This window comes from Cryptomeria japonica, chromosome 2 (genome assembly GCF_030272615.1).
Source record: "Cryptomeria japonica chromosome 2, Sugi_1.0, whole genome shotgun sequence".
In the NCBI taxonomy this organism is placed as follows: domain Eukaryota; kingdom Viridiplantae; phylum Streptophyta; class Pinopsida; order Cupressales; family Cupressaceae; genus Cryptomeria; species Cryptomeria japonica.
In genome coordinates, this window is record NC_081406.1 from 566,434,397 (window position 1) to 566,578,575 (window position 144,179).

Below are 144,179 nucleotides of genomic sequence, written 5' to 3' on the forward strand. Positions count from 1 at the left end.
CCTAAACCTCATCACCCACAACTACATCCTGCATAGGCTCATCCTATGGTACCTATATATCATCGGCTTGATCAATAACTATCAAGATGGCACCATGATCACCTCCATCATCCTCATCCCCATCTAACTCCTCATCCTCCTCGGTCTCCTCATCATCCTTTGTCTCCTCATCATGTCCTCTCCTTTGACCCCATCATGGTGTCACCCTCAGAACTGGTATCTTTGGGTCTATCAAAGGAATCGACCTATCCTCTGTGAACCATCTGCCATATGTTGTTGTGGTACCTGCATCTATCACATCTAGACTTGCACCCCACTATCTAGGTTGTAACTGCTCAAACTCTATATACATTGTGTAAGCTCTAATGACTAGTCCCCAATCTCCAACCTCTATGTTGGATCATGCATAATATGATGTACCTGTAGGAACATCTTGTCACTCCCCAAACTGTCTTCACACCCTTTCTGATAACTAAACCTCTATGATCCTATGTCGCATAATAGTTCATCCTACAAGGTATCTCTCCTATCTACAATAGTGGAGATTCTCATCATCATTCGACCAACCAAGGGAATCCCTATAATCTCTCTATGTGAAATCCTTGAGATAGTCTAGCTCATGCCTCCAATACAATGTATATCCCAATGGTCCCTGTGATAGTGCCCCATCATAGCAATACACATAAGGTAACCCTGGTCACACCTATCTATCTAGAATAGGTTGATAGATTGTTATATGCTTAAATGCCCATACTTGTAGCAATGTCAATCTGCAGTTGATGGTTAGAGCATGGAAGTATAACATGCCAAAAATGCATGGCCCCCATGCGAACAATGTCCCATGCACCACCAAACACTCTAGCACTCGACGCCATCCAATAGGAAATCCATGTGCACATTAGTCTAGTGCTACTAAGTTGACTAAACACTACATTGATAACTAATAACAGTCACTAATCTTGAATGATGAGCAACCATCATCTCCCATTTGATCTCATAGCCTACAATATATATTTGATCTATGTCAACCTCAAACGTCCAACTAAGAGCCTCCCTCCCTGTCGAAGGCTTGTATATAGCTAGCTCACCGTGAAGGCGAATCCTAAGCATGTGCCACACATCCTCCATTGTGATCATCGCCTCTCCCATCGACAAATGGAATGAGTTTGTCTCTGAGAGCCACCACTCAGCTAATGTAGTGATGATTCCCTTATTTTCCCATATCTCGAGCATATATATAATATGTTGAATTCCTAGGTGATAGAGGCAATCCCTCTCGTGCCCCCTCAACTGATGGCATAAGGACATACATGCGGGATGACTCTCTCGAGTCTGCAATGGAGGAAGCTGAACCTAGAAGAAAATGGGACAAAATTGTGTCAACCCTAAGAGTATCAACCATATCCTATTAGCCAAGTAGATATGTGCATGCAAAACCCTAACTAACAACCCTAATTGAGCACCTCAATTGGGAACCTAGGCATTTATGTTAGGTCTTTTTCAAACCAAATCAACCCTTGGTCAAAAACCCTAGTTAACTGTGCAGTTTTGAGCCTCAACTATGTAGCTTCAACTCCAATTGTGTAACAGTTCAATCAACTACGTTGAATGCGCACTCAACTGCACAAATCTTACCTAGACCTTCTGACATGCATAAAAAAATGACCAAAATTGACATAAAAAAGTGTGCACAAATAAAAAAATTGACAAGTAGGCATCAAGGTAAATACCTCTAGTCTTGCACCCTCTAATTTTCAGTAGCTCTACACGTGCTCACCACGATGATTTTCCCTCAGAATTTGCACCATCCTTCCAAGTCTCCCTTCCTTCAAAGCTCCAACTCTTCCAAATGAAAGAGTAAAAATGAGATCTTTTCAACCTCCCACCCCCTTTTATTTCCCTTCGGAATGCCTAGATGGACATGCATGCTCTCCAATTTGTGTTGGTCATAGTCTTTTTCACCTTTTGAGACTGGTATCTTTTGCGTTTGACCTATGATTTCACTTTCTTTCATGATTTTGAAATCTTGGCATATTTGTTGACAAATTGACCTCTTGTTAAAAAAAATCGATCAATTTTTTGAGGGGGCACCCTTGTAACCCATTATCACTAAGCCATTTTTTAATGTGATTTTTTCTTGAATTTTCACTGAAACAACACTCTAAATCGCAGTCTCAAAGAGTGGCAAAATATAGACACTAAAAAATGGTCAACACCTACGTCTCCTATTTTTTAAATGTTTTCTTATTCATCAATCTTGTCTCATTTCTACTCTCCTTCAATTTAATCATTTCATGTCCTATTGATATCATTTTGTCCCCATTTCGATCCTATGATATCAATTTGTCCCAAAACTTATCATGTTGATGTAATTTTGTCCCCATTTCGATCCTATGATATCATTTTATCCTAAAACATGTTCTAATGACATCAATTTGATCCCCTTTCATGTCCTATGATATCATTTCGATCTCATTTCTTGTCCTTTGACTCATTTTGACTAATTATTCCCAATTTCGCCCAATTTGATTCAATTTGACTCAGTTTTTGTTCCTTGACATCAATTTGACTTGATTCCTCCTAGGTTTAATTAATTATTTTGTTAATTAAACCTCTTTCATAAATATCTTCTTCTAAGATAAATAAATAATCCCTTTATTTATCAATTAAATAAATTTATTTTATTTAATTATCTAATTGATAAATATGAGGAATATTTATTAATTTATCATATTTATCCTCTTCTCAAGTGGAGATAATTAATAAATTTTATTTATTAATTCCTCCATTTATCCTCATGTGGAGATAATTAGAAAATTTTATTTATTAATTCTCCATATTATCCTCTTTTCTTGATAGGCTTGATCTCTCTAGCTTTTTTCTATTTTAGTTCATCTTCTAAATGGTAACTTCAAGTTGCATTCGATTGTGTCCATTTAACTTCCTAAAAATCAAATTGATCTTGGTCGTTCAATAAAATCTAAATTTCTATAAAATAAGGCCTCATTCTTCATTCAGATCAATTAATTTTCTAGTATTCTCACTGTTATTCTATCAAAATAATCTTAGAATCACGATTTCTAGTATTCTCATTATCATTATCCTTGCATTCATTTATGTAAGTGCACTTTGTAAATTGAGAGCAACATATCCACTATAGAGAAGAAAGAAGTAGTGAAGCACCATCAAAGAATTGTAATGAGCTTTCATTATGAATTTAATGTTGTTTATTTCAATTAAGCTTTGTTTTAATAGCTTTGTTTGTTAGATTAGATGATTTTGCATGTTGTTTAGTTTCCGTGGTTAGCTTAGAAACTTCATGCTCATTCGTTCCCGATTTCCTAGTCGACGCTATGTTAATATGAAATGATGCTATTTTTTTTTTGTGTTAATTTTAGGTTTTAATATTAGGTGGATATTGTTATTGGGTCAACTCAAAGGTTGGCATTACCAAGGTCTATGGAGGGGTACCCTATCCTTGTCATTTTTTCAACCTTTAAGGTTATAGGCAAGCCTTGACATGCAATGTTATTTTGTTTGCATATTTTATAAATCCATCTAAACCTCTTATATGAAATTAAATATCAACAAAAAACAAATATTTAACCATATCAAGCCTATAAAATTAGCTCTACCTTTCAAACACAATTGGTCATCTTAAACTCTTAGATCCTAAGCACATCTTACACAACATTTGTTATCATTCCTTTCCATTTATTCTAAAAAATAAAATATTAGACAATTATTTTCCTCGCATACATCTTGATTGAATTCCAGGTCGTAGATGAGTGCTAGAGTCAATTTTATTAAAAATTCAATATGTATTCAAATGCTATTATTGAAATGATTGTCTTATTTGTAGCAATTTTTGTAACTTTGTATGTTTCTTTAATTTATGATATGGTGATAAATAGTTCTTTGAATTGTCACTACACAACATTTTACATTTGTAAGCATTATTTTCCTTCAAGATTCTATTGATTGTAATGTTTGTAGGATATACCCAAAAAGGGTCTATGTTGAAAAGGTTATAAGAACACTCAAGCAAATGCAAATGATAGGTGTAAATTTGAGTTTTACAACCTTTAGTAGCATTTTCCATATCTATGCCAAAATGAGAGCTTTGGAATGGGGTTTGAATACCCATTAAACCAAAATGTATAGATGAATTTTAGCAAATGTTGTAAAGTTGCTAGACATATATAAAAAAATGAAGAAGTATAGACAAGGCACATAGATATAATGCTACAAATGAATAAAATTCTAGTTATTGCAATATATGAACAAAATCAACTTGTTGAAAAGTCTACAAATTTTCAATCAAACGCAGTTGATAGGCCCAAAGCCAAATTCCACAACTTATACCAATATGCTTGTTAGTTGCACCAATGTTGAATTTTCAAAATAAGGTATGGAAATTCATCATTTAAAGCATAATGCATAGACAATTTGTCAAAATTTGTGGTTGCAAATTGCTTATGTACATTTATATAAATGTGGAAGCATAGATGAGGCATGCAATTTGTTTCACACAATGTCTCAAAGATATGATCTCATGGAAAACAATCATTGGAAATTGTGTGTTTTTACCCTTCTAAATATATTGTAATATGCACCATAAAAATATAAATGGTAGGCAAGGCAAAGGCGAAGGTGGTTTCTCGAACCCTAACAATGATGACCTATGTTTCGATAGAAGATGAAGGTGTTGATGCAAATGAAGTTGACGATGATGGGGTTCATTCGCTTGTGCTGACATTTTACTAGTGTTTTGGGTAGTGCAAAGGATGATGCCAACAACCATGAAGGTGTTGTTTTTTAAGAGGATGGTCATGAAGCTAATGTTTGGTGGGGGGAGGAAGAAGATATCCCTCCTTTGTCTCCATGGCAATGGTCACTGAACCATTTTTGGGTCTAATAAAAGGGTTTCTCTTTCTTTCTGCAAGTTTTTTACCCTCCAGACAACACATAATTTTGTGGATAACTCAAAGCCCAAATCTTTTACTCGGGAAGAGTGGAGCTTTTAGTTTGAGGTTGTTGATGTTTTCTTTCCTCCTAGTGCTCCCTAGGGTTTCTAAGATTATCAATAATTTGTAGGAATATATTATGAGTGCTTCTATGGATGTTTCTTTTCTAAAAAAGTGTTGAGATGGATGTGAGTTTTTGTATTCCTATAACTATTGCTTCTTCTCCTTCTGTTGTTGTTGGAGTTCTCATATGGGATTATCTCCTAAGGATAAGGAGGATGCGTAAATTCAAATTGGTGCTCCTAAAAACTCTTCTTCTTGATTCGTCTACTTAGAATAGCAGTTCACTAATTGGGAGATTCTATAGTAATTATCTCAATATTGATGCTATCAGAAGATGGATCCTTCGGGCTTGGAAACTTAGAGGCAAGATTCAAGTATCTAAAAGTGTTGAATGGCTTTTTTTCGTTTTTCTTTTTCTAGTCAACAAGAATGTTCTAGGATATTTCTTGATGGCCCCTAGTTTCTCAGAATGAATGGTCTCCTAGTTTCAATGCAATGAGAGAAATATTGAGGTTTCCTATTTGGGTTCATCTACCAATGATATCCTTGGAGTTTTGGAATGCAAATATTTTCATGATTATTACCAAATTTTTTGGGTAGTATATAGTGATACTGATAAGATCACCAAATTTATGAAGTATTTTCTATTCGAAAAATTTTGTGTTTGTGGAGAAAAATTAGGTTATCCCCACTCACTAGAATATCCTCAAAATTTGAAGATTTGAGTGCAGCAAATCGATTATTAACTCTCTAATTATTTGTCATTGTTATCATTTATTGGGCCATGTCTCCACTACTTGCTTGAAAAATAAGAAACAACACTTTGTTTAGAAAAAGGATCAAATGCTTCTAAGGAGGAGTCTATTTCTTCCTTTCAAGAGGTTCAAAAAGTAGATATTAAAGGGAAAACCCCCATGGATTGTTTTTTGATGGCTAAAGCTCTAAGATCAATAGAAGGATCCACCATTGATTTTATGACTCCTCCTTATCTCAAGAAGTTTAGATTTGGGGAGAAGAATCCCAATGTTGTGATAAAGAAAAGATCTTAGGACCAATTGTTAAACCACCCTAACTTTGGATGGGTGACTGGATGAGTTGGTTCTTTTGTAATCTTTTTATCTTGTGTAGTCTCATAGTTGTTCATCTTGATTGTTCATTAGTGTCTAATTGTGCTTCATGTTCAAACTCTTTTCTTTGTACAAGGTTTTGAGCCCTTTCAAAACCAGCCTTACCTAATAAAAACAGTATGGTGTAATCTCTATTAGAATATCTTATGTATTTGATTCACATTGATTCTTGTAAGGATTATAATTACACCACAATATTTTCTCTCCTGTAATTTCAATCTGAAACAAGCATATACACCTAATACTAAGAATCCCTTATAATAATATTTTGTATTGATCCAAAAATTAGAAAAGAAAAGTTCCAATAAAAACATTTAAGAAATTGCATAAATTATATCTTGATTAAAGTCTAGAGAAAGATCCCCTACTTTACATGGGGGCAAGCTCTTCTATCAAATACCCTTTAATGAACTAGAGATCATCGAGGCTTAGAGGCCTTGGAGATAAACTTTTTTCTTAATTAACCTCTCTTTTAGTGGCCAATTATAATATTCGGGAGCGTCATTGCTTCCTCAAATTCAATCAACTAAAATCATTCATGAGCTTTTTTTTAACTCTCAATTGTTTTACATTTCCTATCGCTTGCTATTGACTTGGCCACAAATTTATGAGAATATTCAAGGTAAAATTTTGTAAATCCAAATATGTTAAGCTTCATGTTTCAAAGAATATTGTAGATATAACTTCAAAATAATCTTACATAAAGGTACATATTCATAGTTGATACTAATTTATAAGGAATTTACAATTTGTGTTTATGTAGTGTCCAAACATTTCATTAGGTGTTGTGGCTTTAGGTAACAAATCTCAAGGTACGTAGCAAATCTCAAGCTACACCTTTGAAATTTAGTACGTAGAATTCTCTATGGTGATGCTTGGTTCAATGGTCCTAAATAAATGTGCATCATATATATTTAATCCAATGACCTTTGAAATCTTGGACCTCATAAATTGTCACACTTCGAGATTTTGGAGGAAAGAAATTTTTAATATAGTTGCCTTATGCGATGTTTATTTAAATTTTGTTGTTTATATTTTATCAATTTAGATGATCTCATAAATTTCAAGCTCAAGATAATATTTAAAAAATATTATATTAATGGTCTTATAGTTAAGAATTGGAAATAAGTGGTGAAAAATTAGAATACTAAAATAATATAGTCACTATATTATGTATATATATCCTTTTTGTTCTACATTTACTTTGATACAAATAAAGATGTATCTTAATAATTTTTAAAAAATTAAAGACTTCAAAAAATTAAAATAAAAAACAAATAAGTAAAAATATAAAATCATAAGACCATTACCAATACCAAAAGATTCTAAAATTTATTAAAAAATAACTATTAAACAAAATAAACAAAACCACCCCATAGGACTTGCCCTAACACTACTCAAATTTCCCATCAATTGATAAAAACACCCAAAATAAAATTAAAAAAATTAGTATATTACCCAATAATCAAAGAAAATGCAAAAGAAGGATGCAATACACATGTAAGCTCAAGAGATTTGGACATCCAAAATACTTGCTCCAAAATACTTGCTTAATAAAACCGATGGTGATCTTCATAACATAATCCAAAGGCCTTATTACCTTCAAAATATCCAAGACCCATCCAATAGTACACTCACTCCAAATAGTTTTCATTCCCATAGTTTGGATGTTTTCATATTTCCTTTTAGATATCATCATTCATCTTATACCTCCTTATGCCATGGATTGAAAATCGTGCCATGTACTACTATATGATCCAAATCCAAAGTGTACAAAACCCATTTTTTTAAAATTTTAAGTAGTCCAAATCTAGTGCACATTTGCAAATAATAAGAATGTCAATCTTCTATTTGGCATCTTCACAAACGACCAAGATAATAGTCCCAAGTTAAATATTTGTCCCATGTCTGTCCCAAACTAATGCAAATGTCACATAGCTATGTTTATTTTTTTCATTGCAAACACTGACTTGAAAATTTTCTATTAAGACGTTTCAACGTTTGCTTTATTTTTCATCTTTACACGTGTCCAATCTACTAAAATCAAAATTCACACGGGGCAAATTACAAGCCAATATTTAATCATAATTTGGACTCGATCATTCATAAATTAAAAAAGGAAATCAAGTTTAAGCACACAAACACAAACTTTAGCTTACATATAACGCAACCCTAAATAACAAATTCTAAATGCACACAATACATACCCTACAACAATAACTTTGCCTTGATACACTTAAAAACCATCTTGAACTTCTATTTGAATGTTTCTATAAGGTCAAATTAAATTCATAGCATATTCGAGCATTGCAAGGGCACTTGAAAGAATCAAAATAGTGTGGAAGTTACACTTCCTTCAATATAATTTAAATTATTGTTTTTTACATTATTTAAAATAAGATATTGTTTCTTATTTAACAAAATTAATTAAAAAATCTATAAATTATAAGCTAAAAATATAAACACAAAACAAGCTTTGAACATATATAGATAATATGCACAATGAAGCTTTAAAAGCATATATAAATAGTAAACAATTTGTGAAAGTAAATAAGTTAACCCCCTCATCATTCAACACTAAAATTATGGTCCACTCATATCCCATAGAAACCTTTCCCAAATTTAGTGCTTAATTTAATATAATTGTCATTATCAATACCCTTTGTTCATGTTTACAGACAATTTAATACAATTTAATATAATAAGATTGCACCATTTTCATCGTGTCGTGAAAAGACACAATAAACCAAGGAATAGGCCAATCTCCACATAAAATGGCATGAAATTTAGAAAAAAAAAAATCTCAGATGTCCAAAACATGACGATTTTTTGTCCATTTTTTTGCATTTTTACAACAATGGGGATGAAGATCATGAAGATTTCATGTTCAAAATTTTGTCCAAATCTGTTGTGTTTTGCACATTTTGAAAATCGTACGAAATGCCATTTTATGTGAAGATTGGTCACTTCCACAAGCCAATATCATTTGAGTTGTCAATGCAAAACAAATAGATAAATTATGGATCAAAAATATAAATTGGAGATTTTGTTATATGAGATAAATGCAAGGAACATGAACACAGATTTATATAATAACAAAACTTATCCTTTTGTAGATTTTGTTATATGAGATAAATGCAAGGAACATGAAACCAGATTTATATAATAACAAAACTTATCCTTTTCTAAAAGGGCAATAACATTTAACTTGCATATTACAAATTACACAACGACTATTCAATATAATATCTTATATATCTTGCAATATATATTAAATTTGTCTTTGCATGCCATATATAAATGCGCAGCAAGATCATATTATATAGTTATTGTAATTGAAATTTTCAACTACCAACACAAATTGCACAATAGTTGCACAATTAGGGATTATTACAAGTTTTCAATAGTTGGCAATGTTGTAAATGATGTAACCATTGCTACCATCAACAATTGCAATATTATGTATGCTTAGCAAATTGTCATGCAACAATAGTCAATCAACAACAAAAACTTCCATTGTTGATTCTTAAAAAATATCTTGCAAGCTGCAAATCAATAATAATAATTATAAATTAGATACATAAAAATACTGTAAAATGATATAAACAAGTCAATTTATACAATTTCCATGCATACTAATTAATTTGCTGTTTTTTTTATCAAACATCAAAAAAAACTTAAATTTATTCGAAATGCATCTTAAATTTATTTATCAAACATTGATCTCTGTTTCCAATTACAATGTCAAAAACTTATAAAAAGATTTAACTTTGCATTAAATGGTTGGTCATGCATATAAAAAGGCGGCCTTCAACTACCCATGCATATATGATATAACTAATAAAAAGGCGACCTCCAACTAATACCACTAATGGTTTGGTCATGCATATATAGTTAAAAGCAATGGTATATGTAACATTCTTACTGATAAAACTTTCTCCCTATGTATTTAGCTAATAAATTTAATTAGTAATTGTTTTTTCACATATAGTTGCTCTCAATTAAATACACAGAACAAGATGTTTCACTATCAGTTATCAACTTTTAATCATTTGCTCTAGTCGTGCACATTTATGATTTAGCATCTTTCGCCCTAAGAATGAAGCAAAATCAATTTCAAAAATTTTAATTCAGTTTATTACTTTAATGTTTTTCTACACGTACACATTAAAGTTGCATTGCATAACTAACAAATGTGATACGAGTGTTATGTAACAGGTTATGTTCAAGTTCATGTACTTGATGAAACAACTGCAGTATCTCGTTACATTCTGCATAACCCCTTCTACCACAACTGCAGTAACTCGTTAGTTCTTTTTGTTCTTTTATGAGACATTCAATATATATTTTTATCAGTTTTCACTTCTTTTCAAATAGAAGCTTCCCCTTCTACTTTGCAACAATGAAATCGACTAATGTTATACAAGAGCCACTCATACAATACTAATCAAATCTAATTAAGTTATAAGCATCCAATGCCAGAACTACTCCAACCATTTCAGCCTCTTTGAAATTGGGTTGAACATCCTTTTAGGCACAACATCCAATCCCAGTAAGTGGTGTCATCAATCTCCATTATAAGTTTTCACAAAGCTTGTAAATTTTAGGATAACCAAATTGTTTTTCACCGATCATGCAACCAACATTTTTCTCAAGAAGCTGAAATCTTATGTTGCACCTTAAGTTGCCAGCAATTGTATATTTTATACCTTGGTTGGGTGATTTGTCTTGTCAACTATTCAAGCATGCAAGCTTGAAATATGTAGTTTTTCTTAGTCCTTGAATTTGAAATTTTAGTGTGTTAGCATCATCACTGTTATTCCCCTTCATGTCCGACAAATTCACAGCATCCAAATTTCTGGATTACTAATGAAACAATATTGGAATTAGATCATTATTTTTTTATATGCATTAAATGCTTCTATTCTAACAGCATGACTTCTGGATTAATAATGAAAGTTTTAGTTAATTAATTTAAAGCACATTTAAATATGCATTAAAAAAAATCAGTGCTTCCGTTCTAACAGCACATGAGATAATGTTCTATAGGAACCTTAGAGAATCAATAGTTCTTTGCTGAAATAGCTATTCCGAGTGGTAAACATTGGTTTACTCACCTCACAGATGGTGGATAGCTCTACGCATGATCCACAATTTCTTTGATACGTGTTATTTAATATTAAATTAAATGGACAGTTCAACATACCCTATTCATTTTTTATTCCTGCAACAATAGACATAACCCTTTTCGTCAAAAGAATAGCATTAACAATGGACATGTTTTTTCAAGGCCTTGTGCATTGACCAGGTGAATGATATATGAAAGCTAATGTTCCGGGTCACAAAGCCAGTATCAAGCTGTTCATTGATCTCCTATTAGATCGAAGAAAGGCTTCCAAATGACATTTATAGTTTCAATCCACCTCTGTTCATATCCTTCGGACTCCTCAACATGCATGATCCTGTGAATCAATTTGTTCAAGTGACCTTTGTGTTACAAGCTAGGGTTATAGAATCATAGAATCCACAGGAGTCTGTTAAACCACTAGACTTATAGAATCCACAGGATTCTGTTAAACCATGTCGCGAATCCCCACGAGGGACGCTGACCCACTGCCAACAATCCCCCTCCCAGCGTCACTCGCCGCAGCCTGCATGATTTGACCCTGTGACCAAGCTCTGATACCACTTGTTACAAGCTAGGGTTGCCGTTGCACCAAAAGATTGACCTGTCAATGCTCGATACAACCACTAGACTTATAGAATCCACACGAGGCTGTTAAACCATGTCGCAAATACCTGCGAGGGATGCTGGCTCACTGCCAACACTTTGTTCACAACAGCACTCATGTCCTCAAAACACATATAATGCTCTGTGAGGGAATGTTAAATCCTATTGTACTTAATATCTGCACTGCATTACTCTGTTCTTGTTTGGTTTGACATCCCTGTTTGTCCAATGAACATAGAAGTCCAATGAACAAGGAACAATAAACCTCTTGGGAAAGAGGGATTCATGTATGTCTTTGACAGAATCAAATTGATATCTAGGTCTTTTGAGGAATGTACAGAAAGATTTTTTGGTTTTTTGGTTTTTTGGTGTTTCTCTTAGATAAAATAATTATCTATCTGAATATAACAGTAAATTTGATTTGTCTTTAAGGCCCAAGGAAATGGTGCAATGGTTAAAACATCATGGTGTTTTTGTAGCCACAGAGGTACAAATTCCCACTGAGCCACTGTGCTCACATATTTGGACAATTAGCATTGATGCTGGGGATGAAGTCCCCCATTTGTAACCTCTACTGGCTTGGGCCAGGCTAAAAATTCCCAAGGTTAATGAATCAAAACAGGAAAAAAACACGGTACATCGAACTTATACATCTACTGATTCCCATACATCTGAAATAATTCAATTAGTCCAAATTAATAAGTGAATATGCATTCAAATGTTTATCCACAAAGGCTGATTGATCCAAAGCTATTTAACCACCACCCACCAATCCATCATCAAATTAAAACCATTTAGGAAACATTTACCCAAAACAATGGCATATCTTACCTTTGAGAGTAACTCTGCCCTTCCACACTCATTTAATGAAATCCATGTACTACACCTTGTTACATTATCTTTTCTATTTCTTCAAATAAAGGGTTGGACAAACAGAATTAAATTGAACTAGTAAAAGTGAAATCTGAATAAATAAACTAGAATATGATAATTTGGAACCCCACAAGCACATAAAATTATGTAATTGTTCAAGATTGTTATATAAGATATGAAATTCACAATTTCAATTTGCCAACATACCTTACGAACATAAATTCAAAACAGGATAAACAAAATAATTAAATTGCAATTTATAACTTGAAATTTTGCATCACTTACAAACCACAACTTGCCTTTGTATTATTAAGAAAACATATAGAATTAGGAAACACACATTTGCAAAAAAATTTAATTTAATTAAATCTAAATACATTTAATTAACCTAAAGCTTGTTCACCTCATGCGGTTTCCATGTATAATAAATCATTACTACAGTATTAGTTTATGATCAGATAGATGAGAACTGATGATGCCCAGACCTTGATGTAAATTCAGGAAATCCGACAGAAGTTGAGTATCCACAAATTACAATATTGTACAGCATTGGTTGGTTTTCTTTGCTTGCTTGTAAAATAACTGTTACATGCCCCATAAAAGAATGTCAAATTACTGTGGAAACCAAGTCAGACCAAATTCAAGAGAAGATTTTACAAAAAGATCAATTTTCATGCATAGGAATGTTTGTCAAGGTTTGCCAATCTATAAGTAGGTTACCTGGGAGGCCATGCTCAGATCTGAACTTTTCTCCACTAAAGAGTCCAGTTTTTCCCCCCTTGCAAGCACACTGTCTATGGTTTTATGCTGCACCATTTTTAAAAAACACGATAAGCCTTTTTCAAATATACAGACAAAAGACAAAAATTGGATATTTGTTAAACTTTTGACTGGACTAATCTTAACCACCTCTTTATGCTGCAAAAGAAAATAATTGATCTTTCAAATTCCTAATCATTTTTTCTCTTAAAAGTGAAACCCCTTTTAAGAGTGTATCTTCTTAGCGTTTACCATATTTATCTTATCCAAAAATTCCAGTGTCAGGTCACCCTTTCTTCAGCACCTCAAATTACCCTCTTTCCAAAAGACATGAAATTCTCTATTATGAAAATCTGGTTACTAATTTATTTATTTTTAAACTGGATTGGGGTTAAGTAAGCCAATTGCTAGTACTTACATATTTTTTTATAAAGTTAGGCATAAATTAGTAGGGCAAATCTTTTTAAACTATACATACAGAAATTCATCATAAAAGAAAAAAAGATTTTATAATAATTCAAAAAATTGCACAGAAACTTAATCTTGTTCATGTAATATTATATCTTTTTGAGTGCCATAATTTTGCAGTATTTTAGAACTTGCATTTTTTCATACTTCACGCTTATCACTGTATATAATAATATATAACAAGGAAAAGCACATAAAATCCAAGTCGTTTTTCAGAGAATAGGTGAGGTCACCAAACTATACTAGAAAATATAAAGAAAAGAAAAGAAAAGAAAAGATTAAGAAGAAAAAGAAACTAAATTTTAGCATTGACCCTTCTTTGGGTGTTTGAAAACTTTGAAAACTGACAGTTGTTGTGTCCATAACAAGAGAATAATAGTACTTCTCTATCAAAATAGTATCCTAAAATCTTGCATATAGGATCAGCCAAACCAATTTTTCAATCTCACATCCTTTTCTGGTTGTAATCAATGTATTAATAGCCATTTATGATTAATGTGTTGTGTTCTGTGAACTATCATGCTATCTGTGTTCTGTTTATACGTGTGAATAATCCAGATGTTAGTTTAGTATTTTGCAAGATCAAATCGCATTATGACTTTGGAACTCATTGGTTCTGAAGTTGTCCACTGTACCACCACATTCTGGCATCAGAAGCATGGATCGTCATGTATGTCAACAGAACCATTTATAAATTAAACAGGCTTGTTGTAAGTTTTTGTCTGATGAAAAGTTAATAAGCACATTCATATATTACCAGTAGACTTGAAAATGGTTTGTGTGCATCTCAATTCATTGATATTATAACTTTGGAACCTCTTAATTCTAAAGTTGTACTCCATGCCAACACATTCTAGGGTCAGAGGCATGGATCATCATGCATATTGTGAGAAACATTTGCAACTTAAACAGGTTTGTTGTACACTTGTTTTTTATTTCTTATGAAATTCTTACTGTTTGGCCAATACAAAAAGTTACCAGTTCAGGTTCACATGCCCCAGTACTAAAAATTAGTTTTCAGTTGGGTTTGCTCTGGATATGTCCATACAAAAAACACATAAAAATCAAAAGAAATTAAATTCAGAATACCACAATACTATATAAAATTGTAAGTAAATCTTTAACTTCAAATTATCCCAAATATATATATATATATAAGGTTACCTGGAAACTTTGGAGACTGGTACCGGTACCGGTATGGTAAATTTCAAAAAATAGGAGACGGGGGGTACTTGGAGATGGCAAATTTTTTAAATATAATTTAATAATTTCTAGAAAATAGCAACTGCACTGGTAGACATGTATGCAAAATGTGGAACCATTCACACAGCATGTGAAAACTGTTTACAGTTACAGTTCTCAGTTTGAATAAATAAACCAGGTGCATGAAGAAAAAACTATATGCAAAAAACTGTGAGCTAAGATGCCGAATCGGGTACGGGAATAGGGACGGGTATGTGGGTACGAAATGCTGGTACGGCAGAATTTTTTTGGGGGTTGGGTACATTTTCAGTACGTTCATACAAAAATAACATATATTTATATATACACACATATATGTACATATACAGAAATACATACATACATACATGTATATGTATATATAATATATATCTATACACACACACACATATATATATACATACATGTACATGTATATATATGTGTGTGTGTGTGTGTGTAATATGTATGTATGTATAGGCAGCTAAAAAATAGAATTTAGTTTGTCATATACCAATACATATGCTAAACAAAACCATTACAAATTTCAAATTTGGAAACATAACATACTAATTTAAATTCAGCTTTCAATATCAAAAAGATCAAACTAGAATCTCAAGATAGATAAGTTCTAAGTTTACTAATCAGCACTGTAGGTCTTAAGAATATCAAAAAGATCCAATTAGAATCACTAAAAAATTTGGCATCTAAAAACACGAACCCTGACGTACCCACAGGAGATTTATTTCAGTATCAGATTCCAGTACGTTTCGTACCTGGAATCGCCCGAAAAAATCCCAAGATTCAGCAACTTAGGCTGTGAGCATTCACACGGCATGTGAACTCTATGCAAGACGGTGGTCTCATCAAATGCCATGATTTAGGGTTTAAATAAATAAAAAACAAATGTACATTTAACAAAACATGATTTCCAAGCCTGGTTGCACTCATCTGGGTGCGTTTCACTATTCTAGGGCCGAAGAAATGCCTCCAGATGGATGAAAATGCAAAACACTGTTATTTGTTTTTTTAACCTAATACCTTGCATTTTCCTGGCGGAGATGCATGGGAGACGCCAAATTTCCTGGCAGGAGAATGGGTGACGCAGGCACAAGGTCTCCGGGCCCAAACGAAGACTTCGGAGACGCCAAAAGAACCGAAGACGCGTCTCCGTCTCCAAGGCGCGTGTCAGGAGGGGGGGCAGACACGTCTTCTGGTAACATTGATATATATATATATATATATATATATAATGCGTACATTTGAAGGCTAAATGTAGAGCATTCTAAATAATTAACATTAACTGACTTTAAATAAATGTAACCCATGATATGAGTGTAGCGGACACTTATGGGCATTAAAATCTAGGGCTTCTCATACATTTAAAGGCTAAATGTATGCTTACTTAGAAAATGATAATAAATAATTAAATGTAACTTGTTATAAATAATTAAAATTAGGCATCTGTATATCAAAGTAACCTATGGATATGAATGTAGTGGACAATTAAAAGCACTAAAAAATAAGGTATTTATTGTTTTTATTATTATGATGCAAGTAATTTTTGCTTCTTACAGAGAAATGCAACAGGTAATGCTCCAAGATTTACCATAAACAGACAAGCCATAAAGTTCAAAACCCCCCAACAGCTGTACAAATCATCAAGACTTCTTATAAAAAAAATCAGATGAAAGAGTAGCATACAAAATTAAAACAGCAGCAGCACCAAGAATAATATCAACTCCACTAAAACACTAACATTTTTATACACGTATCACATTCTTGTTGGCTTCCTAACTGTAATGGCACCATTTGTTGACAAAAGAAAATAACTACAAAAAAATTGAAGTACTGCACCAGGTTTTCCACAGGTTTGCCCTGGGCACAGCAGAGCCCACCCAAGTTCACCCTGGCACACTGCAGAACATACCTAAGCAAACCAGGGAGGGCTCTGCAAAGCTCTATCTGCACCTGCAGGAGACCAGGATGTGGGAGCTAATCTTAGGGAACTGGTAAGAGAGAAAAATGCACAATCACAATACATATAATATCCTCAAATTCAAATTCAATGCTTGAATTTAGGCCTTTTGGTAATCTCTCTTGCAAGCTACACTCATTCAATTATCCTGTAAGCTTCTCTCATGTTGCTAGATTCACTCTATGAGGTATCACTCTATGAGGTATCCAAAAGGCCAAGGGCTCAAATCCTTCTCTAATGTTTATAACTTCGAACTCCAAGAGTTGCAGAAGTACCTATCTTTAATTTGAATTGAATATGTATCTTGATGTTTATTGCATGTTACTGAATGGAAGAACAACTGCTTTGGCAGGTTAAATGATTCACCTTCCAGTGGTTACACAATCTTGAGTGTTGTGCTAAATCCTGAGGTTCACAACTGCAGATGAATGAATAAAGTTACAAGCATCAACAACCCTTAAAAGAGATCGACAGGTGAATGGATATGCACAAAATATTTGAGACCATTTTGTTAAATTTTGATAGACAATGTTGGATATGAAATTTTAATGATACTTTTGGGTATCATTTTATGGTTTTCGAAGGTCTAAGACTTGCAGAAATCTTATGTTTGCTTTACAGTTTCAGAATTGAGTGCTGTGTTTTCTGAAACCATATATTGTTTCCACAGGAATGCACAATACCATCAAAACCAAATAGTGTGTGGTCTTGCAATGGTGACAAAATGTTGAAGCTGATATTGTTGTCTGAGGAAAACAAAACTTTACATGGACCATAACTTTTTATATTTAGTTGAGATTGACTGCCTCATATTTAATTCTAAATGATTTTTTGAGACGAATGCAGTGACACAAGCAAATACAAATGGTTTTTGGTCTTGCTGTGGTAACACTTTGTTGAGGTCTACCTTGCAGGTAAGTGGAAAAAAATACCATGTAAAAGCTCAGCTTATTGTCCAACCAGTAAGACATAGTTGTCAGCAGCGGGTCTTTTATGCAAAGGCACCATGTTGAATGCGTAAGTGTGAAATTATCAACCGTGTCTCATGGTGATACGCATACCATGTAGCATATACTGTCAAGTGTCAACCCTTCTTAGGAGTTGTTTTTGCAGACATTGGTCTAATGTTGAGGGTAATGTCATTTTTTCAGTGATTATTGTGCATCACAAACTAAGTTGATCACAGCCTTGGTTGACCTAGCGTTGAGGGTACATGTACACTATTACACTATAGTGGAGGTCACAGATTCAAATACAAATGGAGTACAGTTGTACACCTTATTGAATAAAAATACAAGGTAAATTTTAAAAACAGTCTCCTTGTGGAATATTGGCATAAGGAGGTTCTCAAACACCAAATTGATGTCTCGTTTGGCAACAATCTAAAAGAACTATCTTTTACATTTTCCATATGCAAATAAAGCAATTAGTTTGAAACTTTGATCTGTTTTATTGGCTTCTCAAGCCATTTTGTGGTCTCCTCTAACAATAAGGCAAATTTCAACGAGCAATATTTTGTGTTACTGACCAGCTTATCTCAAAAATTAATATTATAATTTAGCTTCTAATATTTCTCTTATATGCAACAATCTCAAAAAAGTGATCATGCTTCTTTCCATCTATGAATTAATGTGTTATAAACCCTTTAACTGCTGATAAACCACTAGATTTCAAGGCATTCAAAAAAGTATCAAACATTAAAACTCACAAGAATGATTTTGGTTTCATCCAAGTCTCTCTGGATCTTCAGGAGTTTATCAGCTTCACCTGGATCCTGGAAGAACATAGAAGGAACTTGAGTATAATATCATGTGTGTTATTCACCTTGTGATGCATATAAATGCATCTTTAACAGCAATACACACTATATAGCATATAAATTTGCATGATTGTTAAGCTAGAACTATTTTGCAGTCATCATCTATAAAACAAAGGTGATTCTCTTAAAAATGCCCTAAAATACATTTTGATGTTACCTGAAATTTGGTCAGAGCTTCTTCCAAGTAAGGCCAAGATTGATTTGAATCAGACTGTATGGCCTTCCATGAATCCCCAAAATTCTGCTGGTACTCATCCAATACCTGCAAACAAAATGTTGCTTGGAAGTTACTATCATGTTTATTCATACTTAATGGTAGCTACTGCATCAGGATGTATTACTGGCTTTGCCAAACACTGGTAAACCAGATCATACACCAAAAAAAAATCAGACCAAGCTGGTCACATAATAAATCCAGAGTTCAGGAACCATGTGTATGCCTAAATAGAAAACATTGATTGTCAACGAGAGATAAGGTTGTAACAGAACAAACCTAGTAAACAAACAGATAGAAACATATCAATTCCCAGATGTTTTAGAGCTTAAGTCTACTACAGACTGAGAAATAGTACAGTCAGATATATCAATATGCTAAATACTAGGAAGTGTTACTGTAATGTTGAAATCACTTCAAGGACTGCAAGGAATCTCATACATGGCATCAATCCCTCCAGGATACATGTAATAGTTTGCCTAATAAGAGTTCTAACTTGTATCTAATTGACAAGATGAGTTTGAGTAAGAGGACGCACGTGACATAAATATGATATAGGTAGATGAGGTCTTGTGTTCTGGTCTTCTGACATAACTTATCTGCAATTCAGTTCCAGGATAAATAGGAAGCAGGGAATAGAGCTAAAGTCCAGTGCTACAGTACACCCCAAGACGGTAGAAATCCATATGTATGTTGAGTTTCAGACTATTTTCTTATTAAATTTGAGCAATTATATTTTCTGAATTCCTTCTGTGGTTTCTGGCTAGTGATTATAATAGGTGGACCAGACTGTCAAATTCAAGCCATCAAAAATTATAAAATATCTCTAATGCTTGCAGATCATGAAAGAATTAAGCTAGTACTTTGGGAGATTGCTAGAAAATCAGATCAGTCAATTAATTTATAGGAGATAACTCTGAAAATCTTTATTGACTAATATTTTTTAAGTTATTGACCCTGAATATGTATTATTAGCTTGAATTGGCTGATTAGCAAAATATTGAGGAAAAAATTATTTTCTTGTACTCAGAAAACAAGTTGCTTATATTTATGAGATTACTATATCATGCAAGTTTGTGTTATCTGTTCAAATCTATGTTCCACGGAGTTTCGGGGATGGGGACAGCAGGGGACGCCGGGACGTGTTTCCAGTACAGGGGTACTTTTGGATCATTTTCAGGGGGACGGCAGGGGGCGGCTGTTAAAAAAATAGGGAGGTTTTGTTAAGTTTTAGTAATCAAATTAGATAAATTATAATTAACACAATTGCACAGTTATTATCCTGGGAAAACCTTCCTCTTGAAGATAGAAAAACCCAGCAACAAGGTATCTCAATTACTTTCAATAATATGGCAAGTGTCTTTACAATGGATTGCTTCACACTCTGAAGCAATATGATAAAATGGAATCACCCTAGACTGCAATAAGCAATCCAAACTGCTGTAGGAATATGAACTGCAGTAACTGTCACACAGATAACTATCGATCTGAGAAATAGAGTGAGTTCGATCTGCAATGGAGGATATATGATCTGCTGTAAGTCGATCTCCTTGTATATGAGTACAATCTGCTGGAGGAATGAATCGGTCTGATGTAGAAGTTAACTCAATCTGCTAGGAAGTACACGACATGCTAAGTGTAATGTTGATGAATATTATCGATGCCTTTGAGAGACAAACGCAACACATACATATACCTGAACACAGGTTCCTTCAACCATCACGACTCCTCAAGAATGTCGGCTTTTCCTTTTGCAAAAAGTTGCATGGACACGGATACGGTATCCGATACGGATATGGCTATTTTTTAAGACGCCCAATATGGATACGGCTGGACACGTCATTCATAAAAAACACATACACATATATTTAACACAATTTTCTAAGTTATTCGAGGAGATTTTCATTACTTCAAAAGCAACATAGACACAAAATTGCTAAATAAATAATGATAAGTAGATTTAACATTTTACAATATGCAAAAATAGAAGAGTTGCATTGAAAGATAACCCAAAAAATGGGTCACTGAAATAGAAAAACATTTCATTTGTCTTTCTCATTTGGTGTAGGTTTTGTTAATACCATTTTTTTTTTAAATGCATTAATTGTTAATGTTTGTAGCTTGAGTCGAATGATCATTTAGAATACATATAATATATGTTGATTAATAATAATATATTATTATGTTATATTATTATATTATTATTAATCATATAAAATTTAATATTCAATATTAATCTATTATATTATTCTAAATTAATAATTGATTGATGAAACATTATAATATTGATTAAATTATTATAATTAAAGGAGAGACATGTTCGTTCAAGGACATGCCTCTCCAAAAGAATATATATAGTATAATGTTATTCAATTTGAGAACATATAGAATTCCAAGAATGCAAGTATCAGATTTGATCAGACATATACATTAAAATACATCCAATAAAACCTGTAAAGTCAACATGGTATCAGAACTCAGGCCTGTGAAGTTTAATTTGGAGGTTGGAGAGGGTTGGAGAATTCAGTTTTTTTTTTAATTTTCAGTCTGAAATATGCCATTGCACGGCCCTTGGTTGGCCTCAAAATGAGGACTATAATATATGGATGGAGAGATCTGTGTTTCTAGTTTTCAAATATGTTTATCTCATCAAATTTGATCCAGTTTTGTGCAAGATATGACGACTTTGGTGCAGGTCACTTGAAACCCTACCTAGGGTTAGCAGTTTTGGGAAAATTGTCATAACTTCTATTTTAACCGTTGGATCTGGCTATAACTTGGAGGAAATGTTTGTAATTAGATTTTCTAACATCTCACCGAAGAGATTGGATAAAATTGGTAAATTGCAAAATTTATTAACGACTGTGTGTGGCAGATCATAATGAAAGTGTTGATCAAAATTATGAAAATGTTCTACATCATTCAAAGGGAATTATGATGAGAGATGATTCATGTGTGATATTTCTTATATGGGCTCACCTTATGAAAGGAAATGTTTTAAACTTAAGATAAGTATTCCATGTTTTATTAAGGCACATGAATTATTGAGTTTGTAATTTATGCTATAATATTGGCTAGTAAAATCTTGTATGCTTCTATCATTGGTATTTCTGTTCGAGATAATTTAGTTTATGAGCTATTCGTAATCTCTCTCAGACATACCTTCAGGACGAAAGCACAATAAAATTGAATTAAAGGGAGAAATAAATTGATGCTTATAAACGAATTGATGATTGAGACCAGATTCAGAGGGAGTCTAATATTTCATCAGAAGTAACCTTAGACAAGGAAGTCAGATGGTTGATATCAGATTCAGAGGGAGTCTAATATTTCATCAAAAGTAACCTTAGACAAGGAGGTCAGATGGTTGATATCAGATTCAGAGGGAGTCTAATATTTCATCAGAAGTAACCTTAGACAAGGAGGTCAGATGGTTGATATCAGATTCAGAGGGAGTCTAATATTTCATCAAAAGTAACCTTAGACAAGGATGTCAGATGGTTGATATCAAATTCAGAGGGAGTCTAACATTTCATCAGAAGCAACCTTAGACAAGGAGGTCAGAAGGTTGATATCAGAGGGAGCCACACCATCATGAAAATATGCTTAATGCATTCTTCTCTGTGAGAGATAAGTTTGAGGAGAAAACCCTTGTTAATACACTCTTCTCTGTGAGGGAGAAGTTTGAGGTGAAGGCCCTTGTTCCACCCTTTGGGAGTAGTCATGGTGAACGTCATGATGAGATGAAAACATCACATTGAGCAACTTTGTGATGGGCACTTGTGTTCATACTTCATATGCATTCTCATACATGGGAGTAGCCATGATGGATATCATCATATTGAGTACCGTGATGAATCGTGTTCCACTCTCTAGGAGTAGCCATGGTGGATGTCATTTCATGACTATATTATTAACAAGGATTCCTCCCTAGCTAAGAGGGAGTGTTGATGTTGTAGTGGTCACCCTTATGAAGAGACAAATGGTGTCATTGAGGACTGACCCCTTGTGAAAGGGTGCCTCCCTCATATATATAGAAGATACAAACTCATTCTCTGATCCATTCAATTTATGTGAAGAGCAGTTTATATATTAGTTAGAGCAGATCAATCCTCTGAAGAAGGCCAATTAGATTTGCTCTTGTGAAATTTGCTTCAAGGAGTGAAGCAACATATATTGGGCCCGTATCTTGCATTATTGCTAGACATATTTGATATATAATGAAGACATTTTATGCTCGGTGCTCCTCCCTCGAATAGGGGGGTTTTCCCTTGGAGATCAAACTGCAGATATTCTGACCAAAAACCTCTTTCAGAGTGAAGGTTGATCACTTTAGAAAAGGTTTAGGTATGATAGAAAGGTAATTTTCTTTGCAATTTGTATTTACATGTTTAATGTGTAAACTTCTTTGTCATTACAGGACATTTTTGGATTTTATCCCTTGGGTTCATATCTAAGAGGTGACGATCTCTCAAGATAATGAACACTTGTATGGAGACATTATAAGGTGACGATCTTATAATGTCCAAACCAGTTATCATGGTGGATCTCTGGTGAATCATGGATGAAGCCATGATTGTGTTGTGGTAAAACATTCATATGAAATGTTAATGCACATACCACAACTTGGATAAGATGAGAATTTAAATCTTTCTCATATGATTATCCTTAAGTATTGCGTGTTTAGGCAACACTGATATCACGTGCTTAGGTGATATCCTGTCATCACAAGATTGACGTGATGGACATTTGTATCATGTGTCTAGGTGATACTTCATATCATGTATTTAGGTGATATAACATTTGTATAAAATGTTAGTGCACTTATCACAACTAGGATAAGGTGAGAAATTAAGCTTTCTCATATGATTATCCTTAAGTATTACGTGTAGGCAATACTGATATCACATGCTTAGGTGATATCCTATCAATCACAAGATTGATGTGATGAACTTCAAGATCACGTGTTTAGGTGATACTACATACCAAATGATTAGATGGTATGATTCTCATGAATGACTAAAATGATCACTATCTATTAAATTATGATGCTTGAATATATTGTCTACATTCATCTTACCTAGCTAAGAGGGAGTGTTAATGTATAATAGCTTCCGTAAGATAAATGATTGAATGAGAGATAAATGAAGTCTCTCATTCAATCATTTATCATATCGATAACTATGATAAAACCATCAAGCAATTGAATCATCCTTGATAGTCATTCTATATTTGCATATGACCAAACTATTGATTAAATCATACTATGCATCTTTCTCATGTTCATCTATCTAATGAATCTTGTATCTAGATGAATATCGATCTAACATAATGATGACTCCGATTAATATATATTATTGGATTGCATTAGATCAGATTGCATTAGATCAGGTTGCATATCGGGTAGTGATATGTTAGTCACCGATAGTTATCAGTGTGTTAGTCTACACTAATAGTTATCGGTTGTCAAGGCTAACACACTAATAACTATTGGTTGTTAGCATTGACAGCAAACGATTGAGGCAATCCACGTAAGAGCTTGTGGATAGAATCGCTGACTGAGGCAATCCACGTGAGAAATCATGGATAGAATCGCCAACTGAGGCAATCCACATAAGAGCTTGTGGATAGAATCGCCGACTGAGGCAATCCACGTGAGAGCTCATGGATAGAATCACCGACTGAGGCAATCCACGTAAGAGCTTGTGGATAGAATCACCGATTGAGGCAATCCACGTGAGAGCTCATGGATAGAATCGTCGACTAAGGCAATCCACACAAGAGCTTATGGATGGAATTGCCGACAGAGGCAATCCACACAAGAGCTTGTGAATAGAATCGCCGATGGAGGCAAATTCACACCTTGAGACTATGGTCCCTTGTGATGAGCATCATATGGTTGATGCAAATACTCCCAATATCATGAGATGATATTTTTTAGTTAGGGTGAATATCATGTGCCTTGATATTCTTGTTAATACCATACTTCTTGATATCATAGTGAGATAATATTTTTTCTATTCCATAATTAATCTAGACTTAATGCATTTGCATTGATTTTATCTTCCCTAGCTAAGAGGGAGTGTTTTGTGTATCTATGGTGAGGGCCATAAGTGTTGACATGGGAGATCACTACACATTTTATTTGATCATCCTCCCTAGCTAAGAGGGAGTGTTAATGTTTGTAGCTTGAGTCGAATGATCATTTAGAATACATATAATATATGGTGATTAATAATAATATATTATTATGTTATATTATTATATTATTATTAATCATATAAAATTTAATATTCAATATTAATCTATTATATTATTCTAAATTAATAATTGATTGATGAAACATTATAATATTGATTAAATTATTATAATTAAAGGAGAGACATGTCCGTTCAAGGACATGCCTCTCCAAAGGAATATATATAGTATAATGTTATTCAATTTGAGAACATATAGAATTCCAAGAATGCAAGTATCAGATTGGATCAGACATATACATTAAAATACATCCAATAAAACCTGGAAAATCAACATTAATGAAGTTTTTTAAAATTAAATTTAGGAAGATTTATATCAATTTTGTTCAAAAATCAAATCACATTAGTATTTAGCATAGTTGGAAATCAAGTATTTTTGGGCATGCGTGGGTACAATATTCGACGTGTATTTGGGCTGTATCAGATACGTATCCATTTCAGAAACGGGAACGGATACGAGGAAATGTGTTCCCGAGGAGGGACAAAGGAATTTCCGGCAACTCTGTTTTTGCAACATACCTTTTCACAAGTGGCAATTATATATTAATCAACACGTCTTATGTTAGGGTGTTAATATGCTCATGATTTGATTATCAAGGATGGCGGGATTAACACATAATCAATACATAGATAAATAAAGGCAAATCGATATAGCTAAATTGTCTAAGGCCGATAGGTCACTTAGACAATTTAGTTGTCTATGTCGGCCATGAAGGAAACTACCGACGCTATTACATTAACAGGTTTTTACAAATATAAAGAAATTCCAAATATGCATATCATAACAATGGTAAAGCATTCCTCATAGACATTAATACATTGCATTAGACTTGATTTGAGATTTCACAAGAGAATTGACAAATATTTTACCAAAATTCAAATGTTTTTATCAATCATTGCCAACAAACAAATGTCATAAACATCCAAAATAGACATAAAATGATAAATATTAAAATATTAAACATCCATAACTATGAGATGACATAAACTGTAAATAGAAAAGTTAAAACATAGAAGTCCATAATCAGCTGTCTATCATAATGTCAAGATAAACTAAGAAAATATATGGCTGTCCATAATGGTCTAAGACTAAGAGTCTAAATCAAGATCAGAGCTAGAGTCTCTATCTGAGTCACTATCAATATGAGGGGCTGCCTCCTCAACCAATGGAACCCCAAGCAATTCTGGAGGTGTCTTGTCCTCCTCAACTTGCATAGCATCTTCGGGATTGACATCCCAACATAAGCCTAGAGTCTGACGATACTCCGTAGTCTGGCAATCGTGTAGCCGCAATGAGTGTCTTTTTCTTCCTTTTGTTTGTTTTATGCATTAGATTAGGGTTTGTTATGTTTTAATATTTATTTGGGGTCTTGGTTGGGCCAGCCGAACCTCTTTTATAAATTAAAAATGTGTTTTTTTTATTTATTTTGGACTTCAAAATTTTCTGAGCCATTGGGGATGGCCAGCTGTCCTGGGTACAGTTGGGGGATGCCTGGGCATCCCCTGGCTGTCCCCTGCCGTCCCCTGCTTCCCAACAGCCGTCCCCGAAACGTCCCTGGTGACTTTGCCAAAAGGGGACTCCTAGGAAACAGCAAATTCCTGTCCCCGAATCCCCATTTCGTCCCTGTTATGGGTACGAGACAAAAAATGCAGGGGACGCGTCCCCGTGGAACATAGGTTCAAAAACAAAACAAGTGAGTGATCACAGTCAAAACTAATGAATCACAACAACATATTATCATATCAACATATTGCTTTTCATTCACATCATCCATACACAATTTATTCATTAGATTTACATGCGGTGGGACTAGCAGTGGTACTGCTCCCACTAGTCGCTCGTCGACAAATGTTTAGATTAATTTAGCTGCTGCTTATATTTTTTATTTTCTTTGTTTTTTATATTTTTGTTAATTAAAATATTTTATGATTTTACAAAGACAGACATACACCCCCAGTATTGCTCAGGTATGTCCTGGAAACAGTAAGACCCAGGATAATGTTAGTACCTGAGACGTACCTGGAGGCTGGACCTGTATCAATACTGATCAGGGTACAAGGGCTTCAAAAATCAGTAAGGTAGATTGGTTCATCTAGAATCATGTTTGTTCCAGATGCCAACAATACATATAGGCACTGCATCTGAATGACGCTCAAGAAAAATTATAATGTGCCCAATCATAGGTTGTAGATTCACTCTCATGGTTGATTGTTTCAAGTAGATTGGTTACATATGCAAACAATCCTTATTGGTGCTATGTTTGAATGACCCTCCAGAAGAACCATGATGTGCCCAACAATAGATTGTAATTTCACACTCATGGTTGCTCCTTTATCCTCAGTTAAAAAAAAAATTAATTCTTGACGAAATACTCAACCTTCCCAACTATTGACAAGATAAATACTGACTAATGTAATATGCTCCTATGGTTGACAATGACACAAAGAAATGTTAAAAATGATACTTGATGTTTCTTTAGAACATAATCTTTCATGATCAGTAAGGAGTGCCTTTATGGGTCTAGACTCTAAACAAACATCTTTAGAATTTGATTAAATAAATACCCTCTCAGTTTTATTCAAAAACTGGCCTCTGCAGCAGGAAACATTGAAAAGCTATAATTGAGAGAAGATTGATCCAAATCCTACAGTTATCTAATAAGTTGACAACATGCCAAATAAATATATTATGATGAATAGTTATCAGTGTGCATCGGCAACAAGAGATGGAAAAGAAAACAAATTCAGAAAGACAAAACAGTACCTATCATTGACATAGATACAAGATGTGAAGCTGTGAAATCAAAATTGTATTGTCTAGCATAGTTCTGCACAACCTGTGAACCAATGAAAATATGAATGAGAAGCACAGGCTTAAATGCATTGGTTTCAACTTAAATTATTTTTTAAGGTTTGTCTTGGAAATTACTAGCACTGTACATAGATTGCATTTCAATCTCTCAAAAGATCTCTGTTATAAGTTTGGTTGAGTGGCTGCTGCCTTGAAATTGCATTTAGTACTATAATAAAGTTACAACCACAAATTCAGACGCCATATGCTGTTTCCAACAGCACAATTTTCCAAATCATGACCACCAAACATCTGAAATTGTCATATGTATCAATTTTGAGTGAGTTTATTTCTTGGGTTACAGCTCCTGGTCAATTTTTTCTGAGTTTCATAATGTGTTATCAAATTTTCAAGCCTCCAAGATCTCAAGATTCCAATATTATGAGATTGTCTTTTAAGTTTTGCAATTTTCTTTCCCCAAGTATGCCCTTTTCTTGAGTTACTCTTTATAGTCCACCTCTTCAGGCATGTATCTAGTATCTGTTTCTTAGTCATCCGAGGGCCCAAGCAGTGCATAATTAAGTAAATCTTAAGGTTGTACCTCACGTTTAAAAGTAACTATATTGGCCCTCGGCTTCTCGATGTTTTCAAAAGGTAAGTCTTTCACACCTAATAATCCCAAGATCCTAAGGAACTTTGTGGCATAAGGGACAGTTAACTGACATGTGATGGGTTTTCCAAAATTAGGATAGTTAATGAGCTTAAGGGTTTTAATGACATACGGGTTTTAATGACATACAGTGTGTGATATGAAATCTTTTAAGCGAGGCTGCTCTGACTAGTACCCATAGTTAAGAGTGCTGGATTTCAAATTTTGAATTGTTTTACATGATCAAAGATTTGAAGTCTGAGAATCCTGCTGTGTGTCCTATAGAATTCCTTTGGCTTTTATACATAGCAAGCCTCTGTTCAGCAGCAACCTTATTGTTTTCTTCTCAGATTAAGCTTGTGTTCCATGTCAATATGTCCAAATATCTCAGATTAAGCTTGTGTTCGGTGTCAATATATCCAAATATAGATCACTTCAAAGGTAAAAGTAAAAGAAAAAGTTCCAGATCCCTCATATTCAACAGCTCAAGTAATTAGGGGCACCCTGTTTATGCCAGGGTTATCATCAGCAGATACTTACAATGGTCTCTACCACACTTTTAAAGATGTGAGATGCCCCTGAAGATGGCATGCAAGCTCAGTTAGATGTTGCTTCCTATAGATAGAGCATTAAAACTTCATTCTTGTACAGAGTGGTAATAAAGCTTGAAGTTTCGACTTGTGAAGATACTTTGAGGGATATCTTCCATGATTGTCACCTTAGAGAAGGAACATGCATTTTGTGAGCTGAAATCCAATAGCTCACCTCTCAGGCATTGCATTTAAAAAGAAGATTAAGCTCCCTGACCCTGATCACAAATATGATCAAACCTGTATTAATGCTTGGATCAAGAACAAGAAGTCTGGACATTCTGGAGGTGGGAAAGACTGGCATGATGTACTTGAATACTTTAATGGAAGGCTAGCGCATCCTACCCAAGTAGGCCCTTCATCTCAAGATCAGTGACCACATGATTTTGCTGAACAGAGTATATGTGGTAGATACAAATGACTATGTGAACCTAGATAGGATGGCTCTTCTTGATATCAGGCTCACTCAACTGTGTGCCAAATTGGGAAAGATATCATGACCAGGAATTAAAATTTCGATAAAACAAATTCATGCAGCCAAGAGAACAGGTAATATTTGCATGTGGTTTTATTTCATTGATGCTATAAGTACTTCCTTGCAGTTCAATTCATACTTTTTCCCATTTGGTCCCCACTGCTAGACTTGCCTGTGAATGTTGTGTTTGCAACCCTTCTCTATGGACACAGACATAAACCTCACTATTTAATTATCTATAATTATTAATTTCTTCCTATCCATTGTCTCTGAAGCCATTCATGAGAGCAAACACCCAGGATTCCTCATTTACTAAAGGAAGATCTTATGAGGCTAGCCAATTGGCAAATATGGCCCACATACAACGGCATTAGGTTTGATGGAGCTCTCACAGCACCCAATAAACTATCCTACCATATCTCCAAGGAGCTTCTGGTATCTATAGTGTTGGGAAGCAAAAATATCATGCACATTCTCAAATTAACCATGTTTGGCTAATCTTTGTAAATGCCATATACACAATACAAAATGATGACAAACAGTTTTATTTGAAAAGAAATAACATGTGGTATACAGTAGAAAAGGAAAGGGATGATGTTTGAAAACCAAAAAATGCTTCCACTCTCCACCTCCACCTGTAACATTGAGACATTGAGACATAAAATCCAACAAGTAACATTTGCTTCCCAAAGAAAAAATATGCAGTTTAAATAAATATTAGTTGCAGTCTGAAAAGAATTAAAAAATGTTGTCTTATCTTTGTGGTGTCATGCAGATTCATCAGTGTTCACCCAAGTTCTCCTAGGATCATCCCTTGATGGAATCCTTTGCCACACCGGATGAGATACCAAACTAGGTTTGAACTAGACCTAAATACAAGGCCTCTACAAAATGAACCAATAGCTTAGCAATAAACCAGTAGCTTATAGCTTTTCTTTTGATGTTGATCAAATTAACATGTTCATCATCAATGTAGACCAAGAACTGAATCTTGCTTGTGGCAAAGAAACACTTCTCCATATTAGCGTAGAACATATGTTGATGCATGGTTTGGATTATCATTACAAGATTTGCCTAGACTTGCCAAGACTTGTCAAGTCCCAAGGCAAGTGAAATTGACCAAGCCTTGGGGACTCAAGAGTCACAGGACCCAGCAAGTCTAGAAGACTCGCTAAGTTTGCCAAACTTGCCAAACCCAGTGAGTTCTGCAAACTAGACTTGACCATGGTTGGGGGAAGAAAGAAAACAAAAAAAGATAATAAAAGACAGTGTTAGAACAAAAGTACTTAAAATCATCTCTTCAACCCTAAAAACACACTCATTTTGTTTTCAAACATAGAGAGTGAAAAACTAGCTCCACAAAAATATAAGCCATAAAAGAGAAAACCAGCACATTGGTTGAGTAAAAAACAACGATTGAAGATAATTTGGGCAAATTTGTAGCAACCTTTGATGCATCCAAAGGAGCCTAAGGAGGATTTGAAAGAGCCCACTATTGATTTAGAGCTAGCTAGCATCATTTTGGAGCCAATTTGAAGAGGTAAGTTTGTACTTTGAAGTGTTTTTTTCCATTGTGTTCTACATTTGTTTGTTTTTTTCTCATTTTAGGTTAATGGAAAAAATGCAAACCCACGCTATCAAACCCTAGTTTTTTTTTGTTTTTTAGTAGCAAATCCTTATTGTTTTAGTTATTTCTGACTTTTTCATTTTAATTTTACTATAAAATGTAAAGATTAATAATTTTCCATTTATATCTAACTGTACTTCACATTTATAAATTGTTCTGAATTTTCAAGTACAATGTCAACCCCAGCTAGAAGGGGTCCTTGTTCGAAACAGGTCATCCCTAGGAACAAAAAGGGGAGATAACATGTCTACATTGCAAAACAAAATTGCTTGCAGGAGGTATTAATTGATTGGAAGTATCAACTTGCACACATACCATGTGATGTTAAACCATGCCCACCAATGCCTCCTGAAATTATATGTGAAATACAAAGTCAATTAGACACTTTTGAGCAACAAAAAGAATTAAAAGGCAAAGAGAATAAATGGTAGCCATTGGTGAAGAGACTTCTTCCATTTCCTATATCTACAAGTAGTGATAGTGGCAATGGCAGTGGTAGTGTAAGAATTGGTACTAGAATTCATCGATCTTCATCTAATTTAGAATCATATTTCGTTCCAAGCATTACTCCAAATGCCCAACCGTCACTTGAGAGCATGGGTTGAAACAACAATAAGCATGATACTGCAAGAAGTGCAAGTCGAAACTTCTGTTTATATTGCACCACTCCATTTCACGCAGCCAAGTAATTATTATTATTTTTGTTTTATAATATAAGTTTGATTTCTATTTGTATTGAATTTTTGCATTTAGAAATACATATCATTGTAGATTCAAAATTGAACTCTCAATTTAGAATACTTATTTTGTTTATTTTATTTGTTTTAGGTCTCCTTATGGGTAGTATATGATAGATGTCATCATTGTTCATGAGGCTGGGTTCAAATCCCCTACTCACGAGGAGGTGAAGGGCTCTATTTCAAGTCAAAAAGTGGCTGACATGAAAGCTAGGACTAATGAGCAACATGACATATGGAAGAAGGGTTGCACCATCATGACTAATAGTTGGACCAATAGAATTAATAGAACATTGTTAAATTTTCTTGTTTCTTCCTCAAGCAATTGTACATCGTAAAATCCATTGATTTACTAGATTAAACATTTTATTTTTAATTTACTAAATTGCTGATATTGTTCCTTTCTTAGGTGACACAATGTTCTTGAAATCAATTTGTGTTTCGGGAAACACAAAAAATGTTGAATTTCTTTGTAAGGCTTTGGAGAGATTCTTGGCCAAGGTAAGTGAAAAAAATGTGGCGCACATAGTTACAGATAAAGCAACAAATTATGTTGTTGTAGGTAGACTTCTCACGGATTGGCACCCCTCCTTGTTCTAGGCTCCTTGTGCTACTCATTGCCTTGAACTCATATTGGAGGATTTTGGCAAACTTCAATTGATCAAAACATGTATAAAGTACGTAAAAACATATATACTTTACATCCTCAACCTAAGGAATAAATTCACAAACAAAAAAAGAGTTAGCTCGTCCTAAAATAACCCACTTTGCAACCAAATTTATCATATTACAATTCTTGCTTCAAGGAAAGGCCACTTCAAGGCACATGTTTGTTAGCAAGGAGTGGTCTACATCATCATATGCAAAGACCAATGCAAGGGTTGATGTGGTTGATTAGATCTTTGATGAACATAGTTTTTGGCAACTGACCAAGGAGATTGTAGAAGTAAATTTTCATTATATTTTTGTTCACATTTCCATTTTATTTGCTTTTTTTGTTCACACTTATGTTAATGTTTCATAATGATTGCAATTATCGAAGCCTTTAGTTGTTCTCCTACAAATTGCTAAGGTGGAGAAGCCCACAATGGGCTGCATATATGAGGCATAGATAGGGCAAAGGAGGCCATTTAGGGGTTGAGAATAAGTACCATCCCATATGAGAGATCATTGACCAATGATGGCATCTTCAGATTCACAAGACCTTATATGTAGCTATCTAATTAATCAATTCAGCCTTTCAATTCTGCCCAGATTTCAAGGCCGATAAGGTCTTGATTGGGCTCTACACAGTTGAGCAATTTGTACCTAACTTTTTGGTTTGAGGGAAAATAATCACTGAGATAAAGTTCTTTAGGCTTGCACAAGACATATTCAAGGCAACTCAAACAATATTGCAGCCAAAAAAATTCTATTAAAGGCATAGCTTATTCCCTCTTTTAAGTTACTATTGAAAGTGAAACTTAAGAGTTAGACAATGAGATTGATTTTTATTTCTTCTCATTTTAGATGCATAGTGGGAAATGTTTGATGCTAAGGTGTCAAATCTTCAGATAATTGCAATTTGTGTATTGAGCCAACCATGTGTTGATGTGGCTTTTATGCACAAACGAACATAGAATAAAATACAAACGTATTTTACCCTCTTTTGAACAAAATCACCTCGGATGCTAAATATCTAATCAACTAAGACAATTCCAAGGTTTCTACTGTCAGATCTTGACATGTGGGTAGCTCGATGGCTTGATGTGATATGTTGTTTTCACTCGGGGACTTGCGTAATTGTTCAAATTTGGAGATCTTTTCATGGATTTGGAATTGGAATGGGTTATGCCAATGACTTGAGATTTTTCAATACAGCTCTTGATCTAATCTAACAAAAATTATTTTTTTTTAAAAAGGACAAAAGGAATAAGGGTCAGGAATTCTAGTCTAAAACCTAGAATGCAAGAGACAATGAACAATTCAATGGAATTCTACTAGGCAAGGTCTCACCATCAATGAACAATTCGACACAAACTTAGTGCAATCATCTAAGGTAAATCTCATAGATGTTCAAATTATCACCATCAACGCAATGCATATCAATGGATGTACAACAATCGAAGTTAAGTTCAATTGTAAATTCTAGTTGACCGCGCAAGGCAAACTTACAATCAGCAAGAAGCTAGTGGTATGGACTAAATGCATTCAATAACTCTTTCATTCAATCTAAGAAACTTGAAACAAATTCTAACCTAAATTCTATTCTAATCTTGGAGGCAATGAGAACAACAAATGCATACAACAAATGATTCTATTCAAATCTGCAGCATATAGGCAACAATTCTCAAAAATTTCTTACAAATAAGAGGAAATGGGGTATATATAGAGTCTCAAAAAAAACAGATGGCCAAGATTCATGTAGAATCAAGGGCCAAGATCATGCCAACACAGCCCTAAATTTTCCCTAATTATGGTTTACATCATCAAAAAAGGAATCACTAACATGTGATTCAATGGAATGATGCCTAATAATCAAATAAAGAATCTTCTAGAAGATTCTGGCCTGCATTCCTCTCTCTAATAGCATATTCCAAGAATCAAGCCAAAACTGAATCTAGCTCCTCCAGGGTGACACTAGGCAAAGCCTCCTGTTGTGCATCCGTTACATCCAATGCATCCGAACAAGCATCAAGAACATTCTCCCAATCTGGCATTAGTTTCTGCAAATTGTGGATGTGGATCAATAGGGAAACCAAATCATCAATCTGATTCTTCTTCAAAAAATCCAACTGGCTGAAGTACATGAACTTCATCTTTTCTCTCAATTCTTCAAAGTGTAGACCATTGGAAGCACTGACATCTACCCCTAACAACTCTTCAATGGATGAAAGGATTTTGGATTGAATCTCTTGGATTGATCCTTCCATCTCTGCACAATCTTTCCTTGCATGCTCATAAGTAGACTTTCACATGGCTAATGAACAATACCATCCCTAAAAATCATAAATATCTCCATCACGCACAACTCCCTCCTGGATCAATGTGGGCATCGAGATTCGCTTCAACACCTTGAGGCAAGGAATTGTCCTTTCTTGCACTGCTTGGAAATCATCCCAAACTCCTTCCAAATATTGTATCCTAAAAGTGAGCATTGACGATTTGTCAAATGCTTGGACAAACTGAGTTAGGAAATCATCCGCTTGTTTTGTAACATCTTCAATCCACTTTCCAAATTTTGTATGTGTATTCCTTGCTGCCTCATGATCAAAGTGAAATACACAATCAATTGCAATAGGTGAGACAAAAGTGGGATCCTCATTCCTGTGGGAACTCATCCCTGTAATATATTCCTTAAGTCTCCAATTCTCATCCTTATACATATTCTTCTTCTCAATTGCCCTAGCCAATTGTGCCCTTATTGCCTGGACCGTATCATCGTGTTCCTGGAACTCTTGTTTCTTTGTAGTTCACCCAAGGGCAATTGAAGTAATTTGATAATCCATGGGAGTGGCCACGTCTTTGGTCACATTGACCATCGGGATAGCCACTTGTGCAATTCGCACACCTGTTTCATCTCTAGCAACATTGGAGAATATCTTAGCCTTCTTTTGTTGTTTCTCTTTGTCTTTCCTTGCTAAGACATCATCAATATTCTTAGTGGGTTGAGTCCCTACCATCTTGTTTTTTTATGTGCTCTATGGTAACCAATTTGGAATGGTGGTAATACCCATCCCATCATTAAGGCACATATCTCGATGTTGAGATGACAAACATCATCATCTTCCTCCCTATCCTTAGTCAAGTCAAATACATTGTTGCTCAAACTAACATTCAGATGGACTGTGGGAGATCTCGATTGCTCTTCATCCTCAATCGGCGGTGCTGATTGAGCTGTAGCGTGTAACTCCTGACTATTTTCCAACAAGATCTCCGTATTGAAATATTGTTCAAACTCATTGCTCTTCTCTAGCATTCCTATTTCCTTTACTGATGAGGAACTAGTGGTGGATAAAGGAGTGCTAGGTTTGTGCTTCTTCTTCTTTGATTGCTAACTAATTGTCTCCTTGCCCTTCATTTTGGATTCTCCAAGCACACCCTTTCTTCTTTTGGGAGCATGGCTCTCCTCATCTACATATATCATTATATCTGTAGGCGTTCTCTCATCATCATCATCAAGAGAAGGCTCCACTTGTCTCATTTTTTCATAGGTGAGGGTGACACCCATTTCCATTCCACCCATTCCCTAGAGAAATCATTAACTTCTCTCATAAGTTCATTCAAATCCACCACCTAAAGCTATGTCCAACTAGGCAATAAGATGGGCTAGCTCACTTCATTCTCATACTGCAGATGAGTATGATCACTATCATCAACTACCTGATCAAGACTGGAAAAGAGTTTACATTTCCTTATGAAATCCACTGACATTCGGGACCACATCCTCTTCCTTACTGCTTGCTCATCCATGAGATTAGCCCAATAATCATCGATGTCAATCTTATATATGAACTTTTCTCCTCTAATCTTCACAACATTATTATGCAGATCAAATCGATCCCTACTCTTGTAAGTTCCAAGGCAATAGAACTCAAGTTCCCCAATGACTGAACTAGCTGCAGCCGCATTGTGGCACACCTCCAAAGTCTTCCCTAATGCAATAGGGAGAGTTATCCCTATTTTATGATTCTCCTTCTAGATGAAATCAAATTCCAAAAGTTGTCTCACCACCTCAAGTATGATGATTCTGTCTGTAGGATACCTAGGAAGTTTGTAAGGTTTGGATCTGAATCCTTGAATTCGTAGGTATGTAAAGGTGGGAAATTGAATATACCACGATCCGTATTGTTCAATAAGCTTCGTTGCCGCCTTGGACAATCGTTTGTGGATCCTGCCCTGCAATAGCCTTGTGATGTACCTGGTGAAAGCATCGTTCACTCTTCTATAATGTTCAATTTTGTGCATATGAAGTTGCGGATAGCAGTCGTAAACTCTGTACTGCCTTGGTCCATTTCCAACTTCACCTTCGCATATCAATCCTTTGTCTATGACAAATATTGCAAGTAAGCACACAAGGTAGGAAGTCATTCCAAATGACTTGGTTTTCTCCACATTTCTCAACTGGAAGTCGAGATTATCACTAATAATCTTGGCCCAATTGACCACTATTCCTCTTATACAGTCCTAGATTAAGTAGAACTTTCAGCCCTCAAATAAGGTACCTTGAGGCATCCCCATGACTCGATTGAGCAAAAATATCAGATCGCTATATTCATCTTTTAAGTCCGTACATAAGAGCCTCTTGGGAACCTTAGAATGGTGAGGCCTAGGCTCGATTATCCACTCTAGTCACAACAATCATTCATGCTTCCGCCTTCTTCAGGAACTTAGCTTCATATTCATCCTTAGTTTTCTCTCCCATATCTGCACTCCTGGGGATCCCAAACACTTCCACGATCACATCTTCAGCAAGGTATGCAAGCACGGCCGCTTTGGGTGATTTCATGATTCAGGTCGTAGTGCTTTGCACACTCCACAATTAGCTCACTACATTGTATGGATGGAGGAAAGCCAGCTACCTGGTAGATGCCACTTTTCATGATATTGGCGAAAGTATGGAAGAAAGTTGATTCTTCACTTTGAACATCGTTTGTTGCATCTGCTCCATGTCCAGGAATTCCATGTTGGTGTCCGTAATTTTCTTCCATCGAGATGATGACTTTGAATCCAGATAGAAACCTTCTTGCAGTATTCTCAATTGTTCCTTCCTCGCAAAGATCCCCGCCTTAGGCATGGCACCTATATGAAACTCCAAGTTAATATCATAGAAAAATACTTCAAACAATGTGTTTCCAAAATTATCTAAGTTCTGATTTTTAATGATTTCAACAAATTTAGGGACTTAAAATCAGAAATTCTAACAATGTTCATCACAAATCATGGAAACAACACAAGATTTGATCAAAAATAGGGTCTAAAACCCTCATAAATCTCCATTTTCAGACTTGCATAAGGTCTGATCATAAAAACAAACTCTGAAGACAAGCTGGTATACTCAAAAATGAGGTCAAAAGAATATACCACAGGTCTGGAAAATACTTGGAAAAGGTAAGTCTGATTTTCAACTCCAAAGTCTGAATACACCTTCCGAGGTCAAAATTTGACTCCAAAAAGTCTTGTTGTGACCTTTTTCACACATCGCCCCATTGCAAATGGGGACCCTCTCTTTTTTATGCTTTCTAGGGTTTTTGTTAGCGCCTATGACCTTCCGCTTCAGTTTTACCAAGTCTTGCTCAGTTTTGAACAGTTCAAGCCCTGACGATTGAAAGTTAGTTTTTGCAAATCATGTGATTCCAGAGTACAAACACCTTCAAAGCGCTTAGAGAGGCCAAAGGACGAAGATCGCAATCGATCTGGATGAATTTGGACAACTTTCTATTTTTAGAAAGTTTGCTTTTTGCTTTTTCCTATTTTTTAGGAAGTTTCGTTTTTGGCATTTCTGGCCCAATCCCCGGTATGGCTATTTTTAGAAAGTTTTCTTTCTATTTTTAGAATGCTTGCTTTTTGCTTTTTCGGGATGCGAACCTAGGGTTCACACTTGCACCACTGACCTGCCTCGACCGGGATCCGAAAATTCCAAGTCTTGACCCAAAAAGCCAAATCCCTACATTTTAGGGGGCGTGATACCTCAAATGATCCACCTAGGCATGGATTTTAAATTTCAAGTTAATCCGGTTATATTTGATTAAACTGTGAAATTTTGATTTCTCTGAAAATTCTTCTAAGTCTGGCTAACAAGGGTTTTGAAGAATTGTTGCAGGTTCAAACTCCACCACGATGCGGAAGGCCATGAAGAGAAGACTTCCAAAAGTTCGCCATGTGTTGAGGACCCATCAAAGTCTGCCTTGAGCCTTATATAAATGATGCCATGTGTGTGGGAGGTCATGAAGGCCAACACTCCAAAGTCCGCCATTGTCTTGGAGAAGCCTTGGCAGTGGTCTTCAAAGTCCGCCTAGGCCATGTAGGAGCATCCTCCAAAGTCCGCCATAGGTTAGGAGGGTTGTGAGGAGCAACCTCCAAAGTCCACCATAGGTTAGGAGGGCTATGAGGAGCAACCTCTAAAGTTCGTCATAGGTTAGGAAGGCTAAGGGGAGGGAAGTCTAAAGTCCGCTCTACCCTAGCACCTTGGTGGCCAGCACTCCAAAGTCCGCCCTACCCTAGCAACATGAGGGAGATGTCTAGAAGTCCGCCATAGTGGGTAGCTCTAAAGTCCGCCCTATGCCTTAGCCAAAATTCGCCTTGATAGAGCCACCTCCAAAGTCCACCATAGCCATGTGGGAGCCTTGTCTAAACTCCGCCATAGGCTATGTAGAGACCTATCAAAAGTCCGCCCTAGGAGGTGTCTCTAAAGTCCGCCATACCTAGTATATGGAGAAGACTCCAAACTCCGTCCTAGGGTAGTGTTGAAGATGCCATCAAAACTCCACCCTAAAACCTTCAAAGGTGGTAAAAGATGTCTTAAAACTCCGCCATGCAAAGGGAAGAGCATAAAGGAGAACACCTTCCAAAACTCCGCCCATGGTGCTGGTCATCCAAAACTCCGCCCATGATGCTGGTCAGCCTAAACTCCGCCATACCTTGGAGAAGCCATGAAGAGAGGCTCCCAAACTCCACCCAAGTATGTCAAGTGGTGGTCATGCCTCTTAAACTCCGCCCTATGCATGAGACCCTCCAAAAGTCCGCCATGTTGAGGAAGATAAAACTCCGCCCAAGATGCTAAGTATGATGTTGAAGACCCTCTTAAACTCCGCCCTAGGCCTTCAAAGGTTGTGAGAGATGGTCAAGAAAGTCTGCCATAGAGGGGTCAAGAAAGTCCGCCATGCATGTTGGAAAGGCCATGAAGAAATGCCTTTCAAAAGTCCCCCATGTAGGGGTAGTTCCTAAACTCCACCTTGGATAGTAAGTTTAAAAGTCCGCCTTGATGGAGGTGCTTCAAAGTCCGCCCTGGGAGGAAGGCATGTGAAGTGAATGAGCTAGAAAGTTCGCCCTACCTAGTAAACACTTCCAAGTGTGGTGTCAAACAACCTAAAACCTCCACCCTATGTAAGAGACATCAATGATGGCAACATGAAGATTGGAAGTCAGTGAATGGAGAGGTTAACATGATGAAATATGAAGGAGAATTGATGACAGAAATTTAGCTAAATATGAAGTGATACTTGGTGCCAAGTAGAAGTTCCAAAAGTCCGCCCTACACTTGGACATGCAAGATGATGATATCTCAAAAGTCCGCCCTACACTTGGACATGCAAGATGATGATATCTCAAAAGTCCGCCCTACCCTTGGACATGCAAGATGATGATATCTCCAAAGTCCGCCTAAGGTGATGAAGGAAGATGCCTATCTCCCCAAACTTCGCCTAGAAGATGGTTTCAAAGCAACACTTAAACTCCGCCCTTGGTGATACTTCAAAAGTCCACCTTGAGGGAAATGTAATAAAGTTAAGACATGAAGTGCACATAAACATAAGGAGAGTTATAAAAGTCCAACTTTGCCTTGCAACACAATGAGAAATAAACTTCATGAAGTCCCCTAAGTCAAAGATGAAGCCAAAAATACTTGCCAAGTATTAAGGAAAGGAGAATATTCCTTGGTGATGTCATCCAAATCTTCAGGAAATTCGAATTGAGTTCTAAAAATAGAAAGTTTCTTGAAGGATAAATTTTGGAGATTGAGTTGATTTTTAACTGGAATTCAAAATAGAAAGTTGCATTCAAAGGAATTCGAACTCAAGGATGATGACTATGTAAATTAGAAACATTCTCTGCAGACTAAAAAGACTAGGGAAGGATTAGAAACAAGTTTTGAAGAGATTTTTTGAGTTTCTAATTATAAAATCAAACCCTCATACAAATATTTCATTCACTCTCTCATTTTTTTTTATACATAAGGTTCGAATATCTTGAGCAAGTTGAGAACATTTTGAGAGAAGTTTTAAGAGTTTTGCAAGTTGAAAGAAGATTTTAAGGGTGATTCCAAGTATAAGTTTGAGATTTTCAACCATTTTCAACAAGTTCACATGCAGATTGGAGGAGATTCTTGACTGGTTATGAAGAGAAAATATACATATTTTCTGAAAATTTGAAGGTGATAGGAAGTCAAATTTTACTCCCGAACCTTCAAATCGGAGTGCCTGTAACTTGTTGAAAGCTAAAAATGTTTAGGAAGTGGAGAATCAGAGCACACTTTGCCATCAAACCTTCAAAGTTTACGCTCAAAATGAGGATTCTAACTTAATTTCCTTTGGTTTTACAGGTCGCGGGAGAAAATAGAAGCGAGATCATCATAGAGATCACAGCAGGAGTTTAAGGCCAAACGAAAGATTGAGGACAAGTTGACAGGAAAGGTTCATCCGGGCGTGAGCTAAAATTTGGCTGAGTATGGGAAATGTTTCACAAAGAAAATTCCAATTTCCTCAGTTATGATGAAGGCATGGAGAAATTCTTCTCCAAATTTCAGGGTATTGAGAGGGAGGGCATGATCACAGGGAATGTTTGAACAGCTTGATCCCATCATTTCATATTTGCAAGAGGTTATCTAGAGATTTTAACCTCCTCCCACGCAACATAAATTGGCAACTGAAGGCAGGATAGTCACAGAAAACACAAATGGAGTTTCAAGCCAAATTTGGAATTGAAGACGGGACCACGAGCAAGGTTCGTCTGAGCATAGAGAGGGCCAAAATTTGGCTAAGTATGAGAAATACTTTGCGAAGAGATTTCTTCTCCAAATTCGAGGCACTTGAAAGAATCTCAAGGCATCAAGAAAGAAAAAGTTCTCAGACTTGGTGAAAATATAAATTTCCAACTTCTGGAAGGATTTCATCTCCTGAAGAAATTAAAAAAAGACAAGCTCCCAAGCAGAATCAAATGGCGACAAGAAGGAATCAAATTTCCATACTTAGATGATTTCTTGACACAAATTGGAGAATTCAAGGAAAACATCCAACACGTTGAGGTGGCGCCTCGTCATCTTCCAGCCAATCAGATCGCTCCAAGTCAGCATGTCCAGGTTCAATGAACCTGACTCATCCAGAAGCTTCTAGAAGGGCACACTTCACAATGTAACAACCTTCTATTTTCATTGAGGGTTCATTTTTAGCAAGAAGGACAAGTGTCCCAAATGTAATCTTCTCATTGGTCGAGGGTAGTTGGTTTTGGGGAAACCCTAATTAGGGTTTTTAGCTATCAATCTTGGCCCTTGATCACTGTTCTATCTCGGCCATTCATTGATTTTCGAAAAACTATATAAGGCTACCTCCTCTCATTTGGAGAGTGTGAGGTTTTTTTGATGTATTGTTGCGAAAGGTCATTTCCAGAGAATATATTGCATGTGCACTGCTTTGTAATCCCTATTGTTTGAATGATTTGCATGGTCTCAAAAATTCTTCAACACTTATTTAAAGTTAATATATATTTGCTTTCATTGTTGTTAATTTGAGTGAAGGATTTGATAAGTATCAATTGATTGTGTAATCTCCGCTCATACTTTTGGTAAATGGATGATTTCCATTCTACCGTGCAAAGTTAGTCTAAGCCCGTCCTATGTGCATCCCGATATCTCGATCATAAGCACAACCCACTAAAGATTGCACCGGCTTTGTGTAGTTGTCCCTAGTGTGGCGAAGCAAAGTTTGGTTTCTCGAGAGCACCCAGTTGATACCGTCTCCAGAATTTGTAGGAATAGATTAGCCTTCCTAAACCCTATCCTTTTCTCCTTTCTTTGAAAGCCTAAATCCCCGAAAATCCCCCCCCAAAAAAAGAAGAGCCTAAAACTGCTAAATCCATCTAAGTCCAGCAGTTCAAGACAGTTGTTAAACGTAAGTCCCCCTTGAGATTTTCAGCATACACTACCCAAGAAGCTATTCCACTAAAGTCGCTTGTTCGCACATATAGACCTTGGAATCAGTAGTGATTTTTCAGGAGAGGATAGAATACCTTCGGGTATCCTATGCTAATGTTTGGTAGATGATAAAACAAACACCACCAAGTCTGAAGGCACCCTGCAAATCACAAAAATCAGTGACTGAAAGAAGTCACAGCCATGTAGAATGTTTGCATTTGAATTGTTTTACCTCTCCAAGATCAAAAATGGCCAAGTCTGGACATAGATATGTGGCTGGAAGTAAGATTTCAGTCTGAAGACACCACTGGTAATGGTGTTTCAGACTTACACCAGCAATGGTGTGCAGCACAATATGCCCCAAAATTCTTCAAAAACAAAATCGACTATTTGTAGGATGGCTGGAAAATGTAATTCAGATCTGGAAATGAAAGTATTCAATCAATGACCAGCAATGACACTCAGCAATGGTGGTCAAAATCCTCAACAATGGTGATCAGCAATCATTTGGAGAAAATTGTCCAACCTCCCAGCCATGGCGCCAAGCAAAATGACCAATGGATGCCTTCAAACTCAGAAACTTCCAGCAAACACAAAATCGTGGCTTCTCCAATGGTGGTGCCAAACTCATAAATCACCAAATGTGGCGCCATCAGCCACCAAACTGTAGATAAACAGTAACTGCAATGAAAACCATGACAAAAACACACCAATACCTTGGGAAAACCTCCCTCTTGGAGGTGAAAAACCCAGCCACAAAAATTCAATATGTATTATCTCAAATGTAGGCAATTACAAGGCAATGAACTTATCTCAAATTGCTGTCCAATCGGCGAGTTAGCAGATCACAATCTTTCTTTACACAACAATGAAGATTGCAGCCCTTATCAACAGAAGATGGCTAAGGAAGATCAGCAGCAGATGGCTAAGGAAGACTTGACCAGATTCGCACAAGAAGAGTCTTCATCAACTTCGCATGATGATCTTGACAACTTCGCCCCACAATCAACCTTAATAAATTTGCACAATAGACATGAAACAAGTTCCCACAAGAGAGAGAGAGAGAGATCGCCAATTTTGGAGAGCAGATTACATTCGTAGAAGATGATGATTGATAATGACTTTATTTGATGTTTGTTTTATATCCACCTTTGGCGCCAATCCCCCAAGTCGGCTTGCATATTTATTTATTTATATTACATAGCCATTTTACAAGTTACATCATTTGCCTTCGTGTTACATGTGTTTGGGCCCAGCCCTAAATCGTCCAAATTACATGAGAGATAATACATATGGATTTTAATTGTCATAGACAACATTAAAATGCAATAGTCAGGTATCCGAGCTAGCTACTATTTTCAACATTTTGGGCCTCTTGGTGGAAAAACGTGGTCCATCGGGTCAATTATCTAGATCCTTGGGGAAAAACACCCCTCATCAAGAAAATGAGTGGAGACAATCATGACCCATCGGAAAAAAGTCCAATTATGCCTTAAAAACTCAAGAAAAAACGTCCTTCATTGATAAAACTCATTTTTAGACTTCAATTTCCTGTTTCCCATCAGAACTTTGATGATTTTCGCACCACTAAGTATCCAAACATGTCAATTCTCATCATTACGCATCGGGACATTCACCATTTTAACTAGACAAAACTTTAGGATCACGTTACAATTTAACATTTTATACGCTTGATCCTACTCAAAACTCAAAACCCTAATAGCAATTTAGGCAAGATCATATCAAAACTGAGACTCGAGCATTGAAAGCTCAAGATTTGCCATTTGACTACCAAAACTAACACGACACAGAAAGCAGGAAAGAGGGGGTCCCCGTTTGCAATGGGGCGATGTGTGAAAAGATCACAACATCATGCAAAGCTTCACGATGTGAGTGCAATTGGAATATGTTTGAGCACATACACTCCAAGAAGCACAATAGGTTGTCAACACAACGATTGAATGATCTTGTATATGTTCATTACAACCTCCACCTTTGTTACAAACATATCTTGAGACTTGACTTATCTCCCATCAATCTATAGGAGGTTAATCTACAATCAGATTGGATCACCGAAATTTCCAATCCTATCTTCAAAGATGAGTGACCTTGCATAGGTTGATCAAATGGATCGAATGGGCAATAGTAGTAGCCATGGCAGAGGAGTATAGATCGCAAGCAGATAAAACATGAGACCCTCAGATGTTGATGTTACTATGACATAGGTAGATATCGTGGTTTCATCATCATCTAGGACCTATCTTAAACACTAGCGAAGAGTGTGAAATGATGTTGAGATGGGTGATGCAAGCTCCTCTAAACCATAAATATATTTTTAGTTTCAATATTTGTTTTGATGTCATGAATTTCATAATCCATGATATTTTTATACATTTGACAATATTTATAATTTAATATTTATATATCTAATAGGTGTTTCCTTCAGCTAAAAATTAAAATTCGTTTTTATATTCATGTGACTGATCTATACTTGTGTATATGATCAAAGTAACTTTTATTTGATTAGTTTATTGTGTCTTTAAATTTTTTTTATTACAAGGTGCATGAAACAAGTTTTAAATCCTTAAAAATCACTATATATCATGGTTTTTCCAATTGTCCGAGTCTTTACCAAGTTTGGGCACCAAAATCGAGTAAAAGTCCTGTAACTATGGTTTGGATAATCTATTGAAAAATGAAAAAAAAATTTACCATCTTTTGCTAACAATTGGAATATCATCAAAGCAGAAAACAAAATAAAATTCAACAAAATTTGATGGCACACAATTCACTGTGTGTATTCTTGTATTAATTATTGAATGGGTAAGTTACATTAGCGATTGTAACTTACATTGTCAGTTACTTCAAGACATAACTAATGCAACGTTATTACATCAGCATATGCAATAAACACCTAGGTGGACAAAGTGTAGTCTAACATTATATTATCTCTAATAACAATAGAAATACTCCTAACCATTTGGATCAAAAATACTCATAGCTGTTTGTTCAAAATAGCCATCAAGCAAAGGCTAAATCTAAAATACCTGCTTTGATTTGTATACAATAGACTATAGAAGCCCAATTTACCATGACATTAAAATCACATTAGTCCCCAGGTTTGCAAGACAATTATAAAGCCTATGTAGCAAGTAACCAGTACAATGTTCCTTTATACACAAAAAATAAACGTTGCCTTCAGTTAAACTTATTATATTTCCACAGTCCATGATAGATTGCATGAGAATTTTTTCTGGACTTAACTGTGTAAAAGATTTCCTTCAGTTTTAAGCAGAGATGAATAAGAATCCATCTGCTCAATAAGAAGTGCTATCAATCCAGGACTGAACCAACAAGCCTACTTTTCTTCACATTGCATAGGATATAAGGAATAGAATAGCTTTAGAAGATTCAAGCATTACCCTTAAAAGCATATCATTGAACAAATTTAGCGTCCAAAAAGATACATGGAATATGAGTTTAAGCATAGAAAAATTGTCTGTATTTTCTTCATTATAAGGATAATTAAATTAGATATTATACCATTCAGCCTTTCTTTGTGTAGAGTAGATTATACCAAATCACTGTCAAAGAGTACAACTTTTTTGACAAAGTGTCTCTTATCATCGTGCCTTAAAAACAACTAATAAAGCCCATCTCCAATGTTTATTATGAGGGGCAAAAAATCCAAACATCCCACTCAAAATATAAACATAAGCAATTGCTCCTCATAGATATGTTGGCCATTCTCTTAGGAAAACAGGCATTTTGTATAACCTAACAGATAACAAAAGCAAAATGTACCTTGTTGATAACAGAGAAAGCACTGCGTACTGGATAGTGATTATCCATGAATGCAACCCCACATAGTCCATTCTTATTGTAACAATGCACCAAGTAATCTGCATCCAGAAAAAATCAACATTGCGCCGAACATATTATTCAGCTTGCACAAAGAAACAGTAACTCAACGCAAAACAAGAATCGTTTAGTTCAATCTGTAAAAATATAGGAAGGTCCCAATGTGTTTTTAAAAGATTGGAAGTGAGATCAGTAGATTTGAATTGGTGTTTTTGCTTGCTTTAAAAAATGGTAGAGAATGGCGATGGGCAGTGAAAAAAGTTCTCCACCTCACAACTTGTTCAAGATGAATGGTATGGAAGCATTGAGTGTATCCTTCTCTATTGACATTGTCATGAGTTAATGGCAACTACTCAGAGTGTTCTTTGGTTGTCTAGTATAAATCCCAAATCCTAACTCAACAAACATGGACAACTACCAAAAGCCAGGGAAGTTCCAAATAAAATCCAAGGGAAAAAAAACGAAGATGGAGAAAAGAGAAAGCTCGATCAATGAAGTAAAAGGAATACTAAAGAAGAACACCACAAAGTAAGTGCCTTTGCACCTCTAGAGAAAAACCTTGTCTCAGAGATTTGGCATAAATTTGAAAAGCATGCAAGTATTGAGGTTACATTGATGGGAGGGTATACTTGAGATCAAATACTTGAGGATGTTTTCAAAGAATAAACTGGAGTTAGATGTGGAGCACAATAGGCTCCAGTACAATGAAGAAAAGGGGAACATGGAAAATGTCATTAAGAGCCAAAAAGAACAACACAAATTGTCAAAATTCATAATGTCAGATTCAGGGCAAAAGGAAAGTAAACATCAATCAAAAAGTAGGATGTAATGACCAATGAACAGGAAACTAAGATTTCACACTCGTTGTACATTAGAAAAGGAACCTATGGTGAAGATCAGGTAAGCTCAAGATCTCAATCTCAATTTGAAGAAGTGATAAGTATGAACAAAATCCTTGAAATCTCCCAATCAAGAAGAGGGCAGGATAGATCCAGCTTATATCTCAGCCATGCAGATACAAATAAAATAAAATGAAGGGGTCTAGTCCCAGAAAGTATTTTGGTGTTAGACATGTAAAGCCATTCAATTCTCCCATCACCTCATTGCTTCATGGTACCCTAGTGTGATATGAATATACCAACGCATTTTCTGTGTTTTCATTACACAAGAGAAGCCTCCATGTATAGTCAAAAAGTATTACAATGTCATTGCTTCATAGCTATCTACCCACTTTTATTTATTTTTATCTAACTTTTACAGCTGTTCCAATTGTACATCAACCCTCAACAGATTTTCAAGCTGTCCACCTACTTTGTAATTGTAAATTGCTATCTAATCTTTAAGGTGTTCTAGATTTTCAAGCTGTCCACCTACATCATTGACAGTTATTCCAGCTGTCAACTACTTTATTTCTAGCTAAGCCTACAGCTGTTTTACTTTTACTTTATTAGTATCATCCCACTTGCATGTGGACTATAGTTAACTTTCTAAATACACAGTTAGTTGATTGCTATCTACTCTTTACAGGTGCTCTTGCTTTCCGCCTATGTTTTCATTTTGTATATCCATTCTTAACGGTTATTCCAGCTGTCAACTACTTTATTTCTAGTCAAGTAGACTGCTGCCTTACTTTTAATTTATTTCTATCATCCACTTACATGTGGACTATAGTTAACTTTTTAAATGCACCGTATGTCCTCATCGACTTCTCCTTGCTTAGAGGACAACATCTCCAATTTTGCCATAAAAAATCAAAACCAATTTGCTGGCCGAATTTGGAGTGTGTAAGCCACAAATAATGAAGAGGGATTCCCCCAACATACATAATCCAAATGTTGAATGAGAGGAGTTTGAAACACCTTGAAATGAAAAATTGTGGAGACTAAAATACTGTCACTGCAAAGAATATACTTGTATGACAATCCAAGTTCCAAAAGTTAATGATTTGCACTTAGATGTTTGAATTAAGGAAATGCTCTTGTAATGAAATAGCATTGGATCCAGGGCATAGAACCCTCTCTTAAGAGTTAACAAAAACAATGTCGAAAGGTATCATCCTGACTTAGGATCAAGCATATGGAATGTAATGACACCCACGAACTAGCTGAAGCTACAAAGGGTCCATCATGTAGTTCTAAGGAAGCTTGCTTAGGATCAAGATCCTCTGTCAAATAAAGAATGCAATGATCAATATGAAGTTCATTGCAAATTGGCCATAGCAAAAGGATTTGACTGTGATTGGAGCAATAGGAGTAGGCTCAATACGTGTTGATGGCCTTGTGATATGGATGAAACCACTAAATGAGGTAGCCAAGTGGTGAGGTGGTGGTCAAAAAACTATCACATCTCAAACTTGTTGAAGGAAAGTTGTAGTCTCAAAAACAATCCTCACGTTGAGTCCCACAATAATTTCAAAGTCAATCATACGAGGAGTGCATTGTGCCTTGTGGTTACGGTTGTGAGGATCCTATAGAAATGGTGGTAAAAGACAATCATCTATTTACTCAAATTGCTAGACAAAACCATTCTTGAGATGCTGTATGATACTGTAGGACGTTTGATTAATAACTGGAACATATTCATCATTTGCTACATAAATTGGAGTTGAAAAGTCTCTTCTTGTTGCAATCAGTTATGTAGCTCAAATGCACTAAATCAGGGGTTTGAAAAGTGCTTGAACGACTACGTGGATTATCCATCAAATAAAAATGAAAGATCCAAAGTACAATGATACAATAAAAATGAAATCTAATAAGCTGATGTTATTAACTTATTAAAAGAGCAAAAGTTGCAAATTAAAAAGCGCAGTTCAGTATCACTCCAAACTAGATCTAATATTGAAAAAATTTGTTGTTGGGTTGTGCACATCTAAACAACAATCAAGAAATTTGAAATCAGAAATTTAAAAATCTGAAATCTACAACCAGGGAAGTCTCTACAAGTAATCTGAATTCTGGGAAATAGCTACAACATAAACCACTGAGTAGAAATCTCAAATTTTAGAATCAAACAGAAAATATTAGAAATGCAAAGGTTGGTGTGCTCAATTTATATAAGGAATATATCAAAGACGGAGCAACCTGAAATTTGAAAACATTCATAAAACTTCAGATATTTCAAGGGTTGATCAATAGCTGATGTGCCAGATATGCAAGTGTATATCAAAGGGTGAATAATCTAAAGTTTCAAAACACACAGAAGGTTTCAGATATGGTAAGGATTAATCATTAGGATTCGATACCAGTTGACATTAGCTAAATTGCTTCATGTGTTTCTCCATGTTTTCGTTACATAAGAGAACCCTGCATAAATAAACTCTTACAATGTTCATTTAAATTAAATAATGTTCCTAACTCTCTATATACTTTTATTTATCTTTATCTAGTCCTTTAACTGTTCCAACCGTCCATCTACCATGTATTTGTCATCTACTCTTTACAGCTGTTCCAGCTGTCAAATGCTATATCTCTAGCTAACCCTATAGCTGTCTTTTACTTTTACTTTATTTCAATCATCCTAACTATATGTGGAATATAGTTAGCATTCTAAACACGCCATAAATCCACATCATTGTAGAAAGCTAAGTCACAAGTTTTATGGTCATGTCCACTGATGATAAAATTTTAAAACAAGTTCACATTGATTAAAAATCAGAAAAAAAAAAACGTGATTATGTTTGTTAATTAATAAAATATAGAAAAAATATTTTCAAAATAAAAAAAATATTACACTGTTAACCTATTGTGATGCTGCCTCTAACCTCTTCTTTTCTCTCTCCAATGTCCTTTGATCCTTTTGACTCAGTTGCATAAACAGGCTCAAACCCTCAAGCTGACAGGACAGCTGGCTCTAATACCAATGAGATGTCCCTAAGGTTTCCTTTCCTGCCCTAATTAGCCGCAAACAGATGTTGCAGAATTAAAGTTCATACTACAGTCACAGTGAGACAATAATAATAATAACTTCTGTTTGTTTCAGCTTTCCAAAATTTAATCAAACTTAAAAGTCACACAACAAATAGCAAATTCAATGAAGTAATCGACTCAAATCTAAGTAACCACAAAATTCAAAACCTTGCACAAGTTTATCTTTTTATCTTTGTCTAAGGCTGTCACTAATTGGAGAAGAGGCTTTTTGAGATTAAAAGGACCCTTTGCATAAGGTTCTAAAACTTTGAAAGGGCATTCAAATGGATTTGGTGGTTGTCCCCCTTCACCCACAACACTGCTACACTCTAATGAGCCCCCAATTGAGCTTAAATCTTACATTTCATTTTCATTTTTTCTTCCATCTCATGTTCACTACTCCCATTGTTGCTAATAATGTTGTTTTGTTTTTGTGAAACAAACTACAAACACAAACTAAAAATAGAAAAAAATAATAACTATACATTTCTTCTTTTAAATTTTGAAAAAAAATATAACTAAAAAAATGGAAGAATCACTTACCTCTTTCACTTCTCTTGCTACATCACTCCTCACTACTCAAAATGCTAATTTTTTCAGCTACACCTTCAAACCCTACTCAAAATGTTTTTTTGGCTCCAACTTGGCTGCAAAATTTTTTGAGATGTAAAAATTAGTTTGAATGTGATAGGGAGGCCCTTTTTTGTTTGATTAGGGGTAAAAGTGGCACGGGGGTCCACAAAAAATGATATTAAAACAACCTGTCTTAATTTCAGAACTTGGGAACGGAGACAAGGCGTCCCCTTGTTCTCTCCAGGATGTCTCGGGGACACCTAGGCATCCCTTGAGCGTCTCGAGGATGTCTTGAAGTCTCTCGTCGCCAGACATGAAAAAGTGCAATTTTAAAAAAAAAAACTTTTTTTTTTAAATTTTTGGGGTTAGGGTCGAACCCTAATTCGATGTGGGCCCCATCCATGCCCTCTATGCCTATCAAATCCCCTCAAATCCTCTCTTTTCCTCACATTTGTTTTTCTGATTTTTTCAACAGCTAGGTGAAGAGGAAAGAAAAGAGTGATTGAAGGAGTGAAAAGAAAGAGATTGAGTGCGTGCAAGTGCAAGAGGAGTGACAAGGAGCAAGAAGAGGAAGAGGAGGATTCTACAGCAACTTGGAGAAATTTTTCAAGCACAAGGCAGGATTTTTGTAATTTTTTGTTTGTTTCATTTTCTAATTTTCAATTTTTTTTGTTGTTTTATCTTTGTTTCATTTTCAAGATCAGATTTGATGTTGAATAATTAGGGAAAAATGATGAATAATTCCAATGTTAAATTGAAATGAATGTATGAATATGCATTTGCAGCCATTGAAACTATGCTGAAACTAGGTGCTTATTGAATTTATTTTCATTTTAATTTTGTGAAATGCAGTGTCACAATGAGCTCTCATGACATGAGTGAGGATGAGATAAAATTTAATTCTCATAGTGGAAATGAATCAGAATATGAACCTCACGCTAAAGGGGGTGACCATGGGGCTGATCCTAGAGCCCAATCTAGTTCCATGGCAAGTGCAACAGCTAGTACAGATTGCCCTTCTAAATTACTGGCACAGTATGTTAAGGGTCTTTTTGATCCTAGGTCTCCTCTCAAACAATTTGCATAAAAAATACCAGGCACATCGAAGATAGGTGGTGGCACTAGTGGCAATGCAACATTTGGGGTCTACAATGTTTTGGCAGCATTACTAGAGTTACTGCACACTTCCTTCTTATTCTAGAAAAAGGTGTGGACCCATGTCTTTTTTTGGAAGATCCTAAAAACATCACATATAGAATTGAGATCAACAAGATTTGGGGCATTCCTAATGACAGTGCGGTTGCAATGCCTACTACTTTGTCTGGTAGGGCACAGCTTCAGCAGAACCACCTACATGCTTCTAGTCAAACATTGCAGACGAGAGGAGTGATGTCAATCCTTTCGTCAACTTCTAGTATTGTGGCCCAATCACAAGCAGGTAAGGGAAAACGCAAGTTGCAAAGTAACCCCATAGCTGAATTGTTCAATGTGCAGCTAAAGGATGAGATAGATGATGCCATTGGCAAGTTCTTTTTTGCCAATAGCAATCCATTTCATGTAGCTCAATCTCCTTATTATAAGGAGATGCTATCAATGGTGGTGAGGGGAGGACCATCATATGTGCCACTAGGTGAGACCAAATTGAAGACCACGATCTTGGATGAGAACTATTCCAAGTTCAATGTTTTAATGGAGAATACGAAGGCATGTAGGGTGGACTCTGAATGCAACATAGTTATGGATGGGTGGACAGGCATTAGCCACCGTCCAACATCATGATTACATGTGCAGAGGGCCCATACTTTCTTAGGGCAGCTGATTGTACAAGGCATCGCAAAGATGTTGATTTTTAGTTTATGGTCCTCAAGGAGGCTATTGAGGATGCTGGGCCACAAAATGTGGTCCAAGTAGTGACAGATGCAGCATGTGTGCAAAGCTCCAAGGAAACTTATTGAGGCAGCCTACATACATATTTGGTGGACTCCATGTTGTATGCATGTCATGAACAATACACTCAAGAACATGAAGAAAATTGAGTGGATTAGAGAAGTGGTCAATGATGTGAGAGATGTGTAGATGTTTATCTGCAACCACCACACTTCACATGCACTCTTCAAGACCTTCTCAAAGAAGTTCTTGAAACTAATTGAGACCAAATATGCATCCTATTTCATTCTCTTGGAGAGAATGATTGAGTTGCAAGAGGCACTGCAACTCATGGTTATGACAGTAGAGTGGAATAGGTGGGTCGAGGCCAAAGCAAAGCAAGGGAGGAGGGTGAAAGAGATAGTGAAGAGTGACGTGTTTTGGAGTGATACAAAATGCAAAGTCTCCATCATTGCTCCAATTTTCCTAGTCATTTGATATGGGGATAGGGATGCACCTACCCTTGGAGAGGTGTATAAATGCATAGATTCTATGCTTGAGCAGATGGGGGCTGTTGTGCGAGTGAAGGAACCAACTTTAGCATTTTGCAATGAGCACATTCGGCCAATCATCAACGCAAATGGGACAAGCTCAACAGTCTCTTGCATATGGCTGCCTATGTATTGAATCTTAAGTGATACAAGGCTCGGCCTAGTAGAGTTACACCGATTCAAGATGATGAAGTGAAGGCAACGTTCTTTAGGTGCATTGATAAGATGTATGATGCTAAATATGTCGGCACGATTCGCATTGAGTGGACCAAATTTGCCACTCTTAGGGGTTATCAATGTTGGTATTATGGATATGTGTTGATGTGTCTTTTGTACACGACCAAACACAGAATAAAATACCTAAAGGTACCTTATCCTCTCTTGAACAAAGTTTCCCGACTGCTGAAGATCTCACCGAAGGATCAGTCGAGGCAACTCCAAGGTTCTTGTATGTAGGTTCTCTACTCGTGGATAAGCTCTCTGTGGTATGATGTGATTTTGTTGGAATCACAACGGGACTTACACTTGATGATTGAACGTCTGATTTGTTTTGAATATTACTAGAACACAGGATTTCACTAGTCTAGATTTTTAAAAAAAGGAAAAGGATGAGGGCGGGGAAAGGATCTAATTCTGACACTAAGAATGTAGGAGCAATGAATAACCTTTGATGAAATTCTAACTAAGTCTTGTTTTGACATCCCAAGACCATCTCCACAAGGTTAGTGCGATCTTCGGAGGAAAGCTTTATGATGTTCAGATCATCGCTACAGGCATAGACACCATCAGGATGATGCATATCAGTGAAGAAGCGACAATTAGAGTTAAGCTTAAGCTGAATGATTCCAATTGACTACACAAGGCAAGTCCGCAATCAACAAACTACTAGTAGTATGGATATACAAATTTCACCATCAATCAAACACATTTCTTCCACTCATCTAATAACATGAAATCAAATCTGAGAAGTATAGAGACCATGCAAATTGTTGAATCGACCCATAGATTTCACCATTTCTTCAATGAAGTTTTACAAGTCTTTTACAACAACATCTTGGCAACAATCTTTGCCTTCTCTTTCTATTCTACTCTAAGTGCTATACTATTTGCTGACAATTCACTATTAGCTAACTATTCACCTTCTAACTACTGACTAACTATTAGCCTTTACAAATGAGGAGCCACGGCTTATATAGCGCTCTCAATACAATTCAATAGCTCAGATCAATGGTCGAGATTTTACAATGAAAACCCTAATTAGGGTTTGTTACAACCAACTCAATTCTTACCAATATAATAGTTGCATTATTTGGAGACATGTCTTCTCTGGAATATTCGACCAATGGATAACCGGGGTAGGTACATCGAAGTTTGTGCCATCTTAGATGAGTCGGGTACATTGAATCTGGACACGCTGAGGTGGACCAATCCAACTGGAGGAGTGATGACTGGGATGCCACCTTGTCTGACACTTGCAACTTGGTAGATATTCAATTTGATGATGCGGAGAAGCTAACTTTAATTAACTCTTCTGAAACCGTCTGCCTCTTCAACGAACCCTTGCTTTAACCTCCTTTGTCTTCAATGTGCAGGATGGATGGTGCACCTTTCCTTGGAACGTTGGACTGGAAGATGTCGTCCTTGATGATGCTAGACTGGAGAAGGTCATCCCTGATGATGCTGGACTGGAGAAGGTCGTCCCTGATGATGCTGGACTGGAGAAGGTCGTCCATGTCTTAGCCTGGTCTTCTTTCAACTCCAAGACAAACCAAAAGATGATTAAGGACACATAATAAATTCATTTCAACATAGTATTTTACACCTTAAATCATCAACAAGAAGACATCAAAATGAAGTTTGTTCAAGATTCATTCCAGGGATAGGCTCTATAAGAATTTCGCCCTGAACCCTCTGGAAGGGTCAGGAGCGAAATTAGCATTCCTAGCTCAAATTGTTCTCACTTTGCAACCGTACTTGCTTAGATACATGCCCAAGGACGCCCTCATTCTCAAACAACACCAATCTTGATGCAAATTTGGGGCAAAAGAGAGGTTTTTAAGAATTTCGCTCTGGACCCTTTGGAAGGGTCAGGAGCGAAATTCACCTTTTAGGACAAAATCTATCATGTTTCCACTCCAAAATACCTTCCAAGGCAAGCACACACTAGTTTTCCTTCCTCCAGAGCCCAGGGATCCAAGCCTTGACCTCTATCATGAGCAATTTGAGTGAATTTGGGAATTTCGCTCTGGACCCTTTGGAAGGGTCAGGAGCGAAATTCACCTTTTAGGTCACAACTCTTCATTTTCTTCACTTCAATTCATCTTGCAGGGCAAAGCAACATCATTTCAACCTCAACTACGCCCTAGGACTCCAAGTCTTGACTTGACACAAGGAGGAAATAGGTAGATGATGAATTTCGCTCTGGACCCTTGGAAGGGTCAGGAGCGAAAATCTTATTTTAGGCTTATTTCCTCATCTTTTCAACTCCAATCCACCTCCAAGATCAAGGACACATCACCTCACTCCTATCTAGGCCATAAAAACCAAAAACTTGACTTGATTTGCAAGGAAAAAAGGGTGATCCTAGGAATTTCGCTTTCTCATTTTGGCTTCAAAATTTGCATTCTTGGTGACTAAAATCCAAAGGCAATCCAAATGACTTCTCTCACCCTTGTCTAGGTTTGACTTCACTCAAATTTTGGAAGAAAAGATGGTTTTTAGGATTTTCGCTCTGGACCCTTTGGAAGGGTCAGAAGCGAAAATCTTGTTTTAAGGTTATTCCTCCATCCTTTCAACTTCAATTCTCCTCCAAGACTTAGGACACATCGCCACACTCCTCTCTAGGCCACAAAAATCAAAATTTTAACTTGTCTTGCAAAGAAAGTAGGTGCTCTTGGGATTTTCGCTCTGAACCCTTTGGAAGGGTCAGGAGCGAAAATCTTGACTTGGCTCAATTCCTTCAACTTCAATGATTTCTAGCAACTTGAAGTCACTCTTAGGGACATCCCCTTCTTGATTTTACCTTAGCCCACACTTGATCTAGCACAAAGCTAATAGCAAAGAGAGGTTCTAAGAAAATTCGCTCTGGACCCTTTGGAGGGGTCAAAAGCGAAAATCTCATTCTTGACCAAAAATCATCATTCTTTCAACTTGAAACTTCATTGCAAGGTAAAATCTCATCTCTCTTCGCCCTAGGAACAAGGTTTTAAGCCTAAGAAAGGTCAAAAAAGTAGGCTTGTAAGGAATTTCGCCCTGGACCCTTTGGAAGGGTTAGGAGCGAAATTTCCTTTCTTGGCTAAAACCCTCATTCCTCAATGCTATCAAACACTCTCAAAGGCAAGATCATGTCCATTTTCCCTTTCAACATGCTTTGGACATCACAATTTGATCAAATAGGGAAGGAAATGAGGTTTAGGAGGATTTTCGCTCTGGACCCTTTGGAAGGGTCAGGAGCGAAAATCATGATTTGGGCTTGATTCTTCATTTCTCCAACTCAAAATCACCTCAAGAGGCAAAGACATGCCATCCCACTTCCATCCACGCCATAAAAAATCATGGACTTGACCTCCTCCAATGGAAATATAGGTGTTTCTAGGAATTTCGCTCTGGACCCTCTAGAAGGGTCAAGAGCGAAATTCTCTTTCAGGCTAAAATCTTCATCTTTCAAAACGCTTTCAAACATTTCCAATGGCAAAAGATGTCCATCCTTCCTTTCAAGATGCCCTGCAAATCAAAATTTGGTCAAACTAGGGAGGAAATGAGCTTTAGGAGGATTTTCGCTCTGGACCCATTGGAAGGGTCAAGAGCGAAAATCTCATTCTAGGCTTGATCACTCACTTTTCCAACTTCAAACCACCTCAAGAAGCAAACTTAGATCATTTTCCACCTAAGGAACTAGGTTTCAAGCTCAAATAAGGTAGCAAATGAAGTTTATGATGAATTTCACTCTGGACCCTTTGGAAGGGTCAGGAGCGAAATTCTCTTTTAGGCTAAAATCTTGCTCTTCAAAATCATCCAACTCCATCTCAAGGCAAGAACATACCAACTCATCCCCCAACATGCCCTAGAAACCAACACTTAGCCAAAATTGGGAAGGAAATGAGAGCTACAAAGATTTTCACTCTGGACCCTTTGGAAGGGTCAGGAGCGAAAATCATATTCTTGGCTAAAATCTTCACCTCATCCACCTTTACTCACCTACTAAGGTTAGAACATGTCAAGACACCCCCAAACATGCCTAAGGAACTATGAAATTGGTCTTGACAAGTGATAAATTGAGGTGCACAAGGATTTTCGCTCTAGACCCTCTGGAGGGGTCAAGAGCGAAATTCCTAATATTGGCCAAAATCCTTCGCATTTTCACATCCCATCACCTCAAAACTAGAACGTTGGTCCAAACAAGGGAGAAAATGAGGTTTTCAAGAATTTCGCTCTGGACCCTTTGGGAAGGGTCAAGAGTGAAATTCCTACTTCAGGCTAATTTCCATCATTTTGTCACCTCAAATCTCCTCTCAAAGACAAATGTGCATCAAAACCTTCCCATCACGCCCCAGAAGTCAACAAACTTGGTCATGTCAAAGAGCAAAGTGGAGAAAAATGAATTTCGCTCTGGACCCTTTGGAAGGGTCAGGAGCGAAAATCATCCTTGGGCTCAAATCCTGACTTCATTTTCACATTTCCTCATTCAAACAAGCGTTTTTACCTTCATTCAAGCCTAGGAATGCGTTGGTTCTAGGTCTTGGTCAAAGTAGAATGTCTTATGGAGAATTTCGCTCTAGACCTTTTGGTTTTGAAGGGTCAAGAGCGAAATTCGCTTTGGACCCTCTGGAAGGGTCAGGAGCGAAATTTGACATTTTGGTCTCTCCGTCAGGATCATTTTATGGAATATAACATTTAAGTATAAGATATACTTTAAGTTATATTCCATATATACTGTCAAGATGTTTGAGAGTGGTTTCGGACCTCCAGGAGTTATATTGCAAAATCTAGTTTTTGGAGGATTCTTCAGTTTTCCAGACTTAGTCAAATTTCAGGATCAAGACATTCCAGACTTAGCCAAATTTAAAGATCAGGACATTCCAGACAGCCAAATTTCAGGATCAGGACATTCCAAACTTCATCACTCACCAACTTGACCTAGCTCGGACCTTCAAGAATGATACTCACTCACCAAGCAAGACACAAATAGCAACAAGAGCAAAACCAGGCCCTAAGGAAGACTTTCAAAGAAACCCTAATTTTGGGGCCCCAAAGACTCAACCTAGCTCAAGCAGAGCCTGCTATCCAGGTGATCCCCCTGGCGACACTCGAAAAGCAAAGGCTAACAGACAAAACCCTAAAACCTAGAAAGCAAAACCCCACAAAGCGAAAAAAGTAGGGGTCCCCATTTGCAATGGGGCGATGTGTGAATACGTCACAACAATATGTTGCTTGGTTTTGTCATTGATGTCAACACTTATCAACACTTATCCTTCTGGAGATCTTTGACTATGTTCACCGGCAAGTTCAGTGACCTATGCACAATCACCGGTATTTGGTTCACCGGCAGGTTATATTGTTCACCGGCACTGAGGATAACTTGTTATCATCCCGAGATCACTTGGTTATGTCGAAGACATGGTTTGGACACTTGGTTTTGGAGATTTGATTATTGGTCTAATCGGGTTGACATATTTAATGTTACCGGCAAATTGATCTAGGTTATGGACCGGCATGCATTATCTATTCCAGATCAGCACGGCACGTTATGGAGATGGTTTAATCAATTAATATTATTGTTGAGCTAACATGATGCATCGCATCTTGACTTCTTGTAATTGATTTTTATTGTTATATTCTTAGTGAGCCGACCTACACATTTGGTCTTAGGTTTTGGTATATATGTAAGATCTCAATTGTGAGATTAACATGGTATGGGTATGGTATGTAATAAGGTATTGTAAGGTTATATTCGGTGTATGTGAATTTAAGCAGAGCTACTCACGCAGACATCATTTGAAGATTCAAGGAAGGTTTGAAGAAGACAATCAAAGCTTAACCGATACTGAATCCAGCATAGAAAATGCCACTTTGAGCAGTACATTATCATTGGATTTAATCATCCATTTTGTAGTCAGTGTGACTCCCATTTTGTGATTGAGCAGTGAGCTCTAGACAGCTGGCCTTTCTGCATGTGCAGACTCCATTTGTAAACACATACTATCTACAGTAGTATCATCTGATTGGGGGTAAGGTTTCCCATCGTGGTTTTTCCCCTTACAAGTTTTCCATGTACAAATCTTTGTGTTATGTGTTTTGGATATTGTTTCTCTTTTTGTTTCATGCATTAAGCTTCACCGGTACTATTATAACTGTTAATCTGTTTACTGGCATTTAGTTTGGTTTACCGGTATTATGTTTCAATTTTTGGTTAAAGTTGTATTTGTGATAAAATTATTAGACAATTGATTCACCGCCCCCCCCCTCTCAGTTGCCTCTGGGTCCTAACAATCAAACGCAGCTAAGATGGATATAGCAACTATGCCCACTTTTGTGGTGGAATTGTCATGGACAAAAATCATTGACTACCACTCTAGCAATTTGTTTGCTACCTTAGGTTTCTAGTTCTTCAGCTGCTGAGAGGAAGTAGTCTACATATAGCTTCATCCACTCTCTTGAGAGAAACAGACTTATCTCTAGTAGAGCAGAGAAGCTTGTAGTTGTACATTGTGCTTTGTGTCTCATTGACTGCAAGACAATTGTGTACAAAGAGAGTCCAACAACACAATGGGACGTAGAGCTATAAGAGCCATTATAAGTTGATGAGGATGCTACAACTTCAGATGTAGGGCTGGTTGGTGTTAGTTTGGAGGATCTTGATCGTGAGATGTCCAATAGTTCCAGTGATGAGGAGTTTGCGGATGATTAGAGGCCTCCCTTCACTACATTTTGACATTTTGTACTTATTTTGATATCATGCTACTCATTGTAATCATCTTTATGATATTTTTATCCTACTCATTGTAATCAACTTTATGATATTTTCAATATAATAGAAATCTCCAATTTGACAATTTCATTTGTCAAACTCTATTCCGTATTCAAGAAATCTTAGTGTTCTGACCTTTTCACACATCGCCCCATTGCTAACGGGGACCCCCTCTTCGCTAGCTTTCTGCGTTGTTAGGTTAGAGTTTTGGCTGCTTAGTGGGCAATTTTGCGTTTTCCGTGCCCGAGTCTCGGAATTTTGATCATGCCTAGTGCCGTCTAGGGTTTTTGAAGTGTTAGGATCAAGTTGCAAAAGATGATATTTTAATGATCCTAAGTTTTGTCTAAGTGTAGACCCATTTGAATGTTAACGTGTTTTTAAACACGCGCATCAAGTGATTTTAAAGTGCCAAGGTATTCACAGACCTTTTGGAGTTGTTTTCTCGCTCCTAAGGTAATATTTAAGTTGGTTTTGCACTTTATTCCAATATTTTCCTAGCGTTTTGCTCATATTTTTGGAAAATTAGTCTAAGTCCAGTTAAATTTAAAGTCGCTGAGTGATCTTGAGTGGTTAAAATGATAAAATCCTAAGGGAAATTCATATTCCAAGGGTTAAAGGGTCAAAATCCATGCTAGAGGTGTTTTTCCCCTCACATTCCAAACTACCCAACCCATTCCCCCCCTCAAAATCCATACTACACATGGGTTTCCCCTGAAATCCATACTAGCTACTGATTTCCCCCACTGTTTATCCACACCTGGGTCGAATTTCCCCTGGAAGTATTAAAATTTGGCTAAGTGTCAGGATTTATCCAGACTGCCATCAATTTTCCACCGGGAGTGCGGACTGGAGTGCAAGGATAATTCCATGCCTGGGTCGATTTTCCACCAGGATTTTTGTGACAACTAAGTGAAGATTTTTGTTCGGATTTTTATCCAAACAGGGATCGGTTTTCCCCTGAGCATTTTTGTAAGGATTTTTGTCCGGATTTTTATCCAGACAGGGATCGATTTTCCATTGGGAACATTATGAAGAGTTTCGAGTCCGGATTTTCATCCAAACTGAAATCGAATTTCCACCAGGGAGTGATTTTTCCAAGTTAAGTGAGTTTTAAGTGTGGATTTTTGTCCAGACACATCGAATTTCCCCTGGGGTGTGATTTTTGCAAATTGAGTGCATTTTTGTTTGGATTTTTGTCCAAGCTCACATTGATTTTCCCCTGGGAGGGTTTTATGTGCATTTTGATGAAATTGAGCATGGATTTTTATCCAAGCATGGGTCGAATTTCCCTTATGGGGCAAATTTGGACACTTAACTGATAGCGATTTTCCCCTGGAGGCTTTATTTTGAATTTAAATTGTAATATTTTAATAAATAAAGCCCCATTTAATTGCTTTTAAATAATTATTAATGATTATTTAAAATTTAAAAGCAAATTTAAGTTAGGGTTTCACCAAGCAAGTATTTATACAAGTGTTTTATCCCACATTGCTTGTGTGGTGAAAGAGAGAGGTGAAAGCAAGTATATGAGAGGAACTTCAGCATTATTTTATTATTATTTCTGCCAGGTGTCTCCATGAAAGCGATTTTTTCTCCAAGTTGGCCAAATTTTTAGCAAGGTGTTTTTGTGAAGTGTGGGATTGAGGATTTATTTTTCTCCATTTTTTTCAGCTTGCTGATCTATTCCTCTTGGCTGCCATTAAAGACCAGTTTCAGATTTTCGATTTTGCTAAGTTTGGCGATTTTTTCAAACTTTAGCATTTTTTGGTGAAAGTTGGCAATTTCATGTCTGGAGACTTGGGCGATTTTTCCTCCACCATTTGTGCTTGTTGTTCAGACCTTCATTGCTGCAGATTGCTACCATTAATAACATTTTTCAGAATTTTGAAAATTTCGATTTTTTTGCTAAGGCAAGCAAATTTTTGAGTTTGGGGTATTCAACCCCAACTTGGGGCGATTTTTCCAGATTGCTGCCATTGACATCAATTTTCAGAATTCCATTTTGGCGCCATAGTTGGGAAAATTTCGATTTTGCTTGGGAGGTGTTTTGGTGCCATATTTTGATGATTTTCATGCATGTTTGGTGGCTGCCATCATTTCCAGCCTGCTGATTCGCTTCAGATTTGAGGTTTGCTTCAGATTTTGACCTCCATTAATGGCTGCCATTGATTTTCAGACTGAGGTTTTTATTGCCCAGCCAAATCCAACTTAAACATTTAGCATTTGGAGGTGTTTTATGGAGTTTTCTGTGCATTTTTTAGACCATTTTATCATTACTGCAGGTCTGAAACTCCATTGTTAGGTGGGTTGTCCTCAGAAATTTGCATTTCCAGCCACCTAACCAATTTTGGCAAATTTGCTTGGCGCTGTTTCCTTAGCAATTTTTCATCATTTTCAGGGATTTAAACCACTTTGCAAGGTGCTGGTAAATCTGAAGTATTCAATTTTCAGACTTGTCCTCAGAAAACTAAATTTTACCAGCCATACTTACATTTCAGAAAATGATTGTTTTCATCAATAAAACTGATTTTTATTGATTTTATGCACATTTTGAAGATTACAACATGTTTTAGAAGTCTGATTTTCAGGTTGTCTTCAGAAATTTTTACCTCCATTGTTGACTACGGAAGGTGTCTTCAAACATTCATTGTGTGAAAACACAACCTTTCACACCTTTCCTTAGTCATCACTCATCCAGTATACTCCTTTGCATTTTTGCTTGCATTTTTTCTAAAAGCATAAGGAGGTATAAATGAATTTTATGGAAGGCTTCCATGCCTTAGTGTTGTCACACTTTGAACGTAATTGCTAAAATTTACCAAGTGTATGGATTAGTTTCCTGACACCATGCTCTAAATTAGCTAAATCTTTAGAAAGTCAGGAATTTTATTACAAGTATTATTTATTTTCCTAAGTCTAACTTCGAGCTTCGTACAGGTGCGATGTCAAAGTCAGGATACAAGGAAAGGAAAGAACTGCTGAAGACACTAGAGGCTGGATTTTATCCAGAGTTTAAGATTTCATCCAGATGGAAGGAGATCACTGATACAAACATGCATTTCCTGGACTTCGACCAGATGCAGCGTCGGATGTTCGGAGTCAGAGATCAAGTTCCTTCCCCAGCATATGCAAATATTATGAAAAGTGGCATTTTCCATGCCGCTGGATTTCCACAATCCATACAGTGCAGTGAGTTGATCCTAGAGTGTGCACGATGTTACGATCCGCTCACGAGAATGATTAAGAGTCCTAAGGGCGTTGTCATTGCCTACCTTGCTGAGGATGCCATTGCTGAGGTGTTCGGAATTCCACGTGGAACAGACATGAAGGATGTGACCAAGGAGGATTATGCGGACAGATACACGAAGAAGATGGGTGTATGTAAGAATTTAATTAACAAAGAGTGAATGATTGAGCCTAGGTCTCATCATTCCAAGGCTCCCAAGACACTTATGTGCATAGATTTTAAGGAGGAATATAGTGATTTGATATTCCTACTCAACAGAGTGATGGGGATGCCGCAGGGAGCAATATTTCATGGATGGATGTTCTACCTCATCCAGGATTGTCTTAGAGGAACACTAGTGAATTGGTCCAAGATCATAAGTGACAACCTGGATTTCCAGCTGAGAAATGTAGAGCGGTCCAAGTCATTCGCCATGACTTCTTACCTGGTGTACCTGCTTGCACGATTTGTTTCATACAGAGGATTAATATGCAAAGGTGAAGTCGGGAATGGGCAAGGACAGTTTAAGAGTTATGAATGCTACCCCCAGCTGAGTATGCACAGAATTGAAGACTACAAAAGAGTGAATGATGCATTCACTATGTACATCACACGGATGCTGCAAGGCGAAATCCACAGGAGATTGTCCAAGGAGGCAACAGAGTTAATAGAAAAATATGGATCGTGGTATATACAATTCCCCACTTTCACATACCTCAGGATTCATGGGTTTCAATCTGAACCCTACAGACTTCCTAGGTATCCAACCGACAAAATGATATTGTTGGAAGTGGTAAGACAGCTTCTAGAGTTCGATGTTATCCAGAGAGAGAAGCACAGGACAGGAATGACATTCCCTATTTCAGTGGGGAAGACGTCAGAGGTTTGCCAATCCACCATAGCCGCCAGCACTGCAGGTGAGGAGATTGCATTCTACAGATTTGCAACATATAAGAAAAGAGAAAGATTCGATCCAGACAAGAAGGTCAAAAGGATCAGAGGAGAGAAGTTCACTCATAAGGTTGACATAGAGGATTATTGGGCTAACTTGATGGACGAACAAGCAATGAAGAGAAGAATGTGGTCCAGAATGTCAGTGGATTTCATGAGGAAGTGTGGACTTTTCCCCATTCCTAATCAGGTATTAGATGATAGAGATCATACACACCCACATTATGAGAATGAAATGAAGAAGGCAATCCTATTGCCAAATTGGTCAAAGTCAGAAGAGATTGACCTGAATATATTGATGAGAGATGTTTTGAATTTCTCCCACACATGGGTAGATATGCAGATAAATAAATTAGTTGACATGGGTGTTCCCTTCACTTATGAAAGGATGATGCCGGAAGAGTCTACTTCCGAGGATGATCAGAGGACTCTCACTGATGTCAAGATTCATGCAAACGAAGAGAGTCAAGCTCCCAAGAGAAGGAAAAACATACCTGGAGAAGTCAAGGCCAGAGGGAAGAAGATTGAGGAGGTGAAGAAGAAACAGAAGACTATCACTCCACTTATCATTCCTACACCCCCACCTAGTGTCTCATCAATCGAAGTGATTGAAGTAACAGAACAAAATAACGAGACTCGGCAGTGTTCCAACACAGTGATACTACTAGAGAATATTCAGGAGTTCCATGCCATAGCGACATCTGCACCTCCGGATGAGAATAATGATCAGCCGGAATCCCCTACTGTCCTTTTCGAAGTTAGCTTGGAAAATGAAGTATATGATTGGACTAGGGATAATCCTGATGATAATGAGGATGTTATCTCGACATTGAAAGAACTTGATCAAGAAGTATGCCATGATGATGGTATGGAGATGGCCGCTATTCCTGAATGGCTGAGGAGAAGTATGGAGAAAAGTAAACAAATGATAGAGGTATAGCCTATTGATGATATTGATGACTACCTAGCTAGGAGAGAGCGGAGATTTTGTCGCACATAGCTAGAGATGAGACAAGAATGCGGATTGTGCAAATTGTTGTTCCTATTGCAGGCATGATAGCGGACATTGGTACTCCTATGGATTTCCAGATCACTTCAGTCGCCCTTGGTCGTCCATCCGCAGGGCAGGAATTCCAGGAGATTGGTGACAACCTCCAGGCAATCAATGCAAGGTTAGACAGAGCGATTGCGGAGAATGAAAGGTACAGAGAAGAAAATATTAGACTCAGAGAGTATATTGCAGGGACAAGGCGTGGAGATCCCACCCTTATTTCCCCTATTGCAGTTGACCATGGAATACATTCACACTACGAGGTAGCGAGAGGTACACACTCAGAGGTGGAAAAGTGGATTGAAAGCACAAGAAAGCAAGCAGATGATTTCCTTACTCAGTTTCTCCATGCATATGATAAGACAACAACGCTCGTATTCAGAATCCAGTATTTGGAGGGAGTTTGGGAAGAATTTCGGCCTATTCAGGACAAGACTATTCCACAGCTCCTGGCATTGAAGAAGGTTCCTAATTCCACCTTGGTCAGCGAGAACATTGTGCACAATGAAGACATATACGATTTTCATGGCTGGTATTGTGCATTAGCCTTGAAGAAATCAGCTAATGAGAACGCCCAATCGAATTGTATGGAGATGGAAGGATTAATTTAGGACATTCAGATGAAAATCCTTGCCTCGATTGAGGAATTATTGGGTGTTGATGTTAGTGATGCTAGTGGTTTACACTTAGCCGAATTAAGAGACAAGATAAAATTTATGTATTTTTGCCAGTTGGACTCTTTGAAGAAGAGTCAAACTGATGACTTGGTCTCTTTGTTGATTCATGTTCATAGTTCGCAGAAGCTCATGCCAGAATGGGAGAACACTTTGAATGCTTGCTCGGATTCATTGGATGTGATTGATTTACAGCAAGATACCTTGCCTAGCATTTCCATGGAGGAGTTAGATTCAATATTGGCTAGATTCTTGGAGTATGCTAGGAGAGAGAGAGATGCAGGGAGGAATCTTCTAGAAGATTCCCTATATGATGACTAGGTATCTTTTCATTGGGCCATATTTTGGTGGCACCATTTTTTATGTAACCCTAATTAGGGCAATTCTAGGGTTTTGTTGGCATGATCTCGACCGTTGATCTTAGATCAATCTGGGCCATCCATTTTTGTAAGAGACTTTATATATGCCTCCTTGTCTCTCATTTGTAAGGGAGAGTTTTTGTAGAATTGTTGGTATATGCTGCAGCTATTTGAATCCTAATCATTGTTCAATTGTTGGTGATTTTGCTCTTCAAATGTTGTCTTTGCATTCATGGTTCTCAATTCCTCCAAGTTAGATTAGAATTTAGATTAGAATTTATTTTCATGTATGTTAGATTGAGTGGAAGATTTGTTGAATTTATTTGTGTGGAATCCTTAATCCATACCACTAGCCTCTTGCCGCTGGTAAGTGCGCCTTGTGTGGTCAACTGGAGTTTGAGTAAGCATAACTTCAACTATTATGCATCCGTTGACAAGCATCAACTTGGATGGTGTCTACGTTTGATGGTAATAGTCTGAAAATCATTAAGTATACCTTAGATGATTGCACTAAGCTTGTGTCAATACCTGATTGTGAGACCTTGCCTGGTTTGATTCCATTAAATCCATTCATCATTTCCTACATTCTTAGTCTTAGAATAGATTTCCTGAACCCTGTTCTTTTTCCCCCTTTTTTAATAAGAAGTAAATCCAGAGCCATATTGATAAATCTTAAGTTGTCAGCACACCTATTCCACATCATTCGTGATAATCCAAACATTTGCGTAAGCCCCCAAGTGAAACACAGCAATTCACATCAACCACTGAACTTACCCACTCGTCAAGACCTGACATGTAGAAACCTTGGAATCATTTTAGTTGATCTCATTCTTAGCATCTGAGGTGATTTTGTTCAAGAGAGGGTAAATTACTTTGGTAATTTATTTTGTATTGTTATGTGCATAAAAACCACATCAACACTTAGTATTTAATATTTGCAATTCTGCTATTTGGTATTTCACTAATTTGCCAAAGTTTCATTTGAAATGTAATTCTTATACATCTTTTCATGACTAGTTTTTCAAGAAGTAAACCATCTTGCCACTAGATTCTATGAGGAATCATTCCAATAATTATAAATATAAAACCCTATAATGATTCCACATGATTGTCTTTAGACCAACATGAAACAATCAATTATCACATCATGCCAAAAGTCCTTCTTGCACTTCCTTTACTCGCTCAGTAAACACTAACCATGATCAACATCAAAGAGCTTTTTGTCTTTCAGATTGACAGTTTCAGCAAACCTATGGATTGCAAAGGTGCGCGTTCAATCGATCTGCCAATATACCACAATCGATCGGATCATGCCACGTCTCCACAAAACCTATTTAATCACCCTTCTCACTGCATTTGAAACTCCATAACTGATCAACAATCCAAATCAGCTTGTGTCTGTCATCAACAATTGCGAGAGATCCCCTATACAATGAAAATTTGCTTGAATGCTTACAAAGAATTTTAATGACCCCAAAAGCCAATCAAAACATGCCACATACTTTCTTTTCTCAGCACTTGATAATATTACCTTTGATTCATTAAATATTGATCACAACCAACGATCCAAATCAACTCACCTCCATGATAAAAGACTTTGGCAAATTTGTAAACACCAAATATGTGTTAATCTACCAATAGACATTATTTGATTGGATTGCACCACGTGTCCTTACAAAGATTGCTCAATCCTACCACTTGAGAAGCTCCAACTTTCTTGAAGCATTGATCATCATCTTAGTAATTAAAATAAAGGTTGTGATACTATCTATTACCAAAAATGCAAACCTTTTGTTCCACTGATATAACATATCCAATTGATGGCTTATATTTGTTTACCTTTATCATTGACAATTGTAAGAGATCTATGAAACACTAGGACCTCCTCAACCATCTGCCAATCTACAAAAATCAATCTTATTGTGCCACATGGCTATGGATTTCTGCCCCTGGATTGATCCTATTCCATTTTGTCAACTATACCCCCTATTGCAAACCTTTTGCTTTGGTGTCCTAATCAAAAACATGCATGTCAACCCACCTACGTATGAAACACTAGAGGGACCTCCTCAATCATCTGCCAATCTACAAAAATCAATCTTATTGTGGCATGTGGCTATGGAGTTCTACTCCTGCAAATGATCCTATTCCATTTTGCAACTGTACCCCCTAATGCAAACCTGTTGGTTTCGTGTCCTAACCAAAAACATGCATATCAACACACCCACATATAAAAGACCACACTGGATGTATCTATGATGATAACATGTATGTTTTCAGCAGATTGGTACATGTGTATTTCACCAGTCTAGCTGGCCTACAGATCTATATATACCAATAACCAGTCACTTTACAGAAAAAATAAAAAATCACTTTAGGGAAAGGTGACAGCCACTAGCAAGTCAATGATCAAACATAACATTAAAGGAATGAAACAATGAAACAAAAGTATATTTCTTTGGCCTTTACTTGGACTTTGATAGACTAGTCTGCCATGAAAGCATACCAATGCAGTTGGCAAAGGTATATAATGAAAACACACTCGAGGCAAGGAACACAATTAAGGCACCAATAATATGAAAATCAACACAAGAACTAGCTAGAATCGTCACAAGGTAATCTCAGATCTGTGGTTAACTGGTTCAAAATATAGAATCAAAACATAAAGTCCCTTCTAGTCCCCTTATAATTGATTGTTGTAGGTTATATTCAATATGCTAGTTGCTAGTAAGTGACCATGCAGGACAAGAAGGCAGAAGGTATGTACTCTTCTTTGAAGTTCCCATCTTGTATTACATTCATAAGATTAAAATTGTTGCATTTAACATGCCTATCTCATATGGCGACTTCTTGGATTTTAGATAAAAAATTGGAGAATCGTAATAGTTGGTGAAACATGTGCAGGATATTACTGGCAGTGGTTAAAGGATTCTATTGGAGCATGGAATTCTTTAGAAGCCTAACATCCAGATTTGCTAGATATCTACCTGCTTTAAAAAGTTCTCTCTGGCAAACTAAAAAATGATTGTTGTGCATGAGGCAAAGAAGCATATGTGCTAATCAAAGAGCAACCTTGAAACATTTAATTATTCTTGCCCAAGACCCCATTTAAATGCTTTGTATATTGTGTAAGACAATTGACTAGATTAGCACTACTACAGCAATGATAGATGTCCCTTATCTACAAGCTCATGCTGCCCAAAACATTATTCATAATTTTGATATTAACCAATATCGATCATTCTAACTTTCTCAAGATCTACATCTACCTTTTGAAAGTAAATCATGAACCAGTTAGCCATTGTCAGAGAAACATTCTTTAAGCTTTTATTTGGACTGATGCTGAAGCAAAAGATCACACATGGACTTGAAAATGTTGCAAACAATCTTCCCAAATGGTACTTAATACTACAATATTCAAAACCTTATTAGTATAGAAAGCCCATTTTATGTTCTTATACCAATCCCAATTAATTGGGGCTCCTTTACTCTCCAAATTATCAAAGCCACTTTTAATACATAATTTCAGCCATAACCTAAAATTGGGGTCCATTCAATATCCTATTTTTAGCTCTTCAAGGCCGCCAAAATATATTGATTTGCTTTTACAGTTTACTAATTTAATTTCATAACACTTTCTCTTTCACTCTTATGCCAATTTGTTTCTCACATATCCCATCAATGTTCAATTTCCAATTCATGAAGAACAAATCTCCCAGTTAATCTTATACAATTTTAATTTCCTTTGTGAAAACAATTGAAAAAGTTTCCATTTTCCTCGCAATTATATATTTGAATGCAAATATTTGTGGGCAATTTTCACCAAAAATATATATATACAAAGATGCAAATCTTTATTTTTCCTATGAAAAGACCATATATTAAAACAAGTGCGTTAAAAGGACTAAGAAAAGGCAACCCACCTACCAATACTGGCCACTAAAATTTTAACTTTAAGTATTTACCGATTCATTTTTTGAGAACCTTAAGACAGCGTTAGACGAGATAAGATTTTAAGCATAGATATTTATCATTCTATCGTAAGTGCATAGATTGGTTTCATATAAAATTTAAAAAAGCATTGTTAATAACTTTCTTATTTAGTAACTCATCCAAATAGGCACAATGTTCAAGACAGAAGTTTTAAAAGTCCCTGACTGTCAAAGATCTCGAGGAAACAAAAGCATGCCCCGTATAATGCAAACACCGATAAGCCGTCACTGTTTTTAGCCAACGGTCGAATTAATCGTCAACGTATGGTGTTCACTGTTTTTACCACAATGATGTGTGCAATTCCAAATTGCAATTTTAACAATTTCATGAAGATGAGCCTCATAGATCGTTTCTAATGCATGCATATGCACACGGGGTTTCACAACTTGGGAAATGAAACAGCAAAATTATAGTTAACTGATAAGCATCTGAGCTTCAAATTCTCTAGTAAATTGTTGAAGAGGTTGTGGTGTAAGAGCAATGATAGCCTAAAGTGCATGACCCAGGTTCAATTCCCACCCAAGCAAAACAGGCCACAAGGTTGTGGTGGAAAATTTATTCCCATATTTACAAATCTCAAGCATTTAAGATCATGGGCGAATGCCCATAATCACTTTATAAAAGGTAAAAGAATAAGAATAACAATAATAATAGAAATTTTCTTTAGGAATCAGGGGTTCCAACGTTTTCAGCCATAATACAGAGATGCCTCAATTGACTCTGAATAATGCGTTCTAATGTGGCATATTCTAAGTAAATTGCCGGAAATTGAAATAAATAAAAATATGACTGACCTTCTTGCTGCACGGATTGACGCTGTCCCGGGAGAGTTCTACTGGCTATGGTACGGCTTACGAACATGATAAATTCCTTGGCGCTGCTGCGTTGAAAATAACCAAACTGGCTTAAATTTGAAGCGCTGCTGAGCAACACAGGATCAGACCCAGAACTAGAAGCGGATCCAGAATTAGGGTTAGATTTTCCTTTCATCACCACAAGTGCCGTGATCTTCATGGCTGCTCTTCTCTGGATCGCTAAATTGTCAGTGTTTGAGAGCAGATCCACCAAATGGCCGATTGCAGAAGACTACTTTGGGCAAGAGATGATATATTTTCTGCTGTGGTCACGGCATATTCGTTCTCATGGCCATTGGGAATATGGAAAAGATCAATGGAAAAGCTAATAAAGTTTAGAATTTTAGGAGTTCGGAGGTTCTGTGGAGATCAAGGCTACGATCCGCCTAGTTTGTACGTTCGAATTGGCGCAAATTCACTTATTTAATTGAAATACGAGTTACTCAACCTCAAAGCAGCCACAATCGCCACGTATATCGGGATTGAATGGAGTTTGTATTTATTTTAAGTACTCTTCTTCGTTAAGGTATCCAAACTTGTCGGTTAGTATAGAATTGTAGAATTGTATAGAAAAATGCTGTAATGTTTTTTAATTTTGTATGTTATTTTTAGCTGATGTTTCGGATAGATCATTTTAGTATTGGGGAAGGGTATAGTAGTAATTATACTAGTCATTAGAGTTAATTTGGAATATCTTAAGCTTTTAAATCGTATATTCGATTTTGAAAAAAGAAATTGGTTTTATTTGTTTGTTATTTTAGTGTTTATAGCTCTTGTTTTGGCTTGTGGGTAGTTATGGGATTCACTTTGGGAATCATTATGTGCATAAGGGTAAAAAATGGTCATTTCGAGTTGATGTTCAATACATATTCTCTATTGTCCCATAAACCATTTGCTTTGACCACTACATCATTTGCATAATTGATCCAATAATTACAAATAAATGTCCTAGTTATTGTGAGCTATTAGTACCACTAAAGTTGCACTCCTCTTATTATCAATGTTTAAAAAAAAAAAATCAGCTATTGGATTACTAATGGGTGGCTATAGGACCACTAGATAAGTTTTAAGTGGACTTAACGAAATCTAATGAACGGTTATTGGAACATGAATGGTGTTTTGGCCCCTTACCCTATAATTTCACTCTTTTAGTGTAGATATTAGTTTAAGATTTTTTTTAATTTAAAAAAATTATTGTAGCATAATTGTGTTTTCAATTTTTTATTTTTTATGTTTTCTTTTTAATTTTCAAGCATTATCACATTTCACAGTTTATAACATTTGGATCTAATTATGCAACCTAACAATCTCAAACATAAACAATTAAAAAATGTGTTTCTAGGAGTATGTATTTAAATATATCATCCTTTATATCAAATCATCAAATGTATGTGTAGACGTATAAATCTGACCACTTTCCTAAGTGAATATTTAATATTCATTTTAACCTCATTCCCTTTATTAATTAAATTATATTTAATTAATTTCTTCATATTAATCTATTTGATTAAATGAATTACTCGATTTATTTAATTAAGTTCACCTAAGCCTTTTCTAACCTTTAATTAAATAAATCACTTGATTTAATTACTTCTCCTTTCTCCCTTTTTAATTAAATTTACATTTAATTAAATTGATCCTTGCAAATAAATAAATCTAATTTATTTATTAAATCTCTCACTTGTATTTATGTAAGTTGCATCTATTTAGTTGAAATAAAGTAATTTTATTTTAATTTAAAATCATTTTTCTCTCACTTGCATTTTCCTACATCTCCCACTTGCCTCTTTAACCCCCTTCTAGATTCTTCTAATCACTTCCCATTTAGCCTAATCCATCTCCTAAATATTGTCACAATCCTAAGCAAAGAGAAGTCACTTCTCAAAGCCTCCAAAGTCTTTGAAAACCATTAAAGGCTTTATGTCCTCAACAAGCTAACCCTCAAAGTCTTCCAAACCATTTAAGGCTCTTACATAACTATTAATGGTTAACTCAATCTTCTTGCATGATTAGAGACTTTCTCTCTAACTCAACCCTCATCTAACCCAAGGGTTCCATCAAACATTCATGGCTTTAACCTTGGTTATCCTGTTAACCCTTGCACAAGAGTTTACCCCTTGGATAAAAGCTTTATCCAATGGATGACCCTAACCTAACCTTAACCCTTACCTCCTAAGGTAACCTCCATGTCTTCTCAAGCATTTAATGTTTCTTTTATCTCCTCTCAAGCAACCTCTTGTTGACAATTGTCACCATTTCATTGGTGAGAATTGTAAACATGGATTGATTAACCTTCAATCCTGGCCCTTGTTAAGATTATCCAATCTTAACCATCCATTGCCCTATTTTTCCTATAAATAGAGCTCTCATTCTCTCATTTGGATATAGAAGTCTTTGTGTATCAAACTTATAGTCATTTTGCTAGTGATATAGAAGTTTCATGCATCAAACTTATAGCCATTTTACTAAGCATCTAGCCTCTCTTTGTTAAATCACACTAAGCATTTAGAAGCATTTTCAATATCATAGTATATCCATGTTAGACTAGTATATCTTGTTAGGATAGGATTACTAATTTTTATCATAGCATCATCTTCATACTAGTTTAAATCATCCTAGTTTCAATATCATACATGTTGTAGGAATGCATTCGTGCTTATAAACAAACATCACTCATTCTTGGAGTTGTCATTCCTAAGTCACTTTGTTCAGTGATCTGAGAGCAAAGACATTGACTTTAGGGATCCTGTGAGATAGAGAACAATGGGACACCCCTTGGGAAGTTGAGATATTCAATATAGTTCATATAACTTGCACCAAGAGTCTCATTGGTGTGTGGACCCTTTGAAATTGAATTTTCCATTTCTGTCACCCTCATTTCCCGCACACAATATGTATCAAATGATAAAATGATTTAAGGCACAATTTGAAAAATATTAAAAGCTCTTCTTCTTTTTTCAAGTATAAATCCATCAATTAGCTTATGTCAAACATTAACAAACAAAAAATCAACATTTATTTTCAAGACATGTTTAAAGTACTTTCTTTGATATAGTCATATATCAACACACGTCGAGCAATTAACAATCAATACAAACACATTCATTGTCATCCTACATTAATATCTACTATCACTATTTATCAATTTTACTTTTATTGGTAATTCAATCTAAGAGATTGACTAAGGCATAAGAGATTGACTAGGGCATGAGGAATTTTGAAACATCAACTCTTACATGGAAAGCTCCATGGTGCTCTTTATTGCTACCATAATTTTCCTTCAAATATCACTAGGTAAGCACTTCAATTTTATTTAGTGAACTGGAGTTAGGAGCATACTTTTCATTTCACACCTCATGGAACTAAATTGACTATGTTGACATGTCTAAGTGAGCTATTTAATGTTGATGAAGACATCATTTCATTATCCAATCATCCCAATTCTTTGGGCTACATCAATCTAGTAAACTCTCTTAAGATTCATGAGACTAAAAAGTGTTAAACTTGGGCATGACTATACTTTCAAACCATGGCACCCATGCGATGAAACCCATAATTGTCCTTAAATTTCCTTGTTTTTGCTTATATTTTCCATGACATTCATCATATTTTTAAGACAATGTCTAGAACTTCACTAGTTATTTTAAGTATTTAACCATAATGGATGATACACACGCATACATGTATATGTATATATACATATAGATACGTACATATGTACATACATATACGTATACATATATGTATGTATGTATGTATGGATATGTATGTATGTGTGTGTGTACATACATACATATATACATATATATGTACACATACATACATACATGTGTATGTATGTATGTATGTATGTATGTATGTATGTATGTATACATACTGTAATGGGTGTAAAAAGGTGATGAAAGGAGATCAAATGGAAAGATTTTTTCTCCTCAAGAAAAGGAGTGAAAGTTTCACAAAGGATTTCCTTCAACTTCTCACACACATTACATTTAAAAGAGGGGAGAAATTTCACTAGATCCAATCTCAATAGAAGGAGATTGAATGCTAAATGATTGACAATGAATTTAGAGAGTAATATTAACCCCTCTTTTAGAATGGATAAGTTGAATTATGCAGTTTAAGACTAAGTGTAAAAGCGACAAAGAAATGATTATAACTTGAGATAGAAATGTGGGATGAAGTTGTGTACCTAGAATTAGCAGTAAAAGGCCGAGACGAAGCTCCCCTGCAAATTTGGGTGAAAGTTGTCAGGACCGTGTTGAAAGTGTACTCGGTCCTCCGAAAAATCCGCGTGCCGAAAAGGGTTTTTCCGTCTCTGAAAATGAAGTTTGAATCTGCAAATAAAGTTGCGCACCTACAACCTACACATAGAAAAGAGAGGAAATGTTGTTGAGTTGGGGGTTTGCCTTCAGGTCAAACCCCTGTTTTGGAATTAACCAAATGATGAAAAGTACTTGCAATTAAATGAAAGTAAATGACTGAAATGGAATTCACCTCAAGAGAGGATGCAATTGAAATGTTGATAGAGTTAAATGTCAAAAGAGATCTCCACTTCAATGGTTGAATCCTTGACTTGAATACAACACCTAGCCTTAAAAGGAGACTTGAGATGCTCAACGGATGCTTGGACACCTGAATGCTTGAATGCTTGATTTTGCTCATGCAGCTTCGCTTAGGATCACAATTTCCACTTATTGAACTCATATGCAAATAGGAGGAGAGAATGTGTCTTATATATTCGTCAATTAGGGTTATTTGACTGATTTTTCGTCTTAGGCCAACATAGGGAAACTTTTCCTACTTCCCATTTGACAAGCCCAATGTAATTTTAATGCAAAGGGAGCCCAAAATAGGGCAAGGACAAGGGTGCCATGCCCCTGTCCTGCCCTAATTAAGGACAAGAAACAGCAAAAGGAAGTGCAGGATGCGAGGAAATACAGGTTTCAGGAAGTGTGAGCATGTCTCGAGTCTCCAATCAGGCTTAGGGATTCGTTTCGCCAATGTGAAGACCCAGATGCGGTCAAAAATTGCAAGGTCATAATTTTGTGATGCTACAAATACATACATACATGTATGAGTGTGTGTGTGTGTATGCATATGCATATGGTACATACATACATGTAGTGATCTTCAGTATTTTGCAAGTCCATTGTATTTTGTCTTGAGGTTGTGTGCCTTAACCAACAAGTCTAAATCAGGAGCAGTGAGCTTCTTTGTCCTAGATCCTAAAACTTTGTAATATATTTTTTATATAGTGAAATAGTTCTCACCATGGATTTTCCCACATTGGGTTTTCCATGCAAAATCTTAGTGTCCTTGTGTGATTGATCTTTTATTTTTAGTTGTTTACCTCTTCACATATGATAATTGAAATAAATTATAAATGAATGTTTGTTTTAATGTGTGTTGATTCACCCCCCCTCTTAGCATCTCGAAGTGTTCAACAATTGGTATCAGAGCAAGGTTCCTGAAGAAACAGACTAATAGGTGAGATAGAATCAACATTTGAACATATTTTTTGAATATGAAGATTTGGATGATATGGAACTACAAGGTTGGGACATTGATACAACAAAAGATCTTAAAGGAGAGTTAATGCTAGCTCTCTAATCTAGAAGATTATCAAAAAAAATCAAGAAAGAATAGGAATATGTTGTCCATTTGAAAAGATAAATTGATGAAGGAAAGAATATTGTTGATGATCTTGTAAAAAAGCTACATATCAAATCTATAGCATGCCCTAAGCTTGAAGAATAAATTGTCATGTTGAGGATAGATTTGAAAGAAGAAAAAGAACAAATTGATAAGAACCTGAAGGTCAAAGGTGGTAGTGATCTATTTAATTAGATGGTATGCACTTGGAAACAATCTAAGGACAAAGGCAATCTTTGTTTTGACAAAGGACAGTGTTCTAAAACTCGTAACAAAGAAGACAAGGGAAAGGAAAAGGCCAAGGATGAATCTAAGAAGACTAATGAAGATAAAAAAGATTTCACTCAGGTCTGGAACAAGAAAAACTTCAAGAAGCCTCCTCTTGCTCAAACGAGGTATTCTTCAACTTTCAATTGTTAATGTTTTTGTAGTGTCATAAAATTGCGACCCCTACAATTTTAACCACATTTGGGGTCCTCACCTTGGCGATGACATCTCCTTCCCTAATTGGGACCTATTTCTACATTTCCAACCCTTCTCTCTTTCTCCTTCATGTCTTGTACCTGCTCTAGACCCTGTCCAAGGCCCAAAACAAGGCAAGATAGTGGTGTGGCTCTTATGTCCCCTAGGACAGTGGCATGGCGCCCATGTCCCCACCTCTAAGGATGGCCCTATGTTAGGTCTGCCTGGTCTCCTATGCACAATTTGTCTTCGGGGTTTGTAATTCCTCTTTGTCGGCCTTCGATGGTTGAAATTTAATCCTTGAGGCATGTATAAAAGGGAATTCAATACCCTCATTCATGGATGGATGACGGATGGACAACGGATAGATAGATAAAGAGCATAAGGAGAAGATACAAGATTTCAAGGTCATCATCAAGCATTCAAGCATTCTAGTCTTCTTCATTCATTCATTGGAGAAACATTACAACATTCATTTGCAAGCATGTGTATGTGTTAGGGTTTTGTCATGTTACATGCCATTTCATACAACATTTGTGGTTACATTCAAGAAGCAAAGCAATCATCATCAACAAATTGCATATCTACAAGGTATACATTTCCATTGTTTACATTCAAGCATTTGCAATTAATTTCTTTAAAAGTCGATTCCTCAACCGAGATTTGACTAAAGCAAACCCCTATCCACAACCCCCTTTTCTTCTCTTTTATGTGTGTAGGTTGCAGGTGCGCAACTGTAATTGCAGAATTGGACTTCATTTGCTGAGACGAAAGAACCCTTTTCGTTTCACGGATTTTGTGGTAGACCATGTACATTCCCACCATGGTCCCAACGAATTTTCTCCAAATTTGCAGGGCAGATCCACGTCAGTTTAATTAGCTTAGATCCGAATTTACAACACGATCCCGAACTGGTAGCTCCTCATTTCACTCATTTCCTCTCTCTTTTCTGCATAGTCAACAAGTCAACTTTCTCATTTACAAAAGAGGGTAAATCACACTTCAAACACTTGTAACCCACTCAGAATTCACATCCTTGTTCCCCTTGGATTTGGATCTAGCGGATTCAACCCCTCTTTTGAATGTAAAGTTCCTCCCAAGTGAAAATCATCCTAGTGGCTTCCTTTCTCTCTCCTAGGTGGGGAGTTACTAGGATCCAATTTTCCACTTTACATTTTGGTGAACCCGACATCTTACACATTAATTTTGATTTCTCATTCTTAGATTTGATTAATTGCAATTTGAATTTCTAATTTTCATTTTCAAGTTTGATCTATTTGCAAATTTTAGAGGTTAATTGCATAAAAACCCTAATTTTTCATTTTGAGAAAATTAAGCTTGTGAAGTGTAAAATTTTAATTGCTTATTTCAGATCTGATTTCTATTTAAAAATTGCAATTCAAATCTATCTCTTTATTCTGAAAATTCAGTGGTTAAATCATAAAACCCTAATTTTTATGATTCTTCTATTTTTGACCTTTGACCGTAATTTTGACCAATCTAGACATCTCCAAATCAGTTGTTTTTTTGGATTCCACATTAAAATCATAATCTCTATCGTCCCTTAAAAATTCAAAAAAAGTTGGTCAGACCGTGTGCATTCCCGCCAAGGTCCTTGACTTTTTTCCCGAAATTTCAGGAGACGGAATTGACTGTATTTTTCTACTCAGATCCATAAAATCAGCGTACTTTATCTATTTTAACACTCTCTAAGGTCAAACACAAATTCAAATCTTAAAATTAATTTTCATAAAAAGTCCTAATATTATATCTACTTTTCCAACAAATTCAGATTTCACTTAAGAGACTTTTAAATGACAATTAATAAATTAGATTTACTTGCTCTTTCACATGTGATTACATTAATTTTTTCATATATTTATCATGTGTCAGATAAGAGTTTCTTTCATTTCTTGTTGCTTCTCTTTCTTCATAGCACTTGGTCATATTGTATTGTTAGGATTTCTAAATTATTAGATCTCAAAGCTTTCATGTATCATTTATGTTGCATTATGGTGATGTTGTTAACAACGTGCATTTCCTACATTAATCACCTCGAGGCTTTTGTAGATCCTAACCCTTGTACCTCTCCTAGGGTATCTTGTGTGGATGAAATGAGATCTAGTGTTTTACCCAATGATCTTTCTACAAGAGACCAAGCATTGGAAATTAATATGGATCCATCTTCCTCTTCTACACATACCCTTGAGAAAGGGAGGCAATATGAAAACATCAACATTCTTACCTCTTTAGATCCTCCTTATTCTCCTAAGACCTACCTTCAACATCAAAGTCTATGTAGGGAGGATGATGTCATGCATTTTATTCACGACATTTTCCCTCACATAGAAATCACTAAAAATGAGCTTTTAGATGATAAAGATATTCCTCCCCAATCTTCCAAAAAGGATAAGCTTGATAAAGGCAAAGAGATTCTCATTCCATATGATACTCCTCCTTCATCTACAAATCCTTTTCTTCCTCCTTACACATCAGATTTCAAAGAAACTCATGATCATGTTCCTCCATCTAGTCAATTGAAACATTCTTATAGTTGTGGCTTTCATATAATTACAAAACAATGTTTTAAAGGACAAGGAATTGGGAAATTTGAGCATGGAATTTGTGTCCCTAAAAATCCTCCTACACAAACTTCTACAAGAGGCCTAGGAAGTGGTACTCCTCTTTCTATGGACAAATTCCTTAGACTCCAAAACTTTAAGAATTACCTTCAAAAACAACAAATCCAGAGAGCCCGCAAGAATGCTTCTTCTTCAAAGTGTCTTTTTTGTTCATTTCATCAAACACATGACCACAATATTGATGATGGCCCTAATTTTCAAAAATCTATTCAAGATGGCATAGATAGTGGCAAAATTAGAACTGTGGATAACGAAACTCCTTCTTATAACAAACCCTCTTCTTCATGGGAAGACAATATTTACCATCCTGACAAATTAGCTGCAAGAATCTATTGGAGATTGAAATATGACAAGAACATTTCCTTTCCTTCTCAAAATAAAAACAAAACTCCTAAGCAAGTGAAAGGTATTGAATATTGCATTTTTCATGATTTATATTCACATTCTATTGAAAAAAGTTATGCATTTAAGAATTTTTTTCAACTACAATATGATCTTGCACACATTTGTCTCACAGATGATCTAGTTGCATTTCTTGGTAAAAACATCGTGCCTTAGCACTTCTTTTCCCTTCACGTTTCTCTTCACCCTATGGCATAATTAGCCCATTTTATAGGAGCTCTTTATCATTAGTGGTGGTATTGTTTCAATTTAACATACTTGGGGGTAGCAACATGAAGTCATTTTTCTTCTTCTTTCTATGTATTTATCTCTATCTTGGTGCATTATTCATAATTAGATCTTTTTTCTTGCATAGGGTTATTCTTATATGAGCATATAATTGTTCTTTGGTTTCCCTCTTTGCATGGATAGGGGCATCTTTAATGAATACTGCACTTCTTCTCTTTCCTTCATTCTCTTGGAAATCTTACCTCTTCTATGGTTTTGATTATTCGCAAGTATGATATGCCCCTTAGCAAGGAATGATCTCTTGAGAATTATGTATCCCTTCCTTGAAAGGATTTATTCTACTAGGATGACATATCACTTGAAACTAATCACCATAAAAAAATGTGCAATGTTTCTCCTTGTTCTCCTCACTTGGGGGGGCAATGATTTTCACTCCTTTCCCTTGTATCATTATTTCCTTTAGGGGTTGCATTGTTCATATGTGATTATCATTTCTTACAACGGTATGCTTTTATGACTAATCCCCCTTGGGGAATGTATGATACTTTTTCTCTTTTCTTTTTTGAAGATTACCACTTCTTGAGATGTGTATTTTACATTTACTAATGTATTTTCTTGCAAGTGTTCATGTAAGTTCATTGCACATTTGCTTATGTTTAATCTCTCTCTAGTAGATTGTGTGAGCTCTTCTCATTGTCCCATTAGATTGGGGGTTAATGATCCTTTCCTCTCTCTTTCTATAGGGATCCACTTTGCTCTATTAAGTAGATGGTGTGAGTTCTATTACTTGATGTCATTCCTTGTGTGGAATTGTTGGTTATTGGCTTAAGGATTCTCTCTTATACAAGAAGTGTTAATCCTTGACTACAACCTCTTTTAAACTTGGTTATGTACATCTATGATAACTCCAACCATCCCTCTGGGAGCTAAAATGTGAGTCATCCATCATCAATAATCCCTTTCACCAAGAAATAGGAGGAAGGATTGTATTCTTGTTCTTTCCTTTTCTTGTTCTAGAAGATGTTATATTTGTCTCAGACAATTCCTCTTGGGGGTATATGTCTTTTGAACAAAGATCTCTTCTCCTCCAAGGATCACCTTTACACTTACAATAAGATATCTCTTTTCAACTATCTTATCCTTGCTTGAAGAGTATTCCCTCTCTTGCTTGGATTTATGACATTGTTGCATGGTGGATATCTTCTTTGTGATGAAGGTAGGTATCCTTGTTATTTTTTCCTTAAGATATCAACATCAACCTATGTTCGCATCTTAAGCGGGGGGGCACCCACACTACTCCTTTGTACCATAATTCTCTCATGCATTGAATAGTGGGACATTCTTGGAATCAGAGGGAAACCTCTTAGAGCAAGATGTTGTCACTTTTTGTACAGTGGGTCATTCTCGAAACTAGAGCACGATCTCTTAGAGTGAGATGTCTTCACTTCTTCTTGTCTTGTATAGTGAGAATTCTTGGAACCAGAGGGAAACCTCTTAGAGCAAGATGTCAACACTTTTCTCTTGTACAGTGGGTCATTCTCGAAATCAGAGCACGGTCTCTTAGAGCGATATGATGTCACTTTTCTTTTATGCGGGGTGATTATTCTCAGAACCAGAGCACGGTCTCTTAGAGCAAGATATCACACCTTTCTTGACACTTGTACTATACATTCTATATAGATTGTAGCGTACTCAGGCATAGAATCCTATGAGGTATTTCTAACTTCACTTGCACACACGCACATGAGGTTGAGTGGAACTAACAGAGTTCTCACTCTCTCTCTCTCTCTTTACATGGATCACCTAGGCAAGCTCTAGGGGCAAGATTTTCCATGGATCACCTATTTCTAGGGGCGAGACGTTCATGGTTTCTTTCTTCTTCGCCTTTCTTCTCATGGATCACCAAAGTGTGTATTTAGGTTCTCTCTCTTCTTCCTTTCATAAACTCATAGTTTTACTATTGATAGTTCATGGATGATTTCAACTTTTCTCTTTTATGTGATCACTCGTGTTTATGTGATGGCATTGGTCTTTGTGTCCTGATTAGTTGTGGAGACATCCGAGCTCGAGATCTCTTCGACTAGTTAGTTTGGCGTCTTGTGTCTTGTTCTTGTTGTGTGTCTTTTTGTGCTTTGTCTTTGTTTTGTGTGTCTTGTGCCTTTTTTTTTTGCGTTCTCTTGTATATGTTGGTGTGAGTTAAGATCCTAAAGATTGGGGGCTTTTTGCTCCTCAATATTAGTGGTGTCTTATACTCCTTGTGGTTTTTGCTCCGCATCTCTCATCTTCATCTCTCTTTCTTCTACTTTACCGACAGTAGTGGCATAAGCCATACTCCCGCTAAAGTGGAGGCTAAATGTAGTGTCATAAAATTGTGACCCCTACAATTTTAACCACATTTGGGGTCCTCAACTTGGCGACAACATCTCCTCCCCTAATCGGGACCTATTTCTGCATTTCCAACCCTTCTCTCTTTCTCCTTCATGTCTCATATTTTCTCTAGACCCTGTCTGGGCCCCAAAATAGGGCATAACAGTGGCATGGCACCCTTTTCCCCTTGGGACAGTGGCGTTGCACCCCTGTCCCCACCTCTTAGGGTGGCCCTATGTTAGGTATGCCCGATCTCCTATGCACAATTTATCTGCGGTGTTTGCAATTCCTCTTTGTCGGCCTTCAGTGGTTGAAAGTTAATCCTCGAGGCATGTATAAAAGGGAATTCAATACCCTCGTTCATGGACAGATGACAAATGGACATCAGATAGGCAGATAAAGAGCATAAGGAGAAGATACAAGATTTCAAGGTCGTCATCAAGCATTCAAGCATTCTAGTCTTCTCCATTCATCCATTGGAGCAACATTATAACATTCATTTGCAAGCATGTGTATATGTTAGGGTTTTGTCATGTTACATGCCATTTCATACAACATTTGTGGTTATATTCGAGAAGCAAAGAAATCATCATCAACAAATTGCATACATTTCCATTATTTACATTGAAGCATTTGTAATTACTTTCTTTTTCAAGGTTGATTCCTCAACCAGTGTTTGATTAAGGTAAACCCCTATCCACAACCCCCCTTTATTCTCTTTTCTATGTGTAGGTTGCAGGTGCGTAGCTCTAATTGCAGGTTTGGGCTTCATTTGCAGAGACAGAAGAACCCTTTTTGTTTCAAGGATTTTATGGCGGACAATGTACATTCCTGCCACGGTCCCAATGAATTTTCTTCAAATTTGCAGGGCAGATCCGTGTCAGTTTAATTAGCTTAGATCTGAAGTTCCAACGTGATCCTGAACCGGTAGCTCCTCATTTCCTCTCTCTTTTCCGCATAGTCAACAAGTCAACTTTCTCATTTACAAAAGAGGGTAAATCACACTTCAATCACTTACAATCCACTTAGAATTCACATCCTTGTTCCCCTCAGATTCGAATCTAGTGGATTCAACCCCTCTTTGAATGTAAAGTTCCTCCCAAGTGAAAATCATCCTAGTGGCTTCCTTTCTCTCTCCTAGGTGGGGAGTCACTAGGATCCAATTTTCCACTTTACAGTTTTACATGCAACAAGTTTGGTTATAGAGCCAGTGAATGTAGAAGTTATATTATATCTCAATCATTGCATTTGCAATAAGTTTGGACACAAGGCAAATGAATGTAGAAGTATAATGATGCAAAATGGTTATGTAAATACAAACTATGGTAGGAATGTTTAATCCTTCAATGGATATTGCTATATGCATGCAAAAAATATGGGCACAAGTCTATTGAGTCCAAATCTAATGTCAGAAGGAATGGAAGTGGTCGGCAACAAGGTCCTAATTGTTACAATTGCAAAAAATCAGGACACATTGTCAGGTTTTGTAGAGGAAAGAATGACAAGACTTATTCTTCAAAAAATAAGATTGATATCTATGAAATAAAGGAAAAGATATAGAAGACGTGGGTGAAGAAATGTAATGAGAGTGTAGAAGATAAGGAAAAGGATGAGTTTGTACCTATCAGTGGTGCAGATGCCTCCTTCAGAAATAGATAAAGTGCATTATTTGAGGGGGAGAGTTGATTGAAGACCCTAAGAACCCCCTTTATGGTTTGGATGTTGGATTATTTTTAGCATGGGAGATGTTATGAAGGAATTTTTGGTTTTATAATTCTTTATAATGATTTTCAAAGGTATCTGTGATCTCTGTCAATATAGAGTAGCAGCTTTTTGGTGTTAACAATCAAGTGAATTCAATGCAAAACCCTAAGTAGTTGAAGGTAATAGATAAATTATGTTTTTGAATTTATTTTGATCACTTATGATCTTAAGAATTCGAGAGCTATAGTGTGTGAAATAATATCTATTATATAAATGCTAGCGATAATACAATCAAAGGTATTTTGCACTCTTGTGTTATCTTGGTTTTGCTTGTTGATTCAAATGACTACACCTGTTGTTGACAACCTTTCCTTGAAGCCATAACTCCAATTCAAGTTTTACCATTTGTGGCGATGGGGAAAGACAAGGAAAGAGCATTTTTGAAGGTATCGTTGGATATAGTATACAAAGAGAATGTTAGGGCTTACATTCATGCACCCTTAAAAGAGGTCATTCATGTTAAATTCAATTAAGTGTGAATGAAGCTGGTAGAAAATGACCTGACAACTTTCAAGCAACAATACAAGTGTATTCTAGAGATGAGATTGAACATATGGAAGGAGTTTCATAATTTCAACTATAATTATGCATGAATTTAAATCATTATGAGCCTAATCCATGGAGATCTATGATTCTAGATTGCCCGCATAAAATCACGAAGGATGTAATTCAGGTTTTGACAAGGTTGTGTACCTTCAACACTCTTCCCGTCCTAAAAATGGTGAAGAATGATATAATTGCTCAACTAATTGGTTTGAAGTCTAATAGGAGGGCAATGAAAATTGAGGACATCATTGATCTGAGTGCCCACTATGTGATCAAAGGTCTGGCATACAAGATATACATCAAAACCATCAAGGTTCCTCCATTGCCACTGCAATATACTTTACTTATCAAATGGTGGTCGAAGGAGAGAAGTTTGATCTCTATGAGATTCTAAGACAACAACTATTGGAAAATTTGGAGAGGATGAAGAACACCAAATATCCATTTAGGCATGGGTCACTAATAACTTGCTTAGCATTTATGTTCATGAATGAGCTTTTAAGAGCTAGGAATAAAGTATAGAATAAGTTCAACCCCTATAATATTATAGATAAAATAACACATTAGGAATTTCAATAAGGACGCATAGGCATACAACACCCAATATTTAGGGTGGTTCAAGAAATTTTAGAGAGAGAGAGAATCCCTAATGGATTGGTCTGAAAGTACAAAAATGAAATCACTTTTCTGATCAACAAGGATCGTTGTTGCATAGAAGCTATAGAGTCAAGGACTGCTTGGTTGTTGGAGCTACAATATGAGATATCTAAAGAGTATGTTGATAATAACATTAAGACATTATTGATTTTCTAGTAGATTTGCAAGTAGAAAGGTTTGGAACTATTGTTGATATCTTAAATAAAATGATTTGAAGGTTGACCAAGTCATGCTAAGAGAATGGAGAATCTATAAAAGAAGATTAAATTTCCCTTAGTGTGTAAGGCATTCAGTAAATATGCTCAAAGGAGAACAAGGCATGCATCTGCTTCCCCTTTGGTGAAGATTGGTTCCTCTGGAACCCCTTTGAGAGATGCATCATGTGAGAAGAAGGGCCAAAGACCAAAATAGAAGGCCACAAGAGACAAATGAAGTCCAAAGACAATTTTTGAGGAATTGTGCAACAACATTGATGAAAAGGAACAAAACGAGAAGTTTGTGATAAGCAAGAGGTCCAAAATGATAGGAGACGAAGAGGTGGATGATGAGGATAATTTCCCTTTCATCTAGAGAAAGATAATAATGGTCTCCCTGGTAGAGACCCTTGCTAAGAAGAGAAAGGAGAAAGAAGTAGAAAAGAACAAAGAAAATAAAACATAAAAGGAAAAGGGAAAGGGGAAGAAGAAGTCACATACCCCTCCAGTTGATATTGGTTATCAACCTCTTGATCTCAACAATTTGGCTAATGCCATTATTCAACATGACTCTTTGGAGGTAGTCATGAGACTATACAAGAATTCCCCTTTAGTAAACAAGGTAATAATAGAGAAAACTACCATCTGATTCTTTATCACTTATAACATGCATATCAATGATCTTGTTGGCATGAGAGCTTCACTTAGTGAACTTCTAGGTTATATCACATGTGTTCTTGGCATACTAAATAATCCCCCTACTTTCATAAAATATTGCCCTAAATTCATTTTTTATCATCCCCTTCCAATACATAGCCTGAATTAAAAACCTCCCCGTTTTCACCAAATATTGCATTTTTTCATAGCCTAAATTAAAAACCCCCCCATTTTCACTAGATAGGCAATACATTGTTAAAGATTTTCGAGATATTAAACTCCCCAACATGAATTCATGTGATATAATATTGCCTAGCCAGTGAAGCCCTCATGCTCATTGGTAAAATTCATGAGGAGTTGGAAGAGGCCCTGACATAAAGGAAAACGGAGGCAGTAATAAAAGAATCAAATATCCAGACATATTATTAATACAAGGTACAAAGCTCCTTATCTTGAGATGATAGAGCTAAGATTGTCCAAACTCTTAAAACAATGTTTAAAATAAAAGAGATAGTTAATAAAGTTGTGGGAGAAGATCCTGATAATTACTAAAGATTGATAAAACATACAAAAGATGCAAGAACCTAAGTTGCAAAAGAATAGAAGAAGATTGTGTCTTCTCTTGCGAAGAAGAAAATGGTGATTACTAGTCTAGTGGAGAATAGTGCATGGGTGCTCCCAGTGTTGATAATATTGAAGATGATTTGGAGAAGAAGACAGATGAGCAAAGAGATGGTGATATGGTTCCGGATAATCAAATGGAGACAAACAAGGGTGTGGAGACATTTGCAAAGAAAAATTCAGAGAAGGAACAGGTAAAGGTGAAGGTGACTAAAGTAGAGAAGAATGTGGAACTTAGTGGAGAATCTTTTGAACCTTTCAGAGACTTTGTATTAGACTTGTTAAATCTATAGTTGTAGTTTGAGCTAGTGATTTCCTTTGAGGTATTCTAGGTACCAATGTCTCAAGGCTAGATGCACCTTAACCAATCGTCTCCCTTGCATATGCTTCATCTAGGTTATATACTTCACCATTATGCTCATAGAAGTACATTCAAGTCACAAATAAAGGTCACACTTTTTAATGATGTGATGAAGAAGAAAATGGTGATTACTATTCTAGTGGAGAATAGTACATGGGTGCTCCCAGTGTTGATAATATTGAAGATGATTTGGAGAAGAGGACAGATGAGCAAAGAGATGGTGATATGGTTCTGAATAATCAAATGGAGACAAACAAGGGTGTGGAGACATTTGCAAAGAAAAATTCAGAGAAGGAACAAGTAAAGGTGAAGGTGACTAAAGTAGAGAAGAATGTGGAACTTGGTGGAGAATCTTCTGAACCTTTCAGAGACTTTGTATTAGACTTGTTAAATCTATAGTTGTAGTTTGAGCTAGTGATTTCCTTTGAGGTATTCTAGGTACCAATGTCTCAAGGCTAGATGCACCTTAACCAATCGTCTCCCTTGCATATGCTTCATCTAGGTTATAGACTTCACCATTATGCTCATAGAAGTACATTCAAGTCACAAATAAAGGTCACACTTTTTAATGATGTGATGAAATTCCTTCATGAAGGACTTCCAGAAGTAGTTTTTGATGAGTCTTTATCAAGTGCAGAGCAACTATAATTGTTGCTTCATGGATTTAAGTAACATTCTTCCAAATTGGAAGACAGTGTTTTAAAGGATGTAGAGAAGAAGCTAGAAGAGAAAAGACTAGAAGATTTGGTGAATAGACGTGCAACAACACATTTTAAACTATAAGAAAACATAAATGTTTTTGAGAATAGTGTAAAGGATGTAGTGGTGATATACCAATTTAGTCATTAATGGCCTAAATCTATTGAGTATATTAAGGGTCCCATAGATATTATGAAATCATAGATTGTATAGCTATCCAATACAAGACTCGTACTTACAATTGAATCTATTGGTTGATCAAAAGTATAAAATCAAGCAACAGTTTGGTCATATGAGAGATGTTGTAGACTTACAACTTACCACTATGGTGAGGCTCCTCGAAGACCCTAAGAAGTTAGATCAAGTGATGAAGCTTCTGAATAACTATGAGGAGGTGTAGGATCTTCTTTTAAGGATTGAAAGTGCAAATTTTTGGCCTCTATGGGAGATGATTGTGTAATGGTGTAAAAAACTAGGGTTTCACTAATTAAGATAATAAAACCACTATTTTTACTTGGGGTACCATTACATTGAAAGAGGGGTGAATCCAATATATCTATCCAGAATCCAAATAGGAAAAGGGCTGAAATTCTGATTAGATTCACTAGTTTTTAGTTTGCCCCCTCTTTCTAGTTGAAAATTAGATGTAAATTAGGAAACTAGGGGAAAAAAAGGGATAGTTGAAGTAAATTGGTGAATATAGAATGCCAAAGATATCCAATGAAGCCACAAACTAGGATCTGGGCAAAATAACAGATTACGCTAATTTTTTGGGACCACGTAGTACAAATCACCTTGGTCCTTCGACTTTCGCTCCATTGAAAGTTGAACCTATTTGTTGTCATCAACTCTATTGGAATCTCTAAATATAGCTATTGAGCCAATTTATTTGCATACAAAAAGAGATAAGAAAGTGTTGTGGATAGGGGTTTGCCTTAGGTCAAATCTTGGTTTAGGGATTAACCTTGAATTGAATAATGCAAATACTAAAGTAAATGCTAGAAGATATACCTCATATCTGTAATTGTTGATGGAAGGATTGATGATGCAATGCTCTTTGATTGTAATCACAAATATTAAATGTAATAGAATGAAAAATACATGAACATGAAAGACCTAATTACACACACATGCTTGCATGAAGATTGATGTAACTTTGCTCCACAATGCTTGAAGGATGAATGTTGTCTTGAATCAACAAAAATGATGAATGATGAATGCTTGAATGTGCAAGTGCTAGGTATGGAGTCTTAGATCTAAAATTAATTTATAAGATGCCTTTATATAGGGTTCCTTAGTTAAATTATTGATTAGGCCGACCTCTAATGGTCAATTGTAGCCATGAGGACCAAATTTCATTAGGGAGGAGGAATGCCTATCTACATTCAAATTAGGTTCATTTTAAGGGGGACCTGGGTGTTTTGGGGCACCTTGGTCCTCCAAAAGTAGGACCAGTAGATGGGAGATCAAGAATAGGCAACCTCAAGATGGGTCCCACTCAGTGGTGTCAATAGGTGACATCAAGGTTGGAGTAAAATGCAACCAAAATGGGCCTAGGGGGATTGAAAATGGGACACACTAAAGTAGGAGAACAAATGTGAGGTGTGAATTGTACAAGTTACAATTTAACAGTACAGATTGGAAGACATCTTAAACTTAACTCAAGTTTGTTCACAAGGGCATCATGCCCCCAGCTATGCAAGGTGATTAGTTTTTGCTGGTAAGAAGTTTTTTGTTCTTGTATAGACATATGCAGATAAGTAGAAGATTATTGGAGTGTAATTTTAGTTTTTAGTTTTGTTCATACCCTAAGGGGGAGTTGATGTGGATAGGGGGAGATTTTGTGAAGATGGATAAGTGTTGAGGATTGAGTTTGTACAGGATGTGGAGACATCATTTATCTTTGATGTCAAGTGGGGAGATATATACTAGTGTTTGAAGGTTGTATAAGTGTTTCCATCAATGATAAAGAGGGAGATTGTTGCAAATATGATTTTGCATTGTCATTGATGTCAAACTTCTCATTAATCTCAACGAAGGTCGAGAAGTATGTGATTAGTGGCATTGTATCAGGAGTATGCTCATGTGTTCACATTGATGTATGAAGATTGATTATGATTATTGTAGATGGTACAATAGATTGACCCATGACTATTTTGAAGAATTGAAGATGTATTTAGATGTCTACAACAAATTTTGGGCAAGTGTGACTGTTCCAGTGAATAGTCTATCATACAATGTTCAATATTCTAGTTTGAATTATGTCGTGTCAATTCATCTTTGATTGTGGTTGTAATATGATGTTGGTGGATGGAAAATAATTTTATATCCAATTTTTCATGTTTCTATTTGATCTGCATGTGATTTGGCGATGGTCTAAGTATTGATCGTGTAGTGATAGTGTACCTAGTTGTAAGAATGCTTTGCATTCCTCTGCCTTCTGATGATTTGATGTTGCAACTCATTGATTTGGTGTTGTTGGTGTCAACAGATGTTATGTTGTGCATTACAAGTGTTGTGGAGGTCCACATTATATTTTGAGTATGTTTAACTAGGTTGCATTATCGGTTCTATCTTCCGAAGTTGACTTTAGTTTTTTTGGTCCAGATGGTAACTTGTGGAGTTGAAGGTGATAATTTGGGAGTGAGTGGAAGGCATGTTAACATGGTATGATTCATCACACATCTTCTTCTCCTTCTACATTACTCTAGAGAAAGTATTTGGGGCTGATTGTTTATACTCTACATGTCACATCTAATTAGGCCGACCTAATTGATGTATCTTCTTTGTGCAAATGATATATAAAGGACGAGATCTTTTGGAGGATTGGAAGTGTTAAATTAGAAGTTGTGTGGTGTAAGTGTGAGGGTGTGCAATTATAGATACGTAGTGATGAAGTTAGTTTCATATGTTTAGAACAATGAACTATAATCTACATTTTAGAGGATGTGCTTATACTTAGCTCAACAACAATTATTCTTTGTAATCAAATCTATTTCATCTTTACCTAAAGAGGTGATATTTAGTTTTTTGCAAATCCATTGTATATTTCCTTAAGGTTGTGTGCCTTAGCCTACAAGTCTAAATTAAGAGCGGTGAGCTTTTGTGGCCGAGAGCCTAAAACATTGTAATTTGTTTTCATATAGTGAGATAGTTCTCACCATGGTTTTTCCTACATTGGGTTTTCCACGTAGAATCTTGTTGTCTTTGTGTGATTAATCTTTTGTTTTCAGTTGTTTACTTCTACACATATGATAATTAGGATAAATGATGAATGAATGTAACTCAAGTTTTAATATATGTTGATTCACTCCCCTCTTAGTTACTAGAATGTGTTCAATGGATTTCACCACTTCATCTATAGTTGCTTGAAGAAAGAGATACATAATCATATTTTTTTAGTTTTAAGAGGTTCAAGAGATATTTTAGAGGGTTTGGGATGTGGAATATGCATATATGGTGGAAGAAAGAACACGAAAAGGCTCGATCAAGGTATGAAAGTCACTGCAATTAAACTATACAAAATTCATGCAAATCATTACTCTCATAATAGTTTTTCTTTATCCTTATGATTCTTCTATTGTCTCATATGAAAAGAAAGGTTATTTGTGCATGAGCTTTATTGTTTCTATTCTTGGAAACATGTTCATGATAAGAGGAGATCCAATGGAAATATAAAAATTCCTAAATACAGGTTCATGATCCTGCTTAAAGGTTTGTTAATTGTGTACATAATAGACATCAAGTCTGCATATATCTTCCCACATGGAAGAAACAATTTGAATGAAGAGGAGATTGCACTATTGAAGCAATACATGGATAAGAACAATATTAGTAAACCCCCTGAAGGATAAAGTACTAGATCAAAAAGAGGTCAAAAGATCTACTATCAGGCCATTGTTAAGGATCTTGGCCTGGAGGATATGATAGGGCATCTCTTTGGCACTTATGATTGTGATTATGCATAATATAGCAGCAATGCAAAAGACTCTTTAGGAATAGTTTGATAGTTACAATAGTATAATTTTATAATAGTTTGATAGTTACAACAGTTAGATAGTAACAATAGTCTTTTTGTTATCTTAATATTATGGCAATGGTCAATTCTCAATGTTGTATGTATACTATGGCAATGATAACTTAATATTTTGTATTGGGATTAATGGTTTCAATTTTGCATGTGGCAGGGGTTTATATCTTGGACTTATGGAGTGTAGCTCTTCATAACGTACTTTATTTTTAATATAAAAAAAAAGCAAAAACAAAGATAGTTAAATGAATATCAATGCCCTCAATTTCAAGGGTTTAGTATGGAAGAAATTGGTATACATGGAACAAATGGCTTGGTTTTGCATATAGACACTATTAACAACATGGCCAATTGCCACAATTGTAAAGATACACGCATTTATGGACTTGTAGGAAAAACAATTATGCACTTTAAGTTATAAAGGGTTGATTCCAAGGTACGAGGAAACATTTTCTTCAAAATAGGCTTAGTAGAAAATTTTGAGTTCAGTTTGTGCAGTCATTTCCAAAGTTGCTAGACTACAGTTTTAGACCATGGAGTAATTCCAAGATTCAAAATTAATGGCTCTCTTGGGACAATTTTTTTTTCTCAAAAGTGAGAACTTTATTTGAGTTCTATGGTTATTATTGGAATAATTAGTGTAAAATTTTTAAAATCATCACCCTGAAGTAGGGAACAATTTCAATTATTGAAATACAAAGGATGCTACACTTCCTCAAGGAATATAAGTGTAGATTCAAAAATTGCATACCGCTTTGTAATTCCACCTAGAATTTTGTGGCTACTTTAGTGTCCATTTCCCTAGCATCTAAGTAGGTTCATTTTAGCCCTTGCATTAGCCTTTTCCCTCTTAGGATGCTTATGACACCTTTTCAGCAGCTACCTTTCAACTTCAGTTTTGCATTAATTCCTCTTGCCACACATTATTTTTTAGTGTGATTTGTTTGGATGCTAGTATGCCACACAAATGGCCGTGACATTTTAATTTTCAAATGTCTGTTCAGAGTGTTTTGACACTTGTCACCTGGCCAGGTTGGTGAAAATGACAAAATATTTTGAAATGGCTCGACAACCCTTTTTTCCCCCTACTATTCTCTATTTTAAATATATTTGTTTCATTCATGCAAGATCTCTTAGTTCTTTTAGTATTCTCTAGAGTTCTCTTGGCTCTCACAAATTTCTCTTGATCTCTCTCTTATTTGCTACAACAATCTCTAGCTTGTTACAATAATATTTGCATCTCTCTTGGCTTTCTCAAGCCTTTATGGTAATATCTATCTATTTATATTGTCTTTGAGCATCTTGGGGATTTATCACATCCCTTATCTATCAAATTAAATTTATCTTTTCTATTTACTTTTTTATCTATCTATCTATCTATCTAGTTGTTATGGAGGTGGAAACTCCAAAAAAAGGATTTGACTAAGGCAAGTCCTCAAACAACCCCAAACATTTTTCCTCTTTTGTATGTGTGTAGGTTTATTGAAGGCAGTCAATCGCATAGAGGTTTTCTATATTTATTTGTTATTCATTTCTTTTATTTAAATATTTATTCTACATCTTTGTATCTCTATTGTATAGTATTTGTTGGTATATTCCTAATTTTAGGTTTTACAAGTTCTCTAAAACATAAAGTTGGGTTTTCACTATTTTTTATTTTTTGTTCGCAATCCATATGAGACTACAACATATTACACAAATGTTCATGTTCTACGTTAGTTTCCTTGGTTGAGACACTCAGATTTGGATTGAAAACTCTCTATCGTCTTCTCTTTTCAATTCCATAATTAGAATCCTTATTTTCTTTATCTATAATTATATATCTTCACCAATTTAACTAGTTGGAGATATCTAAATGTATGCTATGAAACTACCTCTCAAAGGAACATAGTATCCTTTATGTAGGGTCAGATTTATACCATTACAATAAGTCACTATATGGCATGTGTATTCTTTTTTAATAAGGTATGAAAGAAAAGACATAGAATATAGAATCTTGATTAATAAATCATCCTTATTATTGAAAATATAAAGGAAACTTTTTCAATGAATACCAACTTGACATCAATTTTTCAAAAGTAGAGCTCTTGAAAGATCTATATTTTGGAGATATTCATAAAAGTTGATGGAAATTATGGTAATTGAAATGTCATGGGTTCAGTAGGTAGTGAGACTGTAAAAGAGAAGACTAGCTAACTTCTCGAGTTTAAGAAAAACTGTGTGAAAGTTGAGGCATGAGGTGATAAGATAGATCTAGATGGTTGCAAAGCAACATATATAGAATAAGTAACCATTCAAAAAAATAAGTAGGAAAAAATGTAAATTGATATAGAATAATTCTTGAAATAACTTCTCGATGGACTAACCAATCCTATATTACAATCCACATCAATAATGAATATTCGAAAGATCTGGACATAATACTAAATATAGGGAGCTAAAGTTTTGATAAAAATATTTAAGAAAGAATAATTGCAAGCCAAATCTAACAACATCCATGTGTAGTTAAATTTTTTTTGTTAATATCGAGAAATTTTTTTATAGAAGTCCTCTTGTTGCAAAAGGACATGAACATATGAATAGAAGCAAGACTCTTGGTCAATAGTTACTAAAATCATGAAGCAGTAATTGTAATTTTAAAATAAATTGTGTTAAGTAGGAGGAATTTTGGCAAGTGAAGACAAAGTTGCAATATACTAAAAGCATATGAACTTTCAAAACAAAATTATTTTATTTGTTTTGCAAAAGAAATACATTAAATTTTATTTACATTGTATGAAAGTTAAAAGCACTGAGATTAAGTTTGAAAATGTTGAGTAGAAGTATACTAGTTAAATACTTACTGTTTTTATGAGTAATTAAAAACAACCTGAGAAGGAATGAATAGGTAGTATTGAAAGATAAAATAAAAGTTTTATGATGTATAGAATGTCGTGATGCATGTGTTGGAAAAATTTCATGGAGATGGAATTACTATTGAGTAACCTACAAAGAAAGGAAAAGTTATTACAATAAATTTCAATACAAAAAATAAATGATCACTTGAATTGAAAATTAGAAATAGGAATTAATTTGTATACCTAAGATGAAGATTCCAGTAGAGGTATGTATTTCTCTTGGAATTTGATTGTTACATTGTTTTGATTCAATGCATAGTTTCCTTCCACTTGCAACCCATGAATAATAAAGAATATTTTTATATTTTGTATTATGTAGTCTTCATAACTAAGTTTTTCAAGTTGTGGGAGTAAATGGTTAAACATATCCTTCTCAAGAGTGCATTCCATAATTTTTTTGTTGTAGGTTGCTAAAATGCATTTCAGAGAATGATTATATGTGTATAAGGTAACTTGATTGCAATTGTGACAATAATCAACATCATTTTGGTAGGAAACAATGCTTCATATCCAACTACATTTAATCCATTTCCCACATAACCCATGAGAGAAAACCATGCATTCAATCTTACATATCAAGCATTATGCATTGATTAGATAGACAAGCCACAAGATAATATAAGAGATACCCTCATGAGGAAAAAACCCATCCTCCAAAAGCATTCATACTCCATTATATTATTCAATAATAAAACAATACAAAGAACTTAAAGATTTGCAATGAATAATCTAAAAACATCAAGCTTCTCCCATGCATCCTCCATGTGTCCAAACAAGAACCCACACATCCCATTCCATGCTTCACATATGCACTCCTCATAAATACTCAATAATGTCAATCCACTCAACTAACCAACCTAAACCACTAACATGTGCTCACTTTTATAGTATCAAGCTAACAGATAAAGTAGTGGTAAAGTAAAACCACGTACCACAAAACCATGTGAACACAAAATTATTGACCCCTCATTTAATATTGGGTACTAAGTTTTCACTTTATTAAATATCTTTCTCCAATATTAAATAATTATAATATTATGTCTTAACGTGACACCCAAATTAAATATAATTCGCAATGTTACAATGCAATACATAAAGTGGCCTAAAAAACTGTTATTTCCTAGTGATGCACATCCATCTAGGCTCCCCTAGGTGCAACACACATAATAATAGAGTAATATATTATAAACATTATGCAAGGTGTACAACACCTTATCCCAACAATTTTCAATTGCACCAAAGTTAAAGGTAGTGCAATTGCATTTTTCACAATCGGGTTATTGCCACAAGTGCAACTCTTAATCAAAACTATATTTGCTATCGAATTAAAAATGTCAAAGGACTATTGATATTAAATATCACTAGTCAATTTCCTAGAACTACTTAAATGAATGAATACTTAAATTTTCACTTGTTCCGATTCTATGATATTTTTGTTTCATTCTATCCTTTTTTTACTTTTCATTTCTAGTACAAAAGAACAACAAACATATGCAGGTGCAAAAGTGGTACACAAAAAATAATGAATAACTATTAGAAAATTAAATAGTAGAAAGGGAATCTAGGTGCTTATTATTCATGTATCTTATTTTTTGTGAAAAATCAAGAATTAGAGAAATGGTATCACGATTGCTCCAATATTTGTCTATCATGGAGATTGTGTAATTTACTTTGTTCATGTTTGACCAAACATGGTCAATAATTGATGTTTGTAAAGGATTTTTTTGTTAAGCAAAAAGTGTATATCTTTATTGTTAATAAATGTTTCCAATTTTTTTGTGTTTGTATTGTTTTGTTCCATATTGATATTGAAATCACCAAGAAAGTATATTGTCATTCAACACAATATTAGGTAATGCTTTTTGAAGAATTTCAATTATTGAACAAAGTTTTGTATTTGGAGATGAAAACAAGTTAATTATTGTTATTGGAAAGCTCTGAACAACTGATGCGGGAGCATCCTCGGTTCTTGGCAATCTTGCATCAACCAAAAATATTTTTTTTCTATTTTCTTTGTGTTTTGCAGTTTCAACATTTCTTTTTGTATTTTTTGACTTTTTTGAAGAATTTCAATTATTGAACAAAGTTTTGTATTTGGAGATGAAAACAAGTTAATTATTGTTATTGGAAAGCTCTGAACAACTGATGCAGGAGCATCCTCGGTTCTTGGCAATCTTGCATCAACCAAAAATATTTTTTTTCTATTTTCTTTGTGTTTTGCAGTTTCAACATTTCTTTTTGTATTTTCTGACTTTGGCTCACTGGATCCTATGGAGTTGGATTTTACTTGAAGACTTGATCATTTACCTTATTCTTGAACTGCGGAGCATTTGGATCTTTTTCTGGCAAGTTATCACTACCGGTTTTTGAGACAGTTTTCTAGTACCGGTTGCTTGGACCTATTTGCAGTGGTGATCTACCAGATCCTTTTCGTAGCTTGCAGAGCCCTGTGCGTTGATTCTGAAGTTCCTTGGCATGTGGCCGACCTTCCTTGTGATCTGCACTTCATCCTTTGGATTTTTTTCGAAGGAATCTCTTTGGTGGAGGTCGACCTTGTTGGTTTTATATGTTTAGTCTTGTTCTTTGGGTTTTGATCCCTTTTTGGGCCGGCCAGAACCCCTTGGATCATATAAATCATTGTAATTAAACATTAGAATATATCGAAGGTTGTAAGACAAAACATAGAGGCTAGATCTTAAGTTTTGAGGTCCCGGTTGCGACCTATTTTGTAAATAGAACATGTTTGTAGCAAGCTAGTGAGCCTAATCTTGTATTACTAGAGGTTACTGGCTGCTTGTAATCATTTTTCATGATATAATTCATCTAGTTATGTATTGCCTCCATCAAATCCTTGTGTTTCTATTGTGTTTACTCTTGCTGACCTGTCCGGACTGATCTCTTTGAGGTCCCTCCTAACTGGTGACTTCATCAAGTGGTATCAGAGTGGATTCATTTTTGGATATTGCGTTGTCTTGATAAAATTTGTTGTGGGGTGGTGGATTGTGGATCCAACCTGTGGTTGCAGAGGACTAGCGTGAAGATGGCGCGAGGAGGAAATAGAAATGGTGGAGCGTGTGGGAATACATACCCGGTGGTGATGGAGATGTTGAGAGGAATTGCATCCCAGTTGGAAGTAGTTGAGACATCTCGAAGAAGAGGCCGACACATTGAATATGTGAGTGAAGATGAAGCAAAAGAAGCACCGACTGGAAACAAGAAAACCCACCAGCAGTTGATCCAGATTAAGAGAGGTTTTTAAGGGTTTTGGATAGGGCAAATACTAAACCACATTGTACCCCACAAGAATATGAGGGGAATTTGGATTCAGATGAGTTGATGGATTGGATATCGAAGATGGAGAAATATTTTGATTTTGAGAACACTACAGAGGATAGGAAGGTGAAATATGCTTGTGCCCGGTTGAAAGGTCATGCATCTCTTTGGTGGGAACATTTGCAAGTTGATAGACAAAGAAAAGGTAAAGAGAAGATCAAAACATGGGATTAGATGGTTGCTAAGTTAAAATAAAAGTTTATGCCAGCTGATTATGAAGTGAATCTATTTCGAAAGTTGTAGAATTTGAAGCAAAAGGATTTTAGTGTGAAGGAGTATACCAAAGCATTCTATAAGTTGAATATCATATCCGAACATGTTGATGATGAGGTTGAACAAGTTGCAAGATATTTGAATGGGTTGTGGATGTCTATACAAGATGAAATTAGTTTGGTCAAGTTGCAAAGTGTTGATGAAGCTTATTAATTTTCCTTGAAAGCAGAAGAGAAGCTGAACAAAAGACTTGAGCACAGATAGAGAGGTAGAGGCGGATGGTTTACCGAAGGACGATTTCAAGGAGGAAGAGGATATGTCGGAGGAAGAGGAACCTGTACAGATCAGAACAAGGACAAGAAGTGAGAAAAGAAGGTAATTCATACCAAAAGGATGACATAAACTTCTACCGGAGGAGAGAACCAGATGATTACCAGGATGAGGGTTTTGGAAAAGATGATAAAAGACAAGATAAGAGATTGTTTATAGGTTCTTTCTTTAAGTGTGGGGGAGAAGGATATCATGCTTTCAAATGTAAGAAGACAAAATATCGAGCGAGCAATAGGGGTGGAAGAAAACCCCACTGAATCAACTAACAAACTAGAAGATGGAGAACTATTGATGATGAGGAGAGCTTTGTGTCATACCTGAGGAGATGAGGAGCTCTTGTAGAGGAGGAATTTGTTCAAGACCAGATGTAAGGTATCTGGTAAGTGCTGTGAAGTTGTTATTTATAGTGGTAGTTCGAATAACCTTGTTTCATAAGAGATGGTGACTAAGTTGAACTTGGAAATATTGAAACACCCTAAGCCTTATCAGATAGCATGGATTCAGGATGAACATAAGTTGTTAGTAAGTGAGCAATGTTTGGTGAAATTGAAAATTGGGAATTATCATGATGAAGTCTTATGTGATATTATGCCTATGGATATTTATCACCTTTTGTTGGGTAGACCTTGGTAGTTTGATAGACAGGCAATACCTGATGGGAGAAAGAATATATACACTATTGTAGCAAATGGAATGAAGCAAACCTTGTTACCTTTGGAGGAGCCTTTGAAGAGTGAAGTTTGTATGAAAGCAAGAATTTGTTTGGTGGATGGAAGAAAGTTCCTAGATGGGATGAGACATGAGAATGTGTATTTTGCCTTAGTTCCTAAGAAGACTGAGAATCCAAAGCATGAAGAAGAACAACCGAAAGAGATAAAGGAGTTGCTGACATATTATGAAGATATTATTTTAGATAATGTAGTGAATGGATTATCACCGTTAAGAAGTATCAGTCATTGCATGGACCTGATTCCTGGAGCTAGTTTGCCTAACAAAGATACACACCGGATGACATCGACAGAGAATGAAGAGTTAAATAGACAAGTGCAGGAATTGTTGAAGAAAGATTTGATCAGATAAAGTTTGAGTCCATGTGTAGTACCAACAATATTAGCACCTAAGAAGAATAGATAATGGAGGATGTGTACCGATTCCAGAGCCATAAACAAGATCACAGTAAAATACTAGTTTCCTTTGCCTAGGATAGATGACATAATGTGTTAGAGTTATCTTGTATTAGCTAATAATTATTTATTTAATTATTAGTCTATTAAACTCTACACTTAAGCTAAACTTAGGCATTTAATAAATATTGTAGGTATTTAATAATTATTCTAATTATTAAATACACATTATCCCTTTAGGGTTTCTTTAGGGTTGCATACCTTTAGGGTTTTTATTATCCTTTTATAAGGATTGTATCGTACTTGTTCATTAAATTGATTCCCTTTCTGAATGATAATTTTCTTCTTCAAAGTATTTATGCTTTTTTGCTTTATGTGCCTCCATTCTTCTCTTGTGATAGGTATTTGCATGCAGGTGTTCTTGGGATCTCTGAGGTTGTATTTCCTCAACTTCTTCATGGTATCAGAGCCTACATTTGCTGCTGCTTGCTCCTGATTTTTCAGAAGATTTTTTGGAGGAGGGTTTCAAGTTTTTTCAAAGTTTTTTATTGGATCTGGGGTATTTGTTTTGTTTTTTTTAATCATTTTGGGCTCAAACGGACCTCAACGTTGAGCTTAGAATGCCCCCAAAACCCCATTTCCATATAAAATTTGTCAATTTTTGAGAGATTTGGGTTCTAAAAATTTTTCTTTGGTTTTGCCTTTTTTTGGCATGAATTTCAAGAAATTCATCAAAAAAAATCATTAAAAAATATTCAGAGCAGTTTGGGCCAAAACAGACATCACCGTTGGCTTTCGAAGGGCGTTTCCATTCATTTTGATATATAATTTGACCTATTTCGGTGACAAGTGCATCTGGGTCATGATTTTTTCATTGGCATGCTTTACGAGGCACAAAAATCCATACGGTTGTACCTACAAATGCATTAGAAAATTTTCGTCAAAAAATAAATAAATAAATAAATAAATATATATATATATATATATATATATATATATATATATATATATATATATATATATATATATATATATATATATACCCTTTTTATGCCCAAAAAGAGGGTTTTTTTTTCTTTTGGCCATATCTTGGGCATACAGAATCGTTTTTTCAAAAACAAATAGGCATCAGAAAGCTGGTTCCGAGTCGGACCTTGTCATGTTGGTAATTTTTTTTAATTTTTCTGTTTGACTCTGTTTTTTTTCCAATCAAAGTGGGGTCTCTTTTTTGCACTCCGGGAGCCATAGAATGAGCATTCGAACTTCGTTTTTCAAAAACTTTATATCATAGGAAAGCTTGTTCTGTGCACTTTCCAGCCATATGAGTTTTATTTCCAGATTCTTCTCCATGCATATTTATTCAGTTTTTTGCTTTTTAGCACTCTGGTGGATATCTTGGTTGTTTCAGGTCCTGGGATCTCTTCTCTGGGTAGGATGTCTCTATTTTGGTTCTCGTTTCTATTTCTAGTTTTCTTATCATTGTAGCTTGTATTTATGCAAACGCACTGAGATAAAGTGTCATCATGCATTGTTTACATAGAATCTTGCACCTCTTGTGCCTTATTGTACATGCACTACTTATAAAGTGCCATGGGGGGGTTGATGTTTGCCTTGTTTGCCATCTACCGTTGTCCAGTGAGTGTTCCTTCCACGACATTCGCCTCATGATGTGTGTCAAGTGAGTGTTCCTTCCACGACACCATGTACTTTCTCTGCACCTTTGATGTTCCTGGTTCTTCGTCATGCAGTTCTTGTTGGCCGTTCTTTTCAATGTACCTATCCCTCTCCCTTTTCAACATTATGGGGAGGTTTATCCTGTTGGTTCTAATGCTTCCTTGGTTCAATTGATCAACTCTTCAGGATTTGGTGTTTCATGCCATCTGTATCTTCGAGTTCAGTTGTTTGCCTTTGTTTTCCATCTGATTCGAGTAGTGCCATTTGAGGGCATTCATGCAGATTACAATTTTCTCTACTTGGTCATGTTCTATTTCAGTGGAGGTTCTTCAGATAGTAGTTACTCTTCGACAGTGTTTGTAGCCATTTCCTGCTTCAGTCGTGTTCTTCTTGCTTTTCCATCTCTTTTTGGAGTAGAGTTTTTTCCCATGTGGTTTTCTCTATTTCTCTAGTTCATAGAGATTTGGTTGTGATTGGGTACCTCATCAGGCCTTGTTGCCAGGACCCAAATTTTCCTTCATCATGTAGTTGTATTTTTTGCTTAATGCATTTAGTTTTTTAGCTACTCCCTAAGTTCATCTTAAGGGGGGGTGTTAGAGTTATCTTGTATTAGCTAATAATTATTTATTTAATTATTAGTCTATTAAACTCTACGCTTAAGCTAAACTTAGGCATTTAATAAATATTGTAGGTATTTAATAATTATTCTAATTATTAAATACGCATGATCCCTTTAGGGTTTCTTTAGGGTTGCATACCTTTAGGGTTTTTATAAGGATTGTATTGTACTTGTTCATTAAATTGATTCCCTTTCTGAATGATAATTCTCTTCTTTAGAGCATTTATGCTTTTTTGCTTTATGTGCCTCCATTCTTCTCTTGTGACAGGTATTTGCATGCAGGTGTTCTTGGGATCTCTGAGGTTGTATTTCCTCAACTTCTTCATAATGGACTGTTTGAGTGGAGCCAAATACTTTAAAAAGATAGATTTGAAGAGTGGATATCATCATATCAAAATCAGAGAAGGAGATGAGTGGAAGACAACATTCAAGACAAATGAAGGACTGCATGAATGGTTGGTGATGCTTTTTGGGTTGATTAATGCACCGAGTACTTTCATGAGATTGATGAATGAGGTATTGAATAAATTATTGGGTAAGTTTGTTATTATATATTTAGATGACATTTTGATTTTCAGTGAGACAAGAGAGGAGCATTTGTTGCATATAAGACAAGTTTTGTAGAGTTTGAGAGAAGAGAAGTTGTTGATAAACCTGAAGAAGTGTACTTTCATTGAGGAAGAGTTAGTCTATTCAGGATTTGTGATATCTACGGATGGATTGAAGATGGACCTTGAGAAAGTAAAAGCAATTGTTAAGTGGCCTACACCGAAAAGCATTGGAGAGGTAAGATCATTTCATGGATTGGCTAGTTTCTACCAAAAGTTTATCTGACATTTCAGTTCTGTTTGTAGTACTATGACTAAGACAATGAGGGGAGATAAGAAGGAATTCAAGTGGACCACTGGGGCAAACATAAGTTTTGAATTGGTGCAGTAGAAAGTGACTAAACAACCTGTATTAGCTTTACCAAATTTCAACAAAGTATTTCAAGTAGATTGTGATGCAAGTGGAACAACAATTGGAGTAGTCTTGAGTCAGGAAGGGAGAGCAATAGCTTATTTCAGTGAGAAATTGAATGATGCCCGGAGGAGATATTTAATATATGATCAGGAATTTTATGCCATAGTTCGAGCCTTGAAGAAATGGAGACATTACTTGTTACCTAAAGAGTTTGTGTTGTATACAGATCATCAAGCCTTGTAGTATTTGAAAAATCAGAGTAAGTTGAATCATAGACATATGAGATGGGTAGAATTTTTGTAGAGTTACACCTTTATGTTGAAGCATAGGAGTGGGAAGTCTAACAAATTTGTTGATGCATTGAGTAGAAGGACGAATTTGCTGACAAAGACGAGAGTGATAGTATTAGGATTTGAGGGGTTGAAGACCTTGTGTATACACCTAAAAATGGTCTGAAGATAATTAATTGAATAAGCAATTATTTAATTAATCCTCCTTCCCAATTTAATTGAATTCATTAACAATTTGATTAAATTCTCCCACTCATCTACATATTAATAAATCTAAGGATTTATTTAATAGGTTCATTTCAATAGTTCCCTTTGATTAATTAATTCAAATTAATTAATTATCCCCCATCAAATTCATTTCTTCTAATCTCCTAATTAAGTAAAACAAATCAATTTATGAGTTGTTGAAAGTTAATTAGCCTTTTTCTTATTATTTGAATTTTTAAATTCAAATTCCCCACATGCCTCCTAACTTCTAACCACCTAACCTAACCACTCCTAAACCTAACCCATTCCATCTAACCCTGGGTTTAACTAACCTATCTTAGCTTGCACATCCTAACCTCCTTATCCTAACCTCCTATGGTGTGGATACTCTCCCCTTGAGACACATGGCATTTTTGGGCCACATGTCTCCCCTCTTGGACACTTGCCCTCTCATGAGAAAGGCTCCTTGACACTTGTCACCATAAAGATGACAAGTGTCCCTTCCTCCAACCTCTTCTCCAACCACCTCCAATTTCACCCTTGATATCTTCAGATTCAATCTTGACCGTTGATTCCTGCCACCTCACCCTTGGCCTTGGAAATCCTATAAATATCCCCCATGTTGGAGCACAAATAATCCCATCTCATTTGCATCTTAGGAATTGTTACTATAGGCATATTATTCTTAGCATATCATTTGAGCATTGTTATTATAGGCAATTGGATCTTAGATCTAGCTTAATTTGATTATTTTCTAGCATAATTGTTGAATCATGTAGCTTAATCATTCTCTTTTCTAGCTTAATTGCATCATTATCATTTCAAATCCTCCATCTAGGTGTAGTCAAGTCACTGGAATTTGCTTATCCAGATCTGAGAGCATATCCACACTCGCATCTCTTAAGAGGCGATAGATCGCTTTGTCATTGTTTTATATTTCTTTGCTTTAAATTTTCTAACCATGCTTGTAATGATCTATTGAGTGTTTGCGTTGCAACTGCAGGTATCACACTTCACAACCACGACATTTTGGCGGCCACCGTGGGGCCAAAAATCTCATTTTTGGCCTCTCAAGCATCATCAAATCTTCATTTCTGGCCGGGTCTGAATCAGAATCTTGTACGAGTTCCTTTTCAGCTTTGTACGAGCTCCTTTGTGAACTTAGATGATAATTCTTTCTTACTCGTACTAGCTTTTAAGGATACTTAATTGTCGTACGAGCTCCATTTTGCACTCGTATGATCACAAAAGGATATTCGTACGAACAGGTAAATATTGTTGTACAAAATTCTTCTTCCGTGTTTGCAAAATAGATTGCATTTTAGGGTTTCATGCTTCAATTTGATTATTACTAATGCTAACCTTGGTCTATTTGTGAGTTTTTCGACCGCCTAACTAGTTTTTGCAGGACAATTTGTTGAAGATTATGCTTGTCAAAGATTCATGTCATAAAAACACATCGTGACTACTAATGTATCTATCTTGTAGGTTGCCTAAAAGAACTCAACAAAAATTTGTGTATTCCTTAAATTTTTTTAGGCACACTTATTTTGCTAAAGGAAATGAACAAAAATGTCTTATGTGTTTTGATGATAGGCGAGTATGCTCTCACCTTTCTTTGGTGATCAGAAAGCTAGACTCATCTTTTGCTTTCAATAGTGCATATCTTTAGCGAGCCTACCCTCTTGAGGAGCCTATAAGGCCAAAGCCATTAAGGCTGATGAGAGGGGAATGACCCAAGTGGGAATGGCTAATGCCAAGTACTCCAACCCACTATAAAATAAACATGATTTGATGAAAATAAAGTCAAAAACAGTGCTCAGGAATAGCTCTCCTCCGTACCTTTAGGTATATCAAACCTTGGTTTTCAAGGCTGCGAGACCTCTTAAATGAGTTTATACCCCGACGTGCCAAATAGATCCCTTACTAGTTCCAATTAAAATTAGAAGCTGCCCGATTTACCTCCGAAAGGGGGATAATCTTTGTACAAGAGAGATAGTAACTCTCCCAAGACACTTGCCATATCGTGCCCCCATTAGCGTTTGGAGTCAGATAATACGACGTTGAGAATCCATTGCGTGAGACTCAACGACTGTATTCTGATTAGCTATTAGGTGTGTACCTAAGTTTGCAAGCAAAGGTTTTCTTAGCCAATTTCCTTAGGATTTAGCATGTTGTGCTTAAAGTTGTATATTGTATCACGTGTATGCTGTGTCTTCATCCCTGAAATAGAAAATCAAACATCTAAGAAACTGGAAAACAAAAGCAAAACATCAAACTTCATTGATCAAAAATCTGTCCAAACAAAGTTTTTATCTCTACTCTGTCCTCTGTCGTATGAGCCAGTTTAGCAGAAAATTTTATGTCATCTTTTATCGTCTGGCCCAATGAGAATTGTCGTATGAGTCAGCTTAGCAGAGATTTTTATGTCATCTTTCATCGTCTGGTTATGTGAGAAAGCTCATACAAGTTTATGTCTTCTGTCATGCAAGATTTCTGGTTTGTCATATAAGCTTGTCTAAATTGTCATTCGAAGCTGCATAATTTGTCGTATGAATTTCTGTATCTATCAGTCCAGAGTTGTCCACTTTGCATGTCTTTTTCAAATCTGTCATATTTGCTTGGTCAATTTATAGTGAGTATAAACACCCGATATTTGTCACTTTGTGCTTAGATTGTCTTCTAAGTTTGCTTGGTCAGGTTATCATTTGTCAAATCGGATTCTAGAAATAGACACCTCAAGATTTTCAATTAGTCACCCTCAAACAAGTTCAAGATTTAAACATCTCAAAGTGAATTATCACCCTCTTTGGTAAACTGATCACTCAAACATAGTTTCTCATCAAGATCTATCATCCTCTATCACAAAACTACAACGTTTGGTTAGGATAACCTTGTCCCACATCATAGGATATATCGTTCCCATTGGACTTGGATTTTACCAAAATCATCATTGCACTCCAAAACCGAATATCGAAAAACTTGCAAACTTTTAAACACTCGAATCCTCTTTTTGTGTCATATCACTCTATCATATCTACCTTGATAGTTGATCACTTATCGAAGTAACCTTTAGACAATAAAATCCTAGCACAATATCCAACACACGTGTATGCCCGTTTTAACTAGGGCTCAGAGACGAAAGATTGCAGAAACAGAAATAGAAATGTTTGAAATAACTGAAGATTATAGAAACATGGAACACGAAGATGAAATACAAGTTGAAGAGGAAATAACATAACAACATGTTAGAGACATCAAAAAAGATCCTCAATTCGATAAATTTATAAAAAAAATATTGGAGGGAGAAAAAGAAAGATATTTCCTAATGTTAGCAAAATCTGGTGCTACACTCCCCCAAGATTTTGATGTGAACAAATTGACACAAAAGAAGAGTGGCCCCCCCTTAATAACGAACAATATGAGGATATTTTTGGTCTCAAAAATAATGACACGTCAATTCCTAGTGACACCAGAACCAATGAGGAAACTTACATTCCCAAAAGGGATGACGTAGAAATTCTAAATAATGTTCAATCCAATGAGGATACAAGAAGGGGTAGAGATGATACAAGAAGAGATCAAGATCCTCTTGGAATGCAAAATCATGGTTATACAAGAACAAATATGTTGATAATCCTATCACAACTCTCACACAACAAATACAAACACTGCAAACCCAAATTCAAGATATGCAGAGAGGTAATGTTAGAAGATACTCACTTCAAGAAATCTATCCTTATCAATTTGACAGGAATCTAAACATGATAACGTTTCCTATAGGTTTTGAAACTCCTAGATACAAAAAATATGATGGAAGCACTGATCCCCAAGATCATATACGACAATTTTGCACATGAGGATACTTACTTGATGAGATTGTTTCCAAAAAGCTTAACTGGACTAGCTATGGAATGGTTCTCCAAACTTCCCCGCGGGATCAGATCATTCTCAAAATTGGTGGATAAGTTTGTTTCACAATACTCTTACAACATACAACATGAAATAAAAATGCTAGACCTATATAACGCCAAACAAAAAAGTGGAGAACCTTTCATGACATTTTTACAAAGATGGAGACGGTTAGCTTCACGATATCCTTGTACAGTGCCAGAATATGAAAAAATGGACATATTCATCGACAACCTAAATGATCAAGTGAGTTATCATCTAAAAATGCAAGGACATCAAAGTTTTGGAAAGATGATTGATAATGGAATCAGAATGGAGGAAGCCATGATAAAGAAGTGTGAGTTAAAAATATTCAAAGAAGGAGTTCATCCTCCTAACAACACTAACAACAACAACAATGATAAGCCAAAGTTTTGGAATAGAAATTGTAATGTCGGCAACGATAGGATAGTGGATAACAACAATGTAAAACCAAAACAACCGGTTTTCAATTCATCCACTCACTCAACAATAGCTCAGCAAAACAACAATCACCAAAAAGCAACAAACATTGGTGGACCCCTTGGATCCGCATTAAAAACACTTCTCACAAACAAATTAATTACTTTTCTAGAAGGAAGGAACTACGAACCTCAAGTGAAACCTGCTTGGTGGAACGACAACCATTATTATGATTTCCATCAAAACAAAGGACATCACATAGATAATTGTCAACGGTTGAAACATGTCATCCAAGATTTGATTGATAATGGAATAATAACTATAGATGGACATATGACAAACTAATCTCATACAACTTTTCAAACTCTGCTTCCAAACTATGAGAAGGGTGAATCATTAGCAACACATAATGGTAAGGGTAAAGCAAAGGTAAACTACGCTCATACATATGATAATGTGGTAAATGTGATTATAGTTAAAGAAAAGCAACATCAAGAACCTGCTCATGCTATCACAAGAAGCAAAGCTAAAGTTGTTTTGTTAGGTCCTACCCCTAACATGTTATCCACTACAAAACAATATAGTCTAGTGGATCAATTACAGAAAACGCCCATGCAAATATCTATCTTAGAACTTTTAAAGCTTTCACCTGCACACAAAGAAATTATTGAATGAGCATTAGTCGATACAACAGTGTCTAAAGACCTTGATATAGATCAATTCCAAACCATGGTGGTACACCTCACAACCCCTCACTGCTTATCCTTCACCGAAGAAGATGACTTGTCCTTGCAACATCCTCATAATGCTCCCTTGCATATCGAAGTCCTTATTCATAAGACGTGAATTAAAAGTGTCCTAATAGATGGAGGAGCTGGCTTAAACATTTGCTCATTGAGTCTTGTCTGTGCTCTAGGTTATTCAGAAGATGTAGTTGATCCCTAGAAAAAGATCACCATCAAAGCATATGATGAAGAAGAACGTTCCTCTAAAGGAGTGGTGATATCACCCATCAGAGTGGGACCTTTGCAGAAAGACACGACCTGCCAAGTTCTAGACTTGGACTTATCATACAACATGCTCTTGGGAAGACCCTAGATTCATGACATACAAGCGGTACCATCAACATATCATCAATGCCTAAAATTTCCCTACAATGGGCAGGAAATCATGATCTCAATAGATTCAAATCCATTTCAGTACTGCAGTAATCTCAAACCAGCTCAAGAGGTCATTGTTCCTCATAATAGGGAGGCATCATCTTCAAACACACAATCCAAAGAACAATCATTTGCCTCAATTTTGTCAAGTATGGAAAAACAAATGCAACTAAGAGATCGAGGGAATGGAGAATATTCAATATCCCAATTACCACTTTCTCCTAAATCCTATGGAAAACCATCAAACTCTAAACAACAGCCAATTGTGAAACATCTTCCAATATTTGATGGAGCATTTGTTAGTGTTGGGACCTTGTCAGAGGAAACAAAAGACAAAGATGTGCTATAGTGGCTATACAAAGATGAAGAAGTCCAACAAAAGATCAACAATGACAAAATACCTACAACACAGTATGGAAAAGGATTTAACATTCTTCAAAAAATGGGATACACTGGAATAGGTCCTATAGGAAAATGAAAAGAAGGTATCTCAGAACCTATCCAACCTCATACTCAGCAGGCTATAGACAAAATAGGCTTAGGGTATGGACAAGTTCCTCTACCAGAAGACACATCTTCTAGCCAACAAAAAGAGGAATACAAAAATGAACAAGAACAACTTGCAATTGAAAGGGAGCAACAAGCACAAACAATGAAATGACAAAAGAAGCAGGCTTCAAATCAACAAGATAAACAAACCAATGATATCTCCTAAGCAGCATTAACTCTGAATCAAAACAAGAAAGAAGCTAATACAAGTCAAGCAGAGCTCGTAGAAAGGTTGACAGAACTCAATCTCAGTCCAGAAGAAGTTGAATATGAAAGAAGAAAAGATATAGCAAGAAAAGCAGAAGAAACACATCACACATTGTATGAACAAATCTGTAGATTACAAGCTGCAAGTGAGACTGATTCTAATGAATGGGAATGGGATTCCTATCACTATGAAGAATCAGATGAAGAAAATTGCTTTGAAGAAGATGTAGGAGTCGATGTAGTTCACACATATGTAGGACAAATGTCAGGAACTAGCCCACTTGAATTAGAATCACATTCAGTTGACTTGGAATTAATTGAGGACAATCAGGAGCTCCTTGCACGAGGTCATTCTGATGAGAGTACCATTCTAGACATTAACATACATATCAAAAACTTTGACACATCTATCATGACCCTTGATACCCTCGAACCATCTCAACCTGATGACCCCCTACCTCTACTCCACCCTGAACTTATTGATTGGGAAAATGAAAAACATACTGCCATTGATACCTTTCCTAATGACCATGCCATATCTATATATCTTAATGCTATCGAACCAACAACAACTTTCACCAGGAATTTCAACAATGCATCTTCCAGTTAGGTGGGTGCCAAATCTCCCAGTTGCAAAAGTGAAAATAAAGAAAAGAATATCAAGTCTAATGCTGAAAACCATTTCTTGACAATATTAGATCAGGAAAAAGTAAAAAGAAAGGACATATCTAATGGTGAAAACCTCCTCGAGGCACCAAAAGATTGGAGATTTGACACTTTACCTATGCATTATCAAGAAAGGTCATCCATTTTGATCGAACCAATAGAGGCAATTAACATTGGGACAACATAGCAACCAAAGATTCTTCATCCAACGACTTCTTTGTCTGAGCAAGAAATGTAACAATATATAGAATTCTTCAAATGAAGGAAAATCAATTTCGCCTGGTCCTATGCAGACATGCTAGGGTTGGATCCAACACTTATTATACATCACCTAAATGTCAGTCCAGAAGCCAAACCAGTTAAATAGAAGTTACGGAAGATGCATCCTCATATTGCTCTTCTAATCAAAGCAGAACTAAAGAAATTAGGATGTCAGATTCATCAGACCTGTTGCCTATCCTCAATGGGTATCAAACATTGTTCCTGTGTCCAAACCAGATAAAAGTATCAGAGTATGCACAAACTTCAGAGATCTTAATAATGCATTTCCAAAGGATGATTTTCCTTTGCCTAACATTGACATCATTGTAGATTTAACGGCTAGACACTCCATGTTTTCTCTAATGGATGGTTTCTCTGGATACAATCATATTAAAATAGCACCCGAAGATCAAGAAAAGACAACTTTCACATGTCCATGGGGTACTTTCTGCTGGAACATCATGCCTTTTGGATTAAAGAACGCAGGTGCTACATATCAAAGAGCTATGACAACTATATTTCATGACATGATGCATACAGTCATGGAAGACTATGTGGATGACATATTGGCCAAATCCTACAATAAAGAAGAACATATAGGGATACTGGAAAAGATCTTTGACCAGTTAGAATAATACAAGCTACGGCTAAACCCTAAGAAATTTGCCTTTGGTGTCACTTCCGACAAGCTATTGGGATACATTGTTTCAGCTAGAGGCATCGAAGTGGATCCTACTAAGGTCAAAGCAATCATGGAAATGGCATCTCCCTAGAATATAAGTCAACTCTGATCCCTTCAGGGTAGACTACAGTCAATCAGAAGATTTGTTGCTCAATTAGCTGACAAATGCCAACCATTTACTCATCTCTTGCATAAAAATGTTAATTTATGATGGGACCATCAATGTGAAGACACATTCAATAAGATCAAGGCCTATCTCATGCAACAACTCATCCTAATGTCACCAATTCCAGAAAATCCATTGTTACTTTATGTATCAACCACTGAAGCATCATTAGGAGTTCTGCTTGCACAACAGGACAATGAAGGAAAAGAACGAGCCATCTACTACATCAACAAAACACTAGTGGGATACGAGCTCAACTATTCCCCAATAGAAAAATCATGCTTGGCGGTAGTTTTTGCTTCTCAAAAACTACGACACTATCTCCTATCTCACTCCATCAAATTGATCGCTAAAATCGATCCATTGAAGTATTTGCTCAGCAAGGCAACATTAATAGGTCGACAAGCAAAATGGATTATGATTCTGAGTGAGTTTGATATTGAGTATGTTGACAGAAAAGCTATAAAAGGGCAAGTCATTGTAGACCAACTAGCAGAGGCATCGCTTCAAGATGATCATCCTTTACTCATTGAATTTCCCGATGCTGATATCCTAACAGTCACCACAAAAACATGGCAATTATACTTTGATAGTTCATATACACAACATGGATCAGGAGCGGGCATTCTATTCATCACACCACAAGGTCATACAATTCTGAAAGAATACAAATTAAGTTTTCCATGTACCAACAATACAACAAAATATGAAGCTTTGGTTACAGGGATCAAAATGGCTATAGAATGGAACATTACACAACTTCAAGTCTTTGGAGACTCTCAGGGTGAACTCACAATACTGGTTCCCACTTTTTGACCAACTTTGACACTTAGATGAACATTTTGCAAAAAACCTTCACTTTCCGACACTATAACTTTTAAATCATTAAAAATTTGAGATGATGTAAACTAGTGATTTGTAACATCCTTTTTGTAGATTCTAAATATATTTTTTTCAAATTTTTTTGAATAAAATTTTATTGATTTTTCCATCTCCCTCAAAAGTAGTTTTTTACAGGAAACAACATTTTTTAAGAGTGATGTACATCCCGAAACGTATAATTTTTTTTCTATAAATGATAAAAACTTATCTCTTTTAAATTTTGGTTTGTAACATCAATACCCAGGGCATGCAGTTGGTTTGATAGTGATATGTTGAATATTTTTTATTTTATTAAGTTTTGAAGTCCGACTAATTATAATTTAGATAAAGGTGTACGTTTGAACACATAACTTGCTCTATATATATCAAAATTAAGTTTTATTTTTTTTGTTAGAAAGAAGACATCAATACCTAGGGCATAGATATTTTTCAGAATTTTTTTGAATTAGTTTGCTATTTTTCCCAATGCATTGAACAAAGAAGTTCATGTTCGGTGAAAAACCTACATTCATAAAAAATAAAATAAAAATATATTAATAAACTTAAATATATTAAAAATTATACTATTTGGAAAGCTTATAATAATGACTAAATCCTCAAGAAAACAAAACTTCTAAATGAATTCATTCTACCCCTCAAAAGCTAATGTAAAATTGGTTTTTTATCAGCATTTGATAGATGCAAAGGAGACTCCATTGCAAGTATGATTTAGAAGTAGAGAGGTTCTATCTAAGAAATTTTGATCTAAGAGCCTTTGATCTAACTCTCTTCAATTAATTACTTCGAATGGGACCTCTTAAAGCTTAAATAATTATATTTTCCAAAAAATGTATGATTTCAGCAAAAATCAGGATGTACCAAAAAGTGGGAACCAACTTTGTGAGTTCACCCCTCAGCTCGTCATCAATCAAATTAATGACGATTACCAAACAAAGGATGAAAAGTTAATGCCTTATAAGAAGATGGTTGATGATGTCAAGAAATATTTTGTCAAAATAAATTTTGAGCAAATTCCAAGGGATGACAAGAAAGCAACAGATTCCATGGCAACACTTGCTTCTCTACTTCAGACACAGGAAAATCAAGAGCGTTATGAATTCCTAGTGGAAGAGTTATTTTACCCTGCTTATAATTGTCCTGATTCCCAAACTATTTGTCACCTTGTTGGGTATGATTCCTCTCGTTATGGCCAAACTTACACATACCTGAAAGATAACACCCTACCTCCTGATTTATCAAAGAACCAAAAGAGAAACTTTATTCGCCAATCCTCCCATTATACTCTTGTCGTGGATATCCTATTTAAATGAGGTCTGGACGATACTCTTTTAAGATGTCTCAAACAAGAATAATCTAAGAAGACCTTAAATGAAGTCCATAACAACATTTGTGGCACTCATTCAAGTGGTCTTGCCCTTTCGAAAAAACTCATACGCTTGGGCTATTATTGGCAAACTATGGAACGAGATTCTTTTCAAATAGCTAAAACATGCAAACAATGTCAGATCCATGGGAATTTGATTCATGCACCAACACAAGAACTTCATGCTTTAGCAACATTTTGGCCTTTCTGCCAATGGGGTCTTGATCTAGTAGGAAAGATAAATCCTTCTTCATCCAATGGTCACAAATTCATCCTTGTAGCTACCGAATATTTCAAAGTGGATTGAGGCAATAACTCTCATCAATATCATAGGAAAACAATTTTTTGCATTTATCTTGAATTAAATCATCTGTTGCTATGGAATACCCATGACCATTATCACTGATAATGGACGATCGTTCAAGAATCAGGATGTACAAGAGCTATATGAAAAATTCAAGATCCAACACAGATTCTCCACACCCTACTATCCACAAGGAAATGGACAAGCAAAAGCACCAAACAAAACCATTCTGAAAATCCTCAAAAAGATAGTGAATGATGCTGGAAGAGATTGACATATTCAATTGAACCTTTCTCTATGGGCCTACCATACTAGTATCCACACACCAACAGGTGCCACACCTTTCTCTCTTGTTTATGGATCAGAAGCAATACTGTCAATCGAAGTAGAGATACCTTCTCTCTGAGTATCATTAAAAGGCCTTATCTCAGATGAAGAACATTGAGTATCTAGATTGTAAGAGTTAGAATTGATTCATCAATGAAGACAAAATGCCTTTGATCATTTAAAGGTATATCAGCAAAGAATGTGCCATATTTACAATCACAAGGTCAAACTAAGGAGCATTTCAAGTTGGGGAACTAGTACTCAAACAAAATCCACACAACCAAGCAGATCGAGAAAAGAAAGGGAAATTTGAACCAAACTGGTTAGGACAATTTGTGGTCACAACAGTATTTGGGTTAGGAGAATATCGGCTATCAACACATGATGGGGATCAACTAGAGGAACCAATCAATAGCATGCATCTAAAAAAGTTTTATGTCCGAAAAATTTAAAAAAACTATGAAAAATCAAAAAAAGAAAAAAAAGAAAAAAAAATCAAATATGAGAAAAAGTACAATAAAAACAAATGGAGAAAACCTGGCAAACAGACACTATCTGTCAGCTAGCTCTTCCGTCTATTAGTTCATGCATCTGTCTGCTTGCATTCATTCTCCATCAACACTGTCCATATCCATCATAAATCCTTTGCACATACACAAGCGTCGTAGTTGATCTCTCGCTATGGTTTGGATCATTAGGTATATCATAATGACCTTGTTTCTAGGCTCGGGGCAAAAAATCCTACACCTAGCCGGGGGCAAAATTTACGATCATTTTGAGCTTAATCAAATAGGTAAACCAATAGTTAGACAACACTTGTCAAGCGAAAACACTGAGACACATCCAACGTTGAACATGCGACCACATTGTTAACCATCAAGCTATCACACGTCAGTCTAAGCACATCAAACATTTTTCAATGGATGATATCTTTTGGATACTGCTTTCAGCACTTTGGTTCAACTTTATTATCTTGATTTTCTCTATCATGATTTTTGAGTGCCTCCAGGATGTCTTTGACTAGAGGAACAAGGAAGGAACATGATATTTTTCTTGTCTGTTGTTTGTAAATTAATCATTAGTAGGTGCAAATTTGTCTTAGGACATGGTCATTGGAGTATCATCAAAGACATTTTCGATTTGCATTTAGCAATGGTTAATACTGCCTGTTTTACACAAGCAACACTCCGGTCATCTTGGTTTAATTATACCTCGATGCTTGTGCTAACTTGCAATATCAAAATCCAGGAAAGCCGTGCTCAGGTCATCATGGTTTAAGTATGTACCATCAATGTTTGCACTCACTTCCCACATTTTCAAAATCTTAATGATGACATAACACAATAACCCAGTGACTGGTTTGATCGTAGCTTTGCATTGGCTTTTAGCTTGCATTTCATTCCTGCATGGGATCCCAAAAGCTCATCTTATCCAAGGCTAAATCTATCTTGCACCAACATCATCATATCTAACTTGTCCTGCAACCTAATATCAACAAAATGTCAGTTCTTTATCCAATCCACCTTATCCATTCTATCAATCGATCACATCTGATCTATTCTATCATGTCTTATACAGGATGTATCTTTCATGGAACCAGACGTTCTGATCAAGTCTTATACAAGATAAATCGTTCCTGAAACCAGACGCTTTTGATCATCTTTGTCTTATACAGGATGTATCTTTCCTGAAACCAGACTAAATCTAGATCTTACCAAACTAATCAAACTTGTTGAAATTTATCAAGCTCTCTCAATCATCAAGAACCACACCATCATGATCAAAGAAATCACACTTTCATCAATCAATGTTGTAGCATCAAATCTTTTCTCATCGGGACATCAATTTCCCAACCATCCAAAACACTCCAGCCAGTCAATTATCTCAATTGATCTCCCGAGGGGGCATAATCGTACCGCAGTTTATCAATCAATGTCTGGGGCATCCTATCAAACCAATATCATCATCAAAATGAAATTATGTTTTGAATCAACGCGTAATCACACCTCGCTTCAAAGAGGGGAAAAATGTATACACCTAAAAATGGTCTACAGATAATTAATTGAATAAGCAATTATTTAATTAATCCTCCTTCCCAATTTAATTGAACTCATTAATAATTTGATTAAATTCTCCCACTCATCTACTTATTAATAAATCTAAGGATTTATTTAATAGGTTCATTTCAATAGTCCCCTTTGATTAATTAATTCAAATTAATTAATTCTCCCCCATCAAATTCATTTCTTCTAATCTCCTAATTAATTAAAACAAATCAATTTATGAGTTGTTGAAAGTTAATTAGCCTTTTCTTATTATTTGAATTTTTAAATTCAAATTCTCCACATGCCTCCTAACTTCTAACCACCTAACCTAACCACTCCTAAACCTAACTCATTCCATCTAACCCTGGTTTTAACTAACCCTATCTTAGCTTGCACATCCTAACCTCCTTATCCCAACCTCCTATGGTGTGGATACTCTCCCCTTGAGACACATGGCATTTTTGGGCCACATGTCTCCCCTCTTGGACACTTGCCCTCTCATGAGCAAGGCTCCTTGACACTTGTCACCACAGAGATGACAAGTGTCCCTTCCTCCAACCTCTTCTCCAACCACCTCCAATTTCACCCTTGATATATTCAGATTCAATCTTGACCATTGATTCCTTCTACCTCACCCCTGGCCTTGAAAATCCTATAAATATCCTCCATGTTGGAGCACAAATCATCCCATCTCATTTGCATCTTAGGAATTGTTACTATAGGCATATTCTTCTTAGCATATCATTTGAGCATTGTTATTATAGGCAATTTCATCTTAGATATAGCTTAATTTGATTATTTTCTAGCATAATTGTTGAATCATGTAGCTTAATCATTCTCTTTTCTAGCTTAATTGCATCATTATCATTTCAAATCATCCATCTAGGTGTAGTCAAGTCACTGGAATTTGCTTATCCAGATCTGAGAGCATATCCACACTCGCATCTCTTAGGAGGTGATAGATTGCTTTGTCATGGTTTTATATTTCTTTGCTTTAAATTTGCTAACCATGCTTGTAATGATCTATTGAGTGTTTATGTTGCAGCTACATGTATCACACTTCACAACCATGACACCTTGTATGATGATGACCCGGATTTTGCAGACCCTTGGAGAGAATGTAGAGAATCGGTTATGGTAGATAGAAGTCAGTGGTTGGATTACTTCATTCATGATAGGATGTTATTCAAAAGAGTTCAATTGTGTATGTCTAAGAGTTCTATGAGGGCGAAATTGATAAAGGAGAAGCATAGTGGAGGATTAGCCAGACACTTTGGAGTTGACAAAATAGTAGCATTAGTGAGTGAGCATTACTTTTGGCCCCAGATTCATAAGGATGTTAGGAAATTTGTGAAGAGTTGTAGAGTTTGTCAAGTTGCAAAAGACAACGGTCAAAATTTTGGATTATATAAACCTTTGACAGTACCAGAGAGACCTTGGGAGGATATAAGCATGGATTTCATACTTGGATTGCCTAAGACACATAGAGGAAATGATTCTATATTTATGGTGGTGGATAGATTCTCGAAGATGGCTCATTTCATACCTTGTAAGAAGACATCAGATGCAGTGCATATAGCTGACCTATTTTTCAAGGAAGTGGTAAGATTGCATGGATTACCTAAGAGCATAGTTTCTAGACAAAGATACTAAGTTTGTTGGTTATTTTTGGAGAACACTTTGGAAGAAGATGAAGACAGATTTTAAGTTCAGTTCTACTTTTCATCCACAAACTGATGGACAAATATAGGTAGTTAATAGGAGCTTGAGAAATTTGTAAAGATGCTTAGTTGGAGACAAAATCGGAAGATGGGATTCAATTCTTGCACAAGAAAAGTTTGCCTACAAAAATTTGGTGAATAGGAGTATTGGAAGAACACCTTTTGAGATTGTTACCGGGGCACACCCTAGAGGTATATCAGAATTGAGAGATATCAGTAGTGAAGACCAGAGAAGTTAAAAAGCAGAAGAATTTCTAGATCATATGAAGTCCCTACGTATTCAGGTTAAGCAACATTTGGAGGACATAAACAACAAGTATAAGGAGAACGCGGATGAGAAAAGGAGACATAAGAAATTTGAAGTTGGTGATAAAGTGATGGTGTATCTGAGAAAAGAAAGATTCCCGGTTGGAACCTATAACAAGTTAATATGAGGAATTTTGGACCTTGTAAGATATTGAGGAAGTTCAGCTCCGAAAATGCATATGACGTAGAGTTACCAGATAGTTTGAGTATTTCACCTATATTCAACATTACAGATCTATATCAGTATAATGAACTAGAATTCGGTGAGGACAATATTGCAGACTCGGGGAAATAGTTGCCTCGGAAGGAACCAAAGCAGATTGAAGACATTTTGGACAATAGGATTGGGTGTAGTACTCAGAGCAGTTAGTATAAGGAGTATCTTGTGGAGTGGAAAGGAAAACTAGTTGAAGATTATCTTAGATTTCTCAAGTAGAGGTGGACTACCTTGGATTTCTTCTAACCCCAGCAAAGTGAGAGACTCACTTATTTCAAAAACTCCAGATGTCTAATGCAGGAGCATCCCTGGTTCTTGGAAATCTGGCATCAACCAAAAATATTTCTTTGTATTTTATTTCTGTTTTGTAGTTTCAACATTTCTTTCGGTATTTTTCGGCTTTGGCTTGATGAATACTAAGAGGGGGAGGGGGGGGGTGTGAATTAGTATACCGAAAAAATACTGAACTCAAAAACTTTGATAGTTTGACAGATAACCGGTGCAACAATTTAACTAATAAACCAGTTAAGATAATTGCAAACCAAACAACAAATAAAGCATTCACCCACAGGAGCAATAACACCATAACACAAAATATTTGACGTGGAAACCCAAATGGGAAAAACCACGGTGAGCAGAAACTCACAAGTAACTATCTGCAGAATAGGAACCAGACCGGTTAAGGTCTTACAATGTTCTTCACCAGAACAGATCCTGTTAGGAATCTAGATCTCTGTTAGGAGATAAGTCCCGTTAAAGACTACCTTGTGAGAGGATTTTGGATCCATAGTTGTGAACCACCTTGTTAGAGGATTTACAAAAGCTTTGGTAGGCCTACCCGGTTAAGGGTTTCAGACTTGTCGAAGATGTGAGTAATCAACAAGTGAGTGATCTAAATATTAGCACAGTATGCTTGGTTAGATCCTTGATATCTCATTGTTAATGCATTCCAACATTACTTCAGTCTTCAATATCTGCACACTCTTCTTCTTCACACAGACCTTAACTTCTCTGCTATGATCGCATTTGCAAAAACAACTTCAACCACCTTAAACTCTAACGACACCTAAAACCCTAGACATGATGTCCTTATAAAGGAATCTAATTTCATGTCGGTCCAATAGGATTACATTGCAAGTTCCTAGGTTCAGTGCATCTAGACACATTTGGTAACACGACACAAAAGCACCGCCAAAGTGTCGCCACCACCAAAGAATCGGTGGATGGTATCTCATCACAAAAATGCCGGTTGGTAACTCTTCACAGAGTATTACTGGTTCATACAAAATACCGGTTTATGCAAAATACCGATTACAGATTTGTCAAAATAAAGACTGGGAAATATGTGATCTACTGCTTTGTTCCTTCGCACCGCTTGAGATCTTCATACCGCTTGAGATCGGTAAACACTTTCTGCAAAACACCGATAGTCTAAAGACTATAATACATGATACCGGTTGGAACAAATACCGGTTGAGCTTAACTCATACATACAAAAAGTGATCTCAAAGCAAGTGTGTGTCCATCAATGACAATCACAACATCATCATAAAAATTGCCAACAATATCCCCCTTTGGCATTGATGGCAACACTTAGGAAAATTTTGACATCTAAGTGTTTTACCAAAAAAAATATGCCATAATCAAAATTACCCCCCTGAGCATATACACTATCCCCTGTACAGAAAATACAGTGTATACTATTTCATAACAGAGAAAAACATGAAAGTATACATCAAAACATCAAAATTTATATACTCCACCTGTTGGCATTTGGCTTTATAACAAACAATGGGAGATTGTTGGCATTTCAATAAGGATATTGAGAAGGTTGTTGATGATTATGGATACAACTGATCAAGGATGTTTTACTGTCTTAATACTATTATTTTGTCATTGATGTCAAGAAATTGATTTTCTAATTCAGTATGATGTTGCCATATCTTAAGAAGTATGATTTGATGAGTATAAAGATGTCGGTAAAAGACACAGAAAGAATGTGATGAATAAGGGGAAGGAATAAGTTATTCAATGGGAAACTATTACCGAGTTAGACAATGATGAGATCATGATGTTTAGATTATTTTGATATCATACATATGTTATTGATTGTAAGGTTAATATTATACTATGTTACCGAGCAAAGAACCTAGTCGGTAAACCCTAAGGAACCTAGTCGGTAAACCCTAAGGTTATCACTATCGGTTAAAAAAGACAAAATGTCTATTGAGTGAATTTTAGTATTTACCGAGTTGCAATCGAGTAATAATAGAATGTGTAGACACCCAAAATTGTCCAGTCTAATTAAATAAATATTTTTATTTATTTAATTATCTAAGCCTAATTCTTCTATTAATTAAATAAATCCTTATTTATTTAATTAATTCATTTATCCTCTTCTAGCCTTATTTCTCATTTAAATAAATACATTTATTTATTTAAATTATCATTTTCCTAAATTAAATAAATATCTTATTTATTTAATTATCCCACTTCTTCTATTAATTAAATAAATCTTTATTTATTTAATTAATTCATTAACCTTTTCTACCTATGACACATGTCATTCATCTCTTAATTCATACACTACCTACCCCTTTCATTATTTTATTATTTCTTTTACCTACCCTCTAATCATAGCCGACCTCCTTTTACACCTCTCAATCTTATCCCTCCATTTCATATAGTGTCTTCTATATAAGGAGATGCTTCCTTCATTATCAAACCCTAATGACCTAATGAGCTAACTACTTGATCAATTGACTACAGTACGATCCTACTTGCAACCACATTCTGTTCTTTGTTGAGCTCTTATGCATATAAAATCTGAGAGCAAATATATCAAGCAAGATCAATGGAGATAGGAAGAATAGAGATCAAAACCCTATTGGACATGTGATGGTATAATCTTTGTGATTTCAAGTGATTTGCATTGTCTTAGGTAATCTTCATATGTTATGGTGGATCTTTGTTGATTGTTAGGCTAGGGTTTTGTGGTTGAATTCATTTATCCTTTCAATATTGTTATTATTGTTATCCATTTTCACCATATACATTTTGGCACGCCCGGTGGGACCCTTGTCCCTTTTGCATTTAACCTTTGGTTGCAGATTTTGTGTTTGAAGTTGCAGATCTGGCATTTCCGACAACATTTTAGACATTTTCGCGTCTGCATACTTTCGGATCGCGTTTTTGATTTTCTGGCGCGTCTGCGACATCTGGAATTGCGTCCATGTTTTCGACAAAATTTTGTTTTGCAGGTTTCCGAAAGGCGCGTCTGTGTTACTGAAATGCGTCTGTGTCATTTTAATCTGCGTCTGCGTCTGGGAAGCGCGTCTGTGTTTTTTATTCGCGTCTGTGATTCACAGAACCGCATCTGTGTCACAGAGGCACGTCTGTGTAGAGGGTAACCGCGTCTGTGTTCACCGGTTTTGAAATTTTGCATTTTTCATTGATTCAATTTTCAGATTTTGCATTTAGGGTTTCAGATCTGGTTTATTTTTGGACTAACATTTTCAGATCTAGCTAACAAAATTGGTGCAGCTTATCTTGGAAGCAAAATCGTTTGGTTGAAGGCCCCTATTTTCACAAAGTCTTTTGGGTTTTAAAATTTACCTAACTTGTGTGCTTGCAGGAAGGGGTGATCATTTGAAACAATCCAAACTACTAATAAATCTTTGGTGCAGGTCCTTGGCGAGGGTTTTTGGATTTTTATTGTGTGCCTTGTTTTCATAGACTAGCAAACACTTCAATTGGTGCACTAAAATTGAATCATTGTCTTTTGTGTCTTGAGCAATAGGCTCTTTTTGTTTAATCTTTAGAGGGTCTGTCTTCCCATGTGGTCATTAGGACTACTAGTGAGAAAAGAACGACCCAAGTGGTACTGAGGAAAACCCACCTCTTCCGAACCACTATAAACAAATGTATTCATGGTGAAAACTATGGATAACGTGTGCTGATTAGTTCATACCGACACTATGTCTCCCCATAAACCCGTTTGACCAAATTTATTTGATCATTTGTAGGGCGTAACCTCTACCAGCTGGGAGCCTTCTGTATTTACAGAGCTGAAAGTGCCGCATGTATGGCCACACGAGCGGATGCCTTTACTAGCACCTTTTTGTTTTAGAAGCCCAAATCCTTCTAGTTGTTGGGGCAGGAGGTCGGACCTCTGGTAGCGGCCCACACACATACGGTTCTTAGTAGAGATACAAAGTTCGCCATGGGGAGTTTTCATGGGGACTGATGCTTGGCTGACCCGAGAAGTGAGTGCCGAGGGTGGAGCCAGTGAGGTCAAGCATCTAAGTATTCGCTCTGAATAGCGTAGCCTTGGGGGTAAAACCCCATGTGGGATCAACAACTATTGTCTTGGCCAGCCATAAGAATTGTGCTTGACTTATTTTAAACATTCAAAACATTCAAGACCAAACAACAAAACATTATGTCTTTTGTGTCTTCAAGTGTATGCAAAACATTTTTACATCAAACAACACACTTTTCTTGGAGTCATTTTGAGTCTAGACACTTGCAAACATTGGGTCTTCATCAACACTGTCTCCTCTTGTCACGAAAAATAGTCAAACAGTTAGATCGGGTCACAACAAAACAACTTCACAGATTGGAAAAATTGCACAAAATTTGCAGAAACGCGTCTGTGTCGGGCATAATAGCGTCTGTGTAGTCTAGCCGCGTCTGTGAAGGACAGAATCACGTTTGTGTTTCGACAGTCAACATTGCATTTGGCAAGCAAGAAAATCTCAGAAGCGCGTCTGTGTTAATCAAAGCAGCGCCTATGTCGGGAAACCGCATCTGTGAAGTATACAGGCGCGTCTGTGTCCAGAATTGAAAAACCGTTACAGTCCAGCAAACATAAACAAGAAAATCTTAGAAGCGCGTCTGTGTTAATCAGAGCAGCGCCTGTGTCGGGAAACCGCGTCTGTGAAGTATACAGGCGCGTCTGTGTCCAGAATTGAAAAATTGTTTCAGTCCAGCAAACAACACAGTCAGTTTCGGAATTCTCAAGCTTCCTAGGTCATCTCTCTAGGGTTTCATTTAGCATTCAACCAGTCCTTGGGTCTCACAAAATCCATCATTGCTTTACACCTTACATTACATTCACATTTGTCTAAACTTGAGTCAAAAGGTCACTTGCTTGTCCTCATCATACTTTGTCAACACACTACATACGACAACACTTTGCTAAGTGGTCCCTCATCAAGGTTTCTTACCTTTGGGTCTCATTTGGTTTTACTTAGAGTCAAGGTCAACTTACCTCATCAAGAGAAACTATCCTCTCTTTGGAAGTCACACCTACTCTATTACATACATACTTGGTCTTAAACTTTGGACATTGCAAGTACACTTCAGACTCATTTACATTCCATTCAACTCTTGGTCTTCCATACTCTTTCCATTTTTCATCTAGTCTTACACATCTTGGTCAATACCTAGTTCATAGTTGAAACCCGTCTTTAAAAATCTAGGAGAGAAACTAAAGAGGCTCAAGAGTCCGCAAACATGAGCTCTTATGAGTATGACAATGATATCTTTTTCAATTCTGATCATACTACATTACCTGACATGGATGTCTATAGAAACATTCCAAATGTTGAGAACATGGACACTATAAACAACAATGCTACACACAATGACAATGTGGACAACTTTTCAGTACATTCAGCAGATGTGGAAGAATCCATTATGAATCCCCATTTCAATCGATTGGTTGAGGAAATAACGAGGAGGGATAGACAATACTTCTTACAAATGATGGCACAAAGTGGAGCCAAGATACCTCATGATTTTGACATGTCTCAAATAATGGAAAATCGACCTTTGCAACAACCTCACTCCAACATGGATCAAAGGAGACCTAATAGTGGAGGAAATAGAGGACCACATATGGTACTTGAAATCACCATCAGCTTTGCTTCAAAAACCAGAGGTCCCACATACACATGGTCAAACATATGATACTTACCTTCGTAGACCATTATGGAAGTCTTATGCAGACAAATATGCTCAATCACATACTAATGCTAAGGATCAACCACCAAAGCAATTGGATGTTCAAAGGCATGCTCAAAATTTGGACACAAGGAAACCTCATGTCAAATTTGGGGGCAACACAATGGAACATGACATGCCTGTAGAATATGGTATACATGCACAAAATAGATATGGTGTTCCTCAACATGAATCTATACCAAGTGGTCCATATACGCAACATCATTATAGACCTCCCCCATATGAACATGTGTATGATCAATATCATCCATACATGCAACATGCACCTCATCCTATGGGTACCTCAAACATAGGATATGGTCCAAGAGGTCGATCTCCACCTAAGAGTAGTTTGGAGCAACAAATCAGGGATTTACAAAAAAAAATGGAGGACATAAATACACCAAAGCCAACATACACAATGAGAGACATATGTCCTTATCCATTTGACAAGAGCATTCCAATGCCTCCTTTTCCTACACACTTTGTGACGCCTAAATTTGATAAGTATAGAGGAAAAGGGGATCCTAAGGCACACATAAGACAATTTTTCACAGCTTGCATTGAGGTAGCAGCAGAAGAGACATATTTGATGAGATTATTCCCACAAAGCTTAGGTGATCAAGCTATGGAATGGTTCTCCCAACTTCCACCTGGAATTAAGTCATGGGGTGACTTAGCAGAGGCATTTATTCAACATTTCTCCTACAACATAGAGACAGACATATTAGTCACTACTTTGTGCAATACTAAGCAAAAAGAGGGAGAATCTTTTGCATCATTTTTATAAAGATGGAGAAATCTAGCCAGTAGATGCTCTTGTGAAATTCCACAAAAACAAATGGTAGAGATATTCACACAAAATGTTAACAAAGACATTGGCTAGGATCTAAGGAAAACTTGTTTGTCCACCTTCAAGGATGTCATTTAAAAAGGCTTAGCGACAGAAAAGGTCCTAATTGAACAAGGAGTCATTAAAATATTCAAGGAAAACAAAGATGACTTTAAAGGAAAAGACAAGCCAAGATTTTGGAATAAAAACAAGAACACAGTCAATGATGGTGTTGGTGATGCCAACACAGTGCGGCCCAAATTCATTTTTTCTGGATCAAGTTCTACAAACAATCAAGTGAATACTCAAACAACTTCTAGATCACGAAGGAAGTATACCCTGTTGGGAGAACCACTTGAGTCAGTTTTCAAGAAGTTAGTGGCAAACAAGGTAATCACTATTCCAAATTTTCCTCCATATGAGCCAAAGGTCAAACCAAATTGGTGGAACGATGATGAGTATTGTGAATTTCATAAGAGCAAGGGTCATAAGATAGGAAATTGTCATCGACTGAAGAACATCATACAAGATCTCATTGATAGAGGTGACATTGAGATTGAGGGACAATCGTCTAATCAAGAACATGAGATGTTTAAGGAACCATTCCCAAAACATGACAAAGGAAAAGCTAAAGCCACAGAGGATCAAACCAACTATACCAGAGCATCCTACAACTATGATTCAACTATCAATCACATCTCGATGGACAATTATGTCTCTACCATTATCATCAAGGATAAAAACCTTCAGAATTCTACCCAGAGACCCAAGATTGTCTTAAAAGGTGTTGGATCTTCTTTCGAACCTACCTCTGAGTGTCATGTTACAACCCGTCGAGGTAAAATCACTTTGCAAGGTGCTCCAGCGAAGACCACCACTTCTTCATCAACTAAGCCTAAGTACGACCTTGTAGAACAGTTAGGGAAGACACCCACACTCATCTCCATCCTTGAGCTCTTACGCATATCCCCCGCTCATAAAGCCATTCTTGACAAAACCTTGAGAGACACCGTCATTCCTACTGATCTGAACATGGACCAGTTTCAAGCCATGGTGGGATACCTTTCCATTCCACATTCACTTACTTTCATAGAAGCCGATGATGCCTCTGTAAGTCAGCCACATAATGCACCATTACACATTGAAGCCTTCATACACAAACATTGAATAAAAAGAGTCCTGATAGATGGAGGAGCAGGTCTAAACATTTGCACATTAAGCACTATTAAACAATTGGGATATTCTGACAAAGCTGTGAATTCTACAAACAAAATTCCATCAAGGCATATGATGATGAAGAGCGTTCATCCAAGGGCACAGTCACCTTACCTCTCAGAGTTGGGCCCGTTACAAAGGATGTGGTTTTTCAGGTCCTTGATCTAGATCTCACATACAACATATTGCTAGGACGTCCTTGGATTCATGAGATGAGTGCAGTACCATCTACATATCATCGATGTATCAAGTTTCCACACAATGGAGTTGAAGTGACCATCAAAGCGGATCCAAATTCATTCATATATTGCAACAATCGGCAACCTCAATCAGAAATAACAATCCCAGTCAATCGCGAAGCTGTTCCTTCATCGACATACGTGGATCCAGAATCCTTAAAAGCTTCTACATCCAAACAAGTAGAGCTAAAAGAAAAGTTCAAGATTAAAGACCTAGGATGTGGTGAGTATATATTTCATGTTGACCAACTCCCATTATCTCCTAAGGTATTCTGTCAACAGGAACAACCTACAAACAATTTGCAATGCCAAGGAATTGGGTGTGAACCACCTAGTGTTGTGGCTACTAAGTCCGAAAGCAAATCTCCTCTAGTGGTGCAAGCAACTCTTGATATCAATAGTCCTAAGAGTGGTTCCAACAAAGAATCTATTGAGCATATCATCAGCCCTCTTCATAACTCACATAGCCTTACCATTTCATCCACTCATTCCATTTCCACTCCACTTCCAGACTTGGATCAACAAGAATCACAAAAGCCCTTACTCATTGGGGATAAAAAATCAAGCTTTGAAAAGAAGAATCTCAAAGTCAATAATAAAGAAAATTCCTTTATTCCAAATCAAAATCAAAAGCTATTGGACTCTGCAAAAATCAAAGTCAAGGATAAAAATCCTATAAAAGAAAAAGAACAAGAGTTGATCTCCCCTAATATCAAAATAACTGGGGGCAAAAGTTCTACAATTTTAAGTCAAAAATCATACTTGTTGATCCTCAGTCTCCATCATGCTATCCTACTTTCACTTCTTTTCACAGTCATAAGCCTTCATTTCTCATCCACGCGTTCCACACATCCTTTCCCTTTTGGCGATACATCATGGACCTTTAATGGAGCTTCCTCGAAGGACTTTGTTATCAGGGATGCCCAAACTTCTTCAGGTGACACGCATATGGGCTTGTGTAGTCCACACATTAGTAATTCTATCTCAGTTCCTTCGTTAAGGAAGAGAGTCGCTCAAGATACACATCATTCAGTCAAGGAACAATGCAGCTACAATCATAAAGTCAAGCCTCACACATTTGAGGTAGGTGATTTGGTTCTCAGAGAAAACCCTAAAAATCAGCAAGACAGAGAGAAGAAGGGCAAGTTCGAACTAAACTAGCTTGGTCCTTACATTATTACAGCAGCATATGGATCTGGTGCATATCAGCTCTCAACTACAGAAGGTGAACCTTTGGAGGATCCTATCAACAACATGCACCTTCGCAGGTTCTACACATAGCTCTTCAGAGTATCCTAATTCAAAAATACAAAAAAATTTATAAAACAAAAAAATCGTTACTTGGTGAAAACCTAGCAAACAGGCACCTTGTGACACAAAAAAAAAAACATTGAAAAATTGAAAAAAGTAAAGAGAAATAATTTTGTCCAAAGGTGAAAACCACTTCGGTGGCGCCCTGGGCAAGTACCATGGTGAAAACTGGGTCACCAGCGCCATGCGTAGAGACATTGCTCCTCCCTCCTTCAGGATTCTCTTTCATCACTTCACTTTGCACACACTCATGACCAATTCATCCATAATAAACTTACCCATTCCCATCATGGCTTGTTATTGATCTACCCAAGATTGGTTAGCCATTCATAATAAAACCTCCCTTTTCATCCCTTTCCATCCATAATAAATCAGATCCTATCTGTGGCTAAGGCAAAATCCTACGTCTAGTAATGGGTGTGGAACTGAGAACATCATGTGTTTCGAGGAGTACAGTTTCTTCCAGCTTTCTTCAGTTTATCCGCGCACAATCCGCAATAAAGCAGCATTTGCATCACAGATCCGCAATAAAGTTTCATCTTCTCCACAATAAAGTATCAGTTTCGTGGATTCAATCAGTTTCAGATGAGACACATCAGCAACAATGGGCTTCAACAAATCAAATCTTTCAACAGACTTAAACAACATATGGTTCAGTGCTATCTATCCTTTTTGTGAAAGTAAACATTGTGACCACAATCAAATAAGACTTATACAAGTGACAAGAGACACTAAACTTGAGGACTATAGTGGATGTTGGTGTCGAGTCTTGGTTTTCTTTTGATTTCATCTTTTTTGGTGACATGTCTTTTAGCTTTTCTGGGATGTCTTTGACTAGAGATTCTATCTCCAGGATGTCTTTGACTAGAAAGGCGAGGATGGGGTATCATCACCTATTTGTAGTTGCTGTCTGTGGATTGTCTCTTAGTAATGCTATGACTTGTCCAAGGATATGAGGACACTATGAGTCTAGTGTGAACTAGGGCATTCCTTGTTTGTGACTATTTTATCTCCATGCAAACAGGTACAATGACTTTCTGGGTCGAACATATGCCTCGATTGTCATAACCTATTTTGCCATAATAAAGCTCAATGATGATAACACACAAGAAGTTCTTTCACTTTCATATCTTCTGTCTTCCATCCCCCTTCTTGATTGACTTCCATCGTCCTTCTCGAGTCCGCGTAGCCTGCTATCACATGACTGAGTATATTGACACACCAAAAACATTTGCATTTCATGTAATTTCACCTGCATTACAACATATAAGCATTTCATACATACATATAGATATCACAACTGCATCACATCCTGCACACAACACATATTAGCACATTTTACATTTCCATCATGTAAATAATTATTTGCATTATCATATTCATCTGCATTACTTACATTCACATTTGCATCATGCATACACATATAAAACATAAAAGAAACAAAAATAATAATATTGCATTGCATTCCATACATATTTGCATCCGTAGCATAAAACATACATCATAAGAACATCTCATCACATAGGTACACATGCATATAGCTGCCGCAAAGATGAATCATCTCATATATATAATCAAAAGTGTCATGATACAATGATGTCAAAATCATATGGCTACAAGCACCCGCAGGTGTCTACAATACAAAAATGGTACAAAACTGATACAAAGGGAGTCCTCTAAGGCTATGATAAACTCCCTCCCTTGGAGCCACCTGGCCTCGATGGAATCTGAGCCCCTGAAGGACCCACCCTAGGATCATCCCTCCTGTCTCCTCTATCTGGTGGTGGTGGAGGACCCATGACCCCACCACTCGATGCCTATCTCCTCCGGCTCCCTCCCATAGCTGTCGCTGTACGCGACGGTCTATGGAAGCTCCTCGCCCGCTGATCTGCTGGCACTGCACCATAGTAGAGGTCCCTCCAGTAGGCTATCTCCTCTCCTGCCCGTAGGACATAAGCATATCCGGCCCCTGTGTCCTCTGCTGCCTGCCTCCCAGCCCTCAGTGCTGTCTCAGCCTCTGTGTAGGGCTGGATAGCCTGATCCCGCTCTCACTCTGTATCCCTGAGCCTAGTCCCGAGCCGATCCCTCTCCCTCTCCAGATCCTGGATCTCATCTGCCTGGCCCTGGCAGATCTCCCTCAGATCCAGCAGCTCAGCCTCCACTGGGTCAACCCCCTCTACCTCTGCCCCTGCCTGTGGCTCTTCCTTTGCGGGTGCCTGCCCCTGTACCTGCCCCTGTGCCTATACTGGTACCTGTCTCTGTCCCTGTCCCTGTATCTGCACCTGCATGGGACCCTGTGCTGCTGGCACCTGTAGCGGCAATCCATCGCGACCCCTCACCACCCGAGCCTGCCTCTCCTCTCCACCCTCCCTCCGTGGTGCAACTCGCCTCTCTCCAACTACTCCTCTCCTCCTCCGTCGGCCTTGGCCCCCCTCGCCTCCACCATCATCCTCGTCACCACCACCATCTCCCTCCAGTGCCTCTCCTGGATCTGTCAATCAGGGGAATGGATACTCTGCCCAATATGCTGTATACTCTGCATCCATCCCGGCGTCCTCAATCTCAGGCCACATGTCCCAAGGCAGAGGTATCATCTCCACTAGCTGAGTCATTGCCTGATCATATGACAGTAGCGGCCCAAACTGTGCCTGATCTCTGACTGTGTGGGCATACATGCCTGATCCTCGGGGCATCCTTTGAATCCGGCCAAACTGTCGACCAATCCTGTCTACTAGCTGCCTCTCTAGCACATAGGGCGTCCACCCAATCAGGTACCTACTTCGGAAGGTGTATGGTAGCTCAACCGCGTCATCCTCCCACTGCTCGCAGCCCAGATATGGTCTCCATATGACCTCATCAATGTCATCAATCACTCGCCGCCAGTACTCTAGCCTGCCAATCCGCGGCTGTGATGTGATCATATCGTACAAATGCACAAAGCTGCGTCCATGACCTCTGCCCCTGAAGTGTATCAGTCGGGTAACCGACAGATGCTCGTAGGCCCATACCTGCAGCAGTGTCACTCCACAGCCCAATCCCACTGATCCATGATAAACAAACTGATGCAGCTCGTAATACAAGTGTGTCAGCACACATGGTCCCCAAGCATATCTGGTATGTTGTGTCACCAGCGTCTCCAATGCTCCCCCCCAGCCCACAGCCAGCCCCCGTGTCGCCCTATCCGGACATAGGAACCCACTGATAGCTCCTCCGATCACTGCCGGCAATGCTAACCCTGTGGCTGTCATGGTGTCCCATGCCACGTGTCCTGCCCTCATCTCCAATCCAGGGTCCTGAAATACCCGTCTCAATGCCTCCCTGTCTCCATCTCAATCGTATGGGATCAGCTCCCCATCGATCGGCACCCGCAGAATCCTGTATACATCCTCCAGGGTGACTGTCATCTCACCCATAGGCAAATGGAATGTGCACATCTCAGAGTGCCATCTCTCAGCCAACGCAGTCAGCAAACCCATGTTTGCCCAAAACTCAGGCGCATATAGTACATGTCTCAGACCCATCTCATCGATAGTAGCTCTATCCTCGACTGTCAACTCAGGTCGCAACCTTTGAGTCGATCGAAATCTCTCCCGTGACTTTAGCATCGGCAAATACTCCTGTAGTCAAACAACTCAATCATGTCAGTTATAGTGGCATTCACTGTTTATCACAAAATGCTACTCGCTATCTAAATACATATGGCTATCTACTCTAGTGACACTCACTGTTCATCACAAAGTGTTGCTTCTACCCTAGTGACACTCACTGTTCATCACAAAGTGTTGGTATTTATCCTAATGGTACTCCCTGTTCATCACAAAGTACTACGTGTGTGACACTCTCTGTTCATCACAAAGTGTTACTCACATTTGCACTCCCTGTTCATCACAAAGTACTCTATCTTGGTACTCACTGTTCATCACAAAGTGCCTTGATCTATCCTAGTCTTCCTAGAGGACTTGCTTGAGTGTATCCTCTCAGCAGCTTATCCAATCGACAGCGTATGTTCATCACAGAACTGCCGATTTGACCTAGAAGATGCAAAATCCATACTTTTCAAACGCAAACGCGCTTACATGACATAAACGCGCTCAAAGACTGCATAGATGCGCCTGAACAACACAGACGCGCCTGCCTGACACAAACGTGCCTATGCTCTACATAAACGTGCCTAGTTGACATAGACGTGCCTTCTTGGCACAAACGCGCCTGAATAGCACGGACGCGGGTCCAGACATAGACGCGCCTGACACAAACACAGACGCGCCTAGCGAATACAGACGTGCCTGGCACCAACGTAGACGCGCCTGGACGTTTTTTGACACTTTTTGGACCCTAGTCTAAGCGCATTTATTACCCTATTCAACATGCATTCATGATAAAATTAAATGCGTCAAAGTACGAGGAGGTTTGGTGGTACTTACCGGCTCTCCTGCCTCTACTGGTCTCTGGAATTGGCGAACGCGGTCGAATCTGTGAGTGAAAGCCATCGTTGCTAACTGCTCCTGCTCTATTTTTGCTCTGCAATATGCTCTTGTGGATGCGTAGATGACAATGAGGATGTATTTTCCCCCGTGGTCTATCTTATAGCCTACCCTAGCCCTCGCATTCATTTTCCGAGTCAGTCTTCGTTATCCCGTGACTTTGTCACTTTATCTGGTCAATCCATTCTATCTTGTCTTTCTTATCGAGAGATTGTCTGCAATCTTTTCAGATATTTTCATCCAATCTCTCGAGGGGGCATATCATTCCCATTCTGGGGCAACTCTGTATCAGTTCATCTTATCTTCTTTGAAACAACGCGACAAGCCGCATTGTCTCAAAGAGGGGCAAAATGTAGACACCCAAAATTGTCCAATCTAATTAAATAAATATTTTATTTATTTAATTATCTAAGCCTAATTCTTCTATTAATTAAATAAATCTTTATTTATTTAATTAATTCATTTATCCTCTTCTAGCCTTATTTCTCATTTAAATAAATACATTTATTTATTTAAATTATCATTTTCCTAAATTAAATAAATATCTTATTTATTTAATTATCCCACTTCTTCTATTAATTAAATAAATCTTTATTTATTTAATTAATTCATTAACCTTTTCTACCTATGACACATGTCATTCATCTCTTAATTCATACACTACCTACCCCTTTCATTATTTTATTATTTCTTTTACCTACCCTCTAATCATAGCCGACCTCCTTTTACACCTCTCAATCTTATCCCTCCATTTCATATAGTGTCTTCTATATAAGGAGATGCTTCCTTCATTATCAAACCCTAATGAGGTAACTACTTGATCAATTGACTACACTACGATCCTACTTGCAACCACATTTCGTTCTTTGTTGAGCTCTTGTGCATATAAAATCTGAGAGCAAATATATCAAGCAAGATCAATGGAGATAGGAAGAATGGAGATCAAAACCCTATTGGACATGTGATGGTATAATCTTTGTGATTTCATGTGATTTGCATTGTCTTAGGTAATCTTCATATGTTATGGTGGATGTTTGTTGATTGTTAGGCTAGGGTTTTGTGGTTGAATTCATTTAGCCTTTCAATATTGTTATTATTGTTATCCATTTTCACCATATACAGAATGCATTGAATGAATAAAAGCGTCATTTAATGAAGGAAGCTGATGAGTTGGCTATGATTAAATGATTGGTATGCCGTGAATGAAGTTTGTTAAAGAATCTATGGCAAAGGAAAATCGGAAGGAAGATCTACAACTCAGATTGAACCACAATACCCTAGCACAAGTTCCAAGAAATGTATGCAAGTTCCAAGGCGGGGTAAAACTATTTCAGATCGAAGGATACATTGAACCTGGTCAAAGTTTGAAGATCTGATGGCTATGATTGATCACGGGAAATGTGATCAAGGAGATTACGTGGTCAAGCAATTGTTTATACATAAGGAACTGTTGATAAACAATGTATGCAGACAAGTGTATGCACAGGGATGCTACATAGTGATTACCAAGCACAGAAGCTTGAAGACTTGTTTTGAATAACAGAGTATAGAGCCCAGCAGATGGACAAGATTAGTTCTATGTCTACATTATATTGAGCAAATAAGAATCCACTTTAGCATTTTAGATGTAAAGTTGCAGATAGATTTTTATTACTGTTATTTTGTGAAGTGACAAAAAATCTCTTAACCGAGTGGACTTAACAGTCTTATTTCTAAAACCCTCTAGCAAGGTGACATTCTAGTTGAGTGTTTGAAATCCTTTAACAAGGTCACTTCTAACAAGGTGAAGATCCTAATAGATCTGAGGGAAATCCTTTAACCGGGTCACATCTAGAAATGTGTTTGTAATCTTTAACAGGATTTGCTTTTAACCAAGCATACTCTAGAAGAGTATATTTCTTAGTGGGTCCGAAATCCCATAGTGGTTTTTCCCTCTTTGGGTTTCCATGTTAAATCTAGTGTTATGAGGTTTATGATGTTTATATGCTTTTGAGTTTGCATGTTTAGCAGTTTTGGTTATATTACTGAAGTATATGTTACCGAGGTTGAATTTGATGTTTTTATGGAAGATTAAGTTTGTATGATTCACCCCCCTCTCTCATTTTATTAGCTTAGCATCTGTACTTACATTAAGTATCAAAACTATCAATTGGTATCAGAGCTTTGGACTCTGGAAGAAAAAGTTTAAAGGTACTTGAGGCAAAGATCCAAAGATGTATAAGAGGGATGCATCGAAGCTGAACAAGTCAAGTTTCTCTACATGGCAAAAAAGGATGAAGCTGCACCTATCAAGAGTTGGAAAATATGTTGTATATTATCTGGAGAATGATTTTGTTACACCGAGCACCTATCCATTGACAATGGAAGAGATAAAGGCAAAGCAAGAACATATCCAAGCAATGATTGAAATAACATCTACATTGACTGACTCAGAGTTCTAGAAGGCTGCAATGATGCAAAGGCAATGTGGGACAAGCTCATATCTGTATATGGTGGAGATGAACATGTTCAAAGAGCAAAAGTGGATAGTCTAAGAGGACAACTTGAATCTATGAGGATGAATGAAGGTGAGAACATAACCCAGTATAGTACAAGACTAAAGGAGATTGTCAATCAAATCAAAGGAGCAGGTGGAACTATTGAAGAAAATGATATACCAAGTAAGTTGTTAAGAACCCTTCTATCGTCTTATGCAATCCGAGTCTCTGCAATCAATGAATTGAGGTCTGTACCAAATATGTTAGTTTGTTTAGATGCCACTATTGGTAAGCTACATGCATTTGAGTTAAGTAATTTTGATAATAGTGGGTCATCGGTAAATAAAGTTGAATATGCATTTAGTTCTTTTCATCTTGATGAATCTAATGATTACAATGATAGAATGAGTAAGTACACTAAAGGGGATCACATTGGAGCAAGTGAAAGATTTCGCAAGAACATGGAGGAAGTACACAAACTGTATGAGGAAATCAAAAAGCAAGAAGAGTTTGAAGCACTATTAGCCAGAAGGTTACCGAGAGGCAAAGGTAAGTATAAAGGAAAATTACCTTTGAAATGTTTCAATTGTGATAAGATAGGACATATGGCTTCTAACTGTCCTGACAAAGATTCTACTAAAAAGAGAGATTACCGAGATGACAGATAGAGAGATAATCATTTAAGAGGACACCGAGACTTCAGAAGAAGAGATAGAAAGACATGCTTAATAGCCGATGAGGAATCCAATGATGATAAATCAGATGAAACTGATACAAAGGAAGTAGTTTATGTGGCTATCAAAGATCGATCAGATGAAGAAAGGTATGAAGAAAAAGCCCTAATATCTCACATAAATACTAATGACTCTTGGATCATAGATAGTGGATGCTCACATCACATGACAGGTGATAAACACAAGTTTGTTATGTTAGAAGACTATGATGGAGGTTATGTAAGATTTGGTAATGATGCACCATGTCTGGTGAAAGGTAAAGGATCTATAACACTTATTGACAATGCAAAGTGCAATGATATTTATTGGGTTGAAGGTTTGAAATACAATTTGTTGAGTGTAGCACAACTAAACAACACAGGTTACCGAATAGAATTTCAGAAAGGAATTATCAAAGTTCATGACAAGAATGGAAAGTTAGCTGCTACCGGGACACAAATAAAAGGTAATACATTTCATCTTGACTCAACTCGAAATAAGTGTCTGTATGCAAAAATAAATGATACTTGGTTATGGCATAAAAGGTTTTGTCATGTAAATTTTGATAATCTGATCAAAATAAGTAAGAAGCACCGAGTAAGAGGTCTACCGAGTTTGGAAAAACCTGGGAATGCTATGTGCTGAGGATTCCATATGGGTAAGATGACAAGATCAAGCTTTACAAGTAAGTCCTACACTTCTAAGGGAATTTTAGATCTTGTGCACACTGATTTTTGTGGTCCTATGAAAGTTCAAAGTTATTATGGTGATAAATATTTCATATTATTTGTGGATGATTACTCAAGGATGATTTCAGTAATGTTTTTAAAAGAAAAATCAGAAGCTTTTCAAATGTTTAAATGGTACAAGGCAAGAGTTGAAAATGAAATAGGAAGACAACTGAAATGTCTTAGATCAGATAGAGGAGGAGAGTTCACATCTGACGAGTTCAACTTATTCTGCAATGATCATGGTATAAAAAGACCAGTCTCTGCACCGAGAACTCCACAACAAAATGGAATAGCTGAGAGAAGAAGTAGATCTATTGTGGATTATGCCAGAACCCTAATGATTGAAAAGAAAGTACCACAAACATTTTGGAGAGAAGCAATAAGCACAACAGTTTACACCCTGAACCGAGTACAACTGAAGAAAGGAACTTTGAAGACACCGTATGAAATCTAGTATGACAAGAAACCTAATATAAGTTATTTTAAAATCTTTGGAAGTAGATGTTATGTACACAAAGATGATAGAAATGGATAGTTTGATCAGAAAAGTGAAGGAGGAACATTTCTAGGTTATTCTTCTAGAAGCAAAGCATTTAAATGTCTGATCAAATCATCTAACAAAATAGTAGAAAGTGCAAATGTGAAAATTGATGAATTTGCAGAAAGAAATGATGAAGGAAACTCCAAAGAACCAGAAGATTATGATGAATTTGTCTATGTTTAACCGACAAGTCCTACCGAGAAAACTGCAGAAGGAAATGAAGAGAATATCCAATTACTGAGTGATGAAGAAGATCATACAAAGCCTACCGAGCCTGTATTAGCCAAGTATGTCAGAAGACATCATGCATCAAGTCAGATTATAGGAGATAAGGATGATCCAGTGATGACAAGGAATAAACTGAGACATAACACATGTCTGATATCTGAATTTGAGATGAGAATAGTGAAAGAGGCATTTAACAGTGAAGATTGGATAAATGCTATGACAGAAGAGATTGATCAAATCAAGAAGAATGACACATGGACATTGGTCCCAAGACCGAAGGACAAAAATGTAATCGGTACAAAGTGAATTTTCAGAAACAAGCTGAATGAAAAAGGTGAGGTCATTCGAAACAAAGCAACACTAGTTTGCAAAGGTTATGCTCAAGAAGAAGGACTTGATTATGGTGAAACTTTTGCACCTGTGGCAAGACTTGAAGGAGTAAGAACATTGTTGGCATATGCTACTTACAAGAATTTCAAGGTATATCAAATGGATGTCAAATCTGCATTTCTGAATGGTATATTAGAAGAAGAAGTTTTTATTGAACAACCTGAAGGATTTATTGAAGACAAGAATAAAGATCAGGTATGTAAATTGAACAAAGCTTTATATGGTTTGAAACAAGCACCTAGAGCATGGTATGAAAGATTGCACTCTTATTTGATTAAGATTGGTTTTATAAGGACAAGTGAGAACAACAATATGTACATGAAGAATGATGAAAATGGAATACTGATCTCAGCCATATTTGTTGATGATATTATATTTTGTGGAAATGACTCTCTATGCAAGAACTTTGGAAATGAAATGAGCAAAGAATTTGAGATGTCATTAATTGGTGAGATAAAGTATTTTATAGGTTTACAGATACTGCAAATGAAAAATGAGATTTTCATTACTCAATCCAAGTACATAAAGGAAATCTTGAAGAAATTTGGAATGGAGGATTCAAAACCAGTAAGTACTCCTATGACTACCAACTGTAAATTATCAAAGAATGATGAATGCGTATCTGTTGATGAGATACTTTACTGATCCATGATTGGAAAGCTACAATATGTTGTTCACAGCATACCAGACATAGCACATGTAGTAAGTATAGTTGCAAGATTCTCTGTAGATCCCAAGGAAACACACATGACAACAATCAAAAGAATTTTCAGATACTTGAAAGGCACTGAGGATTGTGGCTTAGTATATCAGAAAGGAAATGATTTTGATTTAAAAGTTTTTACTGATGCTGATTGGGCAGGCAACATTGATGACAGAAAAAGCACAAGTGGAGGAGCTTTCTTTTTAGGAGAAAGACTGGTGAGTTGGCTTAGCAAGAAATAAGGATGTGTTTCACAGTGAACAACAGAAGCTGAATACGTTGCTGCAGCATTGAATTGTACCAACATAGTATGGATCAAACAACTGTTGGAAGGTATAAATGAGAAAGTTACCGAGCCAGTAACTATATTCTGTGACAATACTAGTGCCATTAACATTTCAAAGAATCCTGTTATGCACTCTAAGACGAAGCATATCTCTATCAAATATCATTATCTTAGAGAAGAAGCTCAAGAGAAGAAAGTGGTGTTGGAGTATGTTAGCACAAAGGAACAAATAGCAGATATCTTAACCAAGCCACTGCCTAGGGACACTTTTGAGTATCTCAGAAGTAAGTTAGGGGTCCTACCCCTATCTTCTACTCACTGACCAAGTTCGGTGAAAGCATCAATTCGATGACTCTACAGAATATCTTTTAAGAGTTGATGTTGATTTACACACTTTAGGATGTTTTCTAAAGGTGTACATGAAACAAATACAGTGAACAAGAATTGAATACAAAATGCTCTGACTGAGACTAAGTTGACACATAATAGCAGGAAATCACTTCATATAAGAAGAAATTATGTTTTAGTTCTTTACTTTTTGGCATTGTTGTCAAAGGGGGAGAAGACTGGAGAAGACAGGAGAAAAGTAGAAAAGAAAGACTGAAGGAAAAGAGGAGAAGACTAATGTATGGGGGAGAATTCTGATGATAGGGGGAGAGCATTTCAGCACAACAATCCAAATCAATTAGGTCAAATCAATTGGTTTTGCCATCAATGCCAAAGGGGGATATTGTTGGCATTTGGCATTATAACAGACAATGGGAGATTGTTGACATTTCAATAAGGATATTGAGAAGGTTGTTGATGATTATGGATACAACTGATCAAGGATGTTTTACTGTCTTAATATTATTATTTTATCATTAATGTCAAGAAATTGATTTTCTAATTCAATATGATGTTACCATATCTTAAGAAGTATGATTTGATGAGTATAAAGATGTCGATAAAAGACACAGAAAGAATGTGATGAATAAGGGGAAGGAATAAGTTATTCAATGGGCAACTATTACCGAGTTAGACAATGATGAGATCATGATGTTTAGATTGTTTTGATATCATACATATGTTATTGATTGTAAGGTTAATATTATATTATGTTACCGAGCAAAGAACCTAGTCGGTAAACCCTAAGGAACCTAGTCGGTAAACCCTAAGGTTATCGCTATCGGTTAAAGAAGACATAATGTCTACCGAGTGAAGTTTAGTATTTACCGAGTTGCAACCCAGTAATAACAAAATGCATTGAATGAATAAAAGCGTCATTTAATGAAGGAAGCTGATGAGCTGGCTATGATTAAATGATTGGTATGCCATGAATGAAGTTTGTTAAAGAATCTATGGCAAAGGAAAATCGACAGGAAGATCTACAGTTCAGATTGAACCGCAATACTCTAGCACAAGTTCCAAGAAATGTATGCAAGTTCCAAGGCGCGGTAAAACTATTTCAGATCGAAGGATACATTGAACCTGGTCAAAGTTTGAAGATCTGATGGCTATGATTGATCATGGGAAATGTGATCAAGGAGATTAAGCGGTCAAGCAATTGTTTATAAATAAGGAACTGTTGATAAACAATTTATGCGGGCAAGTGTATGCACAGGGATGCTACATAGTGATTACCGAGAACAAAAGCTTGAAGACCTGTTTTGAATAACAGAGTATAAAGCCTAGCAGATGGACAAGATTAGTTCTATGTCTACATTGTATTGAGCAAATAACAATCTACTTTAGCATTTTAGATGCAAAGTTGCAGATAGATTTTTATTACTGTTATTTTGTGAAGTGACAGAAAATCTCTTAACCAAGTGGACTTAACAGTCTTATTTCTAAAACCCTCTAGCAAGGTGACATTCTGATTGAGTGTTTGAAATCCTTTAACAAGGTCACCTCTAACAAGGTGAAGATCCTAACAGATCTGAGGGAAATCCCTTAACCGGGTCACATCTAGTAATGTGTTTGTAATCTTTAACAGGATTTGCTTTTAACCGAGCATACTCTAGAAGAGTATATTTCTTAGTGGGTCCAAAATCCCACAGTGGTTTTTCCCTATTTGGATTTCCACATTAAATCTGGTGTTATGAGGTTTATGATGTTTATATGCTTTTGAGTTTGCATGTTTAGCAATTTTGGTTATATTACTGAAGTATATGTTACCGAGGTTGAATCTGATGTTTTTATGGAAGATTAAGTTTGTATGATTCACCCCCCCTCTCATCTTATTAGCTTGGCATATGTACTTACATTAAGTATCAGAACTATCACCTCCCCCTTTGCCAACAATGACAAAAATACTGCAAACTAACCCCTGTTCCTCATTATCAGTAAAATGATAAATGTTTATGACAATAATGAGTAAAACTTATCAAAAAATGATTTATAGTCCTGCATGAAAGTCTTCATGGATAAAGACCATGATTCAAGTAAGTAGGTAGCCACTTCACTCTTTGTTTGCATCTGGGATACCTGATCTTCCATAGCATCTATTGTGCTCATCTCGTGGGTGATCAATAATGCTTCCAAATTGAGATAACACTTCTGAAGTATTTGCAGTCTGGGTAGTAGGACCAATTGAAGTTCCTGCAAATTTCTGGTCCAGTTGCTGATCTCCAACTCTATTCTGGCAGTCTAGAGTTGAAACCGGTGAATTGTTTGCCCATAGGTGGAAAATGAATCATAGGGCGTCTTGAAGGTGCTTATATATTCCTGCAAATCAGATTGCAATTTTTCCTTCTGTGCATGCACATCATTATAGAATAGATGGGGTTGGCTTATCTTACTGAGTAGCAGTTTTCCCTCATCCATAGCACCTCTGATGTCCTTCTATGCCTTCTGTAGATCGGACCGGAGCTCATTTAACTTCTTTACCAAGGTAGTGTTCAAAGCCTTTTGATGCTTCTTGTTTGCATTGGCTTCGACAACATCTTCCAGACATTGCACTTGGTCCTCTACAACTGTGCATAAGAGCTTCAATTGAGCTAGAGAGGAATATGTGCTTGGGAGATTGGTACCAAGAATCAAACCGGTGAGAGTTTCCACCATAGTTTGAATCATATCTTCCTCCTTTTTCCTCCTTAGTGCATCCAATCGCTCTTGAGCAAGCTTAATTATTTGCAGTAGCTTCATTTCATTTGCAAACTGGAGGTCAATGGGACTAGCTATGTCAACCGGTCTGGCTTGAGTGCCGGTTGCCTTTGGTGTCTCCACTTGTGTGCTCTTGGCCGCTTCCTTCTCCCTTTCAGCTCTTTGCTTTTCCTCTTCTGCCTTCTTTTTCTCCTCTGCTTCTCTCTTTCTCTTCTCTTCTTCCTGCTTCCTATCTTCTTCTTTCCGCTTCTCTTCTTCTTGTTTCCTTTTCTCCTCTTCCTGTTTTGCTTTCTCCGCTTCCTATTTCTTCTTTTCCTCTTCCTTTTGTTTCCTGTTCTCCTCTTCTTTTCTCTTCTCCTTTCCTGTTGCTTCTTCTTCTTTTCTTCCTCTTGCTTCCTTTTCTCTGCTTCCTCTTTCTTCTTTTTCTCCGCTTTCTCTTGCTTCTTCTTCTCTGCTTCCACTTCCTCTTGCTTCTTCTTTTCCGCTTCCTCTTTTGTTGCATTTGTAGTGACATCTTCTCCATCCAAGGCATCAACATCAATAGTGTCCACCGATTCAGTAACCGGGTTTCCTTCACTGTCATAAACCTCATTTGGTTTACTGATTTCTGGTTCCTTTTCAGCTTTCCGGTTTGCCTCAGATACTTGATGCAATCTCAGAGCGGCTTTGGCATGTGAGTGTGTGTCTTTCACCACTTCAGAGGCTTTTCCTTCAAGTAACATGAGTCTTCTTC

The 144,179-nt window shown here is 36.4% G+C and overlaps 1 protein-coding gene across 2 annotated transcripts; it reads right to left on the reverse strand.

Annotated features, from left to right (window-relative positions):
- Nucleotides 1-9,399: 9,399 nt before the first annotated feature.
- LOC131041535 (VAMP-like protein YKT61) lies at nucleotides 9,400-72,535 on the reverse strand. Of its 2 annotated transcripts, XM_057974665.2 has the most exons (7): nucleotides 72,003-72,528; nucleotides 47,036-47,133; nucleotides 19,164-19,268; nucleotides 18,896-18,961; nucleotides 13,482-13,568; nucleotides 13,247-13,343; nucleotides 9,400-9,702 (listed from the first exon to the last, which is right to left on the reverse strand). In XM_057974665.2, the coding sequence occupies exons 1-6, from the start codon at nucleotides 72,220-72,222 to the stop codon at nucleotides 13,293-13,295; spliced, it is 627 nt and encodes a 208-aa protein (XP_057830648.1). In that variant the 5' UTR covers nucleotides 72,223-72,528; the 3' UTR covers nucleotides 9,400-9,702; nucleotides 13,247-13,292. The 2 variants fall into 2 exon arrangements, with proteins under 2 accessions (XP_057830648.1, XP_057830647.1); XM_057974664.2 differs by lacking the exon at nucleotides 9,400-9,702 and having other exon boundaries at nucleotides 12,995-13,343; nucleotides 72,003-72,535.
- Between the last annotated feature and the right edge of the window lie 71,644 nt (nucleotides 72,536-144,179).

What these genes read in the sequence shown, in the direction of transcription:
- LOC131041535 (XM_057974665.2), bottom strand. Translation starts at nt 72,222, where the DNA reads ATGAAGATCACGGCACTTGTGGTGATGAAAGGAAAATCTAACCCTAAT. An exon ending in TCAATCCGTGCAGCAAGAAG is followed by an intron (nt 47,134 to 72,002) that starts GTCAGTCATATT and finishes TTCTGGATGCAG; the next exon opens with ATTACTTGGTGCATTGTTAC. An exon ending in ATCTGAGCATGGCCTCCCAG is followed by an intron (nt 13,344 to 13,481) that starts GTAACCTACTTA and finishes GGCATGTAACAG; the next exon opens with TTATTTTACAAGCAAGCAAA.